We start from the raw sequence: 139219 nt of genomic DNA on the forward strand, positions 1-139219 counted from the left end.
TTGATATGATTTTTTTTAAATCTTCCATCTATTTAGGCATGATAAATTGTAATAGATGAAAACTTCCATCACACCATTTTAATTGGAATAGTTAAAAGTATTAACGATTTGAATTAATTAATTATAATATGAAAATAAAGGGATTAATATATGTGTAACTACAGATATTTAATCCTACATTTAAACATAATAGAGTGATCATAATTTGACTTAAAATAATATATACCTAGCACAGTTATTTTTATTTTATTTTGAAATTTATAATAAATTTAAATATTTTTAAGAATCTATAAAGTATTTCATTTTAATTGTAAATATAGATAAATAAATAAAAATAAAAATTTTATTATTATTTTGAAAATAAATTCTATTAATTCATTCCATCAACGGGGCCATACAATTCAAGGAAAAAAAATAACAAACATTCGTAGTAGGCATTGACAGGCAAGCTCCATCAATGACTTCAGCTTCAATATCAATAAAATATTTATGACACGTTGACAATTGACTCTATCACAACTCATGCACGTCATATTTGGAGTAATTGCAAACATTTAATACAATAAGAAAATTAGCTTCAGATAGTTCAAAGCAGCAGGCAAAAATTGATAAAAGAATCGAGCATCCACCAAATTGGAGAGGACAACGACAATATCATCCCCAAAATCACTTGCAAAAACAAGACTATATGCGTAAACAAAACTAAAAAAATTACTAAAATAACAGACAAAAACTTTTAAAAGTGAAGACTTATTGAACAAAAAAATATAGAACTTAATATAACATGAGTCTAAATCGACTCGTGAAATAATTTATTATTCCAAAGTATTCTCAAAACATAAATATATTAAGAAGTCGATGAAGAGCCACCAACTTTCCAAGAGAATTACTTGTGGTTGTTGGAGTTTCTGTGACGACAAACATCGCTATTTACAAACTGGAGAGAAAGCACGTGGAGTAAATGAGAAAAGAGAGAGAGAGAGAGTTTATAGAATGGAGAAAAAGACTGACCAACATTAGTCAAAAAAAAAAAACAATTGGCTTGGAAGAAAAAGAAATACATTTCAGATAAAATTTGTTGTTGGCTCCTTAGCTTCACAAACTACAAAATCGAACAAATAATAAATATTACAAAACCTTAAACAAATAAATTATAATACAAAAAAATGTGTTACCTGACAAACTCTCTCCACCTAGATGTCGGCTGACAAGATTTTTTCACCCCTCCAATATGTATTTTACTTGTATTTTATCAGATAATACTAATGCTACAGTATAAGTTGACACCACCAATAAAAAATGATTTTTTTAAACTCTACTATAATCTCATGTACATACTATTCATGATAATATTTTTTTGTATTAAAGGAATAAAAAAAACTTTTTTTTGGGTATTAATGGAGTTAAAAAACCTAAAATCTATTTATGGAGAACCATAAAGTTACCGAACTAAAGCAACTTTCGGTTCGGCCATTGAACAAGAGACACAAATACAAATCAATGTCCAAACTCCAAACCAAATGAACTTTGGGTTAGTTAAAGTTGAACAATATTTTAATAATTTCGAATTAGATGATCTTCATAGAAATACTTTTTATAGGATAATTAAATAGTTTTAATTGATGTCAAATTGTTTACAGACCTACCTCCAACCGAATTAAAAACTTCAGTCAGGATGGATTTGGATGGATGATTGGATACGGTGCGGTATATTTAGTTTACTTTTTGTCTCATGTTACAATATCGATACAATATCTAATCTCATCGTCACTGTTGTTTTTACACTAATCACAGGTAAACGTACCATCCGTCCAAACCCACCCTCAATCGCTTTAAATAAAAACTTATATATATATGGGTAATTTCCTTATCGTACAAATATATAGGTTAGAAAATACGTATAATTTTTTTTGTTGATTAATAAATTTAATATTTACTAATTCAATTGATTTGCATTTGAATTTAATAATGTGCAATTATTTATAAAAAATTAAAATATTTTTGAATAATAAAATTTCTTTTAAATATAAAAGACATTAATGTAATTTCTCTAATCAAGTTGATGTATGGTTGACTCGTGACACTAACTCAGTTAGGACTTAAATAATAGTACAAATATATAATTGATGGATGTAATAAAATATAAATGTTAAAATTTATTAAGAGCAATAAAACAGATTTGGTTAAGTAGTCGATCTAATATTTTATTAATGCAAACGACATGGGTTGAAATTTCATCATGTGCATATAAATATTTTTGTTTTTAAAGAATAAGACTAGAATACTCTCAAATAATATAATTTATTTTAAATATGAAAAGGCATTAAAGTAATTTTCCTAATCAAATCGATACTCAATTAACTCGTAATACCAACTCAATTAAGGACTTAAATAATAGTATAAAAATATAAAATATAAATACACAATTGATGAATCAATAAAATATAAATATTAAAATATAATAAAGTAAAAACGTGTGGTAAATATAATATTTTACTTATATATTCAAGTTTCATCAAATACATCGTTCAAAAATGTATAATTATTTTAGTTTCTTTTAAAAACTAAAACATCCTCGTATAAATATTTTAAAATAATTGGAATCCAAAATATTCCAATATATGTAATATAAACATAGATTTCGCCTTCAAAATTTTGTTACAAATTTACAATTATATAATTATAATATAAAATTATATTAAAATTTAGCACTTAACAAAAATTATAATCAATGAATTTACTCATACGTGATACGTTTCCTACGTGATGTTCGCCACGTCTACCAATTCAAAACTCGTTTGATTGTAAAGAATTACACGTGGGCCCTTAAACACGTGATACTAATTTCGAAGTTTTTATCCTTTTCTTTCTCAAATCCTTTTCCCACCGAAAGTTCTCTTTTACGATTATACCCTTCTTCCCTTCCCGTTGCTTGTTTATTTATCGCTGCGACACTTTCACGAATGAATGAAATCAGACTTTGTAACGTGCAAAACTGAGAGATCATCCCTTCAGTTATGTCTGCGCTTCATTTTACTGTAACTTTCCTCCTTCTGACTCTGTTACTGGAAGTAAATAAAGCAAGTAAGTTTCTTCATTCCTTTCTTCCACGGTTTAATCCAAGTATCTGAGATTAATTGTATGGTAAAATGTAGAATTCACCTTCTTTTTTCCTTTGGTTTTTTTTCAATATTTTAAAATATAACTTTTTTATCTTGTTTATGCAAACTTTTCTTTGAACATCATATATGGAAAAAACCAGTTCATTCCTTTGTTTTCGCTTCTAAGACATCGTTGAACAGTGGAAACAGTTCACTTAACTACATGTAAGGGGGAAATTTGTATTCCCGAGAGAAGTTTAACAGGATACGCCTTTACCTGCAGAATCCCAATCATTTATTGGCGTAAATTATGGACAAGTGGCCGACAATCTACCATCACCGGCAGCCACGGCAAAGCTTCTCCAATCCACTTCAATCCAAAAGGTCCGACTATACGGCTCCGACGCCGCAATGATCAAAGCGCTAGCCAACACCGGAATTGGCATCGTCATCGGCACGGCCAACGGTGACATCCCTGCCTTGGCCTCCGACCCGAATTTTGCCAAAAACTGGGTGGATACAAACGTAGTTGCTTATTATCCAGCCAGTAAAATCATCCTGATTAACGTTGGCAACGAGGTCATCATGTCGGGTGATAACAATTTGATATCTCAGTTGTTGCCCGCCATGCAAAATGTCAAGAATGCCCTCGATGCGGCTTCGCTGGGGGATAAGGTGAAGGTCTCGACGGTGCATTCAATGACTCTGTTGAAACAGTCTGAGCCGCCATCTTCTGGGAGCTTCGACCCGGCTTATGGAGACATGTTGAAGGGAGTCTTAGCATTTAACAATGCTACCGGTTCACCTTTTGCCATTAACCCGTACCCTTTCTTCGCTTACCGGAGCGATCCAAGGCCTGAAACGCTGGCGTTCTGCTTGTTCCAACCCAATTCGGGGCGTTTGGATGGCAACACGAAAATCAATTACATGAACATGTTCGACGCTCAGGTAGTCCCATACTCCCATGCATGTAACATGAACATGTTTTATAATTCCCACTTAAAATGATTCTTTTCGTTTAATTTAATGGATTTTTTACTTATACACAGGTGGACGCTGTTCGTTCTGCATTGGATGCCATGGGGTTTAAGAACGTCGAAATCGTGGTTGCCGAGACAGGTTGGCCGTACAAAGGAGACAGCGATGAAGTAGGAGCAAGCATTGAGAACGCCAAGGCTTACAATGGAAACTTGATTGCGCACCTTCGGTCAATGGTGGGGACTCCATTGATGCCGGGGAAATCTGTCGACACATATTTATTTGCTCTCTACGATGAGAACTTGAAACCCGGACCAACTTCCGAAAGATCCTTCGGGCTTTACCAATCCGCCGATCTCACCATGACTTATGACGTTGGCCTCTCAAAGAGTAGCAGCCAGGCCCAGGTGAGAAAACTTCGACGACTATTACTCAACAGCTCTCATCTTCATAGTGTTAATAATTGGCAGTGAATCTTATATTTGTTTATTTTTCTCCCCAAGACTCCGGCCAGTCCCGCAACAGAGAAGACACCAGCGACGCTGTCAGTAGTGGCACCATCGCCGGAGCCAAAGAAAGCATCTTGGTGTGTTCCAAAGAAAGATGTTACAGATGCCGAATTGCAGGCAAGTTTGGATTATGCTTGTGCACATGGCATAGATTGTAGTCCAATCCAACCGGGAGGGTCTTGTTTCGAGCCAAATACACTATCAGCACATGCAGCATATGCGATGAATCTCTATTATCAAAGTTCTGGCCCGGATCCATCGAGCTGTGATTTCTCACAAGCAGCCATGCTTTCTTCTAGCAACCCAAGTACAAATTTCTTAAAGTGGACCTCTGCTTTTTACTGTATGAATACAATTGTTAATCTCATTTTATATGAATATTTGGCACTTTACAGGCTATAATGGTTGCACTTTCCCTGGTGGGAGTACATGAAAAAGGAGAGTAGTAATTCGGGCAGATGAATGAAGGGCAGTGGGGGGCAACTTTTGTTGTTCTTTATTTTCATCAACTTTCAGTAATGGTATTGAGTGATTGGCACTTCTTCGAGTGTGAAAAAGATGAAAGAAATGCTTACCTTTTTTAATTTAGAAATTAGGACCTCATGTCTTGTTGCATTATATATATGGATGTATGTATGCATGTATTTGCAAAGGATTTAAGAATTGATGCAAATTATTGTTGTACTTCAAAGCAGCAAGTGCTGTCTTTTTATAAAGGCACATTGAAGATGACTTTTAAGTAATTCAGCCGTCGGTTTTCTCAGAAACTGGAGAAAGCAATGGTAACTTTTAACGTTGTCATCGACATCTTGGAAAAAGAAAATGTAATTGCAGAAGAGTAGAAAATCGTGATAAATTGCATTCTTGAAGAGTATATATGGTACATCGTTAAGTGAAATTAAAATGTTGGAAGTATTTGGAACAACTGAACAAACCCACCATTTCTTTTAAAGAAAAAGCAAACCACAAGGTAATTTAAATATTAGGACCTAAAATTTTGTGAAAAAGTTATTTAGTAAATAAAATTTAAATTTTATCATTATATTTTAATTATTTTATTTATTAAATATATAATTGTTTTTCTTTGTAGTTAATTCTCTATAGGTTCATTTATAACTTTTAATTTTAATTAATTTATTTATAAATAAATCTATTTGTATATAATTAAGTTATTTTCTAATTAATTATGTATAAATGAAGGGGAAAAATCAAGAATATTTTATGACTTTAAACTTCATAGAGATTACAATCCATTTATACGTTATATGAAATTAAAAGTTAAAAAAAAAAACTTCCAAACAATAAAAGAATAAAGCATAATAAAATAAATTTTATATAAACATAAGCGCAGTAAGTCTTTGAGTTATTGTTTAGTGATAATTTTATTTTACTTTTGATGATTTATTTTCTTCCATTTTCATCATTGTCTTTATATAAATATCAAAATTCATTCCTTATCATCTACGAGAACTATGGTTTCCTAAAAAAGGAAAGACAAATCGATGCTTCAAATTTTGACAAATTTTATGATGAGATTTTCACCAATCTTATTTTAAAAGTTTAATTTTAAACATTCCAACAATATCGAAATAATATGAATTATACTTCTACCATGATTGTTTTGTAATATTTTATGATTTGTTTAAAATTTTAAAAGCCTCAATATACGGCATGCTAACTTATATCAAATCATTAATGTTTGGTTGTTCCTTCACTCATATATATATTGATAGGATGTTTCGTACATTTATTTTAAAATAGAAAGTTTTTATTTTTAGATTCCTATTTAACTCCTTTGTATTATTTTAAAGTGTCGAAACCGTTTTTTGAAAACAAAAAATTTAGTTGTCAACTTTTAAAAATAAAACTGGAGTCGCCACCGATCCTTTTATTAAGGTGTGATCGGCCCACCTTAAAAAAAATTATTTTGGCCTACGAATTTTGAGAAAACGAGTCCGGGAGTCGATTCACATACGAGGAAGGGTTAGCACCTCAGAACGCCCAAAATCGGTACCAAATTGATTATTTGATATCTTAGTGTCGAAAGTTAAAAAAGATTTTAAAATAAGCTTGAATGATGAAATTTGCAAAAGGATAACCAATTGTTCAAGTCATGTAAAGAAATCGAGTCCCAATACGTTAGGGTACGATTCCTCATAATCCCCGAACTTTGAATATCACTTTTATTTTATGTGAAAATCTTCATTTTGAGAAATTAACATGCCACACCCAATACGTTAGGACACAACGAGTTAAGTTCCCAAAATGATTTTTATACTCTTGCATCTTGAATAAAGAATATTCTCGGTTATTTAAGATTAACAAAGAAAATCAGAACCCAATACGTTAGGGCTCAATTTTCCTCGAAAATCCCAAACTTCGAATATTGCTTTTTTTTGAAAAAAAATTGAATCGAGAAAATAACTTTGATGTATTGCCAAAACCAAAATATATTTTCTAAAGGGTATGTTAAACAGTTATTGTACAATGTGAAACAAATACCTCAATTTCAATTATATGTATATATGCATGTCAAAATACAAGTATAATATATAAATAAATTTTGAAAACATGTACATGCATATATTAAAACGGGTATAAGTATACATAAAACGAATGAAATATATAAAACAAAACTTATAATATTTTCTAAAAATGTATGTATATATGTAGGTGAAGATTGTGAAAGCAAGATAAAAATAATATAAAAGTATGTATATGTGCATACCAAAATGCCAATACACACATATATATATATAATATGTATACAAAAATTATGGAAAAATATGTACATGTACTTATAAGACAAAAATAAAAATATAATGTATTAAGAAATTATGAAAATATGTATATATATGTATATAAAAATACGGAAAATCTATTTACAATCATTTTGAATGGCGTATGTGTATATCTATATCTATATATGTATATAAGAGTATATAAAAGTTATGCAAATAGAATAATAAAAAAATATAAATATATGTAAGGTGCATGTGTTTATAAAAGTTTTTTTAAAATGTATGTATACATTATTATAAAAATATGTATGTATATATATATAGTAATGATAATAATAATAATAATAATAATAATAATAATAATAATAATAATAATAATAATAATAAATATAGCAGAATTAATAATATAAAACTAAAACAATAGATAGGATTAAATCAAACATAAACAAAGTTTTGAAGCCAAATTTAAAGAAGGAAATAAAAAGGGGACCAAATTAAAATGCACGCAACAGGAGGAGGATCGAAAGAGTAATTACCCAAACCTCCAAAACACTGCGCAACAATATGGACCAAATTGAAATAGTATTAAAAAATATGGCCAAATTTAAAAAAAATAATAAAAAAACTGATTTAAGCACCCCTCAAAGAACAGATGACCAAATGTGAAAATAGCCCATTTTAAAGAAAGGGGCGGATCCTGGGACCGGATCGGGTCGTGCGCGTGGGTGTGCCCCTATACGGCGCCGTTTTGAGGCCACTGTATCAGGCCCTAAACGACGCCGTTTTACAGTCGTTACAAAACCAAAATTTTCTAAAAAAAAACCATTTTCTTTCCTCTTTCAACACTAAACAGCAGAGAAACCCTCTGCTTGGGCTTCATCTTCTCTGCCGCCGCCAATCAAGGCCGACCCACGGCCTCCGTTGATGCCCCAATTTCTGATGGCGACGGAAAAGGGAACACCGCAACAAGACCGGGTAAGTTTTCTTTTCTCCCCTCTTTATATTTTGAGCAAAAAAATGAAAAAAAAAACAAATTCCTTAAAGAGCGACGAACACTAAGAAATAAAACGGAAGAAAGAATCACTTCTATTCAGATTTTTCTTTTTTTCTATTGATTTTGTGACCCCTTCATTACAGATTTCAAATGGCTTTTTATAGCCCGAAAAGAAAAAGAAAAACAATAAAATCAATATCTGTTGTTGATATTCTTTGCTATTTTTTCTCCTTCAGATTCTTTGAGTCCGTCTTTTGCAGGTGTCGTGGGGAACAAACGTGGAGGAGTCGGCCCCGAGACGTGCGGCAGTTGGAGGCTTGCTGGCGGTGTTGGGCAGACATGCGGCTGATACTAAGGTTTCTTTGGGCTAGGGTTAACTTGGGTTTTAGGTTATGAATTGGGTCAAATGGGATATTTGGGTTTGTTTGTTGGTCTGGGCCCGGGCATATTTATTTGTTTGGGCCCGGGCATTATTGGGCTTGTACAGCTGCCCCTCTTTGCTCGTTGTCGTGTAACGGGAATAGAGCAAAGACCACAAGGCCCAATTGTGCCTGGTCGTACTGAGCCTTAACTTATTCAATGTTTCTCTACTTCAAATAGCTTTGTTCCTTCCTACTGCATCTTCAGAGGTATAGGGATTGGTGCTTCTTATCTACTCCACTGCAATGCCAGGGAGATAGGATTCACATTTTGTAGCTTCTCAGAAGAACAAACTTTGCCATCTTTGATCTACTCCACTGCAACTTCAGGGAGATAAGTCCCATAGCTTCAACTTGTTCTGCTACAACTTCAAGATAAATCTGATGCGATCTACTCTACTGTAACTTCAGAGAGATGAGATCTGTTGTTTTAATCCACTCCATTGCAACTTCAAGGAGATAGGATTGATTACTCATGTCTGCTCCACTGTAACTTCAGGGAGATAAGACTCGTATCTTCGATCTACTTCACTGCCACTACAGGAAGACAAGATCTGCTTTCTTCAATCTACTTCACGCTAATACATGAAGACAAGATCTATTTTATTCAATCTGCTTTACGCCAATACATAAAGATAAGATTTACTCTCTTCGATCTACTTCGCCACCAGTATGGGAAGGCAAGATCTAGTATCTCTAATCTACTTCACGCCAGTACATGAAGACAAGATCTATTTTTTTCTTCGATCTACTTCACGCCAATACATGAAGACAAGATCTGCTTTCTTGGATCTACTTCGCCACCAGTATGGGAAGATAAAATATGTATATTCGATCCCCTTCGCTACCAATATAGGAAGACAAGACCTACTATCTTTGATCTACTTCACGCCAGTACATGAAGACACGATCTGTTTTCTTCGACCTACTCCACCACCAGTATGGGGAGACAAGATCTGTTTCTTTGATCTGCTTCGCCACCAGTATGGGAAGGCAAGATCAGCTTTTTTCTGATCTCTGATCTACTTCACGCTAGTACATGAAGACAAGATCTGTTATCTTTCACCCTGCTCCACTGCAACTTCTGGAGATAAGGTTTTATGATTCCACCGACCTGTTCTCTGTGGAACATGACTTGTATGATGAACCTAATTATGCCTAGTGATTAGGATGTCATGATCAAATGAATCAAATGCTCCTAACTAGACGTGTGTGAATGACATTTGAATGTTATGTTATGAAAAATGAATATTGAATGTTTAAAGTCATTATTGCTCATTAAGGCTTCCTTTGTGACAACAACGCTTCGTCAAAACTTGGAAATCTTAATCTTGACTCTTGACCCCTAGATATCTTCGACCTTTTAACCCGGTGAAGTCTAAACAATAGTCCTGCTTCAGGCTCCTGCATTATTTAGAAATTTCTAGAGTAATATGAAAAACTTCCCTTGTGAAAGTTTTGTTAGTCCATTAATTATTATTCTAATGCAACATGCTTGCAAAAAAGATTATGGATAAGAAATAGAGTTGGTTCTGAGCATAGCTTGAAATGAATAAGTTGTCAAAGATAATAAAGATAAATGACAAAGAAATGTGTATCTTGGAAATGAATGAAGTGTTCCAAGAATAACAAAAATGGTATAAGGATTAGGTGCCCCAGATATCGTAGCTTGAACTTCTCTGTACAAACTTGCTGAAGACCTTTCTGGGTTTGACATGTGTTTAGGAGATCTACCATACTCTATCGATGCCCCAAGATGTCGCATACCCTTTCCTGTTGATTCTGGTATAGCAAGACCATCAGATATCCCATTCGATCAATTATTTGAGCCGCTCGATTACTTCATGCCCCATTCTGATCAATATTTGAGTCATCCTTTTCGGGTTTTCAACTCAAATCCCCTTTGGTCTAAGGCGCCCTTTGCGAGTTTTCACCTTAGCCTCTCCATTTTTTTTTACTCAAGGCTCCCTTTGTAGGGTTTCACCCTGGTCTCTTTTTTTTTTTTGACTCAAAGAGCCCCTTTGTAGGGTTTCACCTTGGCCTTTTTTTTTTTGACTCAAAGCGCCCTTTGTAGGCTTTCACCTTGGTCCCACCTTTTAGGAAAAGTACTTCCTAACGAAATTTGAGTTTATAGAGCTTGGAAAATCTTTACCATCCATCTTACTTAGGATCAAAATTTTCCCCAGAAAAGGCTTTCTTTATGATATATGGACCCTCTTAATTTGACATCCATCTTCCTCTAAAATCCTTTTGTAGAAGAAGAATTTTTCTCAACACCAGGTCCCCTCGTGAAATTCTCTGGGTCGGACCTTCTTGTTGTAGGCTCGCATCATTCTTTTCTGGTACATCTGACCATGCTGAATAGCTTTTAGCCTTTTCCTTCAATTAGGTTCAACTAATCGTGTCAGGATTGGATCTTCATCCTACTTCAGCTCAGCCAAAACTCGAAGAGAAAGAATTTCAACTTCAATGAAAAATGATAAACTGGAAAGAGTGACATTGCCCCGGTAGAGTTTTCATTGCACCATTCATGATATTCACCTTGAACATACTGTAAATTTTTGATATCGTGCTGTTGTTCAGATTACAATGACGGCGCTTAAACCGGGTACATCCTGGTATCACCATATGAAGGTATCTTTGAATGCTTGAAGTAACCCAACAACGTATTACTTTTTCGGTCATACATGTTCCCTCAAGGCCACAGTCTCTATTGTCTCCTCATGAGGTAAAATTTTCTTCCTGCTCTACCATCCTTAATAAGTCCAGAAATAAGCTACGATCTATGACATCTTCAAAGTCATGAGATCTCTCTAATACATGTCTCGATAAAAAGGAGATTTCTGAGCTTGTAACAGCGTCACTCAAGTCATTAATATCTAGGGCCCCATAGTAAGTACCAAAAAATGTACAAAAGAATGTATGAATGATATGAATGAATAAATAAATGGTTTGGCAGAAAAAAATTCATAAGAATGAAAGAATTGCAAAGAATGAAAGAACATTTGCTCAAAGATGATTGCAATAATGTATTTCATTAAAATAATCATGTTCGGACATGAGCCAATTTCACAAAGGTGCTCCTATTGCTTTTAGGCTAAAAGCAACAAGCGTGTTCTGAATATTACTCTAACAGACCCTAAATACTGTAGGGGTTTCCTCTGTAGTCCCATTATTTATAACACCTCCCAAGCGAATATCTAACTAGAGCCCTTTTAATTATGTCTGCACATATGGCGTCGATGTGAAAATCTCATCACTTCTCTATACATCACACAACCTCCATTATCAATCATGATTGGGTAATGGATTCTCTGCACTTGATGAGTCACCGAACTTGACAACACCCATGTCGATGAGTCTTTCAACTTACTTCTTGAAGGCAGTGTAATTCTCAATCGAGTGTCCCGTAATTCCCGCGTGGTATTCACACTGTGTGTTCGCATCATACCATTTGGGATACGGAGGTTGTAGAGGCTTCACAGGAAAAGGGGAAACAACATGGGCATCAAACAGATTTTGATAAGTTTCCTATATGGTACTGGAATTGGCGTGAATCGGGGCCTCTCTGTATTTTGTCTTGTACCAGCTTCCTGTCTCGATGAACCTTGCTGGTTAGCAGCCACCTTTCTTGGCTGACTTACAGTAACTGATTTAGAGTAACCCATGTTGTTCACCTCATCTTCTCTTCTCCTTGAGACTGACTCTTGTTACTCTCTCCTGCATCGATCTTTCCATTTCTTATGGCATTTTCGATCATCTCGCCGTTCATGATTATGTCGGGAAAGCTTTTTGTGGCACTCCCCAACATATGTGTAATGAATGGTGCCTTCAGTGTGTTAATGAACAGCATGGTTATTTCTTTTTCCAAGAGCGGCGGCTGAACTTGGACCGCGACCTCCCTCCATCTCTGCGCGTACTGCCTAAAGCTTTCGCTCGGCTTCTTCTCCATATTCGGAAAGGTGATTCTATCAGGAGCCATGTTCATTATATGACTATATTGTTTCATGAATACTTGCGCCAAGTCTCTCCATGAACCAATCGTGGCACTACTCAACCGATTGTACCACTTGGATGTTGCCCTGCAAGGTCAGTCTTGGAAGCAATGTATTAATAGCTGGTCATTATTAACCTATCCACCATTCGCTGCAGAACATGGTGATGTGAGCTCAGGCGCCTTGTCCCATTGTACTTTTCAAATTCAGCATCTTAAACTTATGAGGAAGTACTAAATCGGTACTAAACTCAGCTCTTTTAAGGTCAATGCCTCGATAACTCTCAGTGACCTCCATCGCCTTGAACTTCTCCTCGAGCCACCTATACCTTTCCTCTAACTGTTTCGGTAGCTCCTCCTTTATTCTTTCTTTTTCAGCCACTTCATCGAAGTCGGGAATGGCAGAGTTAACAGGGTAGTTTTCGGGGTTAGAGCCCAATCTAGCTTGAAAGTTCGAAGCACTGGCCTAGGACTGCTGAGGCCTGATTGTGACAGTGGGTTTGTGCGGATATTCAGCTTGAGTTCGCATATGTAGAGGGGTGAAACCTGGAGTGTAAAGAATTTCATCATCATTTCCCTCATCGATATTTGCCATGGGACCCTTTCCTTTATCACTTCCCTTAGTTATCAGTTGGGTTAACTTTGCCACTATATCTTCTTGGGATTCTCGCATCTTCTCAGACATCTCTTGTTTCATATTGTCTAACCGCTCATGCATTTGTAGCTGAAGCCGGTCTTGCATCTCATTCTGGTACTGTTCGAGCTTTTCTAATCTCTGATCCATATCTTTTGTCTTTGCTCGAGTGCCGTATCGGTGTCGGGTTGGTTGGTTGGTTTCCAGGTTAACTGAGCAAGGATTTCAACTTATTAGGATTTAATAAAGGTCTTTAATGCATATGATGCGATGCTAATGCATATGATGCGATGCTAATGCATATGATACGATGCATGAGGTGAATGCAAAAAAGAGACGTTGATTCTGATTCAATTCCATTTAGAAAACTTTTCTAGAAGACAAATTTCTTTACATAAAGCGGATATATATATACGACTTTGCCCTCATACTCCAAACGAGGACATCTTCTCCTTCTTCATCTGGATGCTAAGATAAATCTTGCGAATTCTTCAAAAGGGGTATCTCCTCTACCTCTTTTTTACTTGATCCTGGTTATAATCCAACATCTGCCCATCCCCGTAATGCTCCTCAACTTCTTTAAGGTAGTTGGAATGTTAGAAACTCTTGAATAATCAGCTTGACCTTGAGGCACAAAGTAAAGTTATGTATTCCTCCATCACCTTTCTCTTATCACGTTTTCTTGGACCATATTCGGACAACCATATTGTCATCCACTTTATCAAGAAACCCATTTTCTTATGACAAGCTCTCTATTTAGTAATCGAACTCGAATCAACATCTTTTTTCTAATATGCAAATGCAATGCAATAATGATGTCATGCAATCAAAACAAAATAAAACCAAGTCAGTATCCCACCAAAAAGATATAATACAATACAAACATGAAATAGCCAGAACATTTATTCAGGAATCCTCTAAGGTTTGGTATAGCTCTACCTAGGGCAAGTTCTTAAAGCTCACTATATGAGGTTTAGTTTCTAGAGTAAGGGTACCCGAACCAGCAGATTCATCGATCATCACCCATTATAGGCTCATATAGATCGAGTTCAATTCAGGGGGATACATTTCCCTATGGCTGCACGGAGATGAAAATCTCACGAAGACATAGGTACGGATGTATCCCGGAAGCGATCCACTACCCTGCACGGAGGTGAAAACCTCACGAAGGACTAGTTTCTCGCTCCCACTTAAAGGGTAAAATGCAAAATGCAAATGCAGAGTTGCCAACATACCAAAACTCAATGAATACGAAGGGAAACTCATGAAATTTTTTTTAAAAACACTTTTGATTTTCGACACAAAGACAAATATAATCAGTTTATGGCTCGACTCTCTAATGTCCCCAGCGGAGTCGCCAATCTGTCGAAACCGTTTTTTGAAAACAAAAAATTTAGTTGTCGACTTTTAAAAATAAAACTGGAGTCGCCACCGATCCTTTTATTAAGGTGTGATCGGCCCACCTTAAAAAAATTATTTTGGCCTACGAATTTTGAGAAAACGAGTCCGGGAGTCAGTTACGCATGAGGAAGGGTTAGCACCCTCGTAACGCCCAAAATCGGTACCAAATTGATTATTTGATATCTTAGTGTCGAAAGTTAAAAAAGATTTTAAAATAAGCTTGAATGATGAAATTTGCAAAAGGATAACCAATTGTTCAAGTCATGTAAAGAAATCGAGTCCCAATACGTTAGGGTACGATTCCTCATAATCCCCGAACTTTGAATATCACTTTTATTTTATGTGAAAATCTTCATTTTGAGAAATTAACATGTCACACCCAATACGTTAGGACACAACGAGTTAAGTTCCCAAAATGATTTTTATACTCTTGCATCTTGAATAAAGAATATTCTCGGTTATTTAAGATTAACAAAGAAAATCAGAACCCAATACGTTAGGGCTCAATTTTCCTCAAAAATCCCAAACTTCGAATATTGCTTTTTTTTGAAAAAAAATTGAATCGAGAAAATAACTTTGATGTATTGCCAAAACCAAAATATATTTTCTAAAGGGTATGTTAAATGTTATTGTACAATGTGAAACAAATACCTCAATTTCAATTATATGTATATATGCATGTCAAAATATAAGTATAATATATAAATAAATTTTGAAAACATGTACATGCATATATTAAAACGGGTATAAGTATACATAAAACGAATGAAATATATAAAACAAAACTTATAATATTTTCTAAAAATGTATGTATATATGTAGGTGAAGATTGTGAAAGCAAGATAAAATAATATAAAAGTATGTATATGTGCATACCAAATTGCCAATACACACATATATATATATATAATATGTATACAAAATTATGGAAAAATATGTACATGTACTTATAAGACAAAAATAAAAATATAATGTATTAAGAAATTATGAAAATATGTATATATATGTATATAAAAATACGGAAAATCTATTTACAATCATTTTGAATGGCGTATGTGTATATCTATATCTATATATGTATATAAGAGTATATAAAAGTTATGCAAATAGAATAATAAAAAATATAAATATATGTAAGGTGCATGTGTTTATAAAAGTTTTTTTAAAAATGTATGTATACATTATTATAAAAATATGCGTATGTATATATATATAGTAATGATAATAATAATAATAATAATAATAATAATAATAATAATAAATATAGCAGAATTAATAATATAAAACTAAAACAATAGATAGGATTAAATCAAACATAAACAAAGTTTTGAAGCCAAATTTAAAGAAGGAAATAAAAAGGGGACCAAATTAAAATGCACGCAACAGGAGGAGGATCGAAAGAGTAATTACCCAAACCTCCCAAACACTGCGCAACAATATGGACCAAATTGAAATAGTATTAAAAAATATGGCCAAATTTAAAAAAAATAAAAAAAAACTGATTTAAGCACCCCTCAAAGAACAGAGGACCAAATGTGAAAATAACCCATTTTAAAGAAAGGGGCGGATCCTGGGACCGGATCGGGTCGTGCGCGTGGGTGTGCCCCTATACGGCGCCGTTTTGAGGCCACTGTATCAGGCCCTAAATGACGCCGTTTTACAGTCGTTACAAAACCAAAATTTTCTAAAAAAAAAACCATTTTTTTCCTCTTTCAACACTAAACAGCAGAGAAACCTTCTGCTTGGGCTTCATCTTCTCTGCCGCCGCCAATCAAGGCCGACCCACGGCCTCCGTCGATGCCCCAATTTCCGATGGCGATGGAAAAGGGAACACCGCAACAAGACCGGGTAAGTTTTCTTTTCTCCCCTCTTTATATTTTGAGCAAAAAAACTGAAAAAAAAAAACAAATTCCTTAAAGAGCGACGAACACTAAGAAATAAGACGGAAGAAAGAATCACCTCTATTCAGATTTTTCTTTTTTTCTATTGATTTTGTGACCCCTTCATTACAGATTTCAAATGGCTTTTTATAGCCCGAAAAGAAAAAGAAAAACAATAAAATCAATATCTGTTGTTGATATTCTTTGCTGTTTTTTCTCCTTCAGATTCTTTGAATCCGTCTTTTGCAGGTGTCGTGGGGAACAAACGTGGAGGAGTCGACCCCGAGACGTGCGGCAGTTGGAGGCTTGCTGGCGGTGTTGGGCAGACATGTGGCTGATACTAAGGTTTCTTTGGGCTAGGGTTAACTTGGGTTTTAGGTTATGAATTGGGTCAAATGGGATATTTGGGTTTGTTTGTTGGTCTGGGCCCGGGCATATTTATTTGTTTGGGCCCGAGCATTATTGGGCTTGTACATAAAGGTTACTACAAGTACGAAGTTTAAAAACTTAACTTTTCAATAAATTTATTGTTTCTTTCCCTTTTCTTTATACGGTTAATAGTGAATTCACATGTGTAATTTTATATAAGAGTGTGACACTCAAATTTTTATTGTTTTAGATTTAAATATAAAATATTGATATATCGACATAGGAGTATGTTCTTCAGTTAGTCTAATCTATTTAATGTATATTTTATATTTTTAAGGAAAATGCATAATCAAATCTCCTCTCATTATAATAATTTATTTATTTATATGTTAAATAGTTTAATATAAAAAGCAATCAATTTAGTTTTTTTAATGTGTTTATTGCTTTTGCTTCTATTGGTTGAGAATTATATTTTAAGTATTTTTTGATGTTTTTTTGGAAGATCAATTACTTTATGGGTAACTTACATACATATTATTATGAATCATATTATACTTATTTTAGATAAAATTTCAAATATATATATATAACATCTATGTAACTATAGCAGTATAGCTTCAGTTTACATATTTTCATGATATTTTCAAAACTTTTGAATTATCAAATTTCATATAATTAGATAACAGTTTCTATAAAATATAATAACTTACTCTATACAAAACGTATGTTTAAAACTTGAGTATTTTATATTTAAAATTTAAATTTATTTTAAAAATGATTTTGTCTTGAATATATTAATTAAATATTAAATAGATGGAAAAATAATGATAAATTCCGCTTTGAAACGTATTATAAATTATATTTTAAAATTATTATATATTACTTATTTTTATTAATCTATTTAGACATTACAATTATCAAAAGTATTTAGATTACCGTTTTATTATTTGCTTAAGTACTATATTTAAAACCCTTTCTATTTGAGTTTTAATTCATTGTTACAATTTATTTGTTATTTATTGCATCAAATTTTTCTAAAATACATAAATATTTTGTCATTTTTCCAAGTGCTTTGAAACCGATAGAAAAATAAATAATTTTTAAAAGCTTTTAATTACTTTTTAAAATTTTTAATGTGTTTTTCTATGCAATTTTTTTTTTTGCTCAGCTAATTATTGGATGGAAGACAACAAGAAGACAATTTGTTAAAATAGACTATCAAATCCATCAAGCCACGACAAAGAAAAGGGTAAAAACAATTTAGTTGCAGTATCCATACTAAAATAAAACCAACTAAAAATAAATAAATCGAACAATAATAGAACCTCTAACTAATATTATCTCAGCTTAAATTATCGAGCCATTAACAATGAGTCATTACCTAATACAAAATTAAAAATAAATATAACATTAATAAAATATTAACCTAATATTTTAAACACCTAAAATAAAACATTGATATATAACACATATTCCATATTAAGAATAGCTTCTGTTATTGCATAATCTCTTGTAAATAGATTCAGTTTTCGGTACTCTCAAATTATCGTGCTGAAAAGGGTAAAGTTTGGGGTTGGGATGTTGTTCATCTTTTGGTATTATCAAGGACATGTAATTCCATGTGATTTCATTGGTCTTGTAAACGTATAATCCGGTCTGTTTCTTTACTGATTACTAAAAATGCAGTCACTAGCTACTCAAGTCCGAAAGCAGCTTCATGCATCACAAAACAAAAGATGAACTTGTCTAGGGCTTTAATGCCAGTACTACCGCATTGTTAAGCAGATATCTAGAGGTAAGAAAATTATTACCACCTTGAACTGAATTTTTTTCCTTCTAAGATTGCTAAAAATTTCTGTGAAGGACCAGAATCTATATATATCACTCCTTCTAGAAACAAAATGTTGACATAAATCACGTCACGACATCGGGATAATATATTAAAAACAAGGTTGATTATCACATGAAATAGTGAAATATACTGTAAGAAAAGAAAATTTCTTAGTATCAGATACAGGTTGTAAAAAATTTGTGGGATAAGGATTTCAATAAAATGATAAGCTATAAATTTTCTTCATAGGCAAGTTCTGATAGTCTAGCTGACTCACCATGGCAAAAAGATTATCAAGTTGGTCCTTATGCTAGTATTATGGGTTGCTGATCAAAGCTCGACAAAACCCATCTATTTGAAGAAACCTAATTCCGTTAAATGATTCACCTATTGAAAGATTGACTTTATCTTAAAATAAAATTACTTATAAGTAATTTACAATAATTTGGTGCCATCCACTCACATTTCGTTGTCGTCCAGCGGTTAGGATTACGGCTTTCACCCAGGAGACTCGGGTTCAATTCCTGGCAACGGAATTAGGTTTTTTTTTTTTTTATCTTTTTCCAGTCATGCACGGGTGTGGTTTTGCCTAGACTTGTCCATGGGCCGGGTCGGGAAAAAAATTCGGCCCGACTCTTAGGCCCGGGCCCGGCCCCGCCCGAAATATGGGCTTAAAATTTTACCCAGGCCCGGCCCGAGAAAAAAATAATAAGCTCGAGCCCGACCCGGCCCGATTTTTAATAAACACAAAAAAATATTTTAAAAATAAAAAATAAAAAATATTTTAAAAGTATTTTAAAATTAAAAATAAAAAATATATTTATTAAATTCGGGCCGGGCCGGGCCGGGCTTAGGCAAAAAAAGTTGAGCCTGAGCCCGGCCCATTTTTAAACGGGCCTCGTTTTTTTGCCCAAGCCCATATTTTGGGCCTATATTTTTACCAGAACCCTCCCATATTTCGGGCGGGCCGGGAAAAAAATTCGGCCCGAATCTTAGGCCCGGCCCGAAATATGGGCATAAAATTTTGCCCAGGCCCAGCCCGATTTTTAATAAACACAAAAAAATATTTTAAAAATAAAAAAATAAAAATATATTTTAAAAGTATTTTAAAATTAAAAAATATATATTTATTATATTCGGGCCGGGCTGGGCTCGGGCAAAAAAGTTGAGCCCGAGCCCGGCCCATTTTTTAAACGGGCCTCATTTTTTTGCCCAATGCCATATTTCGGGCTTATATTTTTACCCGAACCCTCCCATATTTCAGGCGGGCCGTCGGCCAGGCGGACATGGACAGGTCTAGGTTGCCTAACTCTTTTTGTAATTCAGCAAACTGGTCGGGCTTGGGGATTTGGTAAATGACAATGAGTCCTTTCCAATACACGGTGTCGTTTGTGCCACATAACCACTCTAATTTACCATAGTCATTGAAGGACTTGAATTTAACTTCTTCAGTCACTTTCTAGGCTCTAGACAAACTTATAGCTCAAATAGCAACAAAAAAAATTATTTCTTTCTTTTGGAGTTTTACAGACTCATATCGAGGATATTGATAGTACCCATCTCCGTGATTTGATGAACGACAAAGAATGATGCCAATCGATGAACGCTCATTATTTCCTCTGATTCGATATCTGCACAAAAGCCTTACAGGTTCAAAAAAGAAATGATGAAATATCTCACTATTAAAACGCGTGTTCCTATAGTGAGTTCGATGGAATGCTTTTGGACTATTCAAGACAATGCGCCACTCTTGACATCATGGATAAACTCTATAAATAGCTGAGGTGAATTAGGATTAATTATTGTTTCTGGGATTATGGATTTAAATTGGGATAGCTTTCGATTTTTGTTTAAATCTTTCCACCTTTTTAGGATGCTTCTCTGAAAACAACAAATTAAGTGAATGTTCAGCGGCGAGCATGTAAGTTTCAACTTTCTCTTTATACACCATTTCTTTTAAAAGAAAAAAGAAAGATTAGTTTTGATGCTTTGTTGTGAAAGTTAGTGATGTTGAAATAATTGTTGAATATAATTAATGGCTATTCATTTTTAGTGTATTAGACTTTGCATCGTGTTTTGCTGGTACCTTTCAGATAAATAGAACAGAGAATAGGTCAGTTCTTCATGTAGCTGTCCCGGCACCGTGAGATGCTGTTATGTTCGCGATGGAAAGAATGTGGTGCCAGATGTTTTTAATGTTCTGGATAAGATCATGGAATTTTCAGAGAAAGTTCTCAGTGGCTCCTCCTGGGGAGCTTCCTGTTTTCTTAAACATCTAGTCGAATATGCTGTTCCTCAATTGCTGATATGCAGGTAAATGTTGGCAGGTTGGAGCTACCTAAAACCACCGAAGGATATGTTTGCAATTGGCATTGATGCCAGTTTCTTAGGTCCTTTATTTGTTCATTTGGCTCTCCAAACAGGTGCGGATGCACTTTGTTATTAATTGTGTAATGTTGTTGGTCTTTTTACTTGTAACCCATGAAGAAGGAAGCATAGCTGATGCATTTGGTTTTCTCTTTGAGTCTTGACGACTCACAGACCCTCAGGCTGTTGAATTTGCTAAAGGACGCCATCTATGTTTGTAAGTAGTTGTTTATTACTGCAACTGGTATGTTTCTGTGTTCTTTCTTTCTTCCATTGGGTAATTAGTGTCAAAAAAGAAGAAGAGATGGACCAACTTGATAAAGTGAAAATGTATTTTCTCCTTTTTCTTGAATCAGATAGCCTATCGTTCATAGCTTGTTTTCTTCACTTCTCATTAACTGCTAAAGCTCTTATAAATATTGCTTCATATAACATATGATATGGTACACTGGTATCTATACTATTCTGCTTATAAATGTTTCCTATGCAGCTTGTTAAAAAGTTTGGCATTGATCCTAACGATGCTTTTGCATTCTGGGACTGGGTTGGTGGTCATTACAGTGGTAAGTTTTTATCAATATCTTTGGTTCCTGTTAAGGATTAAGACCTTTTGTAGTAGAGCTGTGGAAGATAATTAACCATGAAGTAAATTCTATTCCCAAGCCGTGCACAGTCTCAAGTTTACAGTATCAAAATGCCTTGTATTTGGGTCAGTTAAAAACATTCTAACTACCTATTTCATCCTACTTAACCAATCCGGCTCAGTCAACTAAGTCGTATTGAATTGTCTGTTATTACCTTCTCTCCAAATCAAACAAATGTATGCATTCCATCCTATTCTCGGCAAGATGGATATAAGAGCCTTTCCTCTTAGTTTAACAGTCACCCATTGCAACTCCTGCTGCAAACTCTCAACTGATTTTTGAATCTGGCCCCCTCCCGTACTGCTCCCAAGTATCTACACTCAAAAAACAGATGATCCCTTGTCTCCAGCTCCAAGCCGAAAAAATTGCGCCTGCCATCAATATTTTGCCCTCTCCTTATAATTCTATCATTAGTAGGCAGTCTGTTTTGAACAGCCAACCAAGACACCAAAGAAAGCTTTGGTATATGAAATGGGTACCAAAGCTGCCGAATACTGATTTTTATCAGCCCTGCCACTTATCACAATCCATACCTTGCCAACCATAAACTTTTGGCCGTGAAATATCCATGCACCTGTCTGTGTAGGTTAATGAACTGAGCTGCTAAGCTTCTCAACTTGAGCAGCGTCTTCTAACACCAACAGCTACTGGTGGATCTCTACAACCGCATAAAAGGACTGCCCTTATTGTGGTTGTGCTGCATTCACTTTTCGAATTTCTATAACTTGTAAATTATGGTTTATAGTGTCCATTAGGAGTCCGTATCTGATAGGTGATGTTGATCTGTGCAATTTAAAGAGTATCTCATTGTTCTAAGGAAATAAATCACTTCAAATATAACAAACAGAACTTAAGGATGAAAATGTTCTTCAATTTTCATTTATGGAGTTGATTTATTATCGCAAAATTCAGTTTTACACGCTGTACTGAGAACTTGTTATTTACAGTTGTAAATACCATGACAACTAAGAGTGTGTGATTAGTTTTAAGTTTCAACTGAGATCTTAAATCTCCAACTGCAGTAGTTCTTTTGGCAATTATTTCTTCATCTTTTTTACTTTGCCCCCTCCTAAAATAGTAATAATAATAATTTGCATGATTTTGGTGTATACTTGAATATCTTGAATATATTTTGTGTGTTCTACTTCAAGGTTTTTAATGGGGACTTCAAGCATTGATCAACATTTCCATTCAGCTCCTTTCAAGAATAATATATTATACCTGTAAGTGCCTTAATATATATCAGCTCCCACTGCAGTTGTGCGTCTTTGTTGCTCATAATATTAGCATAGAGCCATCTACTAAAGCTATTATGGGTTTACGGATTTGGCTGTAATCTAAGAATACAGGAATTTAGATTGTGCGCCAATTGATGGTGTGCTGCTTCCTTACGAGGCTGGTGAAAGGCAAATCTGGAACAAATGGCTAACACAAGTTTTATCAACTAGTCAACCAGGTGAATTGTCTGTTGCATCTTGCATATGGTAGAAGAATATTAGGAGATTTGTGTTTCATATATAACATCTTAGACCGCCTTGAAGGTGCTAAATTATATATTTGACCCTGGACCTGCAAAGCTATGGATCTCTGCCCCTAGGAAAAATAAGATGCTTGTGCAAAAAATAAAGACCAGAAAGCTTTGTTGGAGACTGGCCAGATATGGCACATTATTCTTGTTAGTTACCATGACAAATTTAAAGAAGTACTAAATGTACTTGGAGAAATTGAATTGGTTTATTAAAAACTGCTTTTGAATGTTATTCACCATAATATGGGTTCCAACTCTTGAGAGTTCATTGCCTTAACTGCTCAAATCTTTACCTTTAGCTCTGATGGAAGAAACGATTCTGCCACTGCATAACCTCATATTATAAATAGATTCAGCTTTTGGTACTCTCTAGTTATCATGCTGAAGTGGTAAAGTGCATGGGGTAGGGATGGTTGTTCAACTTTTGGTATTTGTAGAATCAAGCTGTCCTAAACTGCAAGGTCAAGCTATAAGCATTTTAAGTTCTCGTTTGACATTGCCAGGGACGTGTAATTCTATGTGATTTCATTGGTATTTCAAGAGCGGTTAACCTGGGTACCTTAATGGTATAATCCAATCTATTACTGTACCAATTACTAACTGGACCATGTACTTTGTTGTTTATGTTGCATCTTTTAACTCAAAGTCGTCATCATTATCATTATATTGGCAGGTGAAGTTGTGACTGGTGAGTAATCATTGATGCCTCCCTTATGGGAAGGTATGTTTTATGCTTTTGTAGGTAACAATTATCTGTCTTAACTATAGGGGCAATTTCAGGTTTCAAGCAACTAAATCATTTTCTTTTCACAAACAGTTGCCTGAATTCTGTATGATTCTTAAAAACATTGATTTTACTGCAGACAGCAGAGAAATTGAGGAAGGGGAATGTTCCACAGCATCTTATTCCGCATAAGGTGGCTCTTAGCTTTTGTCCCAAGCCTTTTAGTTCATAACAGGATTAATGCCCTAACCATTATTATATTCCTTAGACATTCTCTAGATATGGACCTTCTCTGTCTTTTGCTTCCATCTCGTATGCTTACAACATTGGGCAGGTGAGTAGCTTATTCTCTTAAATTTGACTTAACGAAGCATTCACTGAAAAAAGTAACACTGCCCGTTTACTGAAAATGTTATAAAATTACCCATTGGATTTAATAAAATTATGACATCGGACGTCCAATAGCAGTTTCGAGTAAATGCACAAAACCATTAACCTGTTTTTTTCCACTGTTTGACATGTTGAAGCTCATTTTTTAACGTTTTATGATTTTCTCAGCCACGCACGTTCTTATTGCAAAATGTGAAAAATAAGGGGGGAAAGATGAACTTGAAGCTCATGATCAACGGCACAGCAAATATATTATAGGCAATAAACCATATAAATCCACAAAATAGCACAGGTTGAACAGTAGTGCAAATATCCATGATAGAGCTCAGTTACTGCCTGCTTAATATGCTACCATTGACCCATTCAGGGTTTCTTACAAGACAATAACCGATAAGCAAAACAAAGCTTTGTTTCACCGGTAGGCAGTAGTCCCCCAAACCTAACCTCTAAAACAAACCCCTAATCCTAAAGCTAACGCTAATCCATTATTACATTTGGGAAAAAAAACCCAGAGATTTAAACGCCAGTAGATCCAAATCCCCCAGCACCTCTAGTAGTAGAATCCAGATCATCAACTTCCAAAACATCAGGTGTCATGATCTTCTCAATGATCAACTGGGAAATTCTGTCACCCACTTTCACTTCAAAATCAACATCAGAATGGTTGAACAAAATCACCCCCAGGGGTCCCCTGTAATCAGCATCTATCACTCCAGCACCTACGTCGATGGAATGCTTCCAAGCCAAACCAGACCTTGGCGCTACACATAAAAAAAAAAAAAACAAAGTACCCACATTTTCAATCAGCCAACGAAATCAAATCATAATGAACTAATGAAGGAAATAACATAATAGAGCAATATATTCTTACCAACGCGACCATATGTTCCTTCAGGGATAGCAATGCTTAGATCAGTGGGAATCAACGCTTTTCCTCTGGCTGGCACCTTTGTATCCGTTGCACTGTGCCATAAATTTTTTTTTTTAAAAACTCAATCAAATTTGTTGTATATCGACTGCGATTTCCATTATAGAGAATGGCTTGAGGAGTTACCTTGACAGATCGTAGCCAGCGGCGAGAGGAGAGCCTCTTGACGGCAACACGGCTTTTTCAGAAAGCTTTTTGACTTTCAAGAGGGAGGCTGGACCATGGGTAACTTCATGTACTCCATTTTGACCGAGTTTTGGGACTTTCGGGGATGGCTCTTTGATTTCAGGGCTGTTGCTAATCTGATCTGCTTGGGCCATCGTAAGAAGAGATCTTGGAGAGGTAGAGAAAACAGAGGGACGATTCCAACAGACTGGTTTGAAGACTAAGGATCGTGAAGCACAGCGATTATTGTTATATAAGAATAAAGCCGGGATTTTGGGTACCCACGAACTGATGGCGCCAAGTGTTCCCGCCATTTCCAAGAGCGCCCACTCCTATCTGCCGCCCTGCTTAAATGCTCTCCGCTGGCAATGGCCTGGGGACCATTCACTAAGCCCAAAGCCATGTGTGTGGGTAAAATCTTGGAAACCCAGTGGCCCAACCCATTATTTAACGTTACCTTACTTTTTGAGGATTAGCCAGTAGTGGGGCATTGGATTTGGAGGTATATTTGCATTTCTAGGAAACGTGTGCCGCTCGGATCTAAAGCTTCGATTTTTGTGTGGTTAACCTTTTGAAGGCGTTTTCATTATTATTAGGGTTAAATATCAATTTGGCCCTACAACTGTAGTTCGGCTTATTTTAACATTGTTGTTCAAAAGTATTGTTGAGATAAAAAGCGCTTTTGGAACTATAATATTAAATGGGCAATTTTTAAAGTATTGTTGATATAAAAAGCGCTTTTGGACCTATAATGTTAAATGGGTCATTTTTTAAGTTAGAAGTACTTTTAAAAATTATTTTTGGACCTTCTAATTTTTTTGGCAAAATACTTTTAACAACAAATGATAATTTTAACCTTTATAAAATATTTTATATAATATTTATAATTATTTTGTCATTGAAATTTATTTCAAATATATAATATTATATTTTAATATTTAAAATATAATTTATACATTCTAATTAAAATTTTATAAATAATTATATTAATTATTTAAAAATATTTAAAATTTATATTTTATATATTAAAATATTAACAATAAATTATAATAAATTATTTTTATATTCTTACTAAAATATCATAATATTAATTAATTTGAATATTATTTAAATACATATTTATTATTTTATAACACCATATCTAAAATAGATATTTTATTTCTCAAAAGTACTTTTGACAACAATACTAAACATCTAAATATTAAACCAAACTTTTCAAAAATATTTCTCAAAAACAATTTCCACAACATTTTTTTTATCAAAAGTAATGCTAAACTAACTATCTCAATTTCTTTTATCAATTTCGTGCCTCTACTTTTTTGTATACAATTATCTAAATGCTAACTGTGTATATTCCACGTCATTAATAGTATAAAATTGATTAATTTTTTAAATAAATAAATATATATATAAAGTCTAGAAATTTAATAAAATTTCCAAAAAATATATTAGAAAACTACAAAATTATAAAAATAATCCAATTTTAAAATAAATTATATTTATAAATTCTAAAATTTTCTATAAAATAAAACATATAAAATCACGTAAAATTTTCCATTTATGTCAAAGATTAAATTATATACAATTGAAGCTAAGAAAATAAATGATGAGATTTAAAAAATTACACTTAAATATCATTTGGGATTCTAGCTAACAGATGTTGAGTAACACAGTGAATCCACTTTGTTTCTACAACCTTCCTCTTTGTTCAAAAGCACACTCCATGGTCAGGAATGGCCAATTAACTTGAAATTTAATGTCAATTTAGATTTTTGTCGAGTGCAATTAGTCGAGTAAATCAATAAGAAGATGGAGCTTTAATTCCGCTCTTCCAAGCAAAACTATAATCTATTACATGCCATTGTTTTATTTCTTAACAGTAACAAATAGAAAAGCTGACGACTCAAGAAAGTGAAAAACGGGGAGCCAAATATGAAAAAAGTCGAGAAATGAAAGGGAGTAGAGAAGCCAAGCAATGCGAAGAGAAATTCCAAAACCCACCTCGGGTTCCTTTGATTTTTGAGGCTCAGAGCACCGTTCTCTAAATTCGAACAGTCAAAAGCTCCCTTGAGCCAAGGAGAGGCCAAATATGATTTTATAGTCCGATCCGACGTTGGAGGTGGCAGATCGAAGGCTTCTCTTGTGTTCAAGCTATTGGAGTTATATTGACTTTGGAAGTGTTCTCTTCAAAAACTAAACTAAAACAAACAGAAAAAGGAGGAGGACAGCTCTCATTTGGTGGTGGCATTGGCCAAAGAAAGGTCGCTGGGCAAGGAGGAAGAAGCGGCGGCAACTATGTCTCTTGGAGGGATTGCTCTTTTGTTTAAAAGAAGGTTTTGGCCTTTTATCGACCTCGAAAAAAAGACTTTATTACTAAAAAAATGTCCTTTTTTTTTTAATCTTTGCATAATTATGAGAATCCGCCAAAAAATACTTCTAACTGGTAGGAGTGTGCAAAATTCGGGTAAAACCGAAAAAATTCGGTTAACCGACCGAATTCGGTTAATCGGTCAGTTAACCGAATTTTTTCGATCGGGGGTCGGTTAATTATTTTTTGATTTTTCGGTTAACGGTTAATTCGGTTCGAAACCGGTCGGTTAACCGAATTTTTTCGGTTAACCAAAAAAATTAATAAATAAAATTATAATATATAAATAGAACCACTATTCACCTAAACCTAATCTAAACTCAAGTTTTCAACCCAACCCAATTACCCAACCCAACCCAATCATAAAATTAAATTACAAATAATTTAATAAATAAAAATAAAATTTTAAAACTAAGACTAAAACTAAAGTTTAAAAGTCTAAAAATAATTTAATTATGTAGTGATTCAATTTGGTTAATTCGGGTAATTTGGGTAATTCGGTTAATTCGGTTAATTTTTAACCAAAAATAAAAAATATATAATTTTCGGTTAATTCGGTTAACCGACCGAATTAACCGAAAAAAATTCGGTTCGGTTAATTTATTTGAAAAAAAATTCGGTTCGATTAACGGTTAAAGATTTTGAAAGGTCGGTTAATTCGGTTAATGTTATTTCGGGTCGGTTAACTGAATGAACACCCCTACTAACTGGAATCGTTTTCTGCCACATCAACACTAAAAATAGCAGCACCAATATTTTTTTTTTCGGTGTCATCTATTAATGTAAAAATAAAATTTACAAAACAATTTTTTATATAATCCCCAAGTCTCATTTTTTTATTTTCTTAAGCGATGTAGTATGTAGGATACGGTTATATATAGACTCATAATTCATTTGCAGCTTCTTCCTAGACAATGTGGGATTGTTTACTCTTTCAACTAACAACATAATATTAAAAGCTGCACTTTTTAATATGATCTTTACCACAAATCACCATTCACATTTTTAGCGTTACGTGGTAGAAATCGCTTCCATCTAGAAGCGTTTTTTGCAAATAACTTGAAAACACTTCCACTTAAAAAATCGGCCTATTCCCATAATTAAAAAAAAAAACGGTTTGATAAATTAAAACAAATTTCGGCATTTTTTGAGTAGTAAAGTCTCGAAAAAGAAAATAGACAAATTTTAATGTTTAAATTTTTAATGCTGAGAAGTAACAATGCCAGGGCAAAATTTTTTTTTTTAATGTGAAACTTGCCACATCATTTTTCTGAAATGGCATGGACTGCTTTGTTTAACGAAAAAAAGTAGAGGTACCAAATCAAGAAAAAAAAAGTATTATGGTACCACATTGTTCAATGAGATAATTAAAGGGTCAAATTGTTATTTAACCATTATTATTATTATATCTGAACATTAAAATGTTGAGTAGTGATTTTAAAAAATTATATACGTTTCTTTTAATATTTCAATATATTTTTGTAAGTCATTTGTACACCCTTAAATTTAAAAATTTTATTAGTACCAAATATTTTTTTATAAATGAAGTAGTAAAGTACTCATATAAAATAATAAAAATACATTTATATTAATATACATTACTTTATCAAGATTAATTTTAAGTAATTTCACTAACCGAATTGGTGTCAAGTTAATTAATGACATCAACTCAATTAATTACGTTATGTATAGTATAAATGATTATTACTGTCATCATCATCATCATCATTGTTGTTGTTGCTATTGGGTAGGCATTTACCCAAGATACTTGATATTGAATTCTTATGCTACAATTGATATGAGTATTATATTTTACACATGTTTTAACATTAGTTAGTAATAAATTAATTTAATTGGTAATATTTAGTCACTCCATACCACACTTTTAATAAAGAGATGTTATTTTTATAAAAGTTTTTACTTATTTTCTAATTTTAAGTTTTATTTTGTGCTAACTATTTTATGTTTAGGTGAATATTTGGTACATCGACAATATAATGCTTTTATTCTACAAGCAACTTTTAAAATTTTAACGTATATATCTTTTTTTAATATTTTACTATACAACTATATGACACTTGCAACCCTTAATCTTGTTTGTGGAATAAATTTTTTTATCGATATTTTCCTTTTTATTTATTGTCTAACTATTTTTTATGCTAAATATGTATCGCACTAGAAACCAAACGAGACATTAAAACATACATGCAAAATTTAAGCTCCTATTAAACTTATTCTATACTATTATTTAAAATTTTGATAGAATTTTTAAACTAATAAATATTACTTTTAAAGTATTTTTATTTGTGATAATTTTAAATAAAACTAAAAGTTCCATAATATGAAAAATTTAACCTAAGTGATTATAAATTTAAATCTTTAATTTTATTATTTTAAGTAAAGATTTATTTAAAATTTAGATTAGCTTCCTTTTCCATCCAATACCATCATTTCATCTAGTAATAGTTTATTGTAATCGCAAAGCCTTGACACTGAACCAAAATACACCAAGCAGAATTGTGAAAAGAATATTTGTTTTATATATATAAACTGAAATGCGGTAAAGTCATTTATATAACCAAAATACGCATTTTTATGTTTTAGGATTTGGATTATTTCCTTCAATTGTCAGATCATGCATCAAGAAATTATTTCAGATCTGAAGGACACTATTAAGCACCGACACTTTGTTTTGGAAGACAATAAATTCGGCAGATGTTCAGTTCATAAACATATTTAATGAGTAGCATCCTCAGTAGGTTGAAACAGCATCCATTTTTTTACAGCTACAGTTCATACTTTAATGGTGGAAAACTTCATCCCAAAGACTTAAAAGATAATGCTATGTCCTCCCAACATGAAGTGGTATGAGAGGTTGAAACAGCATCCTTTTTTATTACAGCAACAGGGACCGTAAGCTCCACTTATAAGCTCCTCCTGCTTGCAGATATCTCCTTTCTGTTAGAATTCTCTTTCCCTACACTGATGCTCTGCACATTTCAACACCATGACATCTATGAGAAAATCTGTTTCTGTGATTCTTTGTTTATATATATATATATATATATTCAACATGGCAAGCTTAGAACTTTTGGGGTTAAAATGATGGGTTTAGCATTTAGTAACTCTGCAAAAGTAGTGTGGTAAGATTTTAGAAGAAGTAAATTTTGTAGAATTTTTGAAGCTTCATTTGAGAAAAAGGATTAATGGTTTAGAAGATAAAGGAAATATGAGTTTAATTCTATATATGAATCTAATTTCTATAGCATTTGGACGAATCTTGTGTTTGTGTAAATTACCAATTACCACAAAAACACAGAAAAAATAAACCCAAGTAGCCAAGCTCTAACCTTAATTTCAGCGCAATTGGGCAGGATCAAAATCATATAAGAAAAAATGAGAAAGGAAAGAAGAAGAGAGTGACCTTTGATCGAAGAGAGGGCGAATCAAGATTTAGGGAGCGCATAGATAATTTAGCAATCTCTGACATAGCTGTATCTCGAACTCCAGGAACATCACTCGATAGATATTCATAAGCAGCCTCGAATGCTTCAAGCCAAAACCTCGGCAATCGAACGCTTGCGCTGTGCGTATAAACATCCCACATCTTCCTTACCACCTTCTCTCTTTCTTCCAATTCCTATTTTCCAAAACCAAATTGTTCAATCCAAAACCAAAGAAAATCAAACCAAATTACAGGGAGGAAAGATTGGGTGCTTACGAGAACGTCAAGATCATCATAGACAGAGAAATCGATGTCATCGGAAAATGCAGTAAGATGACCAGAAGACCATTTGAGAGAAACAGAGCCAGTAAACATGGACCAGAAAGCAAGCAGGAGAATTGCAGCCAAGACCCAGAATTTGTACCCACTTTTACCCAAGAATCCAGCAGTTACGGAGCTATCTTTCTTCACAACACTCGGCGTTGCTAGTTGCTGTGAAGTGATTGGTATTGGCGGTGTTGTGGGTGAATCTTGCTCCTTCATTTTCAGTTCTCAAACACAGCTTTCAAGGGCGTCCCCTGTTTTGGCTAAAATGTAAAAAGCAGTGAAGTAGAAGAGAGTAAAGAGAAGCAGTCGCTTTTTGGCCCCAAAAGAGGGAGAGAGAGAGAGAGAAGCAATCGCTACTGTTAGGTCGGTGAAGTGTCGAAGTAGTGGGTCGAAGTAGGCCGTTACTCCTTGTATCTTTACAGAAAATGAAATTTAGTTTAAAGTTAAATAATAAATTCTCATGTTATTAAATTTAAAAATCATAATTAATATGGTTCATATTTTAGCTTAATATAATTTAATAATCAATTGAGTTATCACTAAAATGGTATCCAATTGAACTATTAATTGAATATAAATAATCAAATTATCTAAAATTAACATTTTATAAGTTCCCAATTATTACGTCACAAGTTAAGATTGTGTGAAAAATGGTAAACTCTCTTTACAATGTTTTAAAAATTAAAAATCATAAAATTGCAAAAAATATATTTTCTTTTTGAAAAAAAAGATTAAAGGTCCAATTTATTTTTAAAATTTTTCTATAATATTCTCAAACATTTTAATATTTTAATAGTTTTAAAATAATTTTCATAATTATATATAAATTATAAATTTGTATAATTTTATAATTTTCCTATTGTATGCAATATAGCGACCATAACGACCATTCGGGGCTTACATGGAAATTGATTTTTCAATGACTTAATTGATTGTTTATATTCATTAAAGGTTCAATTGATTATTAGATTGTTTTATAGGACCTTTTCATTATATTAAGCGTAACATTTTCTATTAAAATTTTCATCAATCATATGTAAAAATAATTTAGTTAATACACAAAATTAACAAATTCTAAAAATAATAATATTAATAAAAATAAAAAGCTTCATTTTTTACATTTTAAATGTAAAAATTAAACCTCAAAATTTCTCCAATTACAGGGACTGATGATGGATTTTAACCCTTGTAGCAATTAACATAAAATTTGATGAGGCAACGCAAGCCTTTTGAAAATTTGTTTTTATTAGGTTAATGGGATTATACGTTTTCTACCCTAATTCAGAAACTGATGAAAATATCCTTCAAAACTATCACAACGTAAAATTGGGTTATAAATTGATCAGTAGCCATTTTGATTTTGGCGATCTAAAACCATTCTTTGTTATGTTACTATGTGAGAGGCAAAGACGGCAAGGGTAATGTTGAAGAACATTACATCGTGCTTTTTGTTTCTCCTACACGAACCAACCTCGTGAATCATGTCTGGGTTTTCTAAACTGATCTTTAGACAACCTTAAAAAAGTAGCGTAAAAGGTATCTTTTTTTAAAGTTGAAAAGTAATGATTTTTTTAATATAAAAAAGTAATAATTATTAGATTTTGTAAATGGGGTTTATTTGTTTTATTAAAGCACAGCAACCAACAAATACAAAGCAGTTGGGTAGTAAACTCCCTTGTCCGGTTGTCCCAACTCCACCGCCATGCATATTAATACGACACGGCAAGAACAAAGGGAAAAAAGGACGGAACTTCCATCTTCAACCCTAACTAGACTTTTGTCGGTTTACAAAGGCAACCAATCAAAGAAATGTAAAAGAAAGGCTAAAATCCTTCATTTGTGATATCTCTATCGAATAATTAAATTCCGATTTGTTCATAAACTTTTCAATAAAACACAATGGTTAAACTAAAAAAAAAAAAGCAACTAAATTAATCCACAATTGGTCAGAGGCAGAAGGCTGAAAGTTCGTCATTGACAATCCATGGACCATCAATATCAAAGATCAACTTCCACCTCCCATGCCTAAGTTTAGCCTGCAGTTTTTTCTGTAACCTTCCCTTTCTGACTCCATGATTCCATGCATATTTATTAATTTCCCAGAAAACCGTCATCATTGAGCTGAACGAGTAAGCCTGTTTGATGAACTGCAATTGAAAGCAATTTGGTTGTGTACCTATATCCAAACAACAACGTGTCTCTCTTTCAAAGTTTAACAAATTAGCTTTGAAAGAATGAAGTGATTCTCAAAAAAAGAATAATTCCCTATGTACATTAGTTGTTGTTCTTTCATCTTTTAACTTCGTCAATGTTATTCTTGCTCCCTCTTGAGATCAGCCGGAGGCAGAAAAGTCTCAGTGCATAACCCACAAATGTTGAAATCAACCTCGTCGATCGTCCAAGTTTCTTCGATCTTCCGCTTGTGCTTGTGGGACTTCCCGTACCGGTAAAGCGTCGTAATGGTGTTTCCGCCATGCGCTATGTTGATCCCATCGACGTATTTGTAATCTTGGATCAGGGATTCCACGCTGGTCTCCCAAAACACGTCGTTTCCAACGGTAGTCTTCATCCTTACCAGCTTCTTGTCCTCGAATTTGGTGAGAAGCCCCGTTCTTTGGCTGAAATATCCCCGGACGGTGTGATGGATTATTTCTGCTTGGGATGAACTTTGAGCCTTGAGGGCCTTTGAATCCGTTTCGAGCATGAGAATGAAACAGTCTTCGTTGTCGATAACCTGCTCTCCTATGCAAACCGCATTTATGAATAAGCTCGCCGTGCATCTAGGGTCCAATCCCTATACAATCCACAAATTCAACAAATATCTTTCAATTACTTTGCAATTCGTTAAAAAAACAAAGAAACAATCTAAAAAAATTACCTGGGAGAATCGACGTAGGGGACGAGGGGGCCCTCTATGTGCATGACCAGGTTGTGAAGATGACTGGTTCCAAGCAACCTTACCATCACACCCAGCACTAACTTTGAAACCCGACACAACAAGTTCTAAATACCACAAATCTGGGTTCTTCTGCAATAATACGAACCCCCCAAACTCACAATTGACTCTTGTTTGCACGCTACTATTACCCTGCAGCGTCTCTGAACCCTGCAATTGCACTTGCCCCACTGCATACATGTTTCTAATGGATCTCAATGCCAGATGTCCCCCCGTAGCGGCTACGAACTGCTGTATTATGTATTTCGCTGTGGAAGCTTCCTGTTCGTACATCAACAAACAATGAAAATTTTCGTTATTCATGTTCATATATACGAGTATTTCAATTTGTGAACATATAAATAAAGAGAAGACATGGAAGAGTTGTTACGATGGAAGAATCTTGGATGGGATTTGAATGCATGTAATTCTCTAAATCGACACGGAAAGGGACTAGGGGAGTTCCGACAATCTTAAGCAATGTCAAGAACTCGTTGTCGGAACTGGCTTGGAGATAGGAGGAGTTACAGAAAGCTGATTGAGCTTTCATGAAATTACACAAGTTTTGCCATCGCAAAATCGCGTTGCTGCCCATTTTGGTGTACATTTCTTCGGGTATAGGCACTTCCAAGACGGTTTCCAGGCCATCTTGGTTATCAAGGTTAGGGCAAAGCTTCATTAACATCATTCTTAAAATCAACTCGCATAGGCTCCAAGAAAAAAGAGAGAGAGAGAGAGGAAAGATGTGAAGCAACCTTTGCAAGAGAAATGAGATAGGTTACGAGATTCTATGATTCTGGGAAGATTTTTAAACGGGAATTCCGGTTTACTTAGGACATTGGCATGACTTAATATATTAAGTTTAAGGCTTTCTTGTTTATTATTTTTTGGTATTTGTTAAAATTTTGTTTTAGTTTAGTTATTGTTTTTACTTTTAATTAAAATAAATAAAAAATGAAAAGAACTCGAGCCTTGTACTTATCCATAATTAACAAATCATGGATACACATAAACGGATGCTAAATGCTAACCTATGAATCATAACTAATGATTACTTTGAGCTTAGCTTATAACTTACATAACAAAACTACAAAAGTAGAAATCAAATCACCCAAATAAGTTAAACTATTTTCCATAGATAGGAAGAACAGATTTCATTATATTAAGACGATTTTTCTTCTTTTCCTTTTAGTTCTTTGCCATGGATTGTGCATCATTTGCCACTCAAATTCACTTAGCTCTCAATCATTTTATGGAATTTTAAACTGAAAAATGATTGAGGACCCAATTGACAATTAATTAAAAGGTTTAATGGTTATTTAACCATTAGTTTTTATGAGATAGTAAAACAATATGATGATATTCACTTAGTTTTCATAATTTTAATTAATAAACAAATATGTCTTAATTTAGTAAATTAATATTGATTAATTAAGTTAATTAATCTTAGTATAAATATCAAGCAGTGGAGAGAGAAAGATGAAGTCTTCATCTTCTCCAAGTAGGAAGAAAAAGAAAGAATTTTTCCTTTTCGCTTCCTTTACTAATTGATCCCAAATCTCCAAGGTATTTAAGTGTTTTCTTTGAAATTTTTATAGTTTTGTGATCTAATAAACTTGATTAAGTTAGCCCAAGTATTTGATTTTTAAATTATTAAGTTAAATGCAAGTTGTCATTAATGGATATTTGAAGAAATTGAGCTTGATTGGATGAGAAGTATGAATTTTGATATTGTTAGGACTAAGTTAGAAGGTAGTGAAAAGTGACGGAATTGAGTAAGAATTTAACTAAGCTTGATAGTTAATTTTGTGACATTGAGTGATGCGAATGCATACTCAGTGGTGTCTCGATCATGGTAGCAATTTGTTTGAACAGCCTACTAGGGGTCTCGGCCAACCCCATCGGCAGCACCATGCTAGGCGTGCGAATGCCTAGCCGAGAGATATATATGTTGTACCCCCTGCAGCTGGTTGTACGAACGATTGGCCTAGGCAGGCACCTGTCGATCAGGAAAAAAAAAGGAGGTTGGGCATAGGGCCAACTGTTCAAACGGCCAACCCTACCCCAGCCACAACACCGGCGGCCTCGCAAGGAGGCGCCAAGTTGACCAGGCCCATTCGAGAAAAAACAGCGACAGTTCGGGGTGCCAAAGGGAAGTTGCACCAACAATGACATCACCGGGCATGGCGACTGTGACTGTGGTGATCCGACAGTCAGCAGATGGTCGAGGACGATGGTTCTTTGGCGGTAATGCAGTAGAAAAATTATACTCTTGGTGGACTCTTCCGGATAACTTGATTTCAAATTAAATTTTCCAAAAATTATACTATTTTAATAAATTTAATTTAATATTTATCTTGATTAGTATTTTATACATTTAATATTAATATGAGATATTAAATTTGATTTAATATTTATCTTAATAGTATTTTATTAATTTAAAATTAATGTGAGTAATTTCAATCTTAGTTGAACTTTCTCTAACCTCTTCCTATACAAAGAGAGCCTAGGTCATTATTTTCACACACTTGAATTCAGAAAAAATTGTAGAGAAGAAAATCTCATAATAAATTATTCCAGAATAGTTTTAGAGATATATTTTGTTATTTACAACTTTACCCTAGAAGTTTAAAGAAACTGTGAAATAGCCTTACTAGTAATTTTGTGAAAAAAATTTATGATTCGAAGTTAGCCCACACTCAGCAGACATGATCTTGAGAATAGCAGAGAATATCACTCGGTCGAAGCGTTCATCCTAGACAAATAAAAAATGTACGGATTTTAATTTAGTGTTTATTACTTTAGATAACACAATCAATTTATTGTCCTGAAAAAAATTAAAACTCTGATTTTCCCTTAAACCTATTTTCCATTGCGTTTTCCAAATCCTATCTTCCAACATAAGATGCTTCAATGTATCAAGAATGTAATTTGGCATTTTAATTAAGGTTTAAAAATGAGATGTGTTGAGTTTTGGGTCATTTAGACCAATAGGAAAGGTACTTGATAGGCTTGTGATGAAGAACACAAAATTAAGGGGAGATTGTCCTTTTGGTCGTGACACTCCCCTATTAGAGTTGCAACATCGAGCTTCTATTCCTGTAGTTGTAACTTTACCCTATTGAGATTTTGACTTTGAATTTCCCTTGTCCTCAATATCGTGACATTCTTCTGCTGAAGTCGCGATGCCAAGTTCCTATTTTCAAAGCCGCAACTTACCTCAGTTGAAGTCGTGACATCATGTTTATGTCCCCAGTGTCGCGATATACCTCCTTCGATGTCGTGACATTACCCCTATATATATATTTTTACATTTTAGTCTCTCATTCGTTACCAAAGTGTAATAAGAGCTTTTTTAAGCTCGGTTATAACATAGATTTGAATAAGTAATGTTAACATTTTGAAACTAAATTGTTAGTATAATGTATTTTAGATATGGAAACAAAATCATAGTTACTTCGGCAACGAATGTGGCATCTCACATTTCAGATCTAGTGATTGGATCGGATATGGGGATGTTACATTAATTTTAATTTTATTTTAAGTAATATCAAAGTGAAATTCAATTTACATTATAATTCTAATTCGAATGTATATTAAATATTTAAAAATAGTATTCTATTTTATAATGTATCAATTTCGATTTAAAGTAAATGAATAATATTTTAGAAAATAGATATATAAAATGATGCATTTTGTTATTTACAAAACAAATTTTATTAGCATTAAACATTATTGATAATATTAGAACTAATAATTTGTATTTTATCTAACGAGCATAATCTTAAAATTTTCCATCATATTCTTTGTAAAATGTTTAGTCAATCAATTATAATTTTTTCAAGATTTTAATAAATGCTTTTCATCCGTACCAAACATTTTTTTATTATCATTTATTCCGTAACTGAAAGAAATTACAACAAGTCTGGGCCTAAATCTCATATAAAATAAAGACCTAAATAAGGCCCGTAACCTCTATGAGTCATAGCCTTGGAGGCCAATGAAAAAAGGAATAAACATTGTTGGTTCAAACATCCATTGCCCTTAATCATACGCTTTTATTTCAAAGGTGCGAGAGGAGACGCTCTCGTGTAATTTCGGTCGTCTACCCATGGCACTTGAGAATGCCAAATGATGATTTATAGGAATGATGTCCAAGATGATGAGAAATTGGAGATATCCTATCTCTCAAATCCCAAATGATAATTCATTTGATCATCAATCATGTTACAAGAAATACGTAAACGAAAGAGAGTTAAAATTAGAAGGATTAGGAGGAGCTTAGTCAGAAGTTCAAAACGCGTGCGCATTGTCGCCAAGTTTCAAACTTCGTTTTTTAGTGTTTAATGTTTTGTCCAACTGTCATACCTCTGCCAAGATCGTACATCAAACACAAAACCCAACCCAACCCAACCCACACCGTCCCGTGGAATGCTTCAAAGTTCTCAGGCTTTCCCCTTAATTTCTTTAAGTTGGTGTCTTCTTTGAGATTTTCCCGAGTCTAATTCCAATAGATCGTCAGCTTCTGAGTTAATGCTATACTGTCAGATTTATGAATCAAATTGCTGTCAGCATTTAAAATCAAAGTTCCGTTAACATTCTTTGTTTATCAATATTTATTACAAATAATGTATCTATTCCGTTGAAACATACACACAAAACAAAACATATAGTACAACGTGCGGTGTTTGGGCTTTTGTCTCTCACCATTAAAACAAGAGCATCGATACAAATATGAACTCATTTGAAAGTTTTAGTGTATGTGTCAATGTTGACCAGCCACCTAATATACAGACGTTTATGAACCCAACGTTTCACTTTAAGGAATTTTTTGTAGCTTTCAGTGTATAAAACCTGAGATCATCACTTGGATTGGGTCAGTTAATTATAAGGGAAATTTGGGTAGAAAGATGTTGTTATTTTCTATATACAACTATATAGCCGGCCATTTCACTTTTATATAATTGTCTTCGGCCTGAAAGCTTCAGCACTTTGAAAGGAAAACAAAAACCAACTTCTGGGAGATGTCTAAACGTTTCAAGCTCAAATTCTCTCGTGTTATACCATCATTCCAATTTTGTCGATCAAAAAAACCTTCCCATTTATCGGAGACTCCAGGTCCGGTGACCCATCGGCTATCTCCGGTGAATCCTAAAGCATTAGATATCTTCTATCCGAACCTCCCTGCACCGCCGCCGTCGACACCGGACTACTCTTTTTTCAAATGCCATTTGTCACCAAAGATAGCGACAGTTGGCTGCGGTTGCCGAGCAAGATCATCACACACTCCATACTTACCCTCAGTGGACGTTAGTTTTGAGTCACCTGATTACTCGTCGAAGAAAGTAACAACTCGGTTGCATGCAGTGGTAAATGCCCACAATCACAAGCTTCAAAGGAAAACCTGTAAAGCATCGGTTAGCGATGAGAGCAAAAACGAGGTCGATAAGAAGGATAAGAAGATGGAGAAAGAGAGAGCAACAGCAAGTGTTTCATCGCGTGACAGTGGGTGTTTCAGCAGCGAAGGTACCGAAAACGAGGAGACCAAAACGCTAATCTCCGCTTCACTAAGCTTCTCGGACGATTCATTCCTCGAGTTGGATGAATCACTGGCTGGCGAATCCCATAACGAAACCAAAAAGAGCGAGAAAAAGATAAATAATGGGAAGAAAGTGAAGAGACTGAGAAGCTTTGGTTCAAAGAAATACAGAGGACCCTCGAAACCTAACTGTTCAAAGACAAAGACAAAGACAAAGACGGGAGCTCTATCATCGGAGAGCACTGAAACTGATCCAGCGAGACGGATGATGGTACCGCATCGCACGGCTGAAGAGAAGGTAAGGGAAAGCGTTGCGGTGGTACAGAAATCGGAGGATCCTTATGAGGACTTCAAGAGGTCAATGCTGGAAATGATATTGGAGAAACAGATGTTTGAGGCCAATGATTTGGAGCAGCTGTTGCAGTGCTTTCTTTCTCTAAATTCAAGGCAATATCATGGAATCATCGTGGAGGCTTTTACCGAGATTTGGGAGACCTTGTTCGGCGGTCACCCCAAGAATCTCCTCTGAGTTACAAATGGAACTTCAAAACTTATTAATGGTAACTGGTAAGCACTTGATTTTCCTGTAATGAAATAGGCATCATGCAAAAGTATATTATATTCTTTCTTTTTCAGTTTTCAAGGGGGGGGGGGGTTGCAAGCAATCAATTACTATAAATATATGATGTAATTCTTTTATTCATAAATTTTTCAGAAAATTGAAATAAAAGAAAAGATTTTTCTTTTCTAATTAGATGTGTATTTTTCATGAAGGTGTTTCGTGCCTTTGCGAAATTATTGTCATCAATCAATGTTGAGTAATTGTGATTATTGAAAAAAAAAATTGCCCTGAGGATCAAGAAACAACAAATCAATCACCCTCACCACTATCGAAAGTGAAATGCTTTTAAGGGTGAGTTTGTATAGGCGGTGCGTTTACCTGTGGTTAGTGTAAAAATAGCGGTGGCGGTGAAATTAGATACTGTAGCGATAGTGTAGCGTGAGACAAAAAGTAAGCTAAACGCATCGTACCGCACTCAGTCGCCTATCCAAACCCACCCTAAGTTATAAAGCCTAGACAGATCAAGCGTAAAATAATCATTTTTATAGTATAGAATTGGTATTGTTTATAAAAACTATACTAAGTAATTAGTACCGTTCAAAAAATCAATTTTGAGATTTTATTATTTTAAAAATTAATCCTTGAATTTAATCGTTATTTTTATATTAGAATTTAAAAAATTTTCAATTTAATCTTTAAATTTAACAATTATTTTTACATTGGGATTAATTTTTTGTCCAAATTAGTTCATAATAATTTTTAAAACTTTAAAGTTCAAGCCCTAATGTAAAAATATTTGTCAAATTCAAGCACCAATTAAAATCCATTATCAAGTTCAGGAATTAGTTTAAACAAAAATAATTCAAATTTTAATATAAAAGTTATTATCAAATTCTAACTTTAAATAATAATTTAAACTTTGTTTTAATTACAAGTTTGCTCCACACCTCATCCATTTCCACTGTTGGAAGGCTATTGTTGACACCAACAATATAAATTTAAAAGCTTAAACACAATTATTGCAAAAATAAAACTTATCTTAACGTATATTAAAAAAAAAAAGCAATCGCAATCTATTTTTTAATGAAAATTGAAAAAAAAAATCTTTACCATATAAATGAATTAATATTACTTTTTTATATCAGATTTTTAGTAATGGGCTTTGGCCCATTAGTTTGTTCTCCAGACAAAAGATTCTGCAACGAAAAGGCCGAGGATCAATTAAAGATTCGAGCCGTCTAGCCGGAAATTGTGCGCCAAAGAAACTCTAAATCCAAAAATATTTACAAAATACACGAAAAAAAACCCAAACCCTCGACAGTTCCACCAACCTCTCCCTCTTGTCTCGGTTCATTGTCTCTTCCCAAAGAAAAATGAAGGCGTCATTGAAAGGCAGATACACCAATGACAAGAGCACCGCCGTCGTTTCCCTTTCCGCCAACGCTGGCGACATCAAGCTACGCGCTTCCATGACTGACGCGACATTCATCAAGGGTCCCAGCCTGAACGGTTTGACTCTTGCCGTTGAAAAACCTGGCTTCTTTATCATCGACTACGATGTCCCCAAAAAGGCACGCTTAACTTGAAAGACCCAAAAATTTCCCCTTTAACTACGCCTTTAATTAATCGTTGACTTGTTGTTTATCTGAATTTTGCGTATTTGGGATAGGATTTTCGGTTTCAGTTCATGAACTCAGTTAGGGTTGCGGAGAAGCCGTTGAAGCTTACTTACATTCACGGCAGAGGGGACAACCGGACCGTGTTGGACGGGACACTCACCTTAGACTCTGCCAACAAGGTGTCGGCTAATTACATGTTTGGTACGAGGAACTGTAAGGTCAAGTACAGTTACTCGCACGGAGGGGCTACGACTTTTGAGCCATGCTATGATTTCGGGAAGAATGCGTGGGATTTTGCAATTTCGAGGAGAGTGTATGGCGATGTTTTTAAGGCAACGTATCAGACGTGGAGCAGGGATTTGGCTTTGGAGTGGTCGAGGAACTCTAAGTTTAATGGGACTTTTAAGGTAACTGAAACTAATCAGTTTTTTTTCTTTGATGTTTTTTTTAAAAAAAATTGAAATTTGAGTGTTTATGTTGCATAGTATAGTCTTGAAGTCTGCCATTTCTATTCTGAAATTGGATTTGCAATCTGATTTAAGTGATAAATTTAATTAGGGAACTTTAGAAAGAAATTGACTGATGTGGTTTCCAAATATAATTTAATACTGACACAGGTAAATTAAGGTTCATAGAAGATAGCTACAGGTTTTCAATCTCAAATGCAGTGCAAAATACTGCATTTTCCCATTTTGCTTTGAAGTTTATTTTCAACAAAGAATTTGGTATGAATGAACTATTTGTCCAAGAAATTGTGTGCAAGAATGAAAACGAAGTAATATGATGCCTGGGAAGTTCGAATCTGAGAAGACATTTTCTGCAAGATATTTTTCTAAATCACAGTCTTGTGTGGTTATCTGAACAAGTCAGATAAGTAGATAGCTGCTGTTTCCTTGCATCCGCAACCACCAGAAGCTTTGTTGTTTTCTTGATAAAAGACTTCTGGAATCGTTTAGAAGAGCTTGAAGCAAGCATGACCCTGGATTTGTTGAATCGTTTTTCTTGAATGTACATGTTATTTGTATTTGCTTAAGGCGAGGATTTTATTGAATGGCACAGGTGTTTATATAATGAAATAAAACGCCACCGTTTCTCATTACTTCTAACTAATTAAATGATATAAAGGAGGTTTCTGAAGCAATATGTTGGTGTTTTATTGGGGGGGTTACTCATACTGATGCAACCTTTGTACTGAATCAAGTGCAGGGTTACTTTTCTTCCTAGGGAGATTATAGATGCTCACACTGTGGTAAGGAGTGGATTTATCGAAGAGGAACCATCTTGTATGGATATATTTGAGGAGGCTTTCCTTTGATGGGATACAAAATTCCAACTAAGGTTGCTTTCTTCGATTGGGATGCATAGAAGCAAACTTTTACTATTGGTAATGACCCAACAAGGCAAAGTTCTGTGTAACATCGGATAAGACAGCTTTGGAACCAATTTGTAGGCTTCTTACCGGCCTTGTCATATAGCCTTGGCCATGCAATGTTAGTAAAACAGATCCGATCCCTACATTTGGTTGTTAAGAGAAGGAAACAGAGGAGCGATTGAGAGGACGAATAGCCCATGTTGAAAGCTTTTAGACAATTGAGTTTTTGGGTAACATGGCATGTTGAGTTATGATGTGTTGGTTAGAAATTAAGTTTTGAAGACTTAAATACTATTTGTTGACATCTTGACTTGTTGCTTAGTGATCTAACTATTTTTTTTGTCTTTCCCAGATTTCAGCATCCGTCAATCTGGCCGAAGAAACTAAGATCCCGAAGCTTATTGCGGAGAGTTCTTGGGATTTGGAAATGTGATGTTGTTGGTCATCAATATTATCAATTTGCTTTGTTTGAATCATACACATTTGAACTAACAGCTCATTGTGAGCTCAAAAACATAATTGTGTTGCTTGCAACAAAACTTGTACCAGTCATTTGATCAAATTGAATATCACAAATCACCATTCTTGCAAGGCCTTGATATTTTTGTGACTTTGTTTTCATCTTCTATGATGAGATTATGCAGGTCATATCATATAAATCCGACCCAGTGATACACAAAGATACATGTTTTTTTTTTTCATTTTATGTTTTCAAGAGAAAGGGAAGCCTTATGGTTTTCTTGATAATTATGTTTGTTAACCCTTCTAAACATATAAAATATATTACCTGATGTTATCTTCCCTGCTATTGCAAAAAGTGGGTTGCCAATACTTTTGCTGCCTTTTTCATTTTCTGACATTAAGCTGCAGTTCCAAAGGAAAATCAAACAACAAGATTGCATCATCCAAGCTTAGCAACTCGGGAATCTAATTGCGTACTAAATTCAAAATTTAATATATGCAATTTAAATCAATTGGTTCATATAATTATTTGAAGAAGTTATTAGTCTGTAACTAAATTCAACAGGATATTACGGCAGTTGGTCTTGGATGGATGGTTTCCCGGCAAAAAGGAACAGTAGCCAAACGCTGCGTTTTACAAGGGCCCAAACCCAATCCCAGCAAATGCAGGGCATGAATGTAATACATTTCAAGGCGGCTCGATTAAGATGGGGGCAAAGTCAAATGTAGTACTAAGAATTTTCTCTCAAAAATGAACGTGTCGTGCTGCAATTGGGTCTCAATAAAACTACAAATAAGCTAACCTGACTGAATTATTTTCTTCAGATTAGATTATGTTTTTACTTTTTACCCTTTATATTATTATTTTCATGGAAAATCCGCATTTCTTGCCCTAACTCGTACTACAGCGTACAAAACCCAAGTCAAAAACGTTACAACAGTTGTTCCTTTGCTCACCATCTCGCCAATCTTCTCACATCAGATTCATCGAATCTAACATAGATTCCACCCGAAATTCTCCGAAACAGAGATCTGTACTTGAGACAGGCTTTGATTTGTAATGGCAAGACATTGAATCAACGAAGTCTTCAAGCTTTCTCCCTTTCAGAAATGGCAAATCCCATCAAAGGCAAGTCTTATCTCTTCCTTTTTCTTTTCATCTTCACTTCTCCACCTTTTCCCGTAGTTTTCGCTGGCTCTAACTCCGTCCCAATCGAAAACGAGCACCGACATGATCGGATTCCTCACCATGAACCTGACCCTAATAGTCCACATGATTTTATCCCTCAAGAAGTTTTGTTACATAAACTCGAAGAACTAGTTAGAAATCTTAGTGAAATAGTTTCTAGATTAGAGTCGAAAATATCGGAGTCTCCAGATTTTGGAAAGAAAGATCAAATTAGTGAACAAAAATATGGTGTTGCAGATGGGGAAAAAGGCAGGGCTGTTTCGGTTACTAAATACAGTCCCTTTTGGTCGGAGAGGTTTCAGTTCATGTCAGCTGTGAAATTAGATTCTGATGCAACATGTATAAATGTTTTGCCATTTCGTGATTACGAGGGACTTAGCAAGTATGTTGCTGTCGGAGATGAAAAAGGAAGGGTTTATGTGTTTTTAAGGAATGGGGATGTTGTGGTTGAGTTTTACACCAAGAACGAGTCGCCAATTACGGCAATGGTTTCATACATGTCTGTTTATAAGAATGAGAGTGTTGTCATTACCGGACATCAAAACGGCGTCATCTTGGTACATAGGATTTATGAAGGGTTGAATGGAGAAGAGTCGGGTTCGCCTGTAATGGAGACTGTTGGTAAATTTGTGGCTGCGGAAAGCGGGGAAGATGGGTTCCCGATAACTGCATTGGAAGTTCATCATGTTGGGAGGATGAGGTATATTTTGTCAGCAGATCTTAGTGGAAAGATCAGGGTTTTTAAAGAAAATGGATCACTTTATGGATCTGTGATGCCAACAAGTAGGCCGCTTGCATTCTTGAAGCAAAGGCTTTTATTCTTGACGGAGACGGGTGCTGGTTCATTGGATTTGCGGAGTATGAAGATTAAGGAATCTGAATGCGAAGGGTTGAATCATTCTCTTGCACGAAATTACGTCTTTGATGCAACGGAACGATCTAAAGCATATGGTTTCACATCGGACGGTGATTTGATTCATGTTTTGCTGTTGGGTGATAGTATGAACTTCAAGTGCAGGGTTAGGTCCAAGAAAAAGTTGGAAATGAATGAGCCTCTTGCTTTTCTAGCTATTAAGGGATATTTGCTTATCGTTGATCTGGAAAAGATTTTTGTGTATAATGTTTCTACGCTGCATTATGTTAGGGCTGGTGCGCCAAGGTTTCTTTTCTCTGCCGGCTTGGATGAGATCAGGTCTTCGTTTTTAACTCACCAAGTGGTGGATACAAATAAAGAGAGAAGACACGTGACACCCTTAATAGCGAGTGACCGTGAAAAGCTCATTGTTCTTGGCCTTGGAGGTGATTATATTGGAATGTATCGCTCTAACCTTCCAGTTTTGAAAGGGGAATCTAATACGATGCTGTGGACCAGTCCCGTGCTATTCTTCATACTTTTCCTATTTGGAGCTTGGCAATTCTTTGCAAAGAAGAAAGAGGCACTTACATCATGGGGACCAGATGATCCTTTTAGCTCTACATCAGCTACAAATTCTGCTCCACTAGGATCCAACACTGGAGACAGGTCTTTTATAGATTCTTCTTCAAGAGGGGCTGATATGGCGGACTTGAGAAGCACCGGTCTTCGAAGTAGAAGGTATGGATCCCCTTCTCGGTATCAAGGCGGAGCAACTGGTTCTTTCAGGCCTAGTTCTACGGATCCAAGCTCTAGACCTGCTTCCATCGATCCTAATTATAGAGCAGATCCAAGCTCCAGATCTGCTTCCATTGATCCCAGACCTGCTTCCATTGATCCCAACTATAGAGCGGATCCGGGCTCTAGAGCTGCTCCCATTGATCCCAATTATAGAGTGGATCCGAGCTCTAGAGTCGCTTCCATTGACCCCAATTATAGAGCGGATCCAAGCGCTAGAACTGCTCCGATTGATCCCAATTATAGAGCTGCTCCAGAGCTGAAGTATAGGGGTCCAACCCTGGAATCTGCTGGGTTTTCTAAACGAAGAGAAAGTTTATTTGTGAACAGCCAGGTTGTGGATGACAACAGTTAACTGTTAAAAACCAGTTTCCATTAACTTACATTTCAAGGTGGGTTGCTTTTAAGTTGTCCTTTGGCCTTCCATAAGATATTATGAAAGCCATTTGAGCTTGCCATGTTGTATTTTTAATTTTTAGCAACATAAACAAAGAATAATTACAGAAGTTTTTAGCATTAGTTCTGGTTTGAAAAATCTCTGTTCTTATAGCTAATGGTGTGCTGCCCTTGTTTTTCATTTTTCTTCAAATATTTACGTTTTACATATATCCAAACATATGTTTGACAATATGACTTTTAAATGGGGAAAAATATATTTTTTAAAACATACGACCGATAATTATTTCCAGCAATTTATAATCATATTTGAACTAATCGTATTTGAACTGTGGATGCTAAATTGTATCATTACACTAAATTTTTAAATAAGAATCTTCTAATAAACTTATTTCTCGTCATAATTTTCCATTTATTACTGAAATGTCAAATGAGCAAGTCAAAACTTGCTAACTTAATTGGTGAAGTAAAACTTGGAGAATTTGTCAAAAGTATAGTCATTAAAAATTAAGCAAGCATAAATTTTAATTTACCAACATTTTCTTAAATTTCAAATAAAGTTTTAAATCTTTTACTTGATTATGACTAATTAATCAAAGTAAAGTTTAAAAAGTTTTCAAAGATACTATCATTTCCACCAATAATAATAAAAAATAAAAAGAATAACCCATTTTTTATGGATAGACATAATAAAAAATATAATGATATAGAGCGCCGCAAGTTCCCTTTTTTGCTTATTTTTTTCCCGGTTTGCAAGTGCAACTACGCCGGCTACAACGACTCCTCTGTTTCGCCAACTACTCACTCTGAGGAGTCCCCATATATATATTTTCATACTTTTCCTTTTCCCTTTTTATTTCTAATTTTCAAATTCCCTCTCTGCTATTATTTTAAGTTTATTGTATTTCGAATTATTTCTTTTTAGTTACAAGCTGCTCCGGCAACTTGAAAGAAGCTCGCGTGCAAGGGTTTTAGTTTTGGATGGTTGTTATTGATGGCTGATGCGAGAAGAAACGACCACGTTTTCTCGTCGGAAGTCGGGATACCTTCCGGACTGAATCGGATCAAGACCCCACGAGTTCTTTTGAAGGAACAACCGAGTTCGAAACCGGGCGAGTTGAACGAGTCAAGGACTTCGAAGAACAAACAGAAGTCAGTCGCCCATGGACATGGCCAAAAATCAGGTTTGTCTAGAGAAAGTTCTAATTTCTTTTTATTATGATTATTATTATTACTATTGCTTCCTCAAATTTAGCTCGGACGTCCATGTTAAGGCTCTGTTTGCTTCCTGAGAAAGCACGTTTGTGTTATGGATCGCTTTCACTGTTTGTTTTCTGAGAAAACGTGGAGGACAAAAATTAAACTCAACTTCTTCAATGTTAACAAAATTTACTGATGTATATCAAACGTGTTCAAATCATTCTACAGCTTAAGGATGATTTTCTTTTGGGTGCCATTATAAACTTAGCCAATCGAACTCCGGACCTTGAGGTACCCACTCAGAGCTTTAACCACGTTGTTGACAGAGCTTAAGGATGATTAAGCATAAAAGAGTATGATTCTCATTTTTTATACCTTTTGAATCAATACGTATTGCCCCGTCATAGTCAGAATGTACTCGACATGCTCATGCTGAAAAGTTACCATTTGATCAAAAAGAAGATTGTCAATTAGACAACGAATGCCCAGACGAAACTGTGAACGCAGGTTAAAGTGATTATAATATTGTTGTTTTCTAGGACTGTGTCATTTAAATTATGCCACATGAAAATAGTTATCCATTGATTTCATCATTTTTGCCCCTTTTCTTATGCAAAGGAACTCTTTTTCATCTATTAAAGGGTGAGTCTGCTTCAGGTTCTTGCAACTTTAATAGTTCACCATGCCATTTGTTCTTAGGCTTAATTTTCTGGTTACTAATGGAGAATACTTCTGCTAAAGCTGCTATCTTAGGATAGGGTCTGGGTGATTTATCCAAGTTTGTTTCCTTTTTCCTTATTTTGCTTTACATTCTTGCTTCATTTTTCCCGGATTCATTTTTTCTTATCTTATCCTTTTCTTGGGTCTCTGATTACCTTTCCTTATTTTCTAATGAAGAATTGATTGTTGAGAAGAAAAATTAATGTGCATTTGTTACGTTTTTTTGTTTCGAATCTGTATTGGAACAAAAAGGAAAGAAGATGGCACGGTGGCTTTTGTCTTATATTTCAAGGAATTCCACTCAAGCCTTCAATAATGTTACAAATATTGAGGTGAAATTAAATGTACTTACTTTTCTCAAACATTGGCTTACATATTAGTTCCATGATATACTTGGCTTGCATTGAAACCATGATTGACAGGATGGTGTCTCAGAAGTTAAGACACGTGACAAAGAACCTGTGAGAACTAAACTTGGCTACATGGAAAATAAGAATGGAAAGCAATCTTCAGCTGAGAATGCATGCTATAGAATAGTGTCAAAAGGTCTAAAGAGTTTTTCGCATGAATTAGGACCTAAAGGTGGTATTCCATCTGCGTATCCTCGAGCCCACAGTTACAATGATTTAAAGGTACTGTGCTGATATTATTCAAGAAAGAACTTGGTTCATAACATGCTTTTTCAATTCCTTCTCAAGATAAAATAAAAACAAAAGGATTTTGAAATTTATTTTCAAAATTATTAGTCCAGATATTACATGAAGCATTCATGGTATTATATAGTACAATGTAGTTTTCTCTTTCCTTTAGAGGCTTCATCTATATTGCATGTTGAAGTAACAGTTTTATTCTCATTTATGTTCTTCTAATGTCATTAATCAGATTTTGGCTAGTTTACCAGTTTGCTGCAGAAAAATCTGATCACTTTATGTGGATCGTTATTACTGTAACTCTGCATGAAAAATAGTAGTAACATTATGAAACCTTAATGGAGAAGCTGGTGCTTATGTTTCTGATACTTGTTTCTTTTCTTTTCCTTTGCCTTTTTCTTTCTATGAATTGATCATCAGGAACTATTTGGTTCATTACATTCAAGATTTGATGCTGCTAAAGAGGTGGTAGACACGGAGCTGGCTACTTTTGCTGGGGATGTGATGGATGTTCTTCAGACCATAGACTCCTCATCTCCGGAGGGTCGCAAAATGGCAGAAGATCTTCTGCTTCTTGCGCAGCAATGTGTTGAAATGACCTGTACTGAATTTCGTCTTAAGTGTGAAACAATAGTTCAAGATTTGACAGAAAAAAGACAACAATGTCAAACAGTATTGGTGAAGTGGCTGTGCACGCGTATGCTCTTTATTTTGACACGCTGTACAAGGCTTTTGCAGTTTCAGAAAGAGAAAGAACCAATTGATGAGAATTCTCTTAACAAATTTAAGAAATGTTTAGAAAGCATTCCTGCTGTTGAAATGAGCTGGTCTCTCACTTCCGAAGTTGCTGATTCTCATTCAGCTAATGCTGTGCATCAGAAGGCAGGTGGTGAACACAATTTGCAGGGACAGAATAAGGTGCCTCTTTTCCCTGAGCCAGGTGGACAGAATGGTATAACTTCTGGAAAAGGTTCCACTAATTCTGAGAAAATTTCAGCTGCACAGGGATCTCAGTCTGATTTTACTTCACAGGAGCAACAATTTTGTCACCCTGGTGGTCATTTTGTAGGGGATTCAGTGACAAATTTCTGTTATAGTTCACTTCATGAGCACAACCATAATTTTCATGGTTCACTTAGTGAGCCTGAACAAACACTAGATGGATCTTACTCAGTGATCTGTAGAATATGTGAGGAAGCTGTACCTATTTCTCATTTAGAATCTCATTCTTATATATGTGCATATGCAGATAAATGTGCACTGAATTGTATAGATGTAGACGAATGCCTAGTAAAGCTGGCAGAAATATTGGAACTGATTATAGAGTCACGGAATTTGAATTCCATTGGGAGCCCCGAGAATTCAAGAATGCAAAATTTGAGCTCTGCAATTACATCTGAAGGTTATTCTCCCAAGATAAGTGAGTGGCGAAACAAGGGTGTTGAAGGAATGTTTGAGGACATACATGAGATGGACACTGCCAGTATTGAGGATTCTCATCTAGCCTCTATTGACTTTAAGGGCCATTTGGGCATGAGGCTTGGCAACCATGGAGCGGCATCCTCAACTGGGAGCATGACTTCACTATCCTCTACGAATACTCCAAGAGGAAGTCACTTTGATTCTTTCTGGTTGGAGCGTAACAATCCTTCTGAGCTAGAGGATGTGCAACAGGTTTGTTGATCTTGAGGATCTCTCATTTTGTAATTTGACATTGTCATCCTGTCTTCTTGTTGTGAAGAATATTTATAATGTTTTGCCAAAATGTGAAGATGCTGAATGAATTCGTAAGGAATCTTATAGAACTAATGTGTTTCTCATGCAGATCTGTCAAGTAGAAACCCTTAAGTTGTATATTCACCCAATTCTAGGTCTAATTAAATGGATAACAATAATCTGGCTGTATGTTTTTGACAAATCTATATATGCGCATGCTTGTGCCTGAATATATACTTTCTTTCAATCATTTTTCTGATATTATGTTCGCAATGAGCTTCTGTCATGCATCTAATGTTGTAATGTTAAAGTGCGATGCTCTTTATAGGTTAATCAGCACTTTTATTGTTGTATCTGCAGATGGTTGACCTTGCAGATATAGCTCGTTGTGTAGCAGACACAGACTTGTTGAAAGAAGGGTCTCATGAGTTCTTGCTTGCATGCATGCAAGACTTGCAGGATGTTTTACAGCATAGTGAGCTTAAAGCTCTTGTAATAGATACTTTTGGAGGCCGAATAGAAACTCTTCTGAGGTAGTGCAATGTTAAAGATATATTTGTGAGACTGAACACATATCTCAACTTGTTCAATCAGTCATTGTGTTTCTTAACTAATCATGCAGGGAGAAATGTATACTTGCGTGTGAAGCAACAGATATAAAAAGTCCAACGAGTTGCATTGAACAAAGAGAAAACTCTAGACATCTCTCAGATAATGCATCTCAAAGTAGCACGGTGTCAACTCCTTTACATATGTCCCACAAAGAGAGAACAACAATAGATGATTTTGAGATCATCAAACCAATTAGCAGAGGTGCCTTTGGTAAAGTCTTTCTTGCACGCAAACGGACGACAGGTGACCTATTTGCAATAAAGGTAAAATTCCTTTTTTTGTTATTTTCCACCAACAGAAAATAAAGGACATACAAGAATCTATAATGTCTATTATAATACGCATGTACATGACAAGGAAAATGCCAAAGAATCTATTATGATACATGTTTCTGTTTCTAAAAACTGAACTTTGACAGCATCAACTGGTTGCTTAATTGACTTCTAAGAATAATTTGGAGCTTTGTGCAGCCAACACATCTCTTGAGTTAGTTGATTGGAATTTGAATTCAACATTATGATTTCTTCTGCCAGAACATACTAAAAAGAAGTCTAATTATAAGTTTCAAGGTTTTAATTTTCTTGTAAAGCATTAGATTGATGAACAGTAATCTTCAGCACTTTTGTTTTTGTGATGGTTGGGGGAGTGTCTTGTTTTACTCTGTGACTCAATGCAATTTTTCTGCTTATGCAGGTTCTCAAGAAATTGGATATGATACGTAAAAATGATATTGAGCGTATATTAGCTGAACGGAATATTCTAATAGCAGTTCGGAACCCTTTTGTGGTAAATTCAAATTCTAGCATGCTTTGAGCTCTAAAATTCTCCACTTTAATTTAAATAAAATGCATTAACCACATTTTCCAAGTTTATCTTGTTGCTCTGCTTTAAATTTTCTTATTTACAATGATGCTAGTTGAATAAAAAGATGTGAGTTCATCATTTCAGGTTCGTTTTTTTTATTCATTCACCTGTAGAGATAACCTCTATTTGGTTATGGAATATCTCAATGGTGGTGATCTATACTCATTACTCAGAAAGGTTGGATGCCTTGACGAAGAAGTAGCTCGTACATATATTGCGGAGCTGGTTTGTACCAATCATTGTATATGATGCATACCAATCTAATTCTTGTCTGGACTTCTCTTAGATTACATTCATATTTCAGGTTCTTGCTTTAGAGTATCTCCATTCAGTTGGAATTGTGCATCGTGACTTGAAACCAGACAACATACTAATTGCACATGATGGTCACATTAAGGTCTGGTGTATGAACAGTGGATTTGTTTTTTCAATGTATTAAGTACATTATGTAGCTGATCAAGAAGCATCGAGTTCTAGTTTAACTTGCTCTTTCTGCGTATATTCATTAACTTCATGTTATTGTAATGCTAATGAGCTAATTATTGCTTATGTTACCAGCTTACAGACTTCGGACTATCAAAAATTGGCCTCATAAACAACACAATTGATTTATCTGGACCTGAAACAACTGGAACAACTTCATTAGACGCTTGTAATCTACATAAGCAACAAATGGAGGATAGAAGTCGGCACTCAGCTGTTGGGACACCTGATTACCTGGCCCCTGAAATTCTTCTTGGCACTGAGCATGGTGTGGATTCAAGCTGATGTAAGGTTTATTCCAAGTCTTTAGTAGAATTGACATTTGATATTTCTACATTGAGATTCATGCAGGTTATGCTGCGGACTGGTGGTCAGTGGGTATAATCTTGTTTGAGTTCATAACAGGAATTCCACCTTTCGCTGCTGAATGCCCTGAGGTATATATATTCAAGTATTCTCTTCTTTCGTTCATATCCTCATCTTTAATTCAGTATGTAACTTTGATCAAGGTGTTCAATTCTTATTTCCATTTTGTGGTCAAGCAGAATCCTGCTTCATTGAATCTTTATGTTGATGTGGCTCTTTTAATTCATTGTGCTGCCTCTCAAGTTCCAACGACATGATTCTACTGCCCAAAACAAGAAATTTTATGATCTTTAGCTTAAGTCTTGAAAAGGGAACACATACAACAACCTTTATTTTTGAAGTGAAGTCACGGCTAAGGTTTTGTTTTATAACTGCAAATGGCTGTCTCTATACCATATATGATTGATGTAAACAATATCTTGCCTTTAAGTTTCATAATAAGTGCAACATTTATAGATTCCTTAACTTGAATTTGTGTTTTTGTTGTTCTCGTTGAACTGGATGGTAACTCTGTTTATCAAATTAGTCTCTTGGATACATGTTTAAGTGATGAAACTTTTGCATTAAACTTTAGTTGTCTGGATATTATTTCATCTTGCAATTTTTAGTGACCATAATGTATGATCTCTAGCCGCCATGCATCTTTTAAGCATTTTATGTTTTTTGAATTTGTTTGAAAAGTGGCATGGATTCCTCTTTCATCTCTTGAACTCACTCCTTACAGGATTCCTTCTTATTAGCATAATGCTTTGTAGAAGTATGTTGGCAACTAGGAACTGCTCTGTTTCATGCCTCATTCTTGTCATTGCTTTGCAGATAATTTTTGACAACATTCTGAACAGAAAGATTCCATGGCCATCTGTGCCTAGTGAGATGTCCTATGAGGCTCAAGATCTAATTAACAGGTTGTTGTTTTTTTTTTGAATCTTTAAGATATGATGATAGCTTGTATTCTATTGCCTTCTCTTGTTGAGGGAAAATTTCATTCAGAACAACTTATTCAGTTCTGGTACATTTTCTTACAGGTTGCTTACACATGATCCCAAACAGCGGTTAGGAGCAAATGGAGCAACTGAGGTTTTTCATCACTTTCTAACTTTTTTATTTCATGGAAAAGCTAAATATACCGTCCATTCACTAGTAAAACTTGAAAAAAAGGTTATATTATGCTACCGTGATTACTGTGACTTTTTTAATTAAGGAGGACCATCTTACAGGTAAAAGCACATGCTTTTTTCAATGGAGTTAACTGGGATAGTCTTGCATTGCAAAAGGTATGAATCCACATATGCCATTCTTTCTTGCTTCTAGCAGAATGTCTGCCAGTTATGTTCTCTGGGATAGTCTTTCAATACCTATTTGAAGATGGCTTGGTGTTACTCATTACAATCATTTAAGGTTTTTATTGTCTTTTTCTATTGGGCTTATAACCATTACCCATTTGTATTGCCGTGTACGCTTAAGCACTTCTAGTATTGATACAGTAATTTTGGTAATTTCTTCTCAAGTTGTGAAAGTTTTAACATTTTATAGATGTTTTCTTACTTTTTGATGCATGTATATATCCTGTATATAACAGCAAGAATGTTCAATTTTTGGGAGAAGAAAAGGGGCATGGTTAGGAGAATAGTTGAAACTGTTGATTTGTCTTTGATGGAGATCCAATATTAGCATGTTAACATTAACTTGTTGTAGGCTGCCTTTGTACCACACACTGATAGTGCAGATGACACCAGCTATTTTTTGTCACGTTTTAGTCAAATTTCCGGCGGAATCCCTGAGAATGAATGTAGCAGTTCTGATAATGAGACTTATGACTCAGGATCAAATACTGGACCGGAGGTAATCTTCTAACTCATTGACCATACTATCCGCTAGTGAATCTGATCAAAAAGTGATACTTTTTACTTAACCTAGAGGGACGGACATGTCGGAAGTCATGCACAGATTCAGTCTTAATCCAGAATTTTCATTTTGAATGATGCCACTGAGGATCTTAATTTATATCCATAGCCAAACCCAATTAGCGGTTAAAGCTTTGTGGTTTTATTATGCTTGGTTTTAAGTAGTATATATTCTATCAAGAAAATGGCTGCAATACCAACAAATGTTGGTGCAATGGCAAGGCATATTGCACTCCTAATGAGAGAACATAGGTTCAAACCTTTGAGATAACATTGTTGAGAAGAACAGCCATAAATCTCAAATATGAAGCATAAAAAGGGACATGAAATATACAAAAAAAAAAAAAAAAAGAACATGGATGCAATATTCATCCTTTACGATAGGAGATTTTGTAGAGGAAAAAATGTTTTCAATTTCGATGAAATCTGTTTTCTGTTGCTACATGCATGCGGCAGCTCTATCATGATTATCTCGTTTCTTCTTTATTCAGATGGATGAATGCGGTGACTTAGCAGAGTTTGATTCCTGTCCTCTTAATCTCTCATTAATAAATTTTTCCTTTAAGGTATGGCACTTAATCATGTTGAGACATACAGAGGTATTTTTACTCATACACTTGTAGCGATCAAATTTTCAAATATACTATTTGTTTTGCAGAACTTGTCACAATTGGCATCAATAAATCATGATGTACTCGTACAATCTGGGAAGGATTCAGCCAAGTCCTCTCCATCCAGAGGTTTGGGGATATAGCTTCAAATTCATTGTTGAATCTAGTACCAAAGGTATCTTTTCATAAATCCTTGTCTTTGGATCATTTATTTTAGTCAAAATGATCGATGAAAGGAAAGAGAAAATGGTTCAAGCGACCCTAAATAATTAGAGAGTTTCATACCTACTTTTCGGTTGCGTTTGTAATTTCTCAAGTTATGATTTCAATAGAATCTGATTGATGGGAAAATTACTTCACAACTTTTAGTATAAATAGAAAGATATTGATTAAAGTCCCATAAAAGTTACATTATCATGTTTGGTTCATTAAGCACTTTCCTAATAATGTAATTATAATTTATGAATTTACCCTTATTAAATAAAATATCATTTTCATGTATTTAATTTTAAATAAAATTTATTCTTAATAAATATTTGGATTAACTGTTTAATAATAAATTTTAATTAATATCTTAATTTTTTAATTGATAATGTTAATTGAAAGCAAAATTATTTCAAATTTGTCTTATATATATTTTTTGAGTATATTAATGCGCATATAAAATCATGTATATATAAAACTTGTTTTAGAATAACTTGAAAATATTATTATAAACACTAAATAGGTGCTTAATATAAAGTGAAAGGAGAAAAAAAAAAAGAAGCTAAGATGAACGAGACGCTGGCGGTGGTGGACTTTACGTTTGGTGTAAGCTCTAATGTTTCGAATTCCGGTGTTGGTTGGGCTACGGCTGAACTTACCAGTAGACACAGAAGACGCAACTGTGGATGGGAATGGGAGGAAGATTGAGGAGACTAATACGCCAAGGTTATCCTACAAAAGATTTGGTAGCTTTATAATGTATAGCTTAATGTTGTGCAAATAATCAAATCAGTAGCTTTATATCATTTGAAATCACTAACCTGTTTACCATACCTGAAAACTTGAATTGAATCATATTGGTATATTTATAAATGGCTAAAGCTTTCTCCAATGCTCAAGGTATTACTAATTTTGACCACAGTTGGGCTTGGCCTGCATGGGCCTTCCCTTTAAGGTCCAGATGAATTTGCCACCAAGTTAAATATTTCCTTTTCTCTTTCAATTATATTTAACGTAAATACTAAATATATGTTCATTTGAGATGGCAAAATTGAGAAAATATTATTTTGTAAAAATAAGGATTTTTTTAGTAAACTCACAACTCAATTGAAGTCCGAGGTGAGAACTTTAAATATTAATATAGATAGCGTAAAAGACCTTTTAAGTGGTTCCTCTCAATTTCGAGAGTGAGTAACTAATTAGAGACAATTAATTATGAGATTAATATTTTCCATCAATTGTGCATGATATTAATTAGTATAATAATAATTTTAGCCCTCAAAAGTTCATCCTATCATTTGGCCCTAATTTAACCAAATTATCCTGCAACATCTATGTAAATGTTGATGGTAAATTGTTAAATTTATTAGAATTAAGGTCAAATTGACAAAATATGTAAACATCAAAGGTTAAAATTGTTACTATACCAATCGAATTATGTACAATTGATGAAAGACATTAAAGGCGTGATTAATTACCTTAGTTGCTCACTTTTAAAATTGACAGCGGTCATTTTACTCAATTTTAAAAATAAAAGAAATTGGAGAAATATTTTAAGCTATAGATAGATATGATTAATCCGTTAATATGATTCATAAATAAATTCATGTATTAATCATGTTGGAAAGTACAAAGAAAGGGTGGGAAAGTGGAACCTTGGGGCGTTACTTATTGCATTGAAATAAATTAAAATTTCTTCTTCCCGGTGGGAATATTCAATTAATTAAATCACAGTCACAAATGCTACAACATTACGTAAAGAGGAAAGTACTCATGCTTTTAAACTGACATGGATCTCACAATAATATTCAATTTTGGTGGTCGCCAAATTTACATATACAAAAAGGTATAAAAAAATAAAAAATAATAATTTGAATCGGAATCCAAAAATTAAAGGGAGGTCTTGGATGCACGTTGCCCTACTTGTTGTGAATTCCAACTGTAAGAATTTTGGGCAAAGAAAGATTCACATCTTTTCCTTGCACCTAACACAAATGAAACAACCTTTGGAGGTTAGTAAAAGCCAGTCTTCCAGTCCTTCCAAAGCGTGTCATTTTCACACCGGCCCTTGCCTACTTTGCATTATCATTTTAATTGAAAAGGTTAAATTCAGTATAACCCTGCCGCTGCTATTGGTATAGAGTGGTGGCAAACAGGTAAGCAATAGGATGAGGGCCAAAACCCACTAATGCTTGAAGCTAAGCTAGTCTCTGAATCCGACCCCCACCTTTTCTCTTCACAATATCATACTTGGCTTTTATGTATAAAGTTGAAAAAAGTGTGAGATGAATGGGGCTATCTGTCTGGGTTCAAGGTGGACCTTTTGTTACTTATTGCCATTGGAATCAGAAAAACAAATAAAAATAAAGGAACCAAAAAGTTGATCAAAATGGTGATGATTACTCCAGGCCCTGTCTTTCAATTCATTACCTTCTTTTCCTCTCCTTTTTGACAAATGCTCGTCACCTTACATTTCTACCTTTGCAGCATGTAAATAATAATAGAATTGTTGTTTGTATCTAATACATTGATGGTGGAGTTTTATTTATTTATCCTCATCTATTAAATCATTGTCAATGCATACAACAATGATGAAAATAGATCATCACTTCTCGTTGAAGATGAATCATAATCATGATAAAATCCAATGCTCAGGTTTTCTTCCTCCTGAAACCTGTTAAAAGTAGATTGCTTCATTATTTAACTTGCTGGATACCATGTTGTTTTGTTTTTAGAACCAAACCCCCCCTTTTTTATTACTCAATCCATTTTCCCTACAATGACGAGGAAAACAACAAATGTATTGAGCTAAAACAGGATGGGGTTTTCTCTTCTTCTTCTTCTTTTCTTTTTCATTCAATTATGACTACTAATTCTAGGATTTAGGTTAAAATATGCCACAAATACCTGTACTTTTTTAAAAATTTGAAATTAAGTCCCTTTATTTTTCATATTTAATTGAAATTCTTTTATGAAAATTTGTGAGATGAAAACTAAACAAAACCTAAGATTTAATTTTCAGACCTATATGGGTGTTGAATGTTAACACATAACATCAATCACATCCACCTTGTTAGGCAAGTTGAGCGCAAAAGCCGTACCTATGAGCTTACTGAGATTCCTTTTTCAGTGTTCTTGTATATATATGATTACATGAGATGTTTTAGAAAGGTTAATCTTTAATTAAAACACATTTATAGCTTATAATTTGGTTTAAGGTGAAATAGCTGCGATTAAGTTAGTAAAGATAAACGTAAAAAAGGGCATCTTCATAAACGTACGACACCTTACCAATGATTTATACGATAAGGTATACGGTGTGCCTTCTTTGTTGAAATGTAACTATATATATTTGGTTTTTCTTTGTTAATTAAGCTCTCTCTCGTGTTTCGATGGCAATGGCATGACTTTTTTTTTAAACCTAATTAAGGGTGAAATATTTTCACATTTTTCATCCATCGATTCTATAATATGTATGAAAGAAATTGAATGATATAAAAACAATATTATGGATGCAGGGGGAAGCCAAAATAATTTTTTAGGGGCCGGATGAAATCTTAATTTTTTATAGTCTATATATTTATAATTTTTAAAATATTAAATCGGATTTTTATAATTTTAAGGGGGTCAAAGTACAATTTTACTTTTACTAATTTAAATTTTTTTTAAAAATTTAAGAGCCTAATTAAATAATAATTTTACATTTTATGGGAGGCCGGGCCCGTGCCAGCCCTCCTAGATTTGCCTCTGTGTAGAGGCCAAATCAAGAATTTCACGTTGAGGACTGTGAGATTTCGAACGTTAAAATTAATAATTTTGTTTGAAAAAAAACAAATTAAATTATTGGTAATAAAGAGAGACACCAATGTCCCTATTATTTAAATCTTTGATTGAGTCGGTGTCATGAGTAAATTGGAAATCAACTCAGTTAAAGAAATTATGAAAATGTTTCTTATTTGTATTTAAAATTATATACGGTAGAATTTGAACCCATAAAATTTCAATCAATAAAACTTTAACATTGCCACTCAACTAATACAGTGTCATGATATTTTTCTATATATTGATAATGTTATCGATTAAGTCGGTGTTACAAGTTAACTGAACATCAACTCAAGATTAATGACAGCACTGTAATTAACAACTGTAGTGCATTTAAATGCTACATTTGGTAGAAGTATTATTTTTTACGCATGTATTAGTATACGACTTATTTTTAGTAAAGAGAATTTTTTTTACTTTTTGAAAAAAAATCTTATTTTACAAGAGCTTTTTTATTCATTTGGCTAATTTCAAGTTTAAAATTGTACTAATTATTCTCTGTTTTATTTCTAACTATTGTAAAACATATGTAGTCAATAAGTTTTTTCCTCATATTATTAACTGACGAGAATATTCTTAATCTAATGTATTTCATGTTTAAATTTTGTTCTACTCACAATTTAATCTATTTTTTAATTTTAATATCGTATATATTATATATGTTATTATTAATTAGTTTTAAATCATACGTTTTATTATTTATTATATATTATTTTAAAATATATTTTTATTAAAGGACTTAAATTATTATTGGTTAGACCCTGCTATTAAGATCCAAAAATTAAGCTTGTTTCTGTGTAAAAAAAAAAAAGAGCTTGTTAAATGTAACCTTATTTTAATTTTTTGATGTGACGGATGATTTTAATCAAATTTACTCAAGTCTTAAATTGGGTACTCTAAAATTAATTAAAGGTAAAGAAAAGGGAAAAAAATATTATCCATTAATGCAAAGCATGGCTCCACCTTTGAAACACTTGATTGGCTCAACTCTTACGAAATCTCCCCTTGATCTTTCTAGCAGCCTATCCAAACTAATAGCATATAATGTACTATTTGCCAAACTACGTAAAACAAGTGCCTTTCCTAATTTTAGCCTTATTTAATCTTTGGGTTAGATTTCTTTTAATTTTTCTTTTCCTGTGGGGCCCAATTAATTAAACATTTATTTTTGACCAAAAACTATTGTTGAAAAACATAAAACCTATATTTGTTTTTCATGACTTCTAATATTATTTATTAATTTATTGATGATGCATGTTATGTATAAACTTATGCATAGTAATTTAATTAATTAATTACTCTAAACATAATCAAGCCAATTTCCCTTTTTTTTTTTCCAAGCCGACTCCTGACCATGTTTAAAAAACATCATTAAAACTTATCCTAGACCAAGCTTTGCTTTGTATTTTGTTATTTTCACGTTAAAACCACGTCATATATAGATAGTGTGCAACAGAGACGTCAGATCATTTTATATCATTCACTAATTATTTAATGTCATTTTAGTCTCTTTTTTTTATGCCATTAATACATTATTTTGGTAACTTTTTTAACACGAACTCTAAACCTTAATTTTTGGTTTGGGGTCCATGATTTCAGGGTACAAAGACTAGGGTTTAGAGTTTTCGATCAAAGATTTAAGGTCCAAAACCTAAGGTTTAGGGTATTGGATTCAAAGGTTAAGGGCTCAAGTTTAAAAAAATTATCAAAATAATCTGTTAATGACATGGAAAAAAAATACTGACACGACATTAAGTAATTGATAAATGATCTGAAACGATGTGATGTCTTTATTTCATACAATCTTTTACCCATAATACCTTAAGAAAGAAAGAAAATAAAATGAAATATCAAACCAAATTTGACTTTCTAATTAAACACTAATTTTCTTAAAATTACAAATAAAAATCTAGTATTGTTTTAAAAGAGAAATTAATAATTGGGTTTGCATTTGCAACTTAAAATAAAGCCAAATGAAATGATTATCCCAAGTTCAATAATTTTGTGGATTATGAATAATTAAAACATGTTAAGTTAAATAATTGAACTTTAATGAAAATCCATCTGGGCCGTCCATGACTTAAACACACGTTGACGTCGCCAATCATACCCAAATTGAGTCAACTTTTTAAGCAAAGGCCGGTGCCTTTTCCTCACTACAAAACAAATTTTACTTTACTTTTTATACGTATCTAAACTTCCTATTTGAACAAAGTTCCTGCATTTGGCACCACACTCCAAATTTCACTTTGGGGCCAGAACCATTTTTTAACCTCAAAAATAATGTTAAACATTTTCTTTTTAAAAAAAAAAATCTAAAGTTGTGTTAAAAGAATATTTTTTTCATTCACATGCAAAAAAATTTAATTTTAAATGTTTTCTACTTTACACTTTTTGTTTTGAAAGTGAAATATTTATATTAATTATTTAAAATTATAAATTAATTTATATTTTATGTATCATTATATTTATATTTTAAAAATATTTAAGCCATAATCAGTAAATTAGGCTGGAAAGCTTCTTTTTTCTTTAGATGTAAATCCGCTCCGGCTAGGCTGTGAAGATATTTTTGCAAAAATTAAATAAAAATAAGGGTAAATTGTAAAAATAGTCAATTTTATTTGTTTTAGGTTACATCTTAATCACTTATGTTTAAAATGTTACGTTTTAGTCACTTACGTTATCGTTTTGTTACAAACTAGTCACTCTACCGTTAAGCTCTGTTACCTCTCTAACGGCGGTCCTACGTGGCAGCCGAAATGAGTTTTAAATATCAACTTGGATGTCCTGTGTGGCGGTCCAAATTAAATTTATTTAATCATCTCAGCAACTGGATATCCAAGTTGGCATTTAAAACTCATTTAGACTGCCATGTAGGACTACCGTTAGGGAGGTAACGCAGTTTAACGGTAGAGCAACTACTTCGTAACAAAACAATAACGTAAGTGACTAAAACGTAACATTTCAAATATAAATAAAAAAATATAATTTAAGACAAATAAAAATAATTATTTTTATAATTTTCCCTAAAAATAAATATATCATGTGCCTACAAGAAAAACGTGTTTGCACAATATATTCAACGTGGGATTCAACTTTCCGATCATTTCCTAAACAGATTTCATTTTCCCCTCTCTTTTTTTTGTCCGTCACTTCAAATATAATGTTTATAAAAAAGATTTTAAATATCAATTTAAACATTTTTCATTTGATCGCAACAAGCAAACTCCACACATCTGGCGGCCCTCGTTAGTATATGGGTTGGGTGGTCTTTCAATCTTTGATCTTATTATAAAACCGCATAAAAGGCCATGATAATTCATGAAACAGATCATCAATGCCCTTAAAACAAAATTGCAGAAGAATGAATCAATGTTGAAGCAGATATTAGGGCTTCATGGACATTTGCCGTCCTCAATATACTGTAACGTACGGACTACACCATTATAACAAAACTTATATGAAATTCCTTCAAAAACATCATATAAATGTTAAAATATTTTACTTATGCTTTTTTCTAAGATATTTCACTGTACGATACGATACCCATTTCCGTCGACACAAGAAAAATGCAATCATATTTTACCAAAAGCTTCAGGAAAAGGAAAGCCATAAAAATCATAATGGTTATTTTGACGAAGAGACGTGAATACTCTCTCATATGGTACTATACAAAAACGAAAAAGAAAAACACCTGTCTCCGCATTTTCAATATCGGACAAGAATTTTGAGAATAATCACGAGAAAGCCACTTACTTTCGGACCAAAATCTTTCAGGTTTGTCTCATTGTATTGTTCGTCCTTATCTGCACCTTCGCATGCCATTACTGTTAAATCAAATATAAACAAAACAGTTACTTTAAAAAGCAGTTTATTTATTTATACTATATTCTCTTTAACTATAATTATAATTATCATCGCTCAGTTGTAGAAAACGCACGTTGAATTGGCATGAAAATCCCAAAATATCATCATTCGAGGACGGTGAATTTTAGTTTCTCCTTGGGGTATAATGGACTTTTCACTATGAGCCTAAAACAAGGTTTGCAAAAATAATAGTAGTTCTCGAGGTGTGAGGAATGAGTTAAAAAAAAATTAAAAGGAAAATTCATTTGGCTTTTCTAACAAAACGACAAGCACCGCCTAGTCCTGACTGCTCCCGACAAATGTCAGCAAGCTGGAAAAGTCGACACGTGGACGGTCAGATTCGGAAACGCAGCCAGAACTTGGAGTTGAAGGACAGCTGATATCTTAACTTAACCATGGTTAAATCTGGCGCCGCTTTAACTATTTTTTTTCATTTTTTATTTCACTTACATTCAAAATTTCTCTTTCTTCGTTCTGCTTTTCTCCTTCTGTTTTTTTCTCTCATTTTCTCTTTCTGTTTATCTGTATGTATATATAATAGAAATGAAGCCGCCTTATGGGACCTCTCCCCGTGCTCTTCCGGTCTTGACTCAACGACGACTTAGTTGAATCTTGGTGGGTTGGGGGGGGGGGGACTTATTTAGTTTTGTTTTTGTTTTTGTTTTTACTCAGATGAAAGCCATATACTTGAAAACTGTCTTTTTCTTTCGAAAAGTGAAAACAGTTTCTTAATCTTTGAAGCCCAAACCATCATTCCCGGTGAATTATTGTATCGAAGCCTGCTGTAAAACTGGGTTTTTCTATTCGTTTTTAGCTGAAAACAAAGGAATTAACAAGAGAAAAAAGGTTTGTTCGGGGGGTTTTGGAGTTAATTAAAGCATGGTAGAGCTCGAAAATTCGTCGGCGATGACTGTTTCTACAGCTTCTGGAGAAGCCACTGCATCTTCTTTAGGTAATCAGATTCAAGACAATCAACTCACGGGCGGAGGACCACCGAAGAAGAAAAGAAATCTTCCAGGGATGCCAGGTGAATTTATAAGAACAGTCAAAAGTCCACCTTTTTCTTTCATCTCAATATTTTTAATTTTTAATTTTCCTGGTTTTATTTATTGTTGTCTGGCAATGTTGAAAATACGATCATCTCTGTTTCTTTTTTGATTCATTTTTCAGATCCAGATGCTGAGGTGATAGCTTTATCTCCCAAAACCCTACTGGCGACCAACCGGTTCGTTTGTGAGATCTGCAACAAAGGCTTCCAACGTGATCAAAACCTGCAACTCCACCGACGGGGCCATAACTTACCATGGAAGCTACGCCAAAGGACAAGCAAAGAAATTCGAAAGCGAGTCTACGTGTGCCCCGAGCCGAGTTGCGTCCACCACAACCCTGCTAGAGCCCTCGGTGATCTCACCGGCATCAAGAAACACTTTTGCAGGAAACACGGGGAAAGGAAATGGAAATGCGAGCGGTGTTCTAAAAAGTACGCCGTTCAGTCCGATTGGAAGGCCCACATGAAGACTTGCGGCACCCGAGAATATAAATGCGATTGTGGCACCATCTTTTCTAGGTACGTAATCCAAATTACAATTATTCATCCGTTTTCCGTTCATAATTCAACTCTGTACGTTTTCTTTTCTCTTTTCTGCTTCTGGGTTTTAACTTTGGATGATGCTTTTTTGCTTTTGAAGGAGGGATAGTTTTATAACGCATAGAGCTTTCTGCGATGCGTTAGCTGAGGAAAGTGCGAGGACCCAAACACTAGGTGTTGCTAATCCTGAAGGAAACATTAACGTGAACGGAAATGGAAGTGGTAACACCACTATGGTTGGAGGAGGAGCTGCCGCAACATCGCCACCACCTCAGCCTTTAACACCGTCTACCACTAGTGTAGTTTCACCAGGTTTATCAATTCAGAGTTCAGGTAAAAAAAATTTAGATGGGTCTTTCTATGTGTGTGTAAACTGTGTATATATACTTTTATATTGAGGATTCCCCGCTATTTTTGCATTTGTTTATTTAGATATAGGTCAAAGTTAAGATAATCTGAAGGGTGTTTAGCTTTGAAATTGTTTTTTGTTCATGTGAGAGTCCATTCAAATGAAAGTTGTGGTTTCTTTTGTCTGTTATTGTTGTCGTTCTCGTTTGGATATTTAGTCTTGGGGAACCTAACAAATGTGGTAGGTAAAGAAAGAGAGAGTGAGAGAGAGAGAGAAGAGGAATAATATTAATAAGAAGAAGAATAAGAGAGAGAGGAAGATGTTCACGAGCGAGATAGTTAACAGTATCTCAATAAGTAAATCTCAATGATCAAAAAGCAAAAAGGGCTGCACTGATCAGTGAAAGAAAGGAAGCCATTATTGCCTTTTGCTTTTGCTTCTCAAAGCTTTTCATGTTTTATAGGGCATAAAGAAAAGTCTTCTCCCTTTTAATCACCATGTTTTCATTTTCTTTTTTATATTCGTGGGTTTCATCTTTTTGTTCTTTTTCTGCTACCTTAATCTCTTAATCATTGTTTCCTTTGTCAATGGCTTTTACAATCTTATTTTATGTGTATTTGTGGTTACAGAAGTACCAGAAAATCCAATGGGACTTTCACCAGCAGCAGCTACTACAGCAACCGCCAATGTTTTCGCTAGCATATTTGCACCCAACTCTCAACCATCCAAAATCTCAGCACCGTCGTCGTTCCTTCAGGCGACGACACCATTGGAGCGCACATCCCTCTCGCTTTCCTCTCCACTCTACCTATCCAACAATGGCTCCTCCATCTTCACCAGACCTGAAAACGACCATTGCCACTATGCTCCATCTCCCCAGCCAGCCATGTCCGCTACTGCATTGCTACAAAAAGCTGCCCAAATGGGTGCCGCGGCTTCCAACCCTTCATTGCTTCGAGGTCTAGGCTTGGCAGTATCATCAGCTTCCCCTGCTGGTCAAGATCCTAACGTTAAGTCCGAGAGCAATACAGCAACAGCCAGTCTCGGCCTTGGCTTCCCCTCAAACGGAAGTTCTGAGTTAACCAATCCCATGATTGGCTCATCCTCGCTGTTCGGAAACAAGCCTACAACGCTCGATCTTCTTGGCCTTGGCATGGCCGACGGCGGAGCTTCCTCAAGTGGACTATCCGCGTTGCTCACTTCCTTTGGAGGTGGCTTCAATGCAGGAGCGGCAACCGCCACATCGTACGGAGCAGGAGGGAGTAATAATTCGCCTATAGAAACCTGGGAAGGTGGAGCTGAAAGAAAACACAATGGCCCAGCCAATGCCATGCTTTAGAGAAAATGAGATTAGGGTGCTTAGAACCCAAAGAAGGAGATTACAAGTTAGAGTTGGACATTAATTTTGGGTTTCCTTTTGTTAGTACTTGCTTTTAAAGTAAATTTCCTTTTGAGGTAAAACCTGGAAGATATGGGTGGGGGAAAAAGGTTGTACAGGATCTCCTCTAGTTAGCAGCTAGCAAATGTAGCACGAAATATGATGCTACTATATACAGCCTTTTCTTTTTATTTATTTCTTGATTGTTGGCTTCACCTACAAGTTCCAATTTGACTGTCGACTCAGGGTCCAGTTTCCCAAAAATGGACTCAACATAACACTCTTAAAGCAATTTGCCAACTTTCGTCGAACCCCAATTTAAGTTCATATATATGACGATGAGATGAGGATGAAGGGAAAGCGTCGGTCAAATGAGGGGGGATGGGTAGTCAATTTCTAAACAGGAGACGGTGGACCCATTGGAGTTTGGAGTTCAGAGATTTCAGAACTGAGGAACCCCATTTAATGACGTGAGTTGGCAAGCCGTAAGTGCATGTGTATGCTGGCAGCTGGGCCCTTGCGGTTTTTATGGATGGTGGGGTTGCGTTTCAAATGGTTGTTTCCTCAGCTTCATTGGCTTTTGTTACATGCAGGGTTTCCTTAAATTGGAATTTGGGGGATGGGGAAAAACCCTCTCTTTTATTTGCCTTTCCCCATGGAATTTTATGGAGTATTTTTTTTTATATTGGTAAGTTTTGATTAGTGAGAGTTTAACACTCCATTAACAAATTACGTACAAGTTCACATTATTGTTATAGTCGTACTTGAATGCTGAACAATCCAAATATAACTATCAACTTAACAGTTAATCTCAAGCTAAGATATTTCCGTTGATCAATAAACTCATGTTTGGAATAACTTGGCTAATTGGCTATATGATAGTCGATTGTTTGGGATTTTAATTAATTTTTTACTGCATCACATCAATAATTCAATAATTAAATTTAAACACCGTTTTCATAGTTGTTTGGGAAGCCATGAAAGTGATATTGACACCACCACATTAATTATAATATTGAAATAATCTACATTGCACATCCAATCTTGGAAAACATAGATAAAATATAAAAAAAGAATGTGGTAAAAGCGACGCAAATGGAGTCAAACTTCGAACCCATGCCCTATTCAATCTTGGAAAATGCAGTTGTATGCTGGAATAATATGGCATTATAAGTGTTGATTTGACAAACAATCACTTTATAGTTTGGGGAGACTCAAGCGAGAATATGAAAGCTACAAAGTTCATACCTTCGCAGGTGAGGTGAGATTGTAATTGCCACTTTTTCCTACACAGCAGGATTATCATCCATGACACAATAAGACAAGAACCATTTGCAATTTAATAATCTCCATTGTCGACTCTAAATATAATAATGTAGGCCAATCTACTATTTAACAGCCCCCGAGCTCCAAGATCTTTCCCAGCTCAGAGTTTGAAGTATGAATCCTATAACTCTCGTCTTCATATCATTAATTTGCATCTCGGTCCTGAAATTTATATACTCCATCATATGGATCCCACGGAGGATCCAAAACCATTTCAAAAGGCAAGGAGTAACAGGGCCTGGCTACCGTCCACTCTTTGGGAATTCAGCTGAGATCAGGCATTTGTTCGAAGAAGCAAAGTTGAAGCCAGCTTCAGTTGACCACCACGATATCCTCCACCGAGTGGCTCCCTTCTACCATAAGTGTTCCGGTGTGTATGGGGCGCCGTTTTTGTATTGGTTCGGGTCGAAACCCAGGCTGGGGATTTCGGATCCTGGTATGATCAAGGAGGTAGCCATGAGCACGGACGGGTCGTTTGAGAAGATGCGGTTAACCCCATGTCCAAGATCCTCTTCGGATAAGGACTTCTTGGATTGAAAGGTGAAGAATGGGCCATGCATAGGAGGATTGCAAACCAGGCCTTCAAAATGGATAGAGTCAAGGTAAAATAAAACTGTCTCCTTTTGTTCATACATGGTCCTTAATCCATTTGTGGTCCTCAAATTCAATGATTTATAAACAGGTAAGCCGATCTGCGTAAGCTTTTATCCATCTCAAAATGTTTTACAATTTGTTTTTAATTTTTTTAATCATTTCAATTCAAAACAATTTCATGTTTAGTTATTTTAAATAATTTCTTATTAGATAATATAAGCAAAAATAAATCTGAATCTGAATTATATACTCAATATTAATGTATAAATCAATTTCAGTTGATACAATACATTAACACAGTGCTGGTACTGTCTCCCCAATAACTTAAATCTAATTATTTTTGCACAAAACTCTCTTTAACTGCAGGGTTGGGTACCTGAAATTGTAGCTGCAACTACGAAAATGCTCCAGAAATGGGAGGAAAAAAGAGGTGGGAGAAATGAATTCGAATTGGAAGTAAATAAAGAACTTCATGACCTCTCAGCTGATGTTATATCCAGAACAGCATTCGGTAGCAGTTTTGAAGAAGGAAAACGTATCTTTATGTTACAAGAACAGCAGATGGAGTTGTGCATAATGGCTGCGAGAAGTATCTACATCCCAGGGTTCAGGTAACCTTTTCTTATTTTAATTTACTCAAGTAGTGAATTAGTTTCTTCATGTAAATATTTATATCGTACTAATAGCCTAAGTAATTGTTATGTCAGGTTTTTGCCTACTAAAAATAATAGAGCGAGGTGGAGACTAGAAAAGGAAACTCGTGAATCCGTAAGGGCACTGATCCGGTCTAACAGCAAGAGAGGAGAAAACCCTTCAAGCCTGCTTAGTCTTTTGATGTCCTCGTATAAGAATCGGGATGACAAAGAAGAGAGGTTAGAAGAGGAAGAAATTATAAACGAGTGCAAGACCTTTTACTTTGCAGGAAAAGAAACAGCTGCTAATGCTTTATCATGGGCACTTCTCCTTTTGGCCCTGAATCCAGAATGGCAAGACAAAGCAAGAGACGAAGTGGTTCGCATATGCGGAACCGATAAGCTTCCGGCTGCAGAGCAATTGAGTGACTTAAAGACTGTAAGTTTTATTATCCATTGATTTCTCAGGTTCCGATTGATTCATGTTTAAGATCAAATTAAAGAGATATGATTGCATGAATGATTCTATGAACAGGTGAGCATGGTAATAAATGAAACACTTCGACTATACTCGCCGGAAGTGTCGTTGATAAAGGAAGCACTCAAGGATGTTAAGGTAGGAAGGCTCAATGTTCCTGCAGGTACACAGCTTTATTTGTCACTGAGTGCTGTTCATCGTGACATTGATATATGGGGAGAAGATGCTAACAAATTCAATCCCGGAAGATTTAAAGAACCTTGAAGGTATTTGGCCTCGTTTATTCCATTTGCCTTGGGGCCTAGAAATTGTGTCGGGCCGAATTTAGCGATGGTGGAGATGAAAATAATTCTAGCTATGATAATCAGGCAATACTGGTTGGAAGTGTCGTCAACATATGTTCATGCCCCTATGGTGTTCATCACCCTGCAACCTCAATATGGTGTTCAAATACTCTTAACAAGGATTATGAAATAAAGAATGGGTTTTAGATACTCACAAGGACACCTCTTTATCGATGCAAAATATGGTATGCTTTTAAGGCTCTTGTGATCGTTGACTCGTAGTTGCTACAGGAGATTGTTGGTCTAGTTAATTGTTTTATGTTGATTTATTAATTGAGTCTTTATTAATTGTTTTATGTTGATTTAATAATGGTTTGTCATAGGATGTGCCCTTAGTTTTAAGGGTAATGGTTTGCCATTGTCTGCTGGTTTCAGAAATAATCGATTAGTTTAATTCAACACTTTCTGTTATCTGTTATCTGTTACGTGTTTTACAACACTTCTTCTGGTTAAGCATAAAAAAGTCAACGTTTTCTAGAGTTTGATTATTTTCTAATTCATAGATATTCTTAAAGAGTTTTTTATTTGGTAAAATGATTATCGAAATAAAAAAAATACTTAATAAATTATTAAGCATATTATATTATTAGGTTTGATTCAATTAGTTGGAAGATAAGATTTTGTTTTTTAGTTCATGCAATATAAAATTATTTAAAAAGTAAATTATTGAAAATATAATACTTTTGTTTCAAAATAATCTTTACGCACTTAAAATAGAAATATTATACCGAATGTAGGATGACTTGAACCAAACTCCTCTAGCTCAATCCAAATTGTATTAGCCCAACTCTTTAATATCAATTTTCTCAATTCATAAGCTAATAGGTTTTCTCATCTTCATTTGTGGTTGAAGGAGCAATTAAAAGAAAATTAGGGTTTCATGTCTTGCATCTTATACTAGTCTTACAATATTAGATCTACAGAATAACCCTTCTTTCAATCATTTGATAAAGGTAAGTGACACTCCTTCCACAATGACATTCCCAAATCTCAAGTCTTTTGCAAAGTGAAGTGAGAGCAGACAAGCAAGTGCTTTGATGGGTTTGCAATATGTTCCACTTCCATAGGGCTTGCTCTCGCGGCCAACACTTCACCCCTTTTTGTTGTTGTTGTTTCGAGCTACGATTCTCGCCCTTCCTCCCTTTTTTTCATCATGGAAGCCTCAACACTGTACATTTTTTTATTAAAAGTGAGCAAAATTTGATTAGATTCGAAAAATTCGATAAAAAATTTAAATTTTAAATTAAATATTTTGAGTTATTTGAGTTAATCAAGTTATTTGGATCAACTCGAATAAAAAATTAAGTTTTTTGTTTAACTTGAATATGAATTACACAATTCGAGTTATCTGAAAATCCGAATAAGAAAAGACAAAACTACGTTGTTTTGATAAATATTTGCTTTTTTAAAAGTTAAAAGTCAAAATCATTAAGCTAAAAGGAAAACTAAATCGTTTTGATAAATGTTTACCCATTAAATTAGAAGGCAAAATCATTATATTATTTATGTAGTTAAATAATCTTATACTTCGTCTATTAGTTAAATAATCTGTCTATGTAAATGCAACATTGAGTATAAATAATAGGATTCGCTAACTCGACTCGACTTGACTCGAAATTTTTTGACTTGATTCGATTCGATTCAAAAAAATTTAAATTTGGTTTGGTTGCTAAAATAGGATTTGTCATCTCGACTAACTCGAATTTTTTGACTCGACTCGATCAAATATTCACCCCTATTTTTCACCATGTCTTTTTCAACCTACACATGATTATGCATGGGATTTTGTTGGATATTTTGGCCTCAGATATTTCTTTAATTAGATTAGTTTTTTACTCCAAATATCTTTCTATTAAGTAACTGTTGGTCAGGATTGATGCCAGATATTCACCTATCGAATTATGTACGTATCGATATATTGTTTCCACTCTCCTTTATTCTCAAATACTACACTAGTAAATGAAAGTTTGGTGCCGAGTTTTGATCTAAAAAAAAAACTATATTAGGATGAGTCGTAGATGTTGGGACTTAATTTTGTGGGTCTAATTAAAATTTTCAAAATTTTAAGAGATTAATGAGAATATTTTTTAAACAAAAATTGAGTTTAATTAAAATATTTAAAAAATTATAAGATTAATGAGAATTTTCAAAAATTTTAGGAGAGTAAAAATAAAATTTTCAAAATAATTAAAGAAATATTAAAATTTATCAAAATTTGGAAATGCCACATTTTGCCACCGTTACCATCCACCCCTAATTAGGATAGTATTTTGCCTTCAATACTTTGCTTACAAAGATTGAATATTGGCTAAGTAATAAGTCTCCATCCCTGTTTGTTTACACGATAGAGTTGCCCCGACTTGAACACTTGCCCAAAAAGTGGGCTTGACAGAAAAAACAAGACCCATTTAGAAAACAGGTCAAATCTTGAGTAAGGTTTTTTGGTTTGATTCCAGTCTGATTCAAATTTTCAATAAAAAGATTTTATTGTTTTTTGTTGTTTTTTTCATTTTTTACGACTATTTTGTTACCATTTCACTATTATGTTGAGATTATTTTGTTGTTAATGTTTGAATATTGTATAACATTTGTCTTGTTGTTAATTTTGCTACTATTTTAGAGACATTTGTTTGTTAAGTTGCATTTATCTTGGTGTTATTTAAGTATAAAGAATTTTTTAAAATTTATTTTCAATTTGTTGAGAAATGTTTATTTTAATATTTTTAGTGTATTTAGTGTATTATATTTTTAAATTTTTTTATAATTTTTAAAAAATTAATATATGTCAAGTTGGGCCCAAATTTTAGTATTTTGATCCAGGCCTAGCAATCAAGCCTAAAATTTTGTTAGGGGGCGGACTGGGACAACTCTATTACAAGGTAGGATTTGGTTAATTGTCAACCTTTGTTTGAACCAGTGTCCCTTTACCTTTAGATATGCAAAAACAAATGGAATATTATTTTTTATTTAATTTATAATAAGTTTAATTTTTTATAATACAAAAATATTTTATATTTTAAATAGTAAAAAAACTTTAAAATTCTATATAAAAGATTTTTTTTAAAATTACTATATAAAACTTTTTTACTTAAAAAATTATATTTGATTAAAAAATCAAACCAATTTGAATTATTATTAACCGTTAAAAGAAATTTAAAAAATTCAACCAACTTGAACACGTGGATAACAAGTGCATCTAATTTTTTTATATATTTTTTATGTTCGTTTTGCGGTCTTGTTCAGGGTTTGTGGGTATTCTTTCTGACAATATTATCTCTAAAATTCATCCCATAATGCGATGTACGTTACTTTTTGATAAAATTTAACTATCGATACGGGATAAAACAACAAGCTCATAACTTAAAAGTCGAATTAAAACCATATATTCCCTTAATAAAAACAAATCATTTCAACTTACATACCACAAACAAATAATCCATATAGCTCGAATCCATTACAGAATGAACGCCCATAACAAATATAATAATGAAAGAAAAAAGCGGGAAACTAGGGATCGTGTGATCAATTTCCAAATGATCACTTGTATCTGGGAAACCTGGGGCCGAATATGATGCTTACAAGCCAATAACCGTTTGCAATTTAATAATCTACAAGTAGACTATGTAAGTCCGACAGTTGTTAAAAAGCAGGCATTACTTTACAGAATTAAAAATATAATTTAGATATTCAACGCTCCATGTGACATATCACCATTAACAGCTCTCTCCCTCATCTTTCCCAACTTACGCCAAACTCTTTAGAGATACTAAGATCATTGAAGTATGAATCATTTAACTCTCCTTTTCATATCGTTTCTTTGCATCTGTGTCTTGAAATTTGTGTACTCCATCGTATGGATCCCGTGGAGGATCCAAAACCATTTCCAGAAACAAGGAGTAAGGGGCCCTGGCTACCGTCCAATCTTTGGGAACTCAGCTGAGATCCAACGTCTGTATAAAGAAGTTAAGTTGAAGCCAGCTCCAGTTGACCACCACGATGTCCTCCACCGCGCGGCTCCGTTCTATCACAGGTGGTCCGGCATGTATGGGACGCCGTTTCTGTATTGGTTCGGGTCAAAACCCAGGCTGGGAATTTCGGATCCTGATATGATCAAGGAGGTTACCATGAACACGAGCGGGTCGTTTGATAAGCTTGGGTTTAACCCCATGTCCAGGATGCTCTTCGGACAGGGACTCGTTGGTTTGAAAGGTGAAAAATGGGCCCTTCACAGGAGGATTGCAAATCAAGCCTTCAACATGGAAAGAGTTAAGGTAAAATTCCTTTGTTCATACTACTTGTGTTTTTTAATAAAAAAATTATGGGCCTCAAATTCAATGGTTTATCAGCTCAGTGAAAGTTTTCTATCTTGTTTTAATTAAGGGTTATCTAAACTGTACCCTTTTTTTATGGCCAAGACAGAGTATCTATGGTACAGTTTAGTCGTGGGCCTTGTATCTCACTTCACTTGATTGTATTTGTCTTCAAATCATAAACTGTACCCTCAAGTTGGGTTGGTGCTGATGGTAACAAGCCTAAGTCTGGCCCAAGGGCTTACGTGATGCATACAAGTTACAGACATTGACATGAAAAAATGTGTGAATGTAAAAACCCAGTGTAGTGGAATTCTCCAACATCCATAAAAAGGGGGGTGACATTCTTGATTATCAATGGATGTAACTCAAACTAACACTATTTTTGAACAAAACTCCTTTTAACTGCAGGGTTGGGTACCTGAAATTGTAGCTGCTACTACGAAAATGCTTGAGGAATGGGAGGAAGAAAGAGGTGGGAGAGATGAATTCGAATTGGAAGTGAACAAAGAACTTCATAACCTCTCAGCTGATGTTATATCCAGAACAGCATTCGGTAGCAGTTTTGAAGAAGGAAAACGTATCTTTATGTTACAAGAACAGCAGATGGAGTTGTTTTCAAAGGCCATAAGAAGTATCTATATCCCAGGGTTCAGGTAACCTTTTCTTATTTCAGTTTTCGTAAGAAATTAACTAGTTTCTTCATGTAAATATTTATATCGTACTAAAAAGCCTAAGTAATTGTTGTGTAAGGTTTTTGCCTACTAAAAATAATAGAGCGAGGTGGAGACTAGAAAATGAAACTCGTGAATCTGTAAGGGCACTGATCCGGTCTAACAGCAAGAGAGGAGAAAACTCTTCAAGCCTACTCAGTCTTTTGATGTCTTCATATAGGAATCAGGATGATAAAGAAGAGAGGTTAGAAGAGGAAGAAATTATAAACGAATGCAAGACCTTTTATTTTGCAGGGAAAGAAACAGCTGCTAATGCTTTATCATGGGCACTTCTGCTTTTGGCATTGAATCCGGAATGGCAAGATAAAGCAAGAGACGAAGTGGTTGGCATATGTGGAACCGATATGCTTCCAGCTGCAGAGCATTTGAGTGACTTAAAAATTGTAAGTTTTATCAATTGATTTCTCAGGTTCTGGTCGATTCATGTTTAAGAGATGTGATTGCATAAACGATTCAATGAACAGGTGAGCATGATAGTCAACGAAACACTTCGGCTATACTCTCCCGCAGTGATGTTGATGAGGGAAGCAGTCAAGGATTTTAAGCTAGGAAAGCTAGATGTTCCTGCAGGTACACAGCTTTATTTGGCACTGAGTGCTGTTCATCGTGACACTGATATATGGGGAGAAGATGCTAACAAATTCAAGCCCTCAAGATTCAAAGAACCCCGAAAGCACTTAGCCTCGTTCATTCCATTTGGCTTGGGGCCTAGAATTTGTGTTGGGCAGAATTTAGCCATGGCGGAGATGAAAATAGTTCTAGCCATGATTATCCGGCAATACTCATTGGCAGTGTCTTCAACGTATGTTCATGCTCCTTTGTTGTTCATCACCTTGCAGCCTCAGTATGGTATTCAGATACGCTTGACAAGGATTATGAAATAAAGAACTCTTCTTTATCGATGTAAAATAGATGCAAAAGATGGTATATATGGTTTCAAGGCTTTTGTGAACACTGACTCGTTGTTGTTATGTGAGATTGATGTAGCGTTTCCTTAAATGGGAATTCCAGCAAAAAAAAAAAAAACCACTCCAATTTTGTCTCCCAAGTATGAAGCCGCCATTGTTGTAGTTGAATGCTGAATAATCCAAATACAACATCAAGAAAGGAAGAAATTTATAGAAAATTAAATGAAAACTTACGCCTAAAAAATTAGAATGAAATAACAAATTTTAATTGTTAATTTTCTCTAGTACTTTCTATCACATCAGTATCATGTTAGATACGTCCAAGACATGGACGAGGGGATACCTAATTCATCCAAATTCATGTCTAATAATAGAAGTTCAAAAAAAAAAAAAAAAGTCCATTTATCCTCCTCCGACCCGTTTGGTATTTGGATGATTCAAATAAACATGACAAAAGACAATTCTATCCTCGTCGAGATTCCAAATATAATCGAAACCATTGAGTCAAATCCGTCAATACGTACGCAATTAGATGGTCAACATTAAAAATCTAATCTTATCCTAAGAAGGAAAACGGGAAATTGGCGGCTTTTGATTCCCACTTTACCTCCCTGAAAATATTTTTAGGGTTTCATTGACGTAGAACACTCTCGACTTCTATTTTCGATTTCGTAAAGTGAACTCCACATCCACAATAGAACCGGTTTCCGGCCCTTCCCTCCAAACAACCGGTTCATTCTAGTTTCCCAGAACTTTTGGGGATTTGGGACTTTGATTTTATATGTTTGGCTTTGATGCCTTTTTAGAGGTGAGTTTCTCGCCTTGTTAATTTAAGTTTCATTTTTAGAGCGTGGACTTCTGAAATTTTCGGTTTGAAGGAATTTATGGTTTTTTCTCCTTTTATCTGTTAGATAGTTATTTTAACCAACTGATTTGGATTTATCATCTGGGTAGGTTTTGATTCCTTTCTTTAGCTGACTTAGATTACGTATCAATTTTGAACTTAAGCTTTGGTAATCTTTGCTCTACGTACTTTCCTATGTTCTGTATAATTGATATTTGCAGTATTACCGTTCAACATCTTGTTTCTTGTCTATTTTTGTTTCTGTTTATCTAGTTTGATTGTTAACTTGTTATCGGCCAACACTTTTCTTTTCAGGTTTCGTAATTCCTGCTATTTTTCAAAGGGAGAGCAGGGGTTATCTATGGTCTAGATGTGTCAAAAAAGTTTGGAGATTTCTTCTGCATATAGTATTGACTTTTGTGTTCTCTGTAAAATAGACGGTTTGAAGCAAATTTGCTTTGCCTAAGAAGATAGGATGCCATCTGCTTTGTTTTTGAAGATGAGGAGTGCGGTTCGGAATGGAATCCAGAGAACAGAATGCGAGCTACAAGATTCACTTGAAATTCTGATTGGAAAAGGGAAGCTAGGGTTTAGAAATTACAGGTTTTTTCATTCTTCAAGTCTCTCAGGACTTGCTGATTTGCAAGGATTTTTTCCAAGTGGGACAGTTTTGGCTGCATGCTCAGATTCTCTATCAGTTAATTGTGGAAGGAACATTTCTGCTGTGGGCGCATTTTCTCGAACTGTTTTTGTTCCATCTGTTTCAGGCCCTGCCTTCCAGGTTTGTAGGTATCATATTGATTGTGCACTTGTTGACTCCAGCCAAATACCACCCCCTTTGAGCAAATGTCAGAGTAATCCTATGGCTGTTTCTAGTTCTGGAGTTGCAATTGGTGGATTTGTTGATTCATTGAAGTTAAAGCATGGGCACCTTTCATCGTCTGCAAGTAGTGCTGATATACTTTATGGCAACAGAAGCATACATCCTAGAATAAGTTTGAAAAATCTTGAGAAACCTAACAATTATGCAATCTATGGACAGCTCTTGCATAGTGTTGGAAAAAAATGGTGCAACTGTAATCTTTCCTCAGGGTCAGGTTCAAGGGCTTTCCACAGTTCATTGCCTTCTTGTTTATCAGCTGGGACAGCCCGTGATGTTTCCTTTGATAATTCTGGACGTGAAGAACAGGTTACCAGTTCAGAAGAGTATGATCTCTGCGCAGTTTTGAATTTCCTCTTACTAAATCTTACAATATTTTTTATGCAATTTATATTTATACTGTGCTTGACAATCATGACAGGAAGATTTCTGCTGGCAAAACTCTGAAGCTGCTCTCAGGTTCTTGCTATCTTCCCCATCCTGATAAAGAAGATACTGGAGGAGAGGATGCTCATTTCATATGCGCGGATAAACAAGCAATAGGTGTAGCGGATGGAGTTGGTGGCTGGGCTGATCTGGGTATTGATGCAGGTCAGTTTTCTAGGGAGCTCATGTCTAAATCTGTATCTGCTATCCAAGAGGAGCCTAAGGGTTCAATCAACCCTGCAAGAGTCTTAGAGAAAGCTCACTCTAGCATAAAGGCAAAAGGCTCCTCAACAGCATGTGTCATAGCACTTGGAGACCAGGTAAGCCATTTCTATTCTGTGCTTGCCTATCATGTACTGTTTTCGTATTCCAACATGAGTAACTTTTGCATGAGATAGTTATTTTGAACACAAGCTCTCTCATCTAAACCAATTTTCTGCTTTATGAACTACAAATTAGTGACTACAATGGACATCTTTGTATGAATGTTTCTGTAAGGGATTCCATCCACATAATGGCAATTCATAGAAACTTTCCATAGCATATGACCTTAGTAGGGGGTAAAATCTTTGTTAATGAGGCAAAACCTGAAATGATGAAAAGTGAGGTCTGAGAATTGATTCTTTGTTGTTACTCTACATTTCTCTTCAAGCAAAACTGCTTAAGCTACCCTTTTTTTTTTCCTGGAATAAATGGATGAAGTTACTCGCTGGATAGTATATTCAATTTTTTGGGTTTTCCCTGCAGGGACTTCATGCTATAAACTTGGGGGACAGTGGTTTTATGGTGGTTCGGGATGGATGTACTATATTTAGATCCCCTGTTCAGCAGCATGATTTTAACTTCACATATCAACTTGAGAGTGGAAATAATGCTGATTTACCGAGCTCCGGTCAGGTAGTTATACAAGTTCCTCTTGTGCTTATATTCTGGGAAAAGATAACTTCTTGCGACTCTTGAAGGAATAAAATTTGATTGTGTAGTCTTATGAGAAAAATGTCTACGTTTGATTGATGTTTGCTTTGGTGGACCTGACATGTTAGATGTTGTGTTTGCTGAATGTTTCCTCTGGTTAATAGCTTAAATATCTAAATGTTAGAGGATACCGTTTTATTCTCGAGAACTGATAGGTTATCTAAATTATTTATTAAGCATTGGTTTACAAATTTTGATTCGTGTTTCATCTTTTACACCTTATACTTTCCCTTTTTCTGTCTTGAACAATAATTTTTCTGGCTTGGTTATTGCATGTGAGGCTTTCAATGATTTGATTGATTATGAAATATCTGAACAATCTAAATTGTCCGCTCAAATCAGATCTTTGCAGTTCCCATCGCTCCAGGAGATGTTATCATTGCTGGCACGGATGGACTGTTTGATAACTTGTACAATAATGAAATTACTGCAGTGGTGGTTCATGCACTGAGAGCTGGTTTTGGGCCTGAAGTGACTGCTCAGAAGATAGCAGCATTGGCACGAGAACGAGCACAGGCTAAAGATAGACAAACTCCTTTCTCAACTGCGGCACAAGATGCTGGGTTCCGTTACTATGGTGGAAAACTTGATGACATAACTGTTGTTGTGTCATATGTTACTAGCTCTGATGAAGTATGTTTCTTTCTCTCATGCATTTGATCTTAAATTCTTTTATCCCATTTTAGGGGAGTCAAAATACAAAGAGAAATGAATATAAGATTAAAATTTTTGTTGCGTTTGAGAGTTCCTGATAAAAACTCTTTTTTTTTCTGGTAAAAACATGTTTGCATGCTCTTCTTTCCTAACACATGATTTGACTGTTCCTTTCAAATTTCTGGATTTCGTTTAATGTCTCTCATTAATAGAGTTTATTATTTTTATTTACCTAATTACCCTTGCGTTTTAGGCTTCAAGCAAAAAGAGTTGAATTCTGAGCAGTTGCCTTCCAGTTGACCTACATCGAAATGAACATTGGGAGTGACACCATTTACTCAGGTATTCATAAAAAATTACTGCCAAGTTTTTTTCCCGGAGTACTGCCAAATATTTTGGTTTCGGAGCAAAAAGAAAATTCCTCTTGTTGTGCTAACGAGTATCATTGATACATACGCATTAAAATTAGATGTGATAAATAATCTGACATTTGTATTTGTTAATTATCATTTCGTTTACATTGCATTCATTGTAGTTACTTGAAAAATGCAAATAATACATGTTTTCTTTTCTTCTTGGGAGAACAAGGCTTGATGAGGATTTGGAGCTTTTGTAGCCAGGAAACTTGAGTTGGCTGGCTTGATTTGTGGCCATCCAGTTGTCTTTTGTTTGTTTTGGTTTTTTGTCACACTGATTCCTTTTATGTTCGTGGAGTGAAGTGAGATGATATGCTCTCCATGTTCAACACCTCTCATTATTGTAATTAATAATAAATAATACACTAATATCGTTCCATTAGTATACGAAATCCTCAGTAAACAAAGGACTATTCTGTTCATTTGAAAGATTGAATGACTTGCTATACAACGTTGGATAATTTCTTTCTATCGCCAAAGCAGTTTGAATATTTGATCCATCTCTTCTCAGTGATCAATAGAATGCTGGTGAAGCACTGAATCAAACAAGCCTCCTCAATGTATGTTCTCCGCTGTATGAAAATCCAAAACTGCTCATAGAAGGTAGAGTGAGAAATTAATTGGATTTGGATGATAAATATTTGAGGTTTAATATCTTCAAATTCGCTCTAAATTTGTTGCAAATAGTACTTGAAATATTCAAATTTGAATATTATCAAACTCTAAAAAAACCAATTATGATATTTGTCAATTTTCGAATTATCTGTTATAATCAACATTTATATAAGTGAGCTATGTGTCACAAGATAGGAGGTGGTTGTATTTGATTATAAATTTTTGATGCGACCACACACAACCCACTTACATTAATCTTTGCCAGTTAAATCTGAAATTTGTAGGCATTTTGCATTCAAGGTAGGCCCTGTATGGATGCAATGCAAACCCCTTAACCCCATACTAGTGCCAAATTTATCAGATCTTTTCTGGTCATTTCTCTCCATTTGAATTTGGGATTTCTCTTTACCATCCAAGCATCAATTACATGCCACATGGGTCCTTATGAAGTTGGATGAACTTTTCTACCAAAACACCATTACTTCGATTATTTTTCCTTCATCCTGAAGATCTTAGGACTGAAAAAAGGAAAATCATGTGGATGGGTTTGCGGAAAACTAACTCAGACTCAACCTTGTAACGCCAAAAAATAACCTTCAACAATTTTGAAAACTGTTCATTGAATGACGCATGATTGACTTTAACACCCTACCCTTTGTTTCTTCTGTACCATTTTTCAACTCTAACCCACAGATGATTTGTGGCTGCAAATCTTTGATAAAAACTTCTCAAACATGTAAGTTGTTTTTTCTAAACCCACTCTGTCTTTGTCTGTCTTTTCCTCCCTCCAACTTTCTCTACCAAAACATTTTATTTTCTTCTCAAGAAACCTCCTTTGCTTCATCAATGGGAAACATGTTAGTTCTGTACCACTTGATTCAACTAATTATGGAAGCATGTTGACAGTTTAAAGACCCAAAATGCAGAGATTTTCTCAGAGAGAAAGTGTTCCTTCAGGTTATAGTCCTCAAGCTACATTCACGGCTTCATGTTCTTCTCCGGAGATGCCACGTAGAAGCTCAGTCTCAGATATAGACTTCCATGATGTCTTCGGTGGCGCACCGAGGAGGCCACTAATTCAAGAGACAAAATATGGTTTTGGTGAAACTGAAAACAACACTGATCATTCATCACCTGCCTTCAAAAGAAGTGATGAACCGGTTGTTGCTTCATCATCACGGAATCCATGGTCTTGTTTCAGCAAAAAGCCAGTGTTCGATGAAGAAGGGATGGCCCGGATAAGACGCTCGAAAAGTGATTTCTTCCATGATATTTTTCAAGGGAACCATTCATCGAGTTCTTCAAGGAAGTATGAAATGAATGACCCTTTTGCACCAAGTTCACGGTTAATAAAACCGGATAGATCTTTGTCACCAAAGCCTGAACCTTTTGGCAGTTCATTCCCTGCTCAATCGAGGTACTGCTTGCCTTCATATTTTTGACATATTACCGGACAATACAAAAGACAAGATCATAATCAATATATATTGTCAGTTTTTGCAGATTTTTTTTTTGTCTTGTTTCTTAGTTATGTCTCTAATCTTCTAGTTTCAGCTGCATTTGTATCTTTAATGTTTCGGTTGCATCTATATACATTCCCACGTATTCTATGGTAAAAAAAAAAACAGAAGAAGAAGTAAACTTGGCATTTAACAGGTTTAATTCACCCATCTGATTTCATGTTTCCTCCAATGGCTTATTTTTTCTGCCATTAACAGACTTCTAAGCCTTCCTTCTAAAGTGAACAAAGGAATGGACCTTCCCAATTTAACCACATCTAAAAGCAAGGATGGGGCTTCCAATGGCTTAAGTTATTTGAGAGAGTCGACAAACCCAACTAAGCATGTGGAGACTGAGACAAAATGCAATCCGAATGGAGATTCGAGTAGTTTGGAGATTTCGAAAAACGGCAGCCGATTTCACTTCTCAATATACAAATGGGCAAACATAGGAGGTGTACCAGTAGCCATTCCTTTAAGGGGAAGTGATAAACTCAAAGGGAAGGATAAACTGCAGAGGTGCTCAAGTGCTAATGGATGGATAACAAGTGAAAGCAAAGCAAGGGAACCAAAAGATAAACTGCATAATTGTAAATCTTTTAGAGTAGAGCACGGCAAGAGTGAAAATGTAGGCTTGCTAATTGATTCGAGAAATGAAGATGGAGGACCCGGTCAAGTTATCGAGGAAAGCAACATTACCAAATCCGAGTCAGAAATCATAAACAAGCTTAAAAGCACTGATAGGAATGTTTCTAAGGGAAAAGTTTCTGCAGTTGAAAAAGCAACTCACAAGCCTCAACCGAAACCTCTGAACTTGATTTTCAATGATGACTACGATGACGAACAAGGTTAGTCTCATATTCCACTTCTACATTATGTGTTTTGGTGCTGATGTGTTGTTTCTTGTATTGTTTTCCTTCAATTATATATATAGGCAATGATGAGATAACTAGAAATTGTGGAAGCAAAGACATTTCTAAAATGAGTGCCAAGAAACAAGATGTAAAGAAAAGGGATACTTCAAAAAATGTAGAAGCCAGTACAACAAGAATAAAACATTCCCCTAGGAACTCTTGGGATGATACAAAAGCCAGAGTTAGAGGAAAGGTTAAAGAATTCATCAAAATTTTCAACCAAGATGCTTCATCGAAACCTAGAACGGACACCGCACTACCAGAGAATCATGGCTCTAGTCGGAAGGAAAGAGGTACAGTCCAGCCAGAGATTGAAACAAGTATTAGCATGAATAAAAGGATTGAGAAAATTCACTTGAACAATGTGCTGAAGAAGAAATCATATTCAGATATTCCTGCTGCGAATCACATGTGTAACGGTGCATCCGAGAAGAACATCAATAGCTCGGTGAATGATACCGGTTAGTTTATCTGTTCCCTTTTCACTCTATATGGGATTTTATTTTTCATTATGTTCTTGGAATTCTGCATAATCTGCTTCTGGTGCTTTGGACCACATATAGAAGCAAGTTCATTACTTACATGAACTGCTACGATCAAATAGTTTCTATTTCTACATAATTCGATCTTTCTTTCAATTACTACACCATGATTTTTCATATGTTCATACTGATTATTCACTTACTCTGTTGGCATCAGTTTCTGATGGATTCAAGACTATTGTTGAAGATCCAGCAGAGTCATTTGATAACTACATTTTGGTATGCGACTCATCCATTTCTATGAGTTCAAACATACACTTCCAATGACATTATGAATTCAGCATTTTAATCTGAAAACCAGGTTTAGGGTTAATAAGTAAATTGGCCCCGGAGCCCCAAACTATACACCTTTGAATGATTTGTTACTTGGCTACTTGTTAGGAGGAATGATATAATTTTGGCTGACCTTCTAATGAGCTGGTCCACTCTGGCTTTTGAACAGGTGGAAGAACTGAGGCCAGAAGAGAAAATTTTGCCACAATTTGGCATTGATCCTGAAGAAATCATGGTAATAGAGATTGCACTAAATAGCTTTATAACCTATGCCCAATTGCACATACATCCATGTTGCTTCAGATCTTTCAGCTGGTACTCATTAAATGCAGGCCATAGATGATAAAATACAGCAATGGTCAGATGGAAAACAAGGCAATATTCGTTCGCTTTTGTCAACCTTACAATATGTAAGTAGTAACGGAGTCACCTCATCCCAAGTAAAACTGTCTCTCATGTTTTCACTGAATTACTCTCAAGTCAAGCCTCTAATTTCAGTGGCTAAATCAATACTTTCATTAATGCCCTCAAATATTCAGAAGCTTTAGGCATAGCCACATTGGTCGAAAACCCAACAGTTCATTTCGAATTTATCAGTCCAGTGTCTCATTGATGTAAATGTGAACCTGAGGCCAATATGAACTTTCTATTGTCTCTTAAAAGACTAACATCGGTTGTGTTCGTACACACAGGTTCTTTGGCCCGATAGCGGTTGGAAGTCGGTGCCTCTCGTGGACATAATTGAAGGACCATCTGTGAAAAGATCATACCAAAAAGCTCTACTGTGTCTACATCCAGATAAGCTACAGCAGAAGAGTGCTGCCTCAGATAAAAAATACATTGCACAACGAGTCTTCGATATTCTGCAGGTAATATATAAATTTGCATAAATTTCTTGAAATGGCGTCAACTTGATCCAATAGATTCTTGATGAATGGTCTTTTATATGTGTATTCTCAATGAACACTTCTATCATATGTAACAAGCTCTCTGTGACAACAGAAGTAATTAGCCATTTGTCAATCCATGCTGGCTTGCCAAATCTGTTTCATATGATCAATTATTGTACTTAAAATTGTCTCCAAGTTAAGACAAATGGGCGAACATTTCGGGGCAGATCCCTTATGGACTTCCACAAGTTTGAAAATTCTTACACATGGGATGACCGGTTGTTTGGCCACAGTTTGTTTAGTCGGCCAACTTTTCTTCTTATTAGGACAATAGCATTTAAATTTGTCAATCTTTAATTCTATGTCTGCTTGTAATTTTCAGGACGCATGGACTCATTTCAACTCACTCGGTTCGGTGTGATTATCCCACGACTATATTCGATTAAGTTTTGACAGAAATCCGAGTTTTCCAAGTTTAATGTTACACCAGAAGAACAACCAAAATGAGTGAATTAACAGATAATTTAATATGTATATGTATATGTATATGTATATGTATATGCATGCATATATCCTTTGAGCAATGGCATATGATTCAAGAACAGGACTTTTTAACATTATCACCTTCTTTGTACCTATTAGTTTGCAGTTTCTGCAAAAAAAAAAAGAAAAGAAAAGTGAAGGGGGGTGGTTCACCTTGTTTGAACATTGTAATGGCCTAAAAAGAATATAAAGGTGATGTACGGGTGGTCAATTCTTCGTGTTCACTTACCCATCTTTCTGGCATCTTCCATCTTATAGTGAATAATATTTTCTGCAGCAAAGGCTCCTCTTTCGTTAACTTTGACTAATATTTTTGTACCGGCCACTGAATTTGGAAAATTTGGAAACAAGTCATTGGTTAATTTTAAGTATTGTGTGATTAATAAGAAAATGAAGCATGCAATTTTATTGATTAAAAACCTAAAAGCATTGGCGTCATTATCTGATGATCCATCAGAGTGAGAAGAAAAAGGGTCCACCAGATAAGGTGCAAATTGGCTTCATGTGTGCAGAGACACAGTCATGACTATGGGCAACATTGTTGCGTTTTGACTCTGACTCACTTGTCGTTTTCAAATACATCCAAAAAGAAAAAAGATTGTCATCTTTGGGGCTACCACCACAGGCACTGCGCCATAATTTGTGTTACCTTCACCATCTTCTTCCCTTGCCCGTTACATTGTCCTTATTATACTAATCAGCTGTTATTGGAATGGTAGCTGCCTCACTGTAAGGGTGACAAATCCAGAATGGTATAAAAAAAAAGGCATACGAAATTTTAGTTAAAATGTTCAAGATTTATTATGCATTAAATTTAAATTTCACCTTTTGTAATTTCTTTTTACTTTATAAAATATCCCCTACTAACGTAAATTATTTTATACTTAAAACTCGATAAAAATAAATATTTGTATTTGATGATTATAGTAAGTAGGAATGAATTTATTATGGTTGAAATTACTACCATTATCATTTCAGTACATGTATATATATAAGATTTTGATTATATCAAGATTAAAAGAAATGAGAAGTTGGTGGATGGATTTTCCTTTGACAACTAAATTACACCAAATCCACTGCCTAAATTTGATGTTATTTTGACTTGACACTGACATACCTTGATTTCAACTTTCTATTATTAAAAAGGATGCAATTTACTTCTCTTTTTATTTATTGAAATAAAAACTAAAGGGAAAAGACGACGTTACATTGATTGAAAGTGGTAGAGAGACAATACAAAGGTAGGTCTGAGTAAGGGGTTAGCTGGCAATGGCAGTGCCAATGCCAATTCCCATTGATGATGGTACAACCATAATGTTCTTCTCATTGGATGTGAATTTCACGAGCCATTCATCATTATATCCCCCCAAAAAAGTAGTTTGAAATTTAATTTTTTTACATAATATTATTGTGGATATTACGCGTTTCAAAAGACAACTAAGGGAGTTAATGGTGTTGGGTGGGAAAATGAAGTCAACTGAAACAGCCAAGCTAAAACGAGACTGTAACTGCAAACCGCAACATATCTCACGTGTTAAGTTATTACGGAATTAGAATGGCTAAGCAATGCCAGAGGGAGAGACAATTTGCCGGAACACACGTGCGTCAGCATCCTATGACAAACACGTGTGAAGTTTTATCATCCCAAAAAAATTCAATTAAATTACAACTGTGGCTAAAGTTTGAATTAAATAAAGATAAATGAGTGATGTTGGAGCTGGAGCTGGAAAGAATCTTTGGCTTAGGCATGAATGAGATGCAAATATGGGTTGATTTCTCTTATCATATGCGGCCTTTAATACGTCTCTTGGTCACTCTTATGATAATGTTGCATAAATAATATTTGGTTTGTGTATTTTTCAGGGATAAATCTTAAAATTATATTATATATGGATTTTAATTTGGTTCAAATATAATTATGTATGTATGTAATATATAAATATAAAATAATTTTATATCAATAATTGTGTTAATGGTTTACAAGAATTGGATCAAATTAAAATTTTATGTATACCTAAATTTTAATATTTTAAAAATAAATATAATTAATCAAATTTGAATATGGAAAAGTAAAAAGAATAATATTGAACGATAATGATGAAAATAATATTTATAAAAGTAATAGATTATAGGGTAAATTAATAATTAATTAATTACTGAATAATTATTGATCAATAATTTATAAACAAAGCTTAACATAATAATAATAATAAAGAAAGTGAAGTTAATGGTAACACGCCCAGTTCCGCCTAAGTTTGCTGTCTTTCATAAATCTCTTCTCCTACTTGTCTTTTTCGAATACCGAAAACTGAACATGTCTAAACAATATTAGTTAATGTTTTTGTCCAACCAAAGACAACTATAAGATACAGTACTTTTTATTAAGTCCCCTCACATGTCCAAGTAATACAAGCTTTGGTTTTATTTGGCAAATACTACCTTCTTAATACTAGTTGAAATTTTCTATTAAAATAATCATACTTTTTCCCTTTCATAGGTTATAAAACACTACGGTCTAATATCATAAATCAAAATAGTAATAATCACAAAATTAAGTAAAATGAGAAAATTTCTCCTATTTTAACCCGTAATCAAAGATTCAACCCTTATTTTAAATACGGAAGGATTAATCATAATAGTAGAACATGAATGTAGGGACCAGTTGTTAATATATTTTTTTTTCTTGATAAGATAAAAGGGTGGATAAAATAGTCTCCACGAGTCACTGACGAAAAAACGGAAAATGATATTTTATTTGATGTAATTAAGAAGTAAAAAAAATCAGTAATATATCCGAAAGAAACTGAAAAAGCGTGGCAGTGATTGAGCTGCGAAGTGAGACAAAAAGAAATTTTGCGAGGAAGAAAAAGAAGAATATGCAAAGGTTTTGCTTATTCTTCTTCTTCTTCTTAAATGCTTTGAGGGATTAAGCTTATTCGAAAGGAAAAAGTATCGTCGTCTTCCTTCGCTGCCTCAGAAAAGCTAAACGTTTCGTTCTGTGCTGTCTGCGTATTGATTTATTGTAATGGCGTTTGCTTTTTTTTCCGACGCTTGATGGCCTTCTTCTCTGAATCTGTACGTTCTCTCTCCTTCCCCCCCCCCTTTTCTTTTTTTGTTTTTTGCTTTGTTTTCTTTTCAAACATTTCATATCGTTAAAATTAAGGTTTTTAAATCTGTCTGATCTATTACATTGATGTTGTTTTGTTTGACTTATTGTATTTTCTTCTGGTTATGAACGGTTTCTAGTAGATCTGAACTCTGAAGCGATTCTCTTCTCATGATTTTTTTCTTCTTTTTCTTTTCCCTTTTCGTGAAGTACATATAAAGATTGCTCCTTTTTTTCCCGTATAAAAAAAATGTTGTTGGAGTAATGTTGAAAATCTATTTCCATCTGGATTCAGGAGATGAATTTGGAAAATGTTAGACTTGATTGTTAAATTTATTTCTAAAAACTACTTTTTTGTTTATTTAAATTTAATTTTCTTTCCATTTTTAGTTTGGATCCTACTGTATTGGGGTTTCCTTTTTTTCTTGTTGACATTTTCTCTTTTTTTTCCCCTGGCTATATGACTTAATTCATTGATAAAAATCTCCACAAAGATAAACTATTCATTATGATTTCTATACCCCACGCACAGAGTAATAGTTTTGTATAGTTTCATGTGAAATGCTGGTTAATTAGCTGGCATTGGCCTACTAAAATGAAAAATCAATCACTTCTATACCATCATATTATTTGTCATTTGATAAATCTGTATGCTTCTCCATAACTATGTTACCCAGGCTATAAAGTTAAATTTTTTAAAAATGTTTTTCATATATTTGAACATCCTTTGATGCTTTGATACTTGTTGTTTCTTGAAACTGCTCTTACGAGATTGTTACGTGTTGTAATACGAGAGCAACGGATTTTACCTTCATCGTCTTCTTTTTTCAGATTCCATTGTAACTTCTCTTGCTTTAACCTCTATGGTGATTGTGAACAGTTGTTTATTTCAAACAAATAGCTAATGTATACTAGTTTACCCCAGGCTGTTGTATAAGGCAATAATTGAAGTCCGGTCTTACTATTGCAAGAAATATGGATTTTGAGTCGAACAAGACATGGAAATCTATGTCTGTGGTGCCACGTCTGTTGAAAAACAAATCAGCCTCTCGTTGTTTTCTACCGAAGGTGAAGCCAGCTAGTTCTGATCCAGGCTACACACCGGTCTATCTGAATGTATATGACCTAACGCCCATGAATGGCTATTTTTACTGGGCAGGCCTTGGTATCTATCATTCTGGTGTCGAAGGTAGCCCTCTTTACTTCTAATAGTATACTTTTGCCCCCTTGTTTTCGTCCTTCTATAGAACCCAGGATGCATTTAAATTGGATGTGCAGGATATGGTGTTGCCAACTTTGTTGCCAGTCTGTTGCTCTGTTTTTGAGTCTTTTAAGTTTAGCTTTTTCATAACTTTATCCATATGCTGTACAGTTCATGGTGTGGAATATGCTTTTGGAGCTCATGATTATCCGACCAGTGGTGTTTTTGAGGTTGAACCGCGGCAGTGTCCGGGCTTCAAGTTCAGGAAATCAATATTCATCGGGACCACTTCATTGGACCCTCTCCAAGTAAGGGAGTTCATGGAGTGCAATTCGGCTAGGTTCAAAGGGGATACATATCATTTGATCGTCAAGAACTGCAACCATTTCTGCAAGGATATTTGTTACAGGCTGACTGGGAAACACATTCCTAACTGGGTAAATCGATTGGCAAGAATAGGTAAATCCTTATGACATCCCACCGCTCGCAAGATTGTACTGTTATCCCAACATTTTATATTTAAGAAAAACGAAAAGTTCGAGTAACATAGATGTTCACAACGATAAAACAATAACCAACCACGTCATTTCATTTGTGTTAGGTTCAATGTGCAACTGCATTCTTCCGGAAGCACTGAAGACATCGGTTGTGAAGCATGATCCAAATTATCAACCATACGATAGCGAGAAGAGGAGGCTGAGGTGTGCCTTCAGTTGCCTATCTTCGGTTTCAATACGGCAGAAGTCTTCAGTACTTTTACAATCACCCTTAAGAGGCTGTCTACCGCTGTGGGAACCAAAAAAATCGAACAAACTTTTGTTGAAGGAAAGGTGAGATAAGGGACTTACTTTGTTGAAAAAATCAAACAACATTCGGCGTCGAGGCTCCATGAGCTTGACGATTGCAGATATCTTATTTTAGTGTAGACATCTATAGTTGTGGAGTATTTTGTAATGTCTGTAAGGATAAACGTGTTGTTAAGATCTGTTTTGAAGATGGCTGATCCACTTCTGTTCCAAAAGCCCTATGTATTAATGCAAGTTTTCGATGATGATAATGACATAGATCATCAACCATTGATTAGAGTTGGGCTTTCCAGTTTCCAGCATTTTGATAACCACGTCTTGCTTTGCTCTGCTCTGTTCTGTTCATGTTTTGTTTTTATTATTAAAAACTCAGCAACCTTAATTGAAACATAGAACTTGAACAAGTATAGAGCCAAGCCAATTAGCCAACCAAGAGTTTCTTTCTTCTACGTTCCCTCAAAAACCGTTTGTCTCGTTTCAGCTTTACTTAAAGATCAGGGACATGTAAGGATGGAGACGAGATAGGATGATTTCGCTAAGTCCAAACCTGAACCCAATTCAACTTTTATGTGTATACATTCAAATTACGTTAGTAGTAAAACTTAACCAAGCTGAGGATGGTTTAATTACAAAAGTTGTGTTACATGAACATTTAACAGATCACGATATACAAAACCGGGGCATTCCTTTCTAGTATATCAAGAGCAGATATAGGAAGGCAGGGGAAGAAATGGATTTTGTAGTAACTCTTTATCATCCTAACCAAGAGCTCTTTCTTGGATGAGAGTCCATGTCCAATTCCAAGCAAAGAACAAACCAGAAATTTCAAAGAAGCTCCAGGACTCTTTACTCAAGAACTTGGGACTAAGATATTGTCTAAAAATTATTGCATGAAGTAAAGAAACTCCTCTTAACTGGAAGTGGAAGATGAGAGAAGGCAAAGCCCAGTAGTGGAAATAAATACTATTTGTTTGAGAACCTATGATGTTGTCTAAAGATTATGAGAGAAGCTGACATATGACAACCACAAAAAAAGGAATTTGCTTCCCATTAACCAGTTGAATACATGTAAACTGAGTCAAACAAAACAAATATACTAATATTCATTATGAAACATCAAGTTTCAGTAACCAGGATTTGGGGTCAACAACACCTGTATTAATTCAACAATGAATTTATAGCACAAATCCATATCCAATCACTGCCTGTGTATACGCTTATTAACAAATGAAAATGTAAATCGAGAGAACCACAGTTTTTTCTTCTCAAGATTCAGTAAATGACTAAATGTAATAATAACAATAATAATAAAGATTGGTGAAGCAAGTTTCCTGTGATCATACCTAGCATGAAACCCAGTTTTTATGGGTACTAATAAGAGCGGATAAAAGCCCGGCGCAAGACAGCAAAAGAGGATCCGTAAACCTTCCTTTGCCGTCTCGAATATCAGCCAATGCCATTAACCCATCAGCAATATCTTGAACAACTGAAAGTTGCTTCATCAGTTTCTTTTCTCTCAATTTCTTCCTCCTTTCTTCTTCTTCCGTACGCCCAACTCCTCTTGAAATCGCGATTTCGATACTCGAATTCAAGCACGCCTCGTCTTCCTTAATCTTCTTTAAATCCCTAAGCTTAAGGCTAATACTTCCGATGTACCCAATCAACTCAGCCCAAGCACTGATCTTTTGTAAATTGCGGGAATGTTTGGCGTCGATTAATCCTGATTTTGCCAACCAAATAAACTGTTCGACGAAATAGTATAAACCCTCGCCGCCGTAGGCGATAACCGAGAGGAGAATCTCTTCCTTGGAATCCAAATGGGAGTTCCTCAAAGCGTTGACGTCCTGAACGAATTTCCCGAGCCGAAATGCTTTCCGACTCAGCCCGACGCTCGATTCGAAACTCTTGAGTTGGCGAGTTAGTGGGACCGTTTCCGGGAGAACCGAGGAGGCTAATATGATCTTGGTAGCGTAACGAGAGATCTTGAGGAGCTTGTCGACGCCGTCTCGCTTCGCGAGGTAAACTTCGAGATGGTTGAGGAAGTCCTTTCCTTTGGGCTCCGATTGGGCGGTTGCGGTTTGGGAGGGACCAACGGTTGAAGCTTTGGCATCCATGGGGGTTGAGAGAGAGAAGCCAATAAGCTGGAGGAGAAAATGGGAGGCAAGAGAGTGAGTCAGAGGAACATTCTTGGCTCATAGTATGAAACGGCGACGTGCGGATGCATTTGGAATTTGGAAGTGTCAACTTCAGCAAAGCATGACAGATATGAATTGGTATGCGTGCCTAATCCGAAGTCCAAAAGATGTTTTGGGCCATAAACCATGCGAGAGTCCATATATCAAAATGGATGTGGGTTGATTATAAGGACCAGGTCAATGGTGATAATGTAGCCGTTGGCTTATCATTTCATTGCTGGATTCTTTATCTCAACGGTAAGGAAATGAAAACAACGTTCCCTGCAATGCAAAGCTACTACTTTCCCTACCATTTTACATATTACCAACTGAATACGACCCTTAGCCTAAGTCCCTTTGGTTCCTTTATCATCAATTTTTCTTATCTTTTGGACAACCCTTTATTTAATCACCTTCGGATTTTTACAATATTTCATAATCATGATTAATCGTAAAACGAGGATTATTTACTTCTTTTTTTTATAATCATGTCCAACTGTAATCATAATTAATCTTTGTAGGATCTTTCTTCTTTTCTTTTCCTTTTTTAAGATTACAAAATCAGCAGTGATGATGATTACAAGATAATTTCCATGATTAATCATTGATAATTAACGATGATTTACCTTTGTTTAATTAGGGTTAAAGTAGCACACACAATCAAGTTAATTTTTTATTATTAAATGAATCAAGTTTAAATTGTAATGGGGTTAATATTTGCTATATAAAAATGGGTTTAAAAGTACTCTTTTTCGAACCCCATATGATGGCTTGATGGTTAGAGTATTCACTGCCTCAAGGTAGTCTGTGTTTGAGTCGTGTTAATCGTATTTGTTCTTCGAATTTTCCCGATTCTCGTATTTCACTAAAAAATATTTATTTTAATTTAACTTTATTTAATTATTTTTAATAATATCAAAATCAAATTAATTCGGATCGTATTTCACCGTTTAAGTAGCATGCTACAATGGCTTATTTCATTATCTCTTAGAAATAAATGTAACTAAGGGTTTGTTTACGATAAAATTATAGGAGTCGCTTAGAGTTGAAGGTATAAAATTTTTGGGTGGTTATCCTTTATGAAAAAATTACTAGTGATAAAATTATAAAGGGTGGGCAACTAGCTCAAGCCACGCAAGGCAGGGGCCAATTTGGTACATGAAAACAACTAAATTCAGTCCCTTCCAAAATGGGATTGAAACCGACACGCGGCCACATCACCGGTTAAAACCGGTAACTTGCCCTTTACGGTTATCCCTTTTTAAAAACCTTCGGCGATTCCTCTGTTTCTTTTCGTCGTTTAGTATTTTTCCTCTGCTTTTCTCGGACTCCTCTCCTCCTTCGTCCTCAAAATCCCAAAATTTATCCACTATATCCAGACCGTTTTGCCCTCCCAAAATCCCTTTTATTCCTTCTCCTATCACTTCAAAAAGAGAAAAAGGAAAAAGGGAGTGGCTTCGAGTTAAATGTTTTTGAAGCTCAAATCAGGCTGAAAAACACTTCGCATTTGAAGGTTTCACTCACTTTTCGAAGCAATGTCGGTAGCCACGAGGCCCAGGTCGTCGACGAAACCGCTAACGGAACCGCGAGCGATTCTCGGTCCGGCCGGGAACAGAGTTAGGGTTTCGGACGAGTCGAAGAGAAGAACCGAAGCTCTAAAAAAGCCACAAAGACCGAAAGTTCCGGTCTCTCAGAGCCCAAAGTCCGTTGTACAAAGCAATGTCTCCGTCGACAGTTGCTGTTCCTCTGACTCTTCTTCGAGCAATTCCTCCTTCAAAACGGCAAGCTCTAGGAAAACCGTTAAGCAAAACGGGGTGAAGCAAGCCAAACCCAAGGTTGCTTCGACGGCTGACGAGGTTGTCACTGAAATTTCTCCGGCAATGTCGGGACCGTTAAAACGATGTGATTGGATCACGCCGTTTTCTGGTAAGTTAGTTAAAAAGAAAACCATCTTAAATTACTGATTTTTTTTAGGTAAAAATTTCAATTTTACTGAGGAAGTTAATCTCTTTTTAATGTGTATAGTTGCAATTTACTAGATATAGGAACTTAGCGGTGCCTAATAAATGGTGATAACATTGAGGCTTTAACCATTTAATGTTTTACTCAAGTCTTCTCTGCTGGAGAAGTTGAAAGCTTTTATTACATGACATAGTGCTTTGAAAATGACACCAAGTTGAAGTAAATGTCTGGAAATTCAGTTATTTCCTCTCTTTTTTCATGCAATTATTTTTCTTTAATTTTGTTGTTGATGTTGCTGTCAGGATTATAATGTACTATCCCTTTTTATGATAGTTAGGTAGCATAGTTCTCATTAGATCATAGGCAATTAACGTTATTGTTTCAAGCTGATGACCCCAACAAGCTTCTGATATTGAGAAATGTAAATTACCTCTGCATTCTCTTTTTGGAAAGTTACCCTCACATTGAGGTTTATTTGGTATTGAATTAGACCACTATTGAAAAGGCTACTCTCTTTTTTCCTGTGAAAGCTCGGACCTGTTTAGGAATGAAGTTTGGTTCGGCCAGAACCGGCATATCGGCCTTTTTCTATTAGATCTGAGGCTATTATAGAATAACTTGTTGTGTTATACAATATAACAGCTTGTGATTCCATTAACTTTTCTAATGTTTTTGAACTTTTTAACAATCAAAAACTAGGTGCATGCGTGTATCAATCTTGCTAAGATTCACTAATGGCTTGTCCTCGACTATGTCCTGGGAATTGGGATAACTTGATGTTTAGAGTTTAATTATTTGTGCAGACCCTTTGTATACTTCTTTCCATGATGAAGAGTGGGGTGTTCCGGTTCATGATGACAGGAAGCTGTTTGAGCTACTAGTCTTTTCGCAAGCTTTAGCTGAACTCAGCTGGCCAACGGTTCTCAAAAAGAGGGAGATATTCAGGTATCTTTGTCATTACTCTCTACGAACTGAACTAGGACGTGACGAGATACTTCCTTGATTCTTTAGTTTCCTCTCTTTAGGTTTTCTTCTATTTATTCGTTCCTTTATTTTCTAAGCTGTCGACATAAAAGGAGATAAGAGATGGTAGAAGAAGAATGTTTTTTATCAATGTTCTATTTCTTGTTTGATTCTTTTTTCAGGAAGTTTTTTGACGATTTTGATCCATCATCAATGGCACAGTTTACCGAAAAGAAGATGCTATCATTGAAAGTTGACGGTTGTCTATTGCTTTCTGAAGCGAAGCTTCGTGCAATTGTGGAGAATGCTAAACTTATTCTTAAGGTATCATCTGGTTACCTTATTAGGGAAAAAGAGTGGAAAAAGGGCGAGCCTTTAAGTCAAACCCGTAGCATCAAATCTTTCATATTTCCTTGTTTTGTTTCATGTCTAATGTAATAGCAAGCAAGCATTGACAACTTCTAAAACTGATAATTGTTGCTTCTGCAAACTCTCTTCCCCTCCCTACACGCATAAAACAAACTTAAGAAGGCATCAATTTGCCTATAGCAGCTGGATTAAGTTTGAAGGGAACAAAAGATACCTTTTATGCTAAAGCCCCATGGTTTATTGAAATATTGCAGGTTCAGCAGGAATTTGGCTCTTTCAGCAGCTATTGCTGGGGATTTGTAAACCACAAGCCGTTAAGAAATGCATTCCGTTATGCGCGTCAAGTACCGGTTAAGACCCCAAAAGCTGAAGTCATGAGCAAGGACATGATGCGAAGAGGCTTCTGCTGCGTGGGACCTACTGTTGTTTATTCGTTCATGCAAGTGGCCGGCATTGTTAATGATCATCTTTTAACTTGCTTCAGATACCAAGAATGCAATGCAACCGTCAAAAAGGACATAAAACCAAAGATTGAGGAAATAGAGAGACTAACTAAAGATGCAGAGAACATTTGCTTATCTCGCTAGTGAATGCCTGAGCGACACGCCACCTTTACCTTTCTCTTGACTAATCACGCAAATCTTAGTAATGAGAAGATTTTAGTAGCAAGAGACTGATGATGACTTAGATGTTCCGAAATATTTGGTTAGTATTTCCCTCACTGTATTGTATCGTGTTTCTTCATCCTCTTCTATGTCATCTACCCAACCTATGTGTTCCTTGTAATTGTGTTAGCCTCTGTAGAGCTTTATAACACTAGTTTTTAAGGCTTAAACATGCTGTTCTCTTGTCATTTGGTGGTTGTAATAAAATTTCAATCTTTATAGATATTCATTGTTTGTTTCCAGTTACTACTTTCTTGCTACGTATCTCGTGTCCGTATCATTTGAACAGTTGAATTGCATGATATATGGTTATGGGAAATGCTTATAATTAGATAAAATGATACGATGACGACATAAAGCTACATAGCAGATGGGCCAACCTTCGAATGGAAACAAAATGGAGACTCAAATCAACCGAAGAGATGTAGATAAGACCAGGCCAGACCACTCCAATCAGAGTCTGGTCATGCGCAATACCTAAAACATGTTCTCTCATTATTATAATTATTTGACGCCCATCGTTGTAGTGAACGTGGGATTTGTCGGGGGGGCCAATCCCCACCATAGATGCAGCCAACTCTAGCGTAGAAAACAGTGTTGGCAGTGGGTGGGAGGTCATCAGCTAAGTTTAGTACGACTAGATTTGCTTCTTGGTTAGGTGATTGCCACGTAAATAGAATGGAATCTCAGCACTGAATATAGAAAATTTGCTTACCAACATGATCAAATAATTCAATACAAACATTTAACAGTACAAACCACTACAACAATATCATTCTCTGCGGTTTTACCCAAGACTACAAAGCCGAAGAGGAAAAGATTTAAGCAACTCTATCACAACCAGAAATATCCCACAGTATCTACAAGTAATGCTTATAAAAACAACCCCAATTCCCTAAGGATTCAACCAGGGAATGCAAGTATCAACCGACTGAAATAGAAACGAAACAATGCGGATGAAACTGTAACTCTTCTGCCACCTTTGTTCTATGATTTCCAGCTTTCACTGAGTGGATGAAATGACAATTAACGCTCTTTAGTGTCTGACTGTGAGAACCTAGAATCAGGAAGGGAAAACCGGCTCTTTCTTCTGTTGTAACACGCTTTCACAACAATCACTCTGACTGTTAGCCTCTTTTCAACACCGAGCTTTCCCGCTTCCGAGTGTGAGTTCCAGATCATCCAATCCTACCTCGTGAATCCTTTCACCTTCCCACGGCTTTACCTGTCCGCTCTCGAACTGAAACTCCGAAACTCGCCCTTGCTCTCCAATAAAACCGGTGGGCAAACTTTGTGGAGCCAAAGGTTTCACAAGATTGAATGTTGGCGAAGTCGGCACTTGAGATGTAGAAGGTGCAAACTTTTGAAAGCTTATCCATTGACCAGATTCAACTGTGGACGTGTCTGATTCATCACATTCGGGTATAGTAGCAGGGGCATGGAAATGACGATGGGTTGGACTAGCTGGTGCAGAGACAGCATAAAAAGGGTAGTTAAAAGAGGCCATGGACTCTTTGGCAATGGCCTCCCAGTTGGGAATGGGCTTAGGATTTCTGGATGTTGGAGAAGAAAGTGGTGGTGTCACAGGGGCACTATTAGAGATTCTGAGAGGAGGCAGAGACGAAGGAATGGCGCTTCTGAGGAACGGAAGGAGACTAGACGGATTATTTGCATCAGTCCTAGTGGGACTGGGGAAGGAAGAGGAGGAAGGACTAACTTGACATGAAGGAATTGGACTTGGAAATGCAGAAGATAAGGGACTAGGATTTTGGGAAGAATATGGGGTAATTTTAGCTGAACTGCCTGCTATATCAATCGGAGGTGGCTTACATCCCTGGACAACAAATCCATTTAAAAACCAAAAATTATCAACAAATCAAGGCTCAAGAGGATTATACAAGAAAAAGTAGCAGCTAATCAAGAAAATTTGTTCACAGTCCAGTCAATAAAGTTTCAGTTCCAACACAGATCAATAGATTATTGCCTTTAAGTAAGAACTACCGTTTTCATGTAGGACTGTCTTTTGATTTTTCCAATATTCCAAGCAAGCAAACAGAAGCCAAATCAAACTGAAATAAAGCAGATCAAGTAAAAAAACCCAGAAAGCATAACCAAACTAAAATCACTATGGGAACTAGATCCAACCAAATTACAACCAAAACAAAATGAGCAGAGAAGGAAAAGAGTTGCATCTTGTTTGAACAGATCTACCATTTTGTGAGTAGTGAAAAGAAAAGGAGAAGGGTAAATTAGGTACCTTTCGATAAGTGGTGCCATCATCTTCAACAACCCAACCAGCCTCGACACAAAGAGCTTTGAGGACCTCGTTGTTATCACAGTGCTTGGGCAGATTATAATTTCCTTGAGCTCTCAGCCCAGTATATATCTTAGCAGCGATAGCTCTTCTCCTCCTCTCCCTCCTCCTGTTGTTCTCTCTCTCCCTCCAAGACGGTTTCCTCCTCGGCACCGGTGCCGGCGTCGACGTCGCCCCATCTGACGTCATTTCTCTGAATCTACAACAACGGTGAAGGTGCAGATATAGGGAGGGGAGGGAACGTCGTGAGGTGCGTTGTAGAGGATTAATATTATTAAAAAGAAAGAGAAAAAATGAAGACGAGAAGGGAATTAGAAATAAGGAAGGAGAGGCTCACGAGGAATACGCTTTTCCTTCGCTGGAAAAAAATATATATAAAATAAAAAATAAACAAAGAAGAAACAATGAGAAAAGAAGAGAAAGGAAACACACACTCTGCTTTTTTTAATAGAAATTATGCGAATAGAAGAGAGAGGAACTGAGAGCGTTGGATTAGGGGAGCGAACGGGGGATGATAGGGACACGTGGAAATAAGGAGGAAACGTGGGGAAGCGGGACAAAGAAAGGGGAAAGGACTGTTACGAGTAATGAACAAATAATAATAGCAGTAGCATAAAGAACTAAAAGAAGGGGAAAGGTGGGACCAAGTCGTTGCAGAGGATGGGACCCCACCGGATACGAGCGTATCAGACAGCTCATCTGATCAGTTTCTAACATCAGGGTTCTTGTCGGCTTCTTTTTATTTGTTTACATACTAAATGCACAATATACTCTCATTCCTTCATTTTATGTTAAAATAATAAAATTAAATATCTTTCTCAAGTAAATTTTGATTATTACGGCCCAATTAAAATTATTATGGAGTCATCATCTCTAAAATCCAACAAAACATACCATACCATCTTCTGTGTATCCAAGGCGAAGGCTATGATCACAGCCGATGATTTTCCAACATTAGATTGGACCACAACATGTATTTTAGTGCGATACAGTACATGGTAAGTTGCAACCTAGAGTGAATTGAAACGTGTGGGTAAATAATTGCCAGGAGTATATAATATTATAAAAATTAATTTGTTTCATGAAGCAATGGTGCAACATTTACGTTCAAAGCTTCACTAATTCCGTGTTTATCCTCTGATCTATTTTAATTGGTAATTTATAAAATATTTTTAAGTAATTTTAATTGAATCGATAAATAACTAATTTATGGTAGCATTGGTGAACTTGGAACGCTTTCACATACAACGATATAAGTTTGGTTAAATCATAATATTAGAAGTTTATAAACATATTGGGTTTTTTTTTTCATTTCACAAGCAATTTTAAAAATTATTATTTTATCTTTTTTAAATATCACATCCTAAGTAGGAAGTATTTTGAGTTTTGTGCTTTGGTTTGTTTGGGTGTAGAAGGTTTCATATTGAGGCTTCTAGACTTTTTTCATTTTGGGTGCGAAGTTTTTGTATTAGGTGTAATTTTCAACTTTCTTTTTCCTAGCCATCTTTAATAATTAGTCAAAATATGTTCAACTTTGTTTTATGCTGAAATGAAAGGTCAAAAAGATAAGTACATTTTGATCGTGTGGCGAATGATAATATAAGAAATGTTAACGAATTAATTATTAGATAGGATGACTTTAGGAATAATCAAAATCTACTAACAAAATAATATCATATCATTTTTTATTCAACTAATAAATTTAAATTCATTATTTGGTTCATTTTGATCATTAAAGTGTGAATTATAGACATTAATGATATTATTGATTATCAAGTAGAAAGTGAAATTTATCTATCCAAACTCGATGAGCAACAAACTGATAGGTCTAAATCTCATTATTGACCTAACTCTCTTGTGTTATGGTGTCCTTCTACAACACTTTACGTAACATTGACAAACTCCCATTTTAAGTGACCCACGTGGTCCATTCTTTGACTAACGATTTCACTGTATTTTTTTTCAAACATGTTGGACGGTATATCATCTGGAAAAGAAAGAGAAAACTGTAATCCATCCCCATAATTCAGAATTCTTTAATTTATATATCGAAGATGATTCCATCCCTAAATAAATGCTAATTTTTTAGTTTTATGGCGCGCGAGACTTAACCATGGATGGGAAGCTTCGTGGAAGCATACAACTCTATTTGCAATAGATTACGTGACCTCAGCCAACGACCGATGTCCACCTCATCCTCCCCCTCCAACGAAATTTACCATTTTTATAAATAAAAACACAAACTGCGGTGGGGTTTAGAATTTAACGCTGGTTAGTTCCTCTTTTTTAATTTTATATATATATTGAGTCAATATTGTTGATAAGAACTATGGTGGTTCTGGTTCTGGTTCTTGTAGTTGGGGGTAACATTAAACAAAGGTGAAGAATGGCTCCTTTTTCTGGACCTAAGAGTACAGAAAAGAATGTTCTAATCATTTAATTCTCATCTCTGTCACTCAAGGTGAAGTACGCGTTCTAAGTTTCTCTTCCATGGCAGTGTTGTCATGTTTTTCGAAAAAACTTATTTAAAATTATTTTTTACATCACCTTTTTAAAATAAATTTTATCTCCCATTCATTGACCCCTTCATTTGTAATATAAAAGAAACAAAAAATAAATCTGCAGTGATATTTAAAATTTAATTTATGAAATTAAAATATTTCATATATAAAATTAAATTGTCGAGTGTTTATTCTATTATATTCCTGAATGGTTCATTCACACCTATATATAAGTTATGATCCACTGATATACCGTGTAATGGGTAACTAGGTGTCATACGCGGTAACACATTATCTTCCTTAAATATTACATGTGTCTTAAATACTTCTCAATGGATTATAAGCGATCAAGATGAGATCATGCAAGTGACTAATACTCAGGTGAGCTTTTGAAAAGTTCACCAAATTAGCAAATAATCACATTTTATATTATTTGTATAACAAAAATATTAACCATTAACAAAATATTTGTGTCATTTTCTTCTCTAGCAAATGCAAAGTTTCATATTACAATCTTCCTTATTTGGTGGCGTGGGCCCCGGTCATAAATGAATCAACTAATGGCAAAAACTATAAACTTCCTTTTTATTAATTGAAGGGTTTTTTATAAAAATATTATAAAAAAATAAAAATTTACTAAAATATTACAACTTTTTTTTTATTTACCAAAATATATAAAAAAAACCAAAAAAAAATCAGACTGATGTGACAATTTACTGGTCACGCCAATGGTATTGGCGGCACCAGTTGGTATTATGGAGGGGCCGGTGGTGGGGGCAGAAGGAGGGAAAGAAAGAAAGAAATGAGAGGAAAGAAAGAAAATGAAAGGAAAAGAGAAGAAAAGGAAAGAAAGGAGAAGAAAAGGAGAAGAGAAGAAAAAAGAAAGAAAGAAGGAAAGAAAGGGAAAGGAGAAGAGAAAAAAAAAGAAGAACAAGAGGGAAGAAAGGAAAAAAAAGGGAAAAATGTAATTTTATTTATAAATTTGAATTTTTTTTGTAATATTTGTGTGTTTAAAATTTATGTAATGTACATTATAGTTATTTTATTATTTTATTTAGCATATATATTTTATGAAATATATTTAGAATGAAAAAAATAAGTTAAAGTACATTGTATGTTGATTAGGGAATTTTTTTATGAAATTTACTTATGAATTTGAAATTAAAATTTTAGGAAAATAGCATTAAAAGAAAAATGACAAAGAAGTATGTTTAAGAAAACATAAAATATTCTCCAAGAGTGCTTTGCCGTAAGTCCTAGTAGAGGCAGTTGTTTCTGTGGCTTGGGATGGGGGAAAGCGGTGGCGACGATAGAGAGCAGAGGGAGGAGATTTCCCTTCTATCTGAAGAGCTCATGCAATTATCTGTTAAAGGTTCGAAGGTGGTTCCAGATGAAAAACAAACCCTAATCTGCACAATTTGGATAGGTAAACTTTACAACCCTGAAAGTTTTAAAGCGCAGATGAGAAGTGTTCAGTACTGCAGAAAAAAATAAAATTAAAGAGGATCCTCCATATACGATGGCATTAAAAGCAGGATCAAAATTTGTTGGAAAGGAAGTTGTAAAATTTAATGAGTCTGCGAAGAAGGATAGAACTCAATGCTCTTATACTTGTGATTCTAAGTATGTGATGACTGAAGATATAATAAATAGAAAAGTGAAAAATTTGGAGGTGGAGGAAAATGGGAGATTACAAATGAACGTGAAAGAGGAGATGCTGAAAAATCAAGTGGATGACGGCACAGTCATGACTGATGCTAATATGGTGGATAATAGGAGCATCTCTATAATAAATTCTAATTCAGGAAAAAAATGAGTTGGAAAAGAATTGGCCTAGGTCAAAGGGGAAGTCTACGAGTGGATGAAGGTGGTTTAAAAAAGAGGAAAGTTACGGAAGGAAGAGTGGAGTCTCTTAATGCAGAAGATGAATATGATAATAGCACGAAACGGCAAAAAATAGGGTAAGAAAAGGACCTGGAAGAATCGTTAACAGAAACGATGAGTAATATTTTGGTTGAGAACGAAGTTCAATTACTTATGGGATCGGCGGCTGCCAAGAGGCAAGCCGACCGAACGCAATGAAAAGCATCAGTTAGAATGTTCATGGATTGGGGAGTCCACGAACAGTTAAAAGGCTGCGACATTTCTTAAGGCAGCATAATCCCCAAATGGTCTTCTTAATGGAGACAAAAATTAACAAGCAATGTATGGAAAAAGTCAGAAGAAGTTGTGGGTTTCTAAATGGTATTGAGGTTGCTGCGGAGGGTTCTAGAGGTGGACTATGTTTAGCTTGGAAAGGAGATATTTTAGTCACACTGAGAAGTTTTTCCAAAAGTCATATTGATGTTATGGTGAATGAAGAGGTTGATAATGTAGAGTGGAGATTCATAGGATTCTATGGATCCCCTTATGTTAAAGATAAGGAGGAGTCTTGAAACTTTTTACGAAAATTGGGACAGAATCAGGAACACCCGTGGCTTGTAACTGGGGATTTCAACGAAATTATGTATTCTTTCGAGAAGAAAGAAGGGCTTCTAGGAGAAGAAAGAAGAATGGAGGCTTTCAGAAAGACCCTTGAGGAATGTCAATTAGAAGATCTGGGGTATACAAGGGCTTGGTTCACATGGGAAATAGGGAATCTGCCAGAAACAAACATCAGAGAAAGATTGGATAGAGGTGTTGCAAACGACAAATAGAGAAACCTTTTCCCAAATGGTAACATTCAACACCTAATTCACTCGATCTCTGATCACTGTCCAATTTTACTCAATACAAGAAATGGTACTGATTATTTGGGAAGGCAAAGGTTCAAGTTTGAGGCATGGTGGATTATGGAAGAGTCTTTAGAATGAAAAATTAAATCATCTTGGGAGACACCAGCTGATTCTCTAATGGAGAAAATGGAAATGCTTCAATCGAATTTAATGGTATGGGCAGAACAAATTAGGAAAAGCCATGAAGGGTTAAAGAAAAGGCTAAAATAGAATTTAGAGATGTTGTTGGAGGAAGAAAACAATGATGATGTGTTGGCAAAGATTATTGATACGAAGGTGCATCTAAATTTAGAAATTGACAAAGATGAGAGGTATTGGGAGCAGAGGGCAAGAGCAAACTGGCTTAAAGTTGGGGATAAGAATACAAGTTTTTTTCATAAGTATGCTTCGGCTCGTCGGAAAAGAAACAATATTTCGAGGCTTGAATTAGGGGGTGGAGGAGAGGTGACTGAGGAGGATAGGATCAGTGAGGTCACAAGACATTTTTCAGAACTGTTTACATCAAAAGGGGTTGGAGATTTATCTCATCTCTTAACAGGTATCAAAGGAAAAATCACGTCAGACATGAACACAGGTTTAATGGATAAATTCACGGCAGAAGAAGTGTTTTCAGCCTTGAGAGGAATGGGGCCTACGAAAGCGCCAAGGCCTGATGGATTTCTAGCACTTTTCTTTCAGCAATACTGGCATATTGTAGGGGAAGAAGTCACTAGTTTTTGCCTTGACTGTTTAAATAGGGGTAAAACTCTTGGCCCCTTCAACTCTACTGAAATTATATTGATTCCAAAAACCCAGAATCCAAAAAATTTAGCAAATTTCAGACCAATTAGTTTATGCACAGTTATATAAACTAGTTGCAAAGATAATTGCAAATCGACTTCAGAGGGTTATTGGGCAATGTATTGATGTGGCGCAAAGTGCTTTCGTCCCAGGTAGATTAATTTCTGATAATATTTTAATAGCTTATGAACTCCTTCATACCTTTAGACGGAAACGTACAGGTAAGAAAGGTTTTATGGCAGTTAAGCTCGATATGAGCAAAGCTTATGACAGAGTTGAGTGGAGGTTTCTTAGAGAGGTGATGCTGAAAATGGGCTTTGCTGTTGAATGAGTTGATTTAATTATGAAATGTATTTCTTCTACAACTTTCGCAGTCAACATTAATGGGAAAAGAGGGGAAATTTTCCAATCTTCCAGAGGGTTGCGCCAGGGGGACCCTCTCAGTTCATTCATTTTCTTAATATACAGTGGGGGGCTTTCGGCATTAATGAGATTATCATTAAAAGAGGGTAAGTTGAAAGGGGTAAGAGCAAGTAGGAAAGGTCCAGGGATATCACATTTGCTATTCACGGATGATTGTATTCTGTTCACTGAAGCTACCACAAAGGGAATGAGAGTGCTAAAAGGAGTTCTGAATGAATACGAAGACTGCTCTGGTCAGTGTGTTAATTTTGAAAAATCCACGGTTTTTTTCAGCTCAAATACAGCAGATGAAACAAGAGGTGAAATTTTAGGCAGTTTAGGGTTAAGAGGGTCAACAGATATAGAAAAGTATTTAGGTCTCCCTAATATGATTGGAAGACTTTAAAATAGTCCTTTCAATATTTGAAGGATAAGGTCAATTCCAGAATCAGAGATTGGAGCATTAGATGGCTTTCACAAGGAGGAAAGGAAGTTTTTATTAAATTAATTTTACTGGCCATTCGTACTTATGCTATGTCATGTTTTCTTCTTCCTAACTCTTTATGTGGAGATTTGGAAAAAAATCTTTGCTAATTTCTGGTGGCAAAAGAAGCAAGGGCAGAAAGGGATCCATTGGTGCAAATGGGAGCATATGTGTAGAGGCAAAGAAGAAGGGAGGTTAGGCTTCAGGAGTTTGGCCAAGTTAATATCTCTCTACTTGCTAAACAAAGTTGGAGAATACTCACCAATCCAAGCTCATTGGTCTCACAAGTTTTAAAAGTAAAATATTTTCCAGAAACTAATTTCTTAAACTCGCGTCTTGGGAATAATTGCTCTTACACATGGAAGAGTATATGGGCTACTAGGGGTATTCTATCAGAAGGATTATGCTGGAAAGTTGGGAATGGGAGTGAAATTTCGATGATGAATGATAGTTGGATACCAAATTATGCCAGGTTATCATCACATTTTGTTAATTTACGTGATTGTAAAGTTGCAGATCTAATTGATGAAAGTATGAGGGAGTGGAAACAGGGCTTGATTGAGTCTACCTTTCCAATGTAGATAGCTGAGAGAATCATCTGCATTCCGCTTGCAAAAGAGCTTCACAAAGATTTTCCAGCCTGGAGGGAAGAGTCCTCGGGAGAGTTCACCGTGAGAAGCGGCTATCAACTATTACAAGGTAATGAAAATGATCCTAGGGCTTATGCCTATGATTGTAAACTGTTTGGCTCCCCCCGGCCGCAGTACGGCATGCCCGGCCCGTCTGACACGTATCTGCCGCATTATGGGACTCATGATGGTTCAAGTTCGTCGGCGGCGAACGAGCGGCATGGCATTCCCTCCATGTTTTCCACGCCCCCACCTGCGGACGATGAGGATGTTGGTCGTCGCCCAGGCCGTGAGCGTCGACCTCCGCGTAGGTATACCCCCCGGACAACACCATTGAACCATCAACTGTAGGGGTTTAATGCATTTTTTCTATAACTCGTACTATTTGTATTTTAGATATCTTGGATGTTCTTAATTTTATGTATAGATATCAATTATTCAATTATTTCATTATATTAAAGCTCAATCGAATTATGAATGCCTCTATTTTCGATATAATCTTAATAATTCCACAACGCTCACATGGTATCTTATAACTTAATCTGGAAACAATATGGATACAATTTTATAACAACATACATAAAAATTTTATAGCTTTAGCTCAATTTCGCGCCGATCCCGACGACTGTCCAACATGAAAGTTTCGGTTAGGGCATTTATTCTGGCTATGACCACTTTACCGGCATATTCCACAGCGCTTTCCGTCAGATTTCTCCCTAATGTCCATCTCATTACGGATTTTGCTTGACTGCGAACGACCCCTTGGATTCCTCCGTAGCCCTCTGTCTGGGAGAAGCTCGAAAGTGATCGGCGGCATCTCCCACGTAGATAGGTCCGGCAGGACGGGGAACTCATTCTCCCAGACACGTAATGTGCGCTCCAGCGTGTACACATCATCGACATATTGTTCAGCATCAAGGTTGACTTTAGCTCACGCTGCCACGACATGCGCACAGGGGTAACGAAGTGTTTCGAACTTCCTGCACTCGCACCGTCTGTTCCGGAGATCAACTCTGTAGGACCTAGGTCGACGACCGATGTTCTCAGTAACTCGAAACGTTTCCAGTCGTCGTGAATATATTTCCACGTTAATTGACCTCGCCAACCGACGGTTTACGACCATTGCATCCCTCACATGTTCAACAAGTACATGTCCCGCTTGAATCTGGTCGACTTGCTGCTGACCTATTCTTGGCATCAAAGTGGCCATCCTGTAGAAAGTAACAGAAAATACCGATGCAATCGGAAGATGACGTGTTTTCAACAAGACTGCATTGATCCCCTCGACTAAGTTTGTGGTCATGTGGCCATAACGAAAGCCCTCGTCAGCACTTTGAGCCCACTGCCACGGCTCTATTGTGCGCAACCATTGTCGAAAAGATGTGTTTGTCTGCCCCTCCATGTCACTCTCAAGTCGGGTCATTCTTTGCTGGAAAATATGTGGCTCTAACTCGTACGCTGCATACGTATTAACGAAAAATAAGTTAAAGTAAGTCGATAACACCAAACATTACAGCTTATATTGAAAATATAAGGTTATCATTTACCCATTGCCACGATTTGTCTCTTCCAGTCTGCATTCTTATAATCTTTATGAAAGTTTGACGCAATGTGACGAATGCAGTAAACGGATCTCCACGGTACACCGGAACGCCTAATAGCTGCAATTAAACCCTTCCCTCTATCGGAGATTATGCAAATGTTATCGTTCCTAATAACATACCTCCGCAGATTTGTGAGGAAGAATTCCCAAGACTCTATGTTCTCTTTATCTACGATAGCAAATGCTATCGGGAGCACGTTTCTATTTCCGTCTTGAGCAACTACAATAAGCAGTATCTGTGTATATTTTCCATACAGCCAGGTCCCATCCACCTGCACAAGTGGCTTGCAGTGGGGAAATGCCCGCACACATGGATCGAACGTCCAGAACATCCGATGGAAAATCCTTTTTTGCCGGCTCTAACTGCTCATCCGGGCCGGAAGATGGACTGGTCTGCAACTCAATCACAGTCCCCGATACGTACTCCCGCATAGCAGCTATCAAACCTTGAATCTCGTTATACGACAAATCGTAATCCCCATACAGTTGCTCCATCGCCATCTGTTTAGCTACCGATGCCTTCCGATATGAGACTCGATACTGGAATCGTGCTTGCATTTCCGCAATGAGTACCGAAACTCTAATGGTCGGCATATCCTTCACCATTGGCATGATACACATATAAATAGTTTTCGAATCAAGTTTTTCATGACCTTCTGTTATACGTGTTGATGTGCATGTATGAGGACCGACAAATTTTCGTATCTCCCACATCTGAGAACTTCTAATGAATGCAGCTCGTACCCGCCAATTGCAGCCTTCTGCTGCCTTCCAACACTCCCCAACATATATTGTCGGAGTAAACACGGAGACTTTATAATCCACCGATATCTTCATGCTGTACCGTTTAATGGCATATACACAATCTTTTTTACAACTAAATCTCTGGTCTATGAATAACTCATTATCATCAGATGTTACGACTAGCCCGTGAGAATGAACTATTTCAGGGTACTCCGGAAACTCAGATACATACGCTGCATCGAGATCTATGAGCGACATGTGTGGCCCAGGATTATTGTGTATCACAATACGCCGTATCTGCTCCCCGACCGAAAAAGCGTTAATGCCTTCATCGTTGTTGACATCTTCAGCGTCAATATCATCAGGTACATCGTCCAAATCGGGATCAGCGTTACTATTGACCTCTTCATCCCAATGATCGCCACCACCTTCTTCTTCGCCGACACCTTCTTCTTCACCACCAACCATGTCAACATCGGGTGTAATATTCAGGTCGATACCGATCCCATCCATAGTTGATTCACTATCAACGTATGATATTGGAGCCACCATCCGCGGTTCTTTAGCCCCGTCTTCTTCATCAGATGCATTTTGCTCCATACCGACTAACTCAGCAAATAAGTGAATCGGTGCACTCTTCTCACTCCCATTCCCACAGTAGAGATCGACCATTGTCTCCACGTCTTCGTCGCCTACAAGTTCTATTTCGACGAATTTGACCGGGTTTGTCGGAACTGGAAACTTGTAGAAAATTTTTGATATCCTTCTCCCACAACGTCTATGGATTTTTGCATTAATCATTGCCTTCATTTCATCGAACGATACATTTCTATTAAATCTCATTGCTATTTGTTGCCGACATTCAAATACACATCCAACACTTGTTGTCAATATGACTCCATCGAAATAAACGCACACAAGAAACTTAGCATCCATCTTCAATATTTAATCATCAAAAAAACAAAATCTCATAAAAATCTCGAACAAGAATCGAATTACTTAAAAAATTTATACTCAAAATAATACACAAAATAATATACACTAAAATTATTAAATTTATACTACGAATAATATTAATAATTTTATACTCAAAATAATACACACTAAAATTATTAATTTTACTAAAAAACTAACTATAATAATAATACTAATTTTTACTAACTAGTTTATTTTCGTAAATAAAAATAATAAATAACCATAATAATAATACTAGTTTTCGCTAACAATAATATTACTAAGTTACATCTTAATACATTAATAACATCTTCATACTAACAACAACAACAACAACAACAACAACAATAATAATAATAATAATAATAATAACTAATACTTTTATTTTGAGTTTTATTAATCTTAATAACTAAACTAAAACAAAAAATATTACAAAATATACAAAATAATAACAACAATATAATCAATTATTTTTAAAAAATACCTCTTTTTTATGCTCCTTTTCTCTTCTTTTCCGCGCCAACTCTTTTTTTTTTTGATTTTTCTCTCTTCAACTGGGTAGAGGTCGTATTTGTAATACGAGTGGTGCCGCCAATTAGTATGGCACCATTGGTGCCGCCAATGGCATTGGCACCGTTGGTGCCGCCAACACCATTGGCGTGACCAGTAAATTATCACATCAGTCTGATTTTTTTTGGTTTTGTTTATATATTTTGGTAAATAAAAAAAAGTATATATTTTGGTAAATAAAAAAAGTTGTAATATTTTGGTAAATTTTTATTTTTTTATAATATTTTGTAAAAAAAACCCATTAATTGAAGGAAGATAATATATTTTCTTGCTCTTATTAATTTTAGTCGATTAAGTCTTAACTCATTGATATTGATATTATTACTAATATAGAAATACGCAGTTCTAATGAGTTGAAGTGCATTATCTTTTATTTAAAGTTAAGAAAAACTATAATTAATTGTAAACATTGTATGGAAAATTAAATATTAGTAATAGTGAAAAAAATATTAATTGAATCCCTAAAATTCCGTAGAGAAATAGGCTAATAATAACCCTCGTTGTTAGGAATTATTATTACAAAATTAAGATACAATTTAACGACTATATCGTAAATATTTTGACTGCTTTTCTTTTACTTCCCTAATTATTTATAATTAATAATTTTATTACAAAGTTTTTAAAAATATATCTGATAAGTTATGGTAAATATTAATTGATATTTTTAAATAGTTGTTAATATATAAAGTAAATTACCCTTTTAAGCTTTATACCAAGATTATTTGGAATTACATAAAATAGTATGTTAATAAAGTTAATTAATTTTGATGAAAACATTTCAAATGATTAATACTTATAGAATCAATACTTTTAAAGAAACTGAGAATGTTTTGCTTAACTTACCTAACGAGGATAATAAAATATTTCGGTAGAAATTAAAATTTTCGATGACGAAATTTATAACAAACGCAAACAAAGCAAAGCCACGCGACACTAGGAGGGAATCATACTGTCACCGGAGTTGTATGATTGCAGCCAATACTAATACTCCTCGTGTTACCACTCGTTTAACTAATAAGGAACCGACGTGCCTAACCAGGGTTAATTACATCATTATTATAAATACGTAGTTTTGCTAACGTTGTGGAAGCGAACCCCCCCCCCCCCAAACTATCTCTCTGCGGTGGCTGCTTAGTATCTGGTTAGGATTTTTTTTCTATTTCTAATATATTTTTTTCCTTTTCATTCTCTTTTTTTTTTTGGTTAAGTTCTTTGTTTTCTATTGTTTTTTTTAAAGTAATTCGTTCATGTAACCCAGCTGAGATGTTGTTCCATTCCATATGAATATGTAATATAGATATAGATATATCTGTAAATGAACTGAGATGTCGTCTCTGTTTGGTTGATCAGAAAAGGAAAGAAAGATAAGGAAAGTGAAAGTGTTTTTCTCTTATGGTTTTTTTAGCATTAGAAGACTAGAAGTTGGTATGAAACAAAGTCAATGCCTCTGTCTGGGATCCCCAAGCTGAAAGATACCCTTTTTTTTCCCTTTTCTTTGTTTACAGTTACACTTTCTTTGTAAACTAAACAGAAAGTACACACACACACACACAAAAAAAAAAAAATCGAAGTTTGTTGTCGATCGGTTCCTTTAAATTTTGATTTATTTATTTTTTGTGTGAACAGAGTGTACGATTGAATTTCGAGCAAATCGATTACACCGGAAGTGAGGTCTGTTTTTTTAGTTTCCTCCTTCTTCTCTTTCTTCTTCTTGTTTGACCGCGTCTGCTCTGTTTTTATATATATCCGAAAAATAGTATGCGAATCAAAGTTTAGATCAAACAAGGCAAAAAAGAAAAGAATTTGCTCATCAGCTTGTTTTTATTTTTGTTGAATGTGATCAGATCACGATGGCCACGCCGGCAGCTGCTCCACCACCGGATATCAGTTTCAAGTGCACCAATATGGACGAACTCTTTACCTGTTTCGTTAAAATAACCAGTGGATCTCCTCTGCCAAACAATGTTATCGATCACGTAAATCCTTACGGAATTGACCCCAAAAATTTACCTGGTAAACGGCTTAACTTCTCTGCAAATAACCCTGATTAGGGTTATTGTTGTCATCAATTCTTCCAGGGTTTCTTTAACTAATGCCCTTGCCACTTGATTGCTACTTGCAGAAGGCGTTTGGTTCTTGATTAACTCCAAGGAGGAAGTCGATACGGAAGGTGGCGAGTGGAAGACCAAAGAGGAGGGTCGTGAAGTTTTTTCCGACTCTGAGATGATTGGTTGGAGAACAAGTCTTGAATATTACGAGGGTCGAGAACCTCGTCAACGTAAAACTGAGTGGGTGATGGAGATGTTCAACGTAACTGTGAAGAGGATGTGCGACGAGAAGGAGAAACACGTACTTGATCGAAACTGGAAAGTCGTATACTTTGTTGACATGTTTGTCCTATTTCGATTCCAACTAAACCCGTTAACCGGTTTGATTGGATTATATGCAGGAAACCAGCTCCCTGTGCCGAGTTTCTCTTGTTCCCAGCCATGAGATGGTTGAGAATGGAACAGGGAATCATTTGATTCCACATCTTGATCTTGATGCTCACAGTAGTTCAAGAAACCCTCAGGTATGTCGGTCTTCGCATTTGTTTGATCGATTCGGGTTTTGATTTGTTTTTTTCTTTTCCTTTCGGGGATACCAGATTCCATTGCACATTTATTGTAAAATTTTTAACTTTATGGCTTTTAGACCATACTATGAATTTAGGCTTTTGCGCACCTTTAGGATTTACCTAAAATATCAGCCAAGATGCGCCTAAAACATTTGTTTAGGGAAAATTTTCCCTTTCTATAGTTAGGATAAATAAGATACCAGTGGACAACCAGATTTAGAAAATACATGAGCAATTCATTAACAAGTATACGTTGTTTTTGGTGTTCTTTTTTTTTTTTGTCTCTGAGATTTTGTCATTACTTGTTGGTGAACAAGCATGAAGAGACAGAAGCATTGGCTGTTGCAGAGAGAAATGAAGGAGAGAACCTCTTTGGGACGGACTCGGGAGGTTATGATATCGGTTTCTTTGCCGGAGGCAATTTTTTGGAACTGAAGGACCTTGATAACCCAGCATCACCTTCCTCGAGTTCTGATAATTCAAGTGCCATTAGCATTTCATCGGGCGAATGTTTCGACTCGTTGGCTATTTTGCAAGAACTCGACGAACAAATTTTAGAACAAAAAGATTCAGGTAAAAAGCTCGATGTCTTGGCAGGCGACAAACCAAATGAGTTGGATATGGTTCCAGCCACTTTAGGTACAAGTTTCTTTCTTTGCCCGGGCACATCTCATTGTTCTTCTTTACTTGTAGCATTACTTTGATTGGTGAGATGAAGCTGTTCCCATGCCTAGGTTTTGATGTTTGATTTTATTATAAGCAGGGTGTTTAGTTAGTGTTGAAGGAAGCAACTCAAGCAGTGAGGATGATGAATCCTTCAAAACTGGGGCGAGTGGAGACCCGAACAATCAGGTAGCAAAGCGTGCCAAAGTGGAGGAAGGTCCATCGTCATCTCGTAAACCATCGGAGAGCCATGGTGGAAGAAGAAAGGGAGGTAGTTTAGGGGGAATGCTTAGAAAGAAGTACTTCTGCTTTATGCCATTTTAGATGGGATGGTAATTTCAGAGAAAGTAAATTAACATGGAATTTAGATGATTAATGAACATGTTTTTAGATTAAGTACTGTTCTGTATAGCAGCACCTAAAACTGCAAAGTCACTGCATTAGTCAAAGTAATGAGATTCTTATTCAAAGATGATGAAAGAAAGAAACTTGATCATCCAGTGTCTCAGTTAGCAAGCCCAAGAAGCAGTGGATCTTTCCTCTTTTTAAGAATGGTCGATCACTTCCTTCTTCCATGTAATACTTGGTTTTGAAACTTTTTTTAATTTGAATTTAGTTCAATATTATATGCGTTATTAAAACTTGATGTAATTTAAGTTTATAGAAGTATCAAAACAGATTTAAATATCAAGTTTAAGAGTCAGAATTTATAAATTTGTAAATTTTGATGCCAAATAACGCTTTGATTTAATAGCCATATTTGATTTTAATTATATATAAATCATACTTGGACTCGTTATTAATTTATTTTAATTAAAATTATTATCGTTCACATAAATTTATTATTTTATAAAATTAAAAGTTCTATTCGTAATTTCACACCTGAATTAAGATCCGACTAACTCGATTAATGAATAGTATGGACAAAATTAAATCAAAACATAGATCTTACCGCATATAGCAAACTTTGGATTAATCTTACTTTTCCTAGATACCAAACCAAATGAGACCTCACTACTACTACTAAATGAAATCACCAATAAAATGTAGAAATGCCTTTGGTACCATTAATTTGGGGATCCAGCTTTAATTTATTATAATTCTGAGTTGTTTTTTTAAATCTTTCTTTGGGTACATGCTGGACTTGTTCTATTTATTTTCACACTTTGTAATTAAAGAACAACCAATAATTACAAAAACTAGACATAATTTATCCCTCCTCCCACATGTCTGCCTAAATTCCTCTATATGTATGTAACCATATGTTAGGACATTTGTTGTCTATATACTATGACGCCAATGAAAATATGTCTATGTAATAATCTGATCTAGATTAAACTCGATATTCCATTGGAAAACCCATGGTATTTAGTACATCAACACCCTTAAATATCATTCAGTTCATTGTAAGAATAGTTGTTATCTTTTCTTTCTTTAAAAAAAAAAAACTATTCACTCTAGCTATCCACTATTTTTAATTAAATAATCCATTTTATTTTTGTTGGAAATTAAATTGCCTATTATCATTCCGTAACTTTTCATCTTTAAAAGAACTTAATTTGGCTCTTCAACTTTACAAAAAAATCATTTTAACTTTCTATTTAATTTTTTTATCTCTTTTAACTATTGAACTTGTATTACTTGTCAAATCACCCCATAATTAGTAACTATTTGTAATTTGTGCTATCCCATTGTAAAGGTAATATGAAACATGCGAGTTAAGCTAGCTACGATGCTGTTGGAACATTGAATAATAATAAAGTTACACTCATCTCAATTTTAAGACGAGTGCTTGGAAGAAGTGATAGGGAAGTGGCCACTTCTTTGGCCAAATTTGGAAATCGAAAACATAGAGAACACATAGGAATTGTTTAGGCAGTTCGATTTCCATACATTTGCAAAGCCTAGCTCAGTGAGAAATATTCACTCTCTTCAATAGCCACAACAAGTGATCCTAACCTATCACACGGCCAGTGGTGATTCATCTCACTTTTGAACCTTAAAGAACAATACTTTCACCACTATGAACTTAGCAAGTAAAATAAAAAACACAATCGGTTTTACTAACAATTTGCACTTTAAGAAAAGTTCCCTAACTTGAACAATATAAGTTATAAAAACTCCTAGTACAAAAACCTATACAATTCTCTCCCTTAAACAAATTTTTGTTCGAGACTTGCTAACATAGAATATTTATAACAATCCCATTTAAACGGTAATACAACAGAATATGGACTCTGGGCAACTAATCTCATAAAGTTTCAATCCAATCCAAATGTCCATGTTGCAATGAATTGTCTCGGGTGAGTTAATTTGATCCAACCATCCATGTGAGTTTCACAAGTAATATTACATTCATTGTTGGGCTTAATATTCTCCAAATAATCAACACAATCCATTCAAACATTTCAATAAATAGGAAGCAAGCACTTCCTTGACACTTAAAAATCAATTTCATATTTTTCAATAACCACGTTAACAAATTGTTTGAAATTTGTAAAACATTCAAACAAATAAAAAAATAGCATGAACTCTACATGGATTGACATGTGGATTAACATGTTTAAAAAATTCAAGCTTTGATCTGTATTTCTATTTAAAAATAAGTGTAACACCCTTAACCCGTATTCAATACCGGAATAGGGTACGAGGCATTACCAAAACACATGCACTTGTAAACGTATTTAACCGAGTTATAAAATTTCATCTAAATTAAAACTTTCAAAATAATTAACATGCTCCTATAACTTTTCACAGTATATCCTCAAAATGTTATAATCATAATAATTAGGGCTTACGAGACCCGATACATACTCATGCAATTCAATGTTTCATTTCCATTTCCTTCAATTCACAATTTCTCATGCTCACGATTTAGATCATATCACTAGCAATTTCCATTTAATTCACGTACAATTCAATGACATCAAGTTCAACACTAATACGTATTTACCATTTAACTCAATGTTTATTGATTATACCATTCAATAACACATTTATGAAATTCTCAATTTTGCAATGAAAATATCACTATAGCTTGAATAACAACATCGTCCTGATATAAATACACTACCACTTATCCATTTACTTTAATTCTTTTGGGCCCATTTGTCACTTACCATCCTTAATCAAATTAGGGAACGGTTACGGAAAATTGAGTACTTCACTTTCACTTTGCCATAGTATAACTATGGTCTTACGTATGATCACTTATCACTTGTCCCTGATCAGATAAGTGTAGCTAGGCTACCACTTATCACTTTGTCACTTGATCAGATAAGTGTAGCTAAGGCTACCACTTATCACTTTGTCTCTTGATCAGATAAGTGTAGCTAATGCTACCACTTATCACTTTGTCACTTGATCAGATAAGTATAGCACTTATCACTTTTTCACTTGATCAGATAAGTATAACACTTATCACTTTTTCACTTGATCAGATAAGTGTAGCTAAAGCTACCACTTATCACTTTGTCTCTTGATCAGATAAGTGTAGCACTTATCACTTTTTCACTTGATCAGATAAGTGTAGCTAAAGCTACCACTTATCTCTTTATCTCTTGATCAGAAGTACTCAAATCCGGCGTTCCGCTTAATTTGATCATTTATTCGATTTTCGCATTTTTATTTTACTCTCTTTTCAACACTAAATACATTTCATCATACATTATATAATTCATGAAATTAACATTTAATCATTAAATTTCAGCCATATGAACTTACTATTTCATTATCTTTCCACACTTGTTTCCCATGCACATCACACAAGATATAAACATATCATTCAACCATAGTTGCAAGCTAGTGTATTGAAACATAACTCTTTTCGGAACTAACCACACGATAAACCATTCATGACATTATTTCATGCCAAATCATATACCGAATATACCGTACACACATGCTATGAAACTTTATTTTCACACATGAGCTTAAACCATGTCCAATAATGCACAAATTTAAGCATCATTTCTATTTCATCATCTATCAATTATAATCAAACATATGACCAATTATACACAAATCATTCATATATTTCCCAACTTTCCTCCTCCTCCTCTCCATTCCACATCCTTAATGTGTATAACACACTTAAACAACATTAACCATAATTTCAATATTCACTAACATGTATATTCAAAGCTGTTTATCCGAGTCAGAGTCACTAAATTATTTTTATCCGGATCTACAGAGCTCCAAATTAAGATCCGTTAATTTTACCTGAAACTAGTCTCACATATATTCATACCATAAAATTTTCAGAATTTTTGGTTTAGCCAAATAGTACAGTTTATTCTTTAAAGTTTCCCCTGTTTCGCTGTCTGACAGTTCCGACCACTTTTTACTAAAAATTAATTATCTCATTGTACAAAATTCGGATGATGTTTTCGTTTGTTTCTTCTAAAAATAGACTCATTAAGGATTCTAACCATATAAATTATAACTCATAATCATTTTTTTACAATCTTTAATGATTTTCCAAAGTCATAACAGGGGAACCCGAATTCATTCTGACCTTGTCTCACAAAATCTATTATATCTCATGATTTACAATTCCATTGCTCACACCGTTTCTTTTATAAGAAACTAGACTCAATAAGATTTAATTTCATATTTTATTCGTCCTCTAATTCAATCTCTACAATTTTTTGTGATTTTTCAAAGTTACACTACTGCTGCTGTCCAAAACTGCTTTAGTGCAAAATGTTGATTTCCATTTTGCCCCACATTTCATAGTTTATACAATTCGGTCCTTTCTCAATTAACCCCTCAATTGATCTAATTTTCTCAATTAATACTTTACTAGACATTATAATTTGTTACACAACTATTGAAATTCAGAATTTTCACATATAACTCTATCTTCAAACTCTTTTACTATTAGGTCCCAAACACTCACTTTCTATTCAATTCTTTCAATAAAATCAGCATATGAACAATTTAAAGCTCTAATTTCATGCTAAATCATCATATACTTCCAGCACATATTCATATCAACTTTCAACTTCTTTCATAAAATCAAAAACTAATGAATTTAACAAGTGGGCCTAGTTGTAAAAGTCATAAAAATACAAAAATTTCGAGAAATAGTCAAGAATTGAACTTACTTGTAATAAAAATATGAAAAATCAGCTTGAAGAAGCCCTTCCATGGTGTTTTTAGCTGATGAGAATTCAGAAATATGAAGAGAAATCTAGATAATTCCACTTTGGTCCTAACTTTACTAAGCAAATTTTGCAATATTCCAATTTTGCCCTTAATTCTTCTTACTTTCTTGCTGATTTCATGCCTTTGCCGTCCAGCCCAAATAGACCTTGGGTCTATTTGCCTTTTAAGCCCTCTTCCTTTTATCATTTAAGCTATTTAATCATTTCCCAAAATTTTGCATTTGTTACAATTTAGTCCTTTTTGTTCAATTAATTATCGGAACTTTAAAATTTCTTGACGAAACTTTAAAAATAACTTTTTGACACTCCATAAATATTTATAAAAATATTTATGGCTCGGTTTAAAATCCTCGAGGTCTTGATACCTCATTTCGATTCTAATTATTTTAATATTTATTTCTAGTGCACTATTCACTATTTCAAAAATTTTCCTAACTTCACATTTAACTTATACTTACTAAATTAATAATATTTTCTACCCATTTTTCGAATTTAGTGATCTCGAATCACCGTTTCGACACCTCTGAAAATTCAGGCCATTACATTTTTTTTCTCATCGGATTTGTGGTCCCGAAACCACTATTCCGACTAGGCCTAAAATCGGGCTATTGCAATAAGTAATTCGACTAGTTTTGAAAAGTTAAGTACTGTAACACCCCTTACCCATGTCTGACACCGGAACAGGGTATGAGGCATTACCGAACTTAAACACAACCAACCATTTCAAGCTAAAACATGTATATTTCAATATCTACCACAACCATCACATTCAGATTTACTTTGCATGCTTAATCATTCATACTATTACTTTATTACTTCAACCCCTATACATGTCATATAAATCAAAAACATGTTTAACAAAATCTACCGGAGTAAATCTGGATAGTGTGATCCTTGATGTAGATCCAATCCTCCGAACATATATATACGCCAATCTACAATAAACAATAAACACACACAAGTAAGCTTACAAAAAGCTTAGTAAGTTCATAGGCTCATAATAAAATCTCACCAAAATTTCACTAACAATTATAATAAACAAGTCTAATACAACATTTCCTGCCAACCACAATCTCAAACAATGAATTTACTCAATCGAGCTCAAAATCAGATATCCACTTATATTCCAACAGTTAGCTTCAATTGCACTTACAAATACTTGTCAATTTAAGGATCATCTTACAGATTTGAGTACATCGTTTGCCCGGTGCCACGATTTGTTTGAATCCTTTACAATGCTATAACTCAGTATGGTTTTCTTCACTGAAATACCATACCTACTTTTCACAACTCAATATGGTTTTCGTTACTGAAATATCATACCTACGTTTCACAACTCAGTATGGTTTTCTTCACTAAAATACCATACCTACGTTCCACACTTTATCATGGATCCACCATGGACTTATTTGTTAATTCATCACTATTTACTGAACGTACGTACTCAATCCTGCGTATCCCTTAATTTGAACTTACAATTTGATTTTCACATTTTTACAATAATCATAATTCAACAACAATACACGAATTAATACATTAAACCATTCCCACATTAACAATTAATCATAAAATTTCAGCCGTATGAACTTACCTGGGCCAATTTGTAGGAGTTGTAAAAGTTTAGGGACTAGTTTGATATTTTTTCTTTTCTGAGTTTATCTTCGGATTCCCGATCTAAAATATAAAATTTTCCATTCATTAGCATCTAATTCAATACTAATTCACTTCACAATTTATGCCCTTCATTTTTCGAAATTACACTTTTACTTCAAAATTTATAGTTTTTACAATTTAGTCCCTACTCAATTAACACTTTAATCAAACTAATTATTCCTCAAATAACACTTTATCTAATCATTTTAGGCTATTATACAGTCTTTGATATTTATAATTTCAGTACAAAACCCCAATTCTTAGCTTTTTCACAATTAGGTCTTAAAAATCATTTTCTACTAAAATCACTTAATAAAATCATAATACAATGAAATTAAAGCTTAAAATATATGATAATTCATCATAAAACTTCCAGCACTTCTTCATGGTAACTTACAAAATCACTCATGGAATCAGAAACTAACGAATTCAATAGTTGGACCTAGTTGTAAAAGTCACAAAACATAAAAATTTGAAAGAAAAAGCAAGAATATAGCTCACATGGTATAAAAATATGAGAAACCAGCTTGTTTTAGACCTCCTATGGCGTTTTTGCAGATGAATTATGAAGAAATCTCTAGATTTTTCAATTTTGTCTTTGTTTTATATGTTTAATTTGCGAATTTTCTAATTTTGCCCTTGTTTCTCCTTGTTTTCTTGCTGATTTTCTTGCCCAAACCGTTCAGCCCATATAATTTGGGCCTAATTACCTTTTTAATCCCTCCGTATTAGTCACTTAAGCTATTTAATCATAATTTAACAAATTTTGCACTATTTTCAATTTGGTTTTTTTAATTAATTGACCATCCAAACGTTATAATTTTTTAATGAAACTTTAATACCAACTCAATAACACTCTATAAATATTTCTAAAAATATTTATGGCTCGGTTTATGAGTTTGAGGTTTTGATACCTCGTTTTAGACCCAATTTACTTATTAATTTCTTTTTAAATCACAAAATTCACTAATCCAAAATTCTTCTATAATCACACTTGACTCATATGTATTTATTTGTTAATTTTTAAAATTCACTAGTCGGATTTAGTGATCTCGAATCACTGTTTCTGGGACCACTGGAAATTAGACTGCTACAAGTACTCAAATTTAACTATTTTCAAGAAACTAAAAATAAAAATTGACAAAAAAAATGTAACCTTTAAGGATTAAAATTGTGATTATTTCTTAAAGTACGTACATAAAAGTGTGGAATTGAGAAATTGAGATCAGATGGCTGTGACCTGTGAGCGAAGACGAAATAAGTGTGGGCAAAACACGAAAGAAGGAATTTTAAAAATGAGGTGGAGCCCCCAGTGTGTTGTCCGCTTTTAGCTCCCATGTCTTTATTGGTCTTTTCCTTTCCTAATTTCCTCAAACAATCTCATTTTCCAGGATTGGTTGTTTCCTTTGCCCATACATGCATCGTATTTACAGACTACAAAATATAATTTCTTTATTTGTCTTTTGCTCGATGTACGAAGGAAAAATAATTCTACGGATATTATTTTTTTAGTAGTTTAATGTTAAATTAATAATTTTATTCTAAATTTCAGAATTTTTATTTGAATTTATTTTTTAAGATAAAAAATTAAAATTTAAGATGAAAATACTTGATGTGACATTAAACTATTAAAAAATAATATAAATGATGTGCCATCACTTGTTTCATATAATTCTTTCATATTAATGAATAAATAAATTACATAATAAAAAATATATATTAATACACATCTTATTAATATTAAATATATGATTTGGTTAGTTTTATTAACTTTTACTCCTTGATGCATTTTAATATTTATTAAAAATACATTTGGTAACTTTTTCATCTTTAAATTTTGATTCTAGTTACAAATTGATAGTGCATTATGATTATTTAATTATAGTTTTAGTTGTTCAAAGTTCAAACTTGTATTTGTAACATTTTAGAAAAGAGAAAAAAAACATATTACTTTGCCTTTCTTTTCATTTTTTTTTACTAATATGTTTGGAAATCTTAGAAAAAACATAGACATCAAATCAATGGCAAATCTTGACATTATGTTTTTGGGGTTAATTAAGATTTTCAGAACATTTGGAAGGCTTAATGAATATTTTTAGAAGGCTTAGCGAGAATTTTTTTAAAAATTTTGGGTGTCAAACTAACATTTTCAAGAAATTTAAGGGATTTAATGAACAAAACTTTGGGAGGCCAAGATCTCTGGTTCCAATAGCGCCATGCTCCAACATCAAATTGAATCCTATTGTGTGTAACTCACATGTAAGTTCTTCCATAGAGTTTATTGTGACGGAAGAAGTCTGCATTGAAGTTGGAGCCTTGTTAATCAACTTAGATTTTTTGGATGCTAAAGGTGCTTAATTTATTTTGGTCTCCATGGGGTATCTTTTTCTAAAATTACACGAGGATTCTGAAAAGGAAGTATCATGAAGATAATTCGGAGCATAAGCCAACTCGTGGTCTAAGTGCTTAGATATGCGATGAAACTTACATTGGATATCTATTAGCTACGGCAAAGCCTTTTTTTTTTTTTTCTCATCGTAGAAGGTTTATTAAAAAAAGGGATCAAATACGAAACAAATAGATAAAAGCTTAGGAAAATACAACAAAACCCAAGACTTAGCCCAACCAAAACCCCTACCTACCACTTGCCTCGTTGCCGCTGCATAGGAGGGGACGGGGAAAGCTTTGGGAGAGAGCGAGAGGTTATTGCAATTTGCCCAATGACATGGACGTCTCTGGCAGAGCCCATGTCATCGTAAAGTCCAAAATAAACGTCGAAACCACCACAATGCTGGTGAGAAAACTAACTGAAGGAGGAGCAACATCTAAGACAACGACAACAACATCCACAAAAAGTAGATTTGGTGATATTACACCAAGTACCGTCGAGAAACGAAACCAGTGAGATCCCGAAGAGGTGCCATCATTAGACCACCATGAGAACAAAGGCTTCACCAAAATCAGAGGCAAAATACCAATGAAACTCCCAGAAGGAAAATGGAGCCCAGGTCCAATGAAGAGTGGAGGACCATGAGGGATCCATGAGACAAGTAAAATGGGACGGCCTCAAACTTATTGTGCCGAAAATAGAAGGGAAGAAAAGGAAAGAAAGTAGGAGAGAGCCCCGAAACGGTTGATGCAAAGGCTAGTCGCGTTGACAGCGGTGACGAGGGATTAACCTTCCAGATAGGTGATAGAGTAAAAAAAGAAGAAGAGAGAGAATATCGCTTTTAACCATAAGTAAAAATTTAATCTTATCTCTTGATTTGACATTTGATAATTTGATCACGTACTAAATTAAAAATAATCATATATAAATTCATCATCTTTCTACTTTTAATTTATTTTACGAATAAATTTCTATTTTGTATAAATAAAATTGTTGAGATAAAATCACAAAATCAAACTTAGAATAAACAAAAGTTGGTTTTTAACTCATTTGATCTATTAATCATGAGATTAGAGGTTTGATCTCCACTCATATGAATGAAGCATATTCCATAGCCAATCGTTTACCTATGAAGAAATGATTAAACATTGCAACCGATGGTGGATATTTTAACTCTGGAAAAAAAACCTCTAAATCATTTGTCGAAACCACCTTTTAATTTGAAAAACGGGAATCGACTTTGAAAATGAAAATGGGAGTCGCCATCGATCCTATATTGGGGGAAGGTGTGATTGGATCACCTTGAAAATAATTTTAGGTTTGCGAGATTTGAGAAAATAGGTCCGTGAGTCGGTTACGCACGAGGAAGGGTTATCACCCTTGTAACGTCCAAAATTGGTACCGAATCGATTGTTTAAAATAATTTTAGGTTTGCGAGATTTGAGAAAATAGGTCCGTGAGTCGGTTACGCACGAGGAAGGGTTATCACCTTTGTAACGTCCAAAATTGGTACCGAATCGATTGTTTAATGTCTTAGTGTCGAAAATTTGAAAATATTTTAAAATATGATCCTTTTATCTTGAATAAAATGAATTGGATAATAAGGCTCACTTACTTCAAAGAAATAAATTGTCACACTCGGTAAGTTAGAGTGCAACATTTCAAATCCTCAAAATTAAGTTTGACTTTTAAAAACTATGTATTTTGAGAAGGATATCTGATTATTTGGGTCAAATGAGAAAATCAAACCCAGTAAGCTAGGATTCGATTTCACAAAATTCCTAAATATCAAATATTGCCTTTATTTTCATTCGCTAGAAAAATCCTCGTCTCAAGAAAACAATATGTCATATCCAATGCGTTAGGACACCACGTATCGAATTCCCGAGAATGAGCTTTTTATTTATATTTGATTAAAAAAATCTCGATTATTTAGATTCTACGAGAAAAATTGGAACTCAATACGTTAGGGCTCAATCCTCTCGAAGATCCCAAATACCGAGTATTGCATTTTCTTGAAAACCTTTGAATAAAACGATTTTAATATTTGATTAGAAGGTAGTCTTTTTGACAAATAAAACACAAGAGGATTACAATGTAGATTGTGAGAGAGAAAAAATCGTAAGCTAAATACAAGCTAATGAGCAACAAAGAATCAATAAAATACAAATAAACAATACAATATACATAAGGGCAACAAACCTATATTATACATTTTGCAACTACTATAATCCATAATTAAAAACTAGTAAAACCTAAAAAGCAAGAGAATTAACACAAACACAAATCCCATGCATAAGTTTTGAAATAACTAAAAGATGGCATGAAAGAAAAGAAATTGAAAATTATTGATATATTAACAATATAAAATATTTAAAACAAATAATAAGTAGGAAAATTTGAAATAATCGAAAATTAAGAAAATTAAGAATAAATTATATAAAATAATATATATTTATTTAGATAAATAGCATATATAAAACGGAGAATTTAATATATATAATAGCATAATAATATATACATATAGTTGCAATGAAGAAAAAAATGAAATAGAGTCTAAAACAAGATATGGAAAATGATTTAAATAGGTAAAAAAATTATATGAAAATGAGCTTTAAATAACTAATATAAATTGATTTAAAGTAAATAGTATAGGATGATTTTAAAATAATTATTATATAAAACAACTTGGAATAAAACTATATAAAAGTAATTTTAAAATAATACATAGTAAAATAATATATATATTTGAAGAATAAATGAAAATATAAATAAATATGATAGCAATCTATAATACTAAAATAATAGTAATATATAATAAAATAACAATAATAACGAAAAATTAGTAATAACAATAATTATATTAAAAAAAACTAATGTTAAATTTAATTAGTAAAAAAAATACAAAGGATTAAATTATAATAAAAAACAGAATTAAAAAAACAAAAATAAATTAAAATGGAGGACAATATTGCAAGATGCGCGTAACCTGGAAGGCTAATCAGGAAATTATCCAAAACTTTCAAACACTGCGTTTTAAAGGGATTAAAACAATAAAATTGAAAACAAAGGGGCAAATTCGAAAAATAAAAGAACCAAATTAAAACAATGAAACAAATCAGGAGGACCAATGGCAAAATATTCCTTCCTAGACCAAAACGCGAGGATCTGGTCGTGCTTGGGTCGGATCATCGGGTCAATGGCCTATACGGCGCTGTTTTAGAGCCATTAAGATTAGCTTATACGGCGCCGTTCCAAGATTGATATAAACACAAAACTAAAAGAGATTTAGGCCTTGCGAAACCACTGAAACCCTAACCCCCTTCACCTTTCTCAAATTCTGCCAATTTTTCAGCCTTGAAACCCTTGCCAAACTCCGATCTCGGCGAAGCAAACAAGGATTTCGCGGTGAAACACGTAGGTAACCCCTATTCTTTCCTCTTTTTTTGTATAGAAAATAGAAAGAATCAAAGAAAACAGTAGAGAAACGCAGAGAAAAATAAAAAAAAATAACAAATAGTGAATCACCTCTTTTTTTTTTTGAACTGTTTATCGTTCTCTTTTTCTTTATTCTTTTTTTCAAAATCGGATCTCCTTTTACAGTGTTGGAATCGGTCTTTTATAACCGAATCCAAGAAAATAAAATAAAAATAATCAAAATCCCCCAAAAATCTCATCTGCTCCCCCTTATTTCTTTTCTTTCCTTGCCCTTTGTTTTCTCCCTTTGTTACCCTCTTTTTGTTGTAATTTCGTTGCCCATTTGTTGTTAGCCCGTTTTGTCCTTTTGTCTGCTTGTTGTTTGTTTGCGACGTTCCAGGTACATGGGGCTGATGTGGCTGTGTTCGTGGCGGATATGGAGGGTACGAAAGCGCACGTGAGAGCAGAGGCCTGACACGCGCGGACGAGAGAAGTCTGCTTGTAATCGGGTTTGCCCTAGGGTTTCGCTTCGATTTTATGCTAATGCCTCCGTGATTGGGATAGGGTCTAGGCAAATTGGGTTTAAATTTTAATGGCCCTTAGTGGGTAGCACTTAAGCATTTGGGCCACTGTATTTGATTTTGGACTGTATTAATTATTATTATTTTGTTATTTATACAAGCCCAGGTAAATTGGGCTATTATATCATTATTTGGCCAATATTAATTAATTCAGGCCTAGTCTAAGAATACTTCTTAAAAGTATTTAAAAAAAAAAAGATTTTGAGGAGAAACTAAAATTTCTAATTAAAAAAAAATTGAGCCAAATTTTAAATTGAGAACAATATTTTTCTCTCTCAAAAAATAACTTATTTAAAAATATTTTTATCCCAAAAATATTTTTTATTTCAAAAATACTTCTATAAAGAAATACTCAGCCTGAATTTCATACATTTTCACTCCTTTGAATAAATTCAGTGTAGCAATGCCTACAAAAACCAAAATCAAACCAAACCATACAGTACGTCCGATAAAGACAAACAACGGTTGTGATTACGTATCAGGTCACAAATTAGTTGTTTGATTTGGTTGCAGTCATTTGTTTTGTATTGTCCCTAATTGTTTTACTTTTTATGCTGAGGTGTCCGCTTCTTTCAACTTTATTATCATTACAGATGTTGCCTTTTTCCACTAAAAAATATAAAATACAAAACAAAACCATTATTTTTTTTTAATAAAGCTTTGAATGAGAGGGTTACATTCCCTTAGAAATGATCTGACGGCGGTGGAATGAAATCATTCTAAATCAACGGATGTGATGGATTTAATCTGGCGGGAAATTCAGGAAAGGGTGGTAGTGTTATCCCATACTGGATAAGACATCACCGACGACAGGTACGCCTCTCCCGCCGAATGGGTCCCGCTTATGTTTTTCTTTCCGGGATCCGTTACGGCTATTCGTTTAGCCTGCGCTACGGTTTTATGACTTTTATCTGAGTTGGGTTCAGATTACCTGCTTAAGTTTGAAGACACGTTCAAAGCATTCGAAAAAAAAAAAAACCTCCCTTAAAATATTAGCCAGTTTTAAGTTTTAAATTCAATGCTCGAGTTGGATATAATCCGACCCAATTTTTTAAGTTTATGGTAAATTAGTTTTCATTTTTTTATATTATGATAATATAAGTAATAAAAAGAATATTAAATTATTAATGTGTAAAATTTTAGAAAAAACAATATAAAGGAGTAAATGAGTTTAGATTATAATTTATAAATATGAATAAATTTAAATAAAATTTGATATTATTATACCATAACGATGACCATGATGGTGTTGTATTACCTCTTGAATATGCTATAAATCAGTGTAGTATTTGTAAATTTTAAGAATTTATTGTTTTAGATTGATTATAACATTATTATTTGATTGGTTTACATTACAGGTTGCCTTCCATTTGAATCTTTTCCCATTTCCTAAATCACATGTAATAATGATATTTAGTTTTAGTTAAAGGATACCTTTTAATCCACCGTAAATTTGTAATTATGTGCCTAAAGAAACAAGTAGAAGTAGAAACATCGGTTACTTCAAACTAAAGTTGCACTTGTTTGACATTGTGTAAGAAACAATTATTTTAGAATCAAGATTATGTTGTGCCTTTCATTAACTTAATTATTTTTCAAGACTTTTTATTTGGTAAGTCGTCTTCAAAATTAGTTAAATATTGATTAAAGTGTAATTAAATATAAGGATTTCAAATTGGACAAACCTGTCATGTCCGAATTCCAGACCCCAAAAAGACACAAATATTAAATTGGCTCCAAAAACCCTTTTGCCTTTCTTTTTATTATTTTCAAATTTGAAATGTGAACCAAGGGTAAGACCGTCATTTCAGTTTTCCCACAATCTCCATTTTGCCGCAAACCAAGCTGGCTTCTCTCTCCCTCTCTATGAAGCACATGATTAAAGACAAACCTCTCGTCCTTTTACGTGGCGTTTTGTGATTGGTTCATTTCACGTCGTTGGGATTGACAACGTCACCAACCAATAAACAAACGCCAGTCACTCTCAAATTTCTCTCACTAATGTGAACTGCTTCTTCATATGTGTTCTATCTTTTTCCTTTGGCTGTTTCTCTCTCTAAACTGTGTTTTTTATCTCACCGAAATTCCTATATTTCGCCTTATTTTCCCTCTGTTTTGCTTACGAAAATCCGACATACGTATCCAGCGATGCATGACCTTCCGATCCATTGCAATTTCGGTCCTTAATGCTTCGGTTTGCGACCTTAGTTTGACCCCTGTTTGATTCACTGAGTTGGGCAATCATTTTAGTTCAGAAAAAAAGAGAAAGAAACATGCTGGAGGCAATGGAGACTTCCGTCAATGGCGATGGTTTCTCCCAGTTACAGAGCTATGGAGACAGTAGCGAAGAAGAGCTGTCGGTATTACCCCGTCATACTAAGGTGGTCGTGACTGGCAATAACCGTACTAAATCGGTGCTCGTTGGTCTGCAAGGCGTGGTCAAGAAGGCTGTTGGACTTGGCGGGTGGCATTGGCTGGTAATTCCTTGGAATTTGTTTTCCGTTTTTCCTGGGGCCTGGAGTTTAGATTTTATCTGGGAATTGGAGGAACTTGAATTTCTTGTTTATAAAACTGGGGATTTTCATAGAGTTATATAGGTGAACTGAAATTTGGTTTTGTTTTTCAAGATAATGTGGATTCCATTTGAGGAATTTTGAAAGTTTAAAGGTTTTTATAATCAAATAAACCTTTTGCTTTTTGGCTAATTCAATGGTTTTACATATTGTCTTGGTGATTTTTGCGCATTGAATCCTTTTTAGCGTATTTGATAAATTTTATTTTCTAATGAAACTGGAAATTTAGCTGTCTCTTGTCTTAGTTTGGTTCTAGTTTGATGCTTATCCTTCCATCTAATAATAATAATAATAATAATAATAATAATAATAAAGGTTTCTTTATTGCTCAAAAATCGCAAGTTCGGGTTCTCGGATGGTAGGTTTCGATTGCATGTAAGTGTCCGTCAATGGATCTGGCATGTTGATTCGTTTTAGGGATTGTACGATGCTGTTCTGGTATTTGTAGAACGAGATTTGATTTCCTGGGGATTAATTTGTCCTTTCTTAAGAAAATGGATAAATTAGGAATTTGTCTTATACTGAGCTTAGATTTTCAATTGCATGGTTGTGTTATTCATGTATTCTTGTTTGATTGATTTCAGAATGTTTCTCAACAAGAAACCCTTTTTTTTCTTTGTTTTTCCATTGTTTCTTATGATTTTGGTTGCTGTAAACAATCATACTTTGATCTTGATTTTCTTTTTTACTGTAGATGTGCTAGTGGATTGAAACACATTTTGGCAGTGTCAATTCTAACTGATTATTTTAACAAAAATACTATTTTTTTTTACTTCCGAATATCTGGAAACTTGTCTCCATATGCGTCCCCTTATTGGACAATATTGGTAGATTACGCATTCATTCACCTTTTAGCTGATAGTGATATGTTGTTTCTCTACTCAATAAAACAACAGGTTCTTACCAATGGCATAGAAGTAAAACTACAGAGAAATGCCCTCAGTGTGATCGAAGCTCCTACTGGTAATGAAGAAGACGATGACATCGAATTTGAAAACGTGCAATGGAATGGATCAGACATGGGTGAGTTTGTTTTTTGACTTGTTTAATTCAAAATTTGCATCTACCTCTAAATTTTAGTTTCCTGTGTGAGTTATTCAAGTCTACAGCTTTGTTGTTGCCATGTACTTTTCATTCAACTGTTAATTTGTTTAAAATTTCACTAGTAGGAAAGATATTTCTTTTACTTGTGCTGACTTTGGGGTACCGATATTGTGCGTCTTGGGTCTTGTGTAAGAGGTTTATATCTTGGAAGCAGAGTGCTGCAATCCTTAACGTTTTGATTGACTATTCTAATACCTAATACTTTTGGTGTTGTGATTTTGGATAATATTCTCTTGTGAGATGGAGTTCAGATTGTTGAATAGGATCCATTTCTGTTGCCACCTTTAGCTTTCACTATTTCTAAAAGCTCCAGTGTCTCATTTTCCTTATCTTTCTTCTTTTGGTCCCACTACAGTTGGGTCTTTTTAATGTAGTTTGTTTGATCTTTCAATTTCCCAGCATCTGATGACACTCAAAAGTCCCACAGATCAAGGCATAGAGCGCATAAATCGTCTGGGTCTTGTCACAAGACGATGAGTAGGTCTCTTTCTTGTGACTCGCAGTTGAAAGGGACTGTTTCTGCATCCCGTGGATCCATGGTAAATTATTTTTTTAAACCTGTGCTTTCTTTTTATACAATCTTCAATCTTCGGGTGTATTGCAACATGATGTTAGCTATACGTTATATTGTTTCCCCTGTAGAAAGTTGACCTCAGCAAACTAGAGATTGCTGCTTTATGGAGATATTGGCGACACTTCAATCTTGTAAGTTTTCCATGGAGAACTAATTAATTAGAACCATGGATGCTTGCCTCTACCACATTTACCGCCAAAGAAATAAATGGTTTAAATGTCATTCGTCTTTGGTATTGCTAGGTAGATACTATTCCCAATCCATCAAAAGAGCAACTAGTTGATGTTGTTCAAAGGCATTTCATGTCGCAGGTAACTTACTCAACCGCTCTTGCAGCTTCTCCTTCTTTTGACTTTGTTGCTTAAGACAACTGTGTTGTAGTTTTTTCCACCTCGTGACTGAACAGTAAGGTTACACCATGAAAATGCCATCTATTGTTGCAGCAAATGGATGAGCTGCAGGTAATTGTGGGATTTGTTCACGCAGCTAAGAGATTGAAGACGGTTTGTAAATGAGCTGGAGCATGATGATGGGATTCAGATGCCTCTGAGTTTGGTTGTCAACATCCCAAAGCCGCTAACAGAAATGCAGGTATCCTAATGATGTGTTCTGTTGTTGGTGATAACCGTAATGTATTTGTTGCTTGTTAATCATTTCGGGTATCTCTGTCAAGTAGGTTTAGTAATTCACCGAGTTATAGAGGTTCTTCCATTTTGGTAGACCGTAGACAAGTTTGTGTAGATATTTGATTCCAAAACTTGGTTACAATACAAGACCTCTTTCCTTTCTAAAGCTTGCCTCAATCTTCACCATACTGCTAACTTGGAGATGTGGATTTCTTGGGGGGAAAATGTGTATATTCTTCTTTCTTAGTGGACTTAGTTTGAGCGGCCCAATCTCTAATCAATTTGGGGCTCGGCATGGTTTTTTAAAATGGGTAACGGAAACCAACTTGGCCTAATTGATTAGAGTGAATTTTGGTTAAAAATATCTTCACATTAAATGGGTTCTACAAGCATGCATATTAGACTCTGAAATATTCAACAATAAACCCGTGCTTTAAAATTGGGTATGGTTAAAATATGATGTTAGTCCCTGTACTTGTATAGAATTTGAGATTTAGTTTCTTTATTGTTAAAGTTAAAATTTAAGTTTTATTTTATTGATTTTAAAATCTTGGTCTAGTTATTGAAATTAGAAGCATTTTTGTTAAATTTAAAACTGAGTTGTCTTTATATGACGTGACTTATGGTTGATAGCAAATAGATGTGACAAATTATGGGGTTAAGATTTTTAAATTAAAAAATGGGGAGTTTGAATTTTAACTTCCAAAGTACAAGATTAAATTTCATATTTTATACAAGGACTAATAACATATTTTAACCCTTAAATCTCTGGGAATAGGAAAATGTCGATCTTTTAACCTAAGACTAAACAATTATTCAGGGTCTATAATTGCATATAAGTAATTATTTTGATTGGTTAAATTATGACATTAGTGTTTAGGTCATGTTTTTTTAATTTTGAAAAATTCTTTGTTAAATTTGACTATTTGTAAGTAATATAATTTAATGATTTTAATAACAAGTATTTTATAGGTATAGAGACTAAAACTTAACTAATTATAGTGACTAAATTCATAGGGTTATTTTTGTGTTTTATGATTTAGCTGCTCGTTTTAGACCTTTTTATTTGAAAGTTCCAAGCTTGGACAGAAAAGGCAAATGTAGGCGGCATCATGTTCAAAATTGTGGACAATCAGCTACCGCTCAGATGTGTATTGTTTAAATTAAATTAAAAGAGGCCACAGCTTGGAAAAAGTTTTTGGTTTTCCCATTAATTGAGAAGATTCAGCCTGTTTTAGTCAAAGATTCATTCTCAGATTCCACAATTCTAGGTCTTTCTTTGCGTCCCATCTTTGTCTTGTTTCTTAAAATTAACAAGTTGTGTTGTCAGATTTATGGCCCCAGGTCGTTGGTCAAAAAGATCAAACCAATTTTCGCTTTAATTCAACAAAAAAACTGCTTTTTTTATTATTTTAATTCGATATTGGTGCACTATCTATTGAATCGTAGTTTGTAATTAAACCAACACTCATGGACAAGTAGCATTAATACGACCCAATGTTGATAGCGAGCAGTGTTGTTAAAAATGATGAAAGATGATTTATCTGGATTCAGAAGATAAAAAGTGGGGATTTCTTGACAATTTGCATAAAGTGTATGAACAAAAGAATGATTATTTATTCATGCAGTGTAGGTGTTAGTAATGGCAAGGATCATAATTGAAGGTGATGAAAGGAAAGAAATTGCGTGAGTATTATATTCAAGCAACGATTATTTTAAATCAGCTTTTTCCCTTGATGGCGGTAAAGGGAATGAAAAAGAGCCAATTTCACACTCCCATTTTAAACACTGCTCTCATTTTCTTTTATACCTAAGCTCGTCGGTGCTAATAAATGCTTTCCCTCGCGTCATCAAGCATATACAAAAAGGCTTTCTGGCCCCCCCACTACCAACATCTACTAATTTGCATTATTATGCCTTGTTTCTTTTTATATATTTTTAATTAAATTTTGTGTATAATAAGATTTGATTTTAGGGCTTTCAAATTTTCAATTAAAATTTTATTAATTTTTATATATGGATATATTTATTATAAAATTTGTTACTCAAATTATGAGTGACATAAATATTCATTTTCGCATATTTTACATTTTCATTCACAAATCTGAGCAAAGATTATCCATATTAAAAGGACAAAATGATGTGTATTAATTCTCTTATTTGAAAGTCATTGGAATATAGTTCATGTGTATCTTCTGGTAAAAGTATCATAGAAATTATTGTATTAAAAATCAGATTATATTTTGGTCATTCTACTAAAAATGAGTAATTTAGTCATTACACATTAGATCAAAAATAAATTAGTCTTTTGTTAAAAACTGTATCAATCTCTACTATTAAAATTGATCATTGTACATCAACATTAGTTACAAGTGGTATGTCACATGTCACTATCTAGTTATTCTCTTGACCACGCAAAATTTTAACAATACAAAAAATGAAAATTTTCATAGAAAACAACAATTTATTTTTTAATCGAACATACACAGACTAATTACTCGTTTTTTAATAGAAATAAAACAACAATTTACTTTTGTCATATCTCGTTGTTTTGGATGATATGAAACTAACGGTGATATACAGAAATATATTATGAAGTGTATTGGGCTAAAACAGTTGACAAGATATTTGACTTTAAATAAAAAAGATTGAATCAATCACCGAAATGGGTCTTGCCTCAGACACCACCATGCACGAGAATAAGCATGCTTCGGATCCTAAAGGTATTGCCATCCCCACCACAATTGTCCCCAAAGAATTATCTACAGTCCTTTTATAGATGACAACACGAAACTTGTATGAATGTTGGTGTTGGATATATAGTTGGACATAATTATGAAATCTAATTAACCATATCTAATAATACTTATATTCTTCTAATGACATTTAAGGGGGGGGGAGGCTTAAATTGCATCAAATGATGAAAAGAGGAAGGGAAGTTTTAATTTGGTGGCCAAATGGAGCGTCATATTTAAGCAGCATTAGATAAGGATTCCAGCCTAACATCGCATGGATGCATGTTCTACCACTGGGTTGCCTACTTTTGCTGCCATCATCATCCCCACAAACAATGTCAAACCTCACTCGAGTCATTTTCGGATACGGATAAAATGATACTTGAAAAACAAATGAAAGTATTCATGGTTATAAATTCGACTACAGATGCTGGGTTATGTGGCAGATTTGAGGCCATCTTGGCTGATACGCCAGTCCCTGTTACTGGAAGAATCAAATATCAAAACATCATTCTATTTCAGGCTTAATACTCTGTTTTATAATTTGCTAACGAGCATCGTGCCTGCCTTCTTCATGAATTCAGAAGCTGATTCTCTCCCTGCATTAATTAGTCTTACATTGTAACGAGTTTGAAATGGGGTAGTAGACTTCCCACTGCCACTAGCAGTAGTGCCCAAGAATCTCAACTACATCAGCTACTGATGTAATCATCAAATCCTAAAATTATTCTGCATTTTTTGTTCCAAGTTCCAACCCCCCAAATTGCGGGGATTCTTAAATTCTTATTCAGTGATGAACACGAGATTCCTACCAGAGGGCTGCATTGATTCATGGATCCCTACATTAAGGCTAACTATGAATATCTAACCCACTTGCAGTAAGAATCTCCACATCCTCAGCCGCCCCACTGTCAATTTTTAAAAGTAAAAAAAAGAAACAAATATCTACTGCAACGATAATAGTTTGGTAGGTAAACTAAAGGTGCCAGAGTGGTTAATTAAGCATTCTAATCAGAAAGTTTCGTGAAAGAACTCTGCGCATACAAAAGAAACAAATAAAAAGTGCATGTGTTTTATTGGAAAAAGATTAATCAAGTTTCCACGCAAGTTTATTTAGCTGTCTAATTTTTTAAAAGCCAAAAAACTGAAATGTTGTTGTCTGACTGAGACATGGTCGGGATCATGATCTCCCATCCCCAATTTCAATGTTTCGGCTTCATAACATGCATTACAATATGTGTTTTGGCCGGTTGAGATATATAACCTGGTGCTCGTGAAAAATATGAAAAGAGGGCCCAAATCAATTAATTAGGGGCAAAAATGGTGACCCTCTTTATCCACAATATACGCCTAAAATTTCCGAGCAACACTCGCCCAAGTCTCTGTCTCTCTCGTGCGATTTTGTCTGCAAATTGTCAAATTTGACAGGGCACGTGAATTTGTAAGATTAATGTCTTCTTTCTAGTTCCACTCACACCGCCCAACACGCCAACAGGCTGTTGCCCTGCATTTCCTGGGTTTTCTTTTTTTTACTCTTTTAACTTAATATTGTTGGAGCCAAGATAAAATTAGGTAAAGCCTTCTTAATAATATTTACTTCAATATTCAAGTAAATAATATAATTAATCTGTCAGCATATATACAAAATCTAATTAAACAATAAATATATTGGTAATTTCATGCCAGCATTTCTTTTTTAAGTCTTAAGCTTCACATCAAAATTTAGTGTAATATAAAATTTAGTTTCAAAATATTTATATTTTTTTGTCAATTTTACAATTATTCTATTTTAACTGAAGTTAGTCATTAATCTTTTAAAATGAGTTAAATTGTTACTTAGCGAAATTATGTCTGAAATATTTATTTTTTAACAATGTTGGTGTGGCCATTCGCGTAACAGTTCACATGCACTTCACACTAACATGGCAATATTTATTTTATATTTTACGTCAATAAATAATTTAAAAATCACAATTATGCTTAAGCATAATTTAAAAAAATAAAAAAATTCTATAAAGTTAAAAAAATTCAATATTGATAATGAATAAAGTTATAAACAATTAGGCCCTTTTAATGGTAATGCTTAAAACCTTGAAACTTCAACTTCTTAAGTTCAAGTCTCGTTTCTTGTAAAATTATGTATCTTGAGTTTATATCAAATAGGGATTGAAATATTTTTATTATCAATAAAATGATTATATATGAACTTAATAATAATTAGAATATTTTGTAACTAATTAGATGTTTATTGTAAAAATGATTGAAGATAAAAATAGATAGTAAAATTAATTAATTAATTAATTACCAAAATAATTAAATAATAATGGGTAACATTATCCCTTTATTAAAATTCATTTAATAAATCTTAGGAGGTTAATATTAAAATTGTCACGATACTTTGTTTCTATTGACATTTGTCATTATATTTTGAAACTATGAGTAAATTTGTCATTCAAGACTTATATGATTGAATTTTACTACTAGACTTTGAATTTTATTAAAATTTCACGCCAAATTTGATTTTTTTAATTAAAATTTACCATTCAATATCAAATTTGATGATTTGAAAATAAAGGTAAAAGAAGTTCTTTCAAATAAATTATTAACTAAATTAAAATTTCTATTTAACGAAATAAAACTTAAATATATATATATATATATTATAAAATAAAATAATCATTTTAATATTATATTAATAAACATATTATTGTTAAATATTAAAGTAAAATATAAAGATAATTTTTGGTTAAATGATTTTAAAACAAAATAGTATAGCAAAATTTAAATTTAATCAAATAAAATAGAGTCACAAAATTCAAGGTATAATTCATAATGAGAAAGACATCAAATAATGTTTTGATCCAATATTTTAGAAATGAATATTAATTTTCAGAAGATTAAAATCAACATTGTGAATAATAAATTTAAAGATATTCTTGAATACAAAATGTATAAGTATGCACAGGATTCTAATAATGCTTTTAACCACTTCTTACTTATAAAGCCTTGGTAAAAATATATTCTTTTACTTTTCACAAATAATTTTAGTATAATTTTTAAACTATTAGTTTGCATTTTTATGTATTATTTTAAAGAAACATAGTATAAAATATTCTCATTTTCCTAAGTTCATAATTTATGACACAACCAAAATTAGCTAGATTCTCTAAAGATTCTCCTCAAACTTTGGACTATAAATACAGATCCTCTCACCCACCCACCACAATCTCCCACCTTCTCTCTTATACAAAACTCTCCTTTTCTATTCCTCATCAATGGCGCTCCGGAAAACTCTTGGGAAGCGTCCGTTGAGCTGTTATGGAATCACCTCATCGCTTGCTACCGTAGAGAACTCTCCGATCTCACTCCATACCGCACCTCGCCGGGAGTACGTGGCCCTGCCTGATTCCGGTGAAAGAGGATTCTTCCGACGGTTCTTTCACCTGAGGCCTTTGGAACAGCCGTCGCCGGGATTTCCGAAGATCTTCTCGGTTCCTGTGGGTGAAAAGTTGAGAGAAAAGCTTC

At 34.5% G+C, this 139219-nt stretch overlaps 19 protein-coding genes, 1 non-coding gene and 1 pseudogene across 48 annotated transcripts in view; 16 read left to right on the forward strand and 5 right to left on the reverse strand.

Annotated features, from left to right (window-relative positions):
* Positions 1-2915: 2915 nt before the first annotated feature.
* LOC105769085 (glucan endo-1,3-beta-glucosidase 7) lies at positions 2916-5331 on the forward strand. 2 transcript variants are annotated; one of them, XM_012589492.2, is made up of 5 exons: positions 2916-3084; positions 3385-4049; positions 4151-4486; positions 4583-4895; positions 4984-5331. In XM_012589492.2, the coding sequence occupies exons 1-5, from the start codon at positions 3018-3020 to the stop codon at positions 5019-5021; spliced, it is 1419 nt and encodes a 472-aa protein (XP_012444946.1). In that variant the 5' UTR covers positions 2916-3017; the 3' UTR covers positions 5022-5331. The 2 variants fall into 2 exon arrangements, with proteins under 2 accessions (XP_012444946.1, XP_012444945.1); XM_012589491.2 differs by having other exon boundaries at positions 4583-5331.
* Positions 5332-20402: 15071 nt separating this feature from the next.
* Positions 20403-25139, forward strand: LOC105769611 (uncharacterized). Of its 17 annotated transcripts, none has more exons than XR_008196204.1 (8): positions 20403-20635; positions 20724-20772; positions 20945-21274; positions 21393-21435; positions 21709-21781; positions 23014-23085; positions 23205-24111; positions 24254-25139. It is a non-coding gene; the product is annotated as an uncharacterized LOC105769611 (transcript). The 17 variants fall into 17 exon arrangements; XR_008196205.1 differs by having other exon boundaries at positions 21179-21274; XR_008196201.1 differs by having other exon boundaries at positions 20724-21274.
* Positions 24731-26185, reverse strand: LOC105769610 (deoxyuridine 5'-triphosphate nucleotidohydrolase). The gene is made up of 3 exons (XM_012590352.2): positions 25559-26185; positions 25376-25467; positions 24731-25265 (listed from the first exon to the last, which is right to left on the reverse strand). The coding sequence occupies exons 1-3, from the start codon at positions 25909-25911 to the stop codon at positions 25021-25023; spliced, it is 690 nt and encodes a 229-aa protein (XP_012445806.1). The 5' UTR covers positions 25912-26185; the 3' UTR covers positions 24731-25020.
* Positions 26186-30651: 4466 nt separating this feature from the next.
* On the reverse strand, positions 30652-32134 carry LOC105770505 (hypothetical protein). The gene is made up of 3 exons (XM_012591731.2): positions 31687-32134; positions 31390-31605; positions 30652-30955 (listed from the first exon to the last, which is right to left on the reverse strand). The coding sequence occupies exons 1-3, from the start codon at positions 31951-31953 to the stop codon at positions 30890-30892; spliced, it is 549 nt and encodes a 182-aa protein (XP_012447185.1). The 5' UTR covers positions 31954-32134; the 3' UTR covers positions 30652-30889.
* A 1535-nt stretch (positions 32135-33669) lies between these two features.
* On the reverse strand, positions 33670-35360 carry LOC105767616 (uncharacterized). The gene is made up of 3 exons (XM_012587188.2): positions 35064-35360; positions 34616-34954; positions 33670-34531 (listed from the first exon to the last, which is right to left on the reverse strand). Exons 1-3 carry the CDS (start codon positions 35358-35360, stop codon positions 34049-34051), a joined length of 1119 nt encoding a protein of 372 aa, XP_012442642.1. The 3' UTR covers positions 33670-34048.
* A 4119-nt stretch (positions 35361-39479) lies between these two features.
* On the forward strand, positions 39480-40858 carry LOC105765975 (transcription repressor OFP7). Its single transcript, XM_012585262.2, has one exon. It carries the CDS (start codon positions 39697-39699, stop codon positions 40738-40740), a length of 1044 nt encoding a protein of 347 aa, XP_012440716.1. The 5' UTR covers positions 39480-39696; the 3' UTR covers positions 40741-40858.
* Positions 40859-42050: 1192 nt separating this feature from the next.
* On the forward strand, positions 42051-44355 carry LOC105769097 (outer envelope pore protein 24A, chloroplastic). The gene is made up of 3 exons (XM_012589515.2): positions 42051-42344; positions 42443-42799; positions 44117-44355. Exons 1-3 carry the CDS (start codon positions 42147-42149, stop codon positions 44195-44197), a joined length of 636 nt encoding a protein of 211 aa, XP_012444969.1. The 5' UTR covers positions 42051-42146; the 3' UTR covers positions 44198-44355.
* A 743-nt stretch (positions 44356-45098) lies between these two features.
* Positions 45099-47601, forward strand: LOC105769095 (uncharacterized membrane protein At1g75140). The gene has a single exon (XM_012589514.2). It carries the CDS (start codon positions 45337-45339, stop codon positions 47419-47421), a length of 2085 nt encoding a protein of 694 aa, XP_012444968.1. The 5' UTR covers positions 45099-45336; the 3' UTR covers positions 47422-47601.
* A 561-nt stretch (positions 47602-48162) lies between these two features.
* LOC105769686 (probable serine/threonine protein kinase IRE4) lies at positions 48163-57684 on the forward strand. Of its 5 annotated transcripts, none has more exons than XM_012590476.2 (18): positions 48164-48646; positions 49635-49714; positions 49805-50014; positions 50453-51706; positions 52109-52281; positions 52371-52623; positions 53054-53146; positions 53309-53449; positions 53529-53621; positions 53783-53975; positions 54059-54144; positions 54890-54978; positions 55099-55150; positions 55291-55347; positions 55769-55915; positions 56469-56543; positions 56636-56763; positions 57316-57684. In XM_012590476.2, exons 1-17 carry the CDS (start codon positions 48457-48459, stop codon positions 56729-56731), a joined length of 3282 nt encoding a protein of 1093 aa, XP_012445930.1. In that variant the 5' UTR covers positions 48164-48456; the 3' UTR covers positions 56732-56763; positions 57316-57684. The 5 variants fall into 5 exon arrangements, 4 of the variants coding, with proteins under 4 accessions (XP_012445930.1, XP_012445929.1, XP_012445928.1 ...); XM_012590475.2 differs by having other exon boundaries at positions 57331-57684; XR_001126064.2 differs by lacking the exon at positions 57316-57684 and having other exon boundaries at positions 48163-48646; positions 55831-55915; positions 56636-56764.
* Positions 57685-64950: 7266 nt separating this feature from the next.
* Positions 64951-68011, forward strand: LOC105769102 (zinc finger protein GAI-ASSOCIATED FACTOR 1). Its single transcript, XM_012589524.2, has 4 exons — positions 64951-65508; positions 65652-66048; positions 66170-66402; positions 67048-68011. Exons 1-4 carry the CDS (start codon positions 65361-65363, stop codon positions 67755-67757), a joined length of 1488 nt encoding a protein of 495 aa, XP_012444978.1. The 5' UTR covers positions 64951-65360; the 3' UTR covers positions 67758-68011.
* Positions 68012-69178: 1167 nt separating this feature from the next.
* LOC105769101 (cytochrome P450 734A1-like) lies at positions 69179-71571 on the forward strand (annotated as a pseudogene).
* Positions 71572-74840: 3269 nt separating this feature from the next.
* Positions 74841-77262, forward strand: LOC105769100 (cytochrome P450 734A1). The gene is made up of 4 exons (XM_012589523.2): positions 74841-75441; positions 75892-76136; positions 76234-76597; positions 76679-77262. Exons 1-4 carry the CDS (start codon positions 74953-74955, stop codon positions 77096-77098), a joined length of 1518 nt encoding a protein of 505 aa, XP_012444977.1. The 5' UTR covers positions 74841-74952; the 3' UTR covers positions 77099-77262.
* A 389-nt stretch (positions 77263-77651) lies between these two features.
* LOC105769099 (probable protein phosphatase 2C 55) lies at positions 77652-81746 on the forward strand. 3 transcript variants are annotated; one of them, XR_001125969.2, is made up of 7 exons: positions 77652-77930; positions 78282-79172; positions 79268-79592; positions 80020-80169; positions 80590-80880; positions 81155-81243; positions 81484-81746. XR_001125969.2 is itself a non-coding variant. In XM_012589522.2 (6 exons), exons 2-6 carry the CDS (start codon positions 78442-78444, stop codon positions 81173-81175), a joined length of 1518 nt encoding a protein of 505 aa, XP_012444976.2. In that variant the 5' UTR covers positions 77652-77930; positions 78282-78441; the 3' UTR covers positions 81176-81477. The 3 variants fall into 3 exon arrangements, 1 of the variants encoding a protein (XP_012444976.2); XR_001125970.2 differs by having other exon boundaries at positions 81490-81746; XM_012589522.2 differs by lacking the exon at positions 81484-81746 and having other exon boundaries at positions 81155-81477.
* A 628-nt stretch (positions 81747-82374) lies between these two features.
* Positions 82375-86804, forward strand: LOC105769098 (J domain-containing protein required for chloroplast accumulation response 1). Of its 4 annotated transcripts, XM_012589520.2 has the most exons (9): positions 82412-83349; positions 83651-84279; positions 84366-84638; positions 84735-84806; positions 85045-85106; positions 85330-85395; positions 85493-85570; positions 85853-86029; positions 86433-86804. In XM_012589520.2, exons 1-9 carry the CDS (start codon positions 82853-82855, stop codon positions 86469-86471), a joined length of 1893 nt encoding a protein of 630 aa, XP_012444974.1. In that variant the 5' UTR covers positions 82412-82852; the 3' UTR covers positions 86472-86804. The 4 variants fall into 4 exon arrangements, 2 of the variants coding, with proteins under 2 accessions (XP_012444974.1, XP_012444970.1); XM_012589516.2 differs by having other exon boundaries at positions 82419-83349; positions 84366-84806; XR_008196082.1 differs by lacking the exons at positions 85045-85106; positions 86433-86804 and having other exon boundaries at positions 82375-83349; positions 85853-85923.
* Positions 86805-89351: 2547 nt separating this feature from the next.
* Positions 89352-91983, forward strand: LOC105769107 (deSI-like protein At4g17486). The gene is made up of 4 exons (XM_012589530.2): positions 89352-89668; positions 90625-90888; positions 91072-91359; positions 91502-91983. The coding sequence occupies exons 2-4, from the start codon at positions 90675-90677 to the stop codon at positions 91732-91734; spliced, it is 735 nt and encodes a 244-aa protein (XP_012444984.1). The 5' UTR covers positions 89352-89668; positions 90625-90674; the 3' UTR covers positions 91735-91983.
* Positions 91984-92780: 797 nt separating this feature from the next.
* On the reverse strand, positions 92781-93990 carry LOC105769106 (peroxisomal membrane protein 11A). Its single transcript, XM_012589528.2, has one exon. The coding sequence runs from the start codon at positions 93818-93820 to the stop codon at positions 93050-93052; it is 771 nt and encodes a 256-aa protein (XP_012444982.1). The 5' UTR covers positions 93821-93990; the 3' UTR covers positions 92781-93049.
* A 1152-nt stretch (positions 93991-95142) lies between these two features.
* On the forward strand, positions 95143-98085 carry LOC105769104 (uncharacterized). Its single transcript, XM_012589525.2, has 4 exons — positions 95143-95806; positions 96646-96787; positions 96988-97129; positions 97429-98085. The coding sequence occupies exons 1-4, from the start codon at positions 95416-95418 to the stop codon at positions 97759-97761; spliced, it is 1008 nt and encodes a 335-aa protein (XP_012444979.2). The 5' UTR covers positions 95143-95415; the 3' UTR covers positions 97762-98085.
* Positions 98086-98532: 447 nt separating this feature from the next.
* LOC105769105 (protein BRASSINAZOLE-RESISTANT 1) lies at positions 98533-100592 on the reverse strand. Its single transcript, XM_012589526.2, has 2 exons — positions 100097-100592; positions 98533-99673 (listed from the first exon to the last, which is right to left on the reverse strand). Exons 1-2 carry the CDS (start codon positions 100340-100342, stop codon positions 98978-98980), a joined length of 942 nt encoding a protein of 313 aa, XP_012444980.1. The 5' UTR covers positions 100343-100592; the 3' UTR covers positions 98533-98977.
* A 12030-nt stretch (positions 100593-112622) lies between these two features.
* On the forward strand, positions 112623-115515 carry LOC105770607 (NAC domain-containing protein 22). 3 transcript variants are annotated; one of them, XM_052631651.1, is made up of 7 exons: positions 112623-112735; positions 113221-113265; positions 113439-113607; positions 113717-113964; positions 114044-114166; positions 114529-114850; positions 114975-115515. In XM_052631651.1, exons 3-7 carry the CDS (start codon positions 113445-113447, stop codon positions 115196-115198), a joined length of 1080 nt encoding a protein of 359 aa, XP_052487611.1. In that variant the 5' UTR covers positions 112623-112735; positions 113221-113265; positions 113439-113444; the 3' UTR covers positions 115199-115515. The 3 variants fall into 3 exon arrangements, with proteins under 3 accessions (XP_052487611.1, XP_012447336.1, XP_052487612.1); XM_012591882.2 differs by having other exon boundaries at positions 113717-113943; XM_052631652.1 differs by lacking the exon at positions 113221-113265 and having other exon boundaries at positions 112635-112735.
* Positions 115516-130072: 14557 nt separating this feature from the next.
* LOC105770489 (uncharacterized) lies at positions 130073-133125 on the forward strand. Its single transcript, XM_012591707.2, has 6 exons — positions 130073-130559; positions 131552-131678; positions 132159-132298; positions 132402-132464; positions 132576-132644; positions 132777-133125. Exons 1-6 carry the CDS (start codon positions 130356-130358, stop codon positions 132846-132848), a joined length of 675 nt encoding a protein of 224 aa, XP_012447161.1. The 5' UTR covers positions 130073-130355; the 3' UTR covers positions 132849-133125.
* Positions 133126-138900: 5775 nt separating this feature from the next.
* Positions 138901-139219, forward strand: part of LOC105771310 (calcium uniporter protein 4, mitochondrial) — a 1544-nt gene continuing 1225 nt past the window's right edge. Inside the window, exon 1 of the mRNA XM_012592729.2 lies at positions 138901-139219. This exon is cut by the window's right edge and continues 308 nt beyond it. Coding sequence (XP_012448183.1) covers positions 138970-139219 — 250 coding nt within the window. The 5' untranslated portion in view covers positions 138901-138969.

This window comes from Gossypium raimondii, chromosome 5 (genome assembly GCF_025698545.1).
Source record: "Gossypium raimondii isolate GPD5lz chromosome 5, ASM2569854v1, whole genome shotgun sequence".
Taxonomy (NCBI): Eukaryota; Viridiplantae; Streptophyta; class Magnoliopsida; order Malvales; family Malvaceae; genus Gossypium; species Gossypium raimondii.

Bases quoted from the DNA above. Each gene is read 5' to 3' on its own strand.
- LOC105769105 (XM_012589526.2), bottom strand. From the start codon at position 100,342: ATGACGTCAGATGGGGCGACGTCGACGCCGGCACCGGTGCCGAGGAGG. The intron at 99,674-100,096 runs GTACCTAATTTA...TTTGTTGTCCAG, and splicing joins ATGGCACCACTTATCGAAAG to GGATGTAAGCCACCTCCGAT.
- LOC105769098 (XM_012589516.2), top strand. From the start codon at position 82,853: ATGCAGAGATTTTCTCAGAGAGAAAGTGTTCCTTCAGGTTATAGTCCT. The intron at 83,350-83,650 runs GTACTGCTTGCC...TGCCATTAACAG, and splicing joins TCATTCCCTGCTCAATCGAG to ACTTCTAAGCCTTCCTTCTA. The intron at 85,571-85,852 runs GTAAGTAGTAAC...TCGTACACACAG, and splicing joins TTTTGTCAACCTTACAATAT to GTTCTTTGGCCCGATAGCGG.
- LOC105769099 (XM_012589522.2), top strand. From the start codon at position 78,442: ATGCCATCTGCTTTGTTTTTGAAGATGAGGAGTGCGGTTCGGAATGGA. The intron at 79,173-79,267 runs GTATGATCTCTG...CAATCATGACAG, and splicing joins CAGGTTACCAGTTCAGAAGA to GAAGATTTCTGCTGGCAAAA. The intron at 80,170-80,589 runs GTAGTTATACAA...CGCTCAAATCAG, and splicing joins ATTTACCGAGCTCCGGTCAG to ATCTTTGCAGTTCCCATCGC.
- LOC105769095 (XM_012589514.2), top strand. From the start codon at position 45,337: ATGGCAAATCCCATCAAAGGCAAGTCTTATCTCTTCCTTTTTCTTTTC.
- LOC105769085 (XM_012589491.2), top strand. From the start codon at position 3,018: ATGTCTGCGCTTCATTTTACTGTAACTTTCCTCCTTCTGACTCTGTTA. The intron at 4,050-4,150 runs GTAGTCCCATAC...ACTTATACACAG, and splicing joins TGAACATGTTCGACGCTCAG to GTGGACGCTGTTCGTTCTGC. The intron at 4,487-4,582 runs GTGAGAAAACTT...TTTCTCCCCAAG, and splicing joins AGAGTAGCAGCCAGGCCCAG to ACTCCGGCCAGTCCCGCAAC.
- LOC105769107 (XM_012589530.2), top strand. From the start codon at position 90,675: ATGGATTTTGAGTCGAACAAGACATGGAAATCTATGTCTGTGGTGCCA. The intron at 90,889-91,071 runs GTAGCCCTCTTT...TATGCTGTACAG, and splicing joins CTATCATTCTGGTGTCGAAG to TTCATGGTGTGGAATATGCT. The intron at 91,360-91,501 runs GTAAATCCTTAT...CATTTGTGTTAG, and splicing joins AAATCGATTGGCAAGAATAG to GTTCAATGTGCAACTGCATT.
- LOC105770489 (XM_012591707.2), top strand. From the start codon at position 130,356: ATGCTGGAGGCAATGGAGACTTCCGTCAATGGCGATGGTTTCTCCCAG. The intron at 132,465-132,575 runs GTAAGTTTTCCA...TGGTATTGCTAG, and splicing joins ATTGGCGACACTTCAATCTT to GTAGATACTATTCCCAATCC. The intron at 132,645-132,776 runs GTAACTTACTCA...CTATTGTTGCAG, and splicing joins AAAGGCATTTCATGTCGCAG to CAAATGGATGAGCTGCAGGT.
- LOC105769686 (XM_012590476.2), top strand. From the start codon at position 48,457: ATGGCTGATGCGAGAAGAAACGACCACGTTTTCTCGTCGGAAGTCGGG. The intron at 53,622-53,782 runs GTCTGGTGTATG...TTATGTTACCAG, and splicing joins CACATGATGGTCACATTAAG to CTTACAGACTTCGGACTATC. The intron at 55,916-56,468 runs GTAATCTTCTAA...TTCTTTATTCAG, and splicing joins GATCAAATACTGGACCGGAG to ATGGATGAATGCGGTGACTT.
- LOC105769100 (XM_012589523.2), top strand. From the start codon at position 74,953: ATGAATCATTTAACTCTCCTTTTCATATCGTTTCTTTGCATCTGTGTC. The intron at 75,442-75,891 runs GTAAAATTCCTT...TTTTAACTGCAG, and splicing joins TCAACATGGAAAGAGTTAAG to GGTTGGGTACCTGAAATTGT. The intron at 76,137-76,233 runs GTAACCTTTTCT...TTGTTGTGTAAG, and splicing joins ATCTATATCCCAGGGTTCAG to GTTTTTGCCTACTAAAAATA.
- LOC105769610 (XM_012590352.2), bottom strand. From the start codon at position 25,911: ATGGCGGGAACACTTGGCGCCATCAGTTCGTGGGTACCCAAAATCCCG. The intron at 25,468-25,558 runs GTAACTCCTCAA...TTTATGGCACAG, and splicing joins GCTGGCTACGATCTGTCAAG to TGCAACGGATACAAAGGTGC. The intron at 25,266-25,375 runs GTAAGAATATAT...TTTTATGTGTAG, and splicing joins AGGAACATATGGTCGCGTTG to CGCCAAGGTCTGGTTTGGCT.
- LOC105770505 (XM_012591731.2), bottom strand. From the start codon at position 31,953: ATGAAGGAGCAAGATTCACCCACAACACCGCCAATACCAATCACTTCA. The intron at 31,606-31,686 runs GTAAGCACCCAA...TTTGGAAAATAG, and splicing joins ATGATGATCTTGACGTTCTC to GAATTGGAAGAAAGAGAGAA. The intron at 30,956-31,389 runs GTCACTCTCTTC...TGAAATGTGCAG, and splicing joins CGCCCTCTCTTCGATCAAAG to AGCATCAGTGTAGGGAAAGA.
- LOC105769097 (XM_012589515.2), top strand. From the start codon at position 42,147: ATGAAGGCGTCATTGAAAGGCAGATACACCAATGACAAGAGCACCGCC. The intron at 42,345-42,442 runs GCACGCTTAACT...TATTTGGGATAG, and splicing joins ACTACGATGTCCCCAAAAAG to GATTTTCGGTTTCAGTTCAT. The intron at 42,800-44,116 runs GTAACTGAAACT...TGTCTTTCCCAG, and splicing joins AGTTTAATGGGACTTTTAAG to ATTTCAGCATCCGTCAATCT.
- LOC105765975 (XM_012585262.2), top strand. From the start codon at position 39,697: ATGTCTAAACGTTTCAAGCTCAAATTCTCTCGTGTTATACCATCATTC.
- LOC105770607 (XM_052631651.1), top strand. From the start codon at position 113,445: ATGGCCACGCCGGCAGCTGCTCCACCACCGGATATCAGTTTCAAGTGC. The intron at 114,167-114,528 runs GTATGTCGGTCT...TTGGTGAACAAG, and splicing joins GTAGTTCAAGAAACCCTCAG to CATGAAGAGACAGAAGCATT. The intron at 114,851-114,974 runs GTACAAGTTTCT...TATTATAAGCAG, and splicing joins TATGGTTCCAGCCACTTTAG to GGTGTTTAGTTAGTGTTGAA.
- LOC105769102 (XM_012589524.2), top strand. From the start codon at position 65,361: ATGGTAGAGCTCGAAAATTCGTCGGCGATGACTGTTTCTACAGCTTCT. The intron at 66,049-66,169 runs GTACGTAATCCA...TTGCTTTTGAAG, and splicing joins TGTGGCACCATCTTTTCTAG to GAGGGATAGTTTTATAACGC. The intron at 66,403-67,047 runs GTAAAAAAAATT...TTGTGGTTACAG, and splicing joins TTTATCAATTCAGAGTTCAG to AAGTACCAGAAAATCCAATG.
- LOC105769106 (XM_012589528.2), bottom strand. From the start codon at position 93,820: ATGGATGCCAAAGCTTCAACCGTTGGTCCCTCCCAAACCGCAACCGCC.
- LOC105769104 (XM_012589525.2), top strand. From the start codon at position 95,416: ATGTCGGTAGCCACGAGGCCCAGGTCGTCGACGAAACCGCTAACGGAA. The intron at 96,788-96,987 runs GTATCTTTGTCA...TTCTTTTTTCAG, and splicing joins AAAAAGAGGGAGATATTCAG to GAAGTTTTTTGACGATTTTG. The intron at 97,130-97,428 runs GTATCATCTGGT...GAAATATTGCAG, and splicing joins ATGCTAAACTTATTCTTAAG to GTTCAGCAGGAATTTGGCTC.
- LOC105767616 (XM_012587188.2), bottom strand. From the start codon at position 35,360: ATGATGTTAATGAAGCTTTGCCCTAACCTTGATAACCAAGATGGCCTG. The intron at 34,955-35,063 runs GTAACAACTCTT...ATGTACGAACAG, and splicing joins CCATCCAAGATTCTTCCATC to GAAGCTTCCACAGCGAAATA. The intron at 34,532-34,615 runs GTAATTTTTTTA...TGGATTGTATAG, and splicing joins CCCTACGTCGATTCTCCCAG to GGATTGGACCCTAGATGCAC.